The sequence below is a fragment of the Bacillus rossius genome (assembly GCF_032445375.1).
Source record: "Bacillus rossius redtenbacheri isolate Brsri chromosome 4 unlocalized genomic scaffold, Brsri_v3 Brsri_v3_scf4_2, whole genome shotgun sequence".
Classification (NCBI taxonomy): domain Eukaryota; kingdom Metazoa; phylum Arthropoda; class Insecta; order Phasmatodea; family Bacillidae; genus Bacillus; species Bacillus rossius.
This window is the reverse complement of record NW_026962011.1, coordinates 47,394,214-47,520,261: the sequence shown is the minus strand read 5'-3', so window position 1 is coordinate 47,520,261 and position 126,048 is coordinate 47,394,214. Positions and strand designations below refer to the sequence as shown.

General features: G+C 39.1%; 1 protein-coding gene across 4 annotated transcripts; it reads left to right on the top strand.

Annotated features, from left to right (window-relative positions):
• The first annotated feature begins 9,967 nt into the window (after window positions 1-9,967).
• LOC134541889 (BTB/POZ domain-containing protein 2-like) lies at window positions 9,968-119,254 on the top strand. 4 transcript variants are annotated; one of them, XM_063385615.1, is made up of 6 exons: window positions 20,364-20,480; window positions 73,241-73,330; window positions 104,938-105,040; window positions 107,253-107,459; window positions 111,177-111,531; window positions 113,818-119,254. In XM_063385615.1, exons 3-6 carry the CDS (start codon window positions 104,991-104,993, stop codon window positions 114,418-114,420), a joined length of 1,215 nt encoding a protein of 404 aa, XP_063241685.1. In that variant the 5' UTR covers window positions 20,364-20,480; window positions 73,241-73,330; window positions 104,938-104,990; the 3' UTR covers window positions 114,421-119,254. The 4 variants fall into 4 exon arrangements, with proteins under 4 accessions (XP_063241688.1, XP_063241685.1, XP_063241687.1 ...); XM_063385618.1 differs by lacking the exons at window positions 20,364-20,480; window positions 73,241-73,330 and adding an exon at window positions 9,968-10,127; XM_063385617.1 differs by lacking the exon at window positions 73,241-73,330.
• The last annotated feature ends 6,794 nt before the right edge of the window (window positions 119,255-126,048 follow it).

Sequence of the window (126,048 nt, the reverse complement as noted above, 5' to 3'; positions counted from 1 at the left end):
CATCGGGTAAAATATCTTGCAGTAACCTTCTTTGTTTGCACGTGTGTGGGCCTACTTAGAACACAGTTGTCACCACACAGTTTTCCGAAGACAAAATATTCTCACTAAAATACTTTTAAAAAAATAATAAAAAAAATATTATTTAGGTATATTTATGAAGCTATAATATATTGACATTTTATAATTATTTTTACATAGTTATTATTTTATTTTTAATGCTTTTAAGAATTTTTTATAAAAGTCTTATAAGACAATTTTTTTTAAATACATTGGCCCATGTATTCGTTTAAAAAAATGATGTCTGGCTCCCAAAGAGAGTGAAGTTGGCATCACTGTTATAGACCATGGTAGATTACTTCACAAGATTCCTTGAAGTGCGATGTTGAATGTATCCGCCTCTAAATTCAAGTAAAAAAATAATCTAAAACTCAGCGTGCTTTTCTATTTCTTTCCTTCGGTCATCGGGTGAAGAAATGGCCAAGATGAGAACGCCTTGAGGTGTAGTTCTTGCCAGCCGGTACGTTCCAGATCTTCCAGGAACACTCTGTGGGTGTTATTTATAGTGGCGAGGCTTCCTGGACAATAACACTAGCGGCTGCGTCTTGGGGCCTCAGTTACACTGGACAAACTCCTTGGCTATTTACGGAGCCTTGGAGACCGGGAAAATTCTCTGATTCATTTTCGCGATGGGCTCAAGTTGCAAACGGTTTAAAGATAGCTGTCGAATCACGGGCAAACAAGTTTTTTTTTTTTTTTTTTTTTTTTTTTACATTTCTAGAGATCTGCGAATCTCGGGTCACATTCGGGAGACGTGTTTGACTCCACAAATGTGTGCATAATCAAGTGTTGACACGTGATTGCTACGTGCTGTCACGCCTGGTTTTCTCTCCTGGTCGCGCGTGATTTTAAGGTTTTTTTTTTCATTGGTGTTTAGTTTATTTTATTTATTTATTGTCTTTGTTTTAAGTGGCGAAGTAAAGAAATATTCACGTAAGATAACATATAATTGTGTAACTTGTACATTTACATGAAAACCACTGTATCACTACAAAATAGTATTCGCATTAATACCGGGTTTTCTGATTCTTACACGGGAAATTTGTACTTTGTGATGTCCCAGTAATTGAAACAGTTAAAATTTATTTGTAATAGCTTCCCAGTATTAAACTGCGCACTTTAATAAGCACGATAGAACAATATGAAGTGAAATTATTGAGTATTCGATCATCATTTTATATGGTTAAAAATATTACGAAGGGGAAAAAAAACGAACTTATGTGCAAATTTTCGTAAGAAATGCTTGGTATTATCTCGAAATCGTGTTTCATACAAGCAAAAAATATATAATGTGTTGTAGTATTAGTAACTTTTTTCTTGGCAACGGGTTTCCAAAGGAATCCTTTGAAAAAGGAAGACGGAATTTGTTACTGTAACAGCGTGATTGATATTTAGAGACCGGAAAAATTCGCGGGTTCATTTCGTGTTATGCTATAAAAAACAAATAATTATACCTTAGTGCTGCTTCTGTCATTGGTCCACTGTTAATCTGGAGGACTGAGGGCCAATTAGAGACCCTCACTCATAGAAGTGTCGAATCACAGGCCACCCAGTCGAGACGACTCGCAAGTCAGCAGCCAATGAACAGTTGGCATTTGCCCGAGTGTGTAGAGGATATTGGAGGTCATTGAACCCTCGAAATTTTCCGGTCTCTACTGATATTTGATCGAGGAAATTGGAATGCCATGCATATCCTTCTGACTGGCGACTTTTCATCGACAGCTCTTCGAAAAAGCTTAAAAGCAGTTGTTCGTCAGAACGGAAACCCCCCCTTGCGTGTGGTACACGACGCTTCTCTTGGTTCCATGGGATACTGTCCCCTCGTGTGGGTGGGGTCCGCACGGGAGCAAGGGGCAGGGGGTAGCTGACCAGTGTCCTACAGGCCGGCTCGCTCGACGGGAAGCGGCGGCGATGCGTGGTCACGCGCCTGCTGACGTCACGACCAGCCGGGCCCGCGACAATCAATACCCGGCCGCCTCCACTGGAACCAGTCCGCCGAGGACAGGAGGTTCCGCTGTACCGTCGTCGCGCGACGATCTCTCTCGACGTGCGCCATTTCAGTTTTTGAAGTGAAACTTCTTATGCGACTTCCAACAAGGTTGCGTTAAACGTTTAACGCTACCATGGAGAAAGCACTGTTGCGTTAAACGTTCAACGCTCCTGGGGAGGGGGAATAGAAAGAGACAGAGCGAGAGTGAAAGCGTGGCACTCGAACGCATGCGCGTAGTATAGGTACCTGTTACAGGCCAGCGCGAGCGTTAGCAACGAGTAGCGTCCAATATTCCAACGCAAGAGGGAGAGAGAAAGAAAGATACACAAAGGTAGAAAGTAGGAGAGAGAAAGAGAGTGATTCGGTAGATCCCAAGCACATGCGCGTGATATTTTTGCTATGCAGCGAAGTATCAGTGAAGTTTCACTTCTTCCGCGCGGAGGGACTCCACGCACTATTCTTTTCTCACTGTTTTATACATGGCAAAATAAAATAAAAAGTCAAAGCAGTCACGAGGACTGCCGACACAAGTGATAACTTAAAACTATTTACAAACAGTTGTTATTTTTGAATATCCAAATTAATTTTCGATTAAAATCAGAGACTTTTTCGCAATTTTTACGAAAAAATATTATCACACAACAAATTTGTTTTATCACGTTAGTAAAATAACTCCTAAATCACTATGAAATACGTATTGCATAGTAATTGTATGTATAAAAAAATAAATAATTATGTTCTTAGAAATTATTTTAAATATGGTTTTGTGACAGAGTGTCTTTTACTTCGAGGTACAGAATTTCACTGTTCTTAAAATAGGAAAGGATAGAAGGACTTCGGGTATCATATTGAAGTAATTCAGTATAACAAAAGGTGATGAATATAGATATAAATTACAGAAGAAGGTTCTCTATATAAGTACTGATTGGCCGACCAGGAAATGTAAAAAGATACAGGTGAGACATAAAAGAAGATAGAAGAAGGTAGTACAAATTATAACTACTAAGTTATAAGAGAACTTATATAGAGAAGATATAAAATTAAGACGAAGTCAAGAACGACGTGAGTGTAGTAAGATAAAGCAAATGTAGCCGAGAGAAAACAAGATTATTTACTGAATAAAAATAAACTGAAAAATGAAATGTAATAAGTGCATGTATATTTAGTGGTAAACTGGGATATTATTGCATAAAGCCAGATGGGTTATGATGGAAACCAGATAGGAAGTAGAAATTTATATATATTTTTAATGTATGGACATTTTAAGAAATGTGCATCTACAACCCCTAGAATACCCAAAAGATTAATATTTGGATTCGTCTGTTTTCCTTATAGCTCAACCTACACTATTAAATAAACATACAAAAGAGCATGAGAATGACTTGAAAAAATGTGTAACAAACGTGTTAAATTTTTAAGTAATAACCCGTAAGTATTATTTCCAACAAATTTTGTACCCAGGAGAGAGGAGAAGGCAAAGGGCGTGGTAATAAGGTAGTAGATGGAAGAGCCACGAAATACAAGATTTACAATTCGGAAAGTGCCTAGAGAAAATAAAAAAAATATATAAATGCTAAAAAAAACACACACAAAGACCGCAGGTAATGACAGCAATCAGCTCACTTCCAAAGGACTCTCTCTCTCTCTCTCTCTCTCTCTCTCTTGTCCACTTCCACTAACCAAATTATTTTTCCGTTCCCATTCCTCCAGCACAATGTACAGGTATGTCTTGACAAGTGGCTGAGAAGTCTCTCCAAAGTATATATTATATGGTGAACAGCTTTACGGCAACGACCAGAAACTCTCTTCTTTATCGACACTCAAATTAACTTATTATTCACAAATTTTCTAACTATACAAACATCATATATCAACAAAACTCATTCCTTACCAACGCCTAGATAATCATCGAGAAAACCAATGTTCGATGCCGCACTCAAAACACCAACCCCAAAAAAAAACATGGTCAGGGTAAGGGCAGAAATATAAAAAAAAGCCATTCGTCTTTCAATAACACGCTCAACAAATGCCAAATATGTTGGCTATAACTAGGGAACGGAAAAATTCGCAGGTTCAATGACCTGCAGGATGAACTCCATAGTTCTACATACACACGGTCAAATGTCACCCACTTATCGGCTTCTGTCTTGTAAAGGTGTCCCAACGTAGCAGCCTGTGATTTGATAAAGCTTTGCTCGGGCGTTTCTCATTGGCCAAGAGTCATCCAGGTGAGTTGTGAGCCAATAGCAGAGACAGCTCTGAGGTATAATTATTTGTATTTTAACCTATCGCGAAATGAATTCGCGAATTTTTCCGGTCTCTATGTATAACGGTTATGTGTTGAATAAATACTTGTTTTACCTGCTAGTTTTGCTATCGAAAAATTTTCTCGTCTTTAAAAATATTCTGCTTTGATTGTTTTTTAGACTTCCTTGCAGGTTGCAGGAATTATTTTTCCCAGTGCATGAGGTGATACGATGGTGGTAAGTTGAGGTTTTCAAATGAGAGCCCTCTTGTGAGAAACCAAAGAGTCGCTGGAAGTCGTGATTCACGTGATATAGCATTTTAGTCATCACGACTGTCATTTTTTTAAATCAAGTTCGTTAAATTTAAAAATGTAAAACTTGTTCATTGATGCAAACATTTATTAGACAACACATTCCCGTCATTTAGTTTTTTTCTTATCGTGAACACACACATTCGTGTAGGACAACCGCTGCTTTTGCAACTCGTTTTTCTAAACTCGTTTCAGTACTGAAATCAACGAGCAAAGTTCTGAGTATGTTTGTATCGTGTTTGCCGTCAAATAAAACCGAGTCTGGCTCGTCAACCAAGTTCGCAGGTCCAAACTCGTGCGTGTATGGGCTCCTCTAAGCGGCCCACCACATACGAGTCCAGCTCGGTGAACTTGGCTCACGAGTATGACTCTTACTGTATGTGCATAGGCCGCTTTACGTGATAGTTTTTGGTAACTAATTACGATACTGTGATCTAAGAGAAAAGTTCGGAGTATGTTGGTATCGTTTGTGGTCTAAAATACCCGAGTCTGGCTCGCGAGTCCAGCTCGGCGAGCTTGGCTCGCTAGCCAAGGCTCGTAAGCGCATGGGCCTGTGGGCGACTACTGAGACTGCGCCGCCAACGCCTGGGAGGCGGCCACCCGCTGAACACTACACCTCGGCGGCTGGACGGAGTGCGGGCCGAGTCCCCATTCGCGGGATACCCTCATAACTTAGAAAGTTACAACTTAGAATTCATGAATAAAACCACATAACTTAGAACTGTCCTAAGTTAGAACTATCATAACTTAGAAACACACAACTTAGAATTCATGAATAAAACCACATAACTTATAACTGTCCTAAGTTAGAACGATCATAATTTAGAAACACATACTTAGTATCACAACTTAGAACGCCATAACGTAGAAATACACAACTTAGAACTGTCATAACTTAGAAACACAAGACTTATCATCATAACCTAAAAATACGCAACTTAGAACTGCCATAACTTAAAAAACAAACAACTTAGAAACATTATAACTTATAATGACATCACTTAGAGCACAAAACTTAGAACTGCCATAACTTAGAAACACGCAACTTAGAAACATTATGACTTAGAACGCAATAAATTAGAATGACATCACTAATAACACACAAACTAAAAACTGTCATAACTTAGAAACACATAACGTAAAAACGTAATAGCTTAGAAAGTCATAACTTAGAACTATCATAACTTAGACAATCTGTATCGTGTGTTTCTAAGTTGTGACAGCAACCCCGATCTCGGCAGGAGCGAGCACTTCGCACTCTTGCGACACTTCAGACACGACACAGGCAAAGTGCCGCCTTAACACGTAACATTCCCTTACTGAAATAATTCGGAATATTTCTGTAAATAGATTATTTCCACTAGTCGGATACAACTATAAATATTTTTGGGAAGCAATATTTCCTCTATTTGAAAGAAATCTAATATAATAATGTTTCTTAATGGTTGAAGGTGACGTAAAATACCACTCAATTAAATGTGACGTTGTAGAGTTCATTATTTACATGAATTGAAATAAAATATTCAGAAAGGATTGACAGCTTTAGGAAAATGGTTTCTGCATAAAATAGTGTCTAAGAATACCAACAGCTTCGTCTTACATTTAAATGCGTAGGTCGTTTGTTGAACAAGTCTGGGTAGCTGATCGATGTGTAGAGAAAAATTAAGAAACGGCAAAAATATACCTTAGAAGTTTCGGTTTGAGAACATTATTTCACAAAATGATATCCTGTTTCGTCTCTAGATAGTTTTTTTTATATTGAAAGTGGTTAAATTGCGAATGTTGGAAACAACGCCTCGGCGTGAAAATTGTGGTGCTTTTTGGTGGGTAACATCTTAGCTTCAGTTATACGGCATTTGGTAGGAGTAATTTTGTGAATTGAACGGAAGTCGAATGAACGGAAATGCGTAACCACGGTTCTGCCATCTGTGGAGAATGGCACAGACATCTCGAAAAGCTGGCATAACCGCGTGATTCGTCCGTATATATTGCTTTTGTGAACATCGCAGAATTTACACCGCGCTTAAAATATAACTTTGCAATAATAAACTAACCTTTGATACATTAAAATTCATCTCGATTATTTTACTAAATAATATAATTAATTTTAAACACATGTTTACATTGATATTAAATTCTGTGCACTGAATTATTTTTTGTTATAATAAATTTCAAAATAATTCAGAATCTTAAATAAAAATAAGAATTAATTACTAACGAGCATACATAAGTACACACGCCTTTTTTTATTTTTATCAATCCCCCTCCCCCTCACCAAATCAACCCATCCGTTGAAGAGAAGAAAAAAAATTCCTGTAGCCGCCACAGGACGAGACGCCCAAACCTGGGAAGCCTTCTTTTCACAGACGAGAGAACAAAACGCCCGATCGTGCATCTTCTGGGTTTTTTTGTTCATTGTAACTCATGATAACTAATGGTCAATTAGGTTAGGTTAGCTACATTATAAATACTTTAAAACATTGTGGACGGTTGATTTGGTTAGGATAGCTACATTAAAGATACTGTTAAATCATGTAAACGGTTTCCTAGCCCTGTATAGCTACATTTTAAAAAGTTATTTGCTAAGCAACCATAAAATGATTTTACAGTATTTTTAATGTAGCTATACTTACCTAATATAACCAACCATCCTCAATGTTTTAAAGAATTTATAATGTAGCTAACCTATCCTAATCGACCGCAAAATTTAATGCCACACCGGTTTGTACAATGAGATATAACGGGGGGGGGGGGGGGAAAGCGAGCATGAACTTCGGGGAACTTCGGGTGTGGCTCTCTCGTCTGTGGAAAAAAGGCTTCCCCCCCAAACCCGGGGCCTGGGGGCGTCGCACGTCGCGCCAGGGGGCCTCGGGGGCGTCCGTCGACGAGCTGTGGGCCCGCGGCGCTATCTTATCGCCGCGCGACCTCTAGTCCTTCCCGTCTAGCGCCCGCGAGGTGCCGGCAGCTCCGCTTTAAGGGGCCCGCCTACCTGGGCACACATGCGGTGTGCAGAGCTTCAGGAAAAACAACGCGATTTCAAAACTACTCAACATATCCGAGTGGGGTCTACTTACGAATAGCATTTAAGAGTTCGCTGAGCGCCGAAAAGTACTTTTAATATCGGATTAAGTTCTTAAACTGTATTTTTAGAAGCGTTAAAATGCCTAAAACGCGTGTTTTTTCAGAGTAATTTTTAGGCATAAAACAATCAGTACAGATTCTTGAGAGCACTTAAGGGGCTTGCATAACACCTTTGTCTTCATTTCTCCGCCATATAATGTTACGGTCACCTCTCAAATTTCACAGTTATCCTGTGACGACGAGAAGACTGCGCTGCCAGTCCAGAGAAGACACCGCGCTAGAAGCACCAGTGAGCGTCGCGCTTATCATCCCGCCTCACTGACACACATACGCCCCTGACGAGGCGGGCCCCTTAAGTCCTTTCTGCTCGTGCCCGACGCCCGCAAGCAGTAGCGGATCCAGAGGGGGGGGGGGGGGGTAAGGGGCTCAATCCCCCCCTCCAAAAGCATCTGGGTCCACTATTGTTTTAGTGTTTGCCTTGATGAAGCCTAGCCTCAGCTGGGTCAAGCCCCTCCCAAACCAAAATCCTGGATCCGCCACTGCCCGCAAGGTACCCGCTTCTTTGCATAATGACCTTTTTTCTTGTGTCCCGACGTCACTTCACGTCGAGCGCCCGCGATAAGTGTCTTAATATGGGTGGAAATTATGTAAAAATAAGTATATCAGGTACAGGCTTCCAAATAAAAATAAAATTTGTAAGAATAGTCTACTTTTGTAAACTTCAAAATGGTGTTTATTTAAAAAAAACCTCGTATATATAAATACACGATTTCAGAGTGATTTACATTTGTTTGAGCTGATCTTACATACCATTCATTTGAATTAACGATCACCTAGACATGCAAAACAAAAAAATAAGAACCTACTATTACGGAAGAAAAAAAAACGAATTTTCGCGAGAATTTAATTTACGTACCTCACCTACATGTTATTATTATAACATCAACAAAAAAAATGCACGAACGTGGATTATTCGGATGTCGTAGTTTTCCTGCTCGAAGACCCTCTGGTTGCCTGCTCAACTGGCAATCCCTTCCGGAATGTGTAGCGGTCGCTTGCGTCGTCGAGAAGCCATACTACCGTCTGTCTCTGTCAAGTGTGTGTAGGAGGGGGGGTAAGAGGGGATCGAGGGCATGAGTTCGGGAGTCCTATCAGTAGAGACCCGAAAAATTCGTGAATTCCTTTCGAGACAGGCTGGAATCCAAACTCGTTTAGCTTAATGCTGCGTCAGTGATTGGACCGCAATGTAGGCTACTTGCAGGACTCTGAGCCAATGGCAAACACTCAACAAAAGAAGTATCGAATCATAAGAATCGCAGTAAACAGGTGTCCCGAGTCGGTAGCCAATGACCAGGTGATAGTTGCCCGAGTACATAGAGAATCGTGGAGTCTATCCTAGTGGTCATTGAAACCGCGAATTTTTCCAGTCCCTACCTATCAGCCTTGATTATTGAGGGAACCCCCCCCCCCTTCCCCCTCAAAGTAGGTCGTCTTTCTATTGGAATAAAGATTCTTCCGCGAAGTAAAGCTTTATAGTTTTCTATCGACCCGACGGTGGAGAAGGGGGGAAAATGTCTCCCCGGGGGAGGGGGTGGTTTTACGATCGCGACCTGTCGCTCACTGACATGAGTTCAACACAGTTCGCTCGACGCGAGTACGCGAACATGCCTGTAACAGCGAACAATCCCTCCATTTCAGCCCGGAGTGATTTTCGAGAAATCACGGGGAACGTAAATACGAACATCGGCTCCGGGATTCAAATCTACTTGTCTCTGGAATTCAAGTGCAGTGTCCTACATCTTTTGCGCGAGTACTGCTTTGTTGTGTTCGAGTACAGAAAAAAAATAATAATTTCTGTGCAGAATAACTAGGCCAGGACACCACCTCGTCATGTCCCCGGAAATATTGAGAGACGTTTAAAAAAAAAAAAAAAAAAGTTTGTTTTCCGAAAGTGCTTGGATCGGCTCGCACGAGCTCAACCCCCTCCGATTGCTAATTGACTTCGCGGACTCGCGGGTCGGTTCTGCGCGACTATCGACCGCCCGGTGGTCGAGATATCTCGAGGTCGGGATGGAAAGGGTGTGTGTTTGTCGGGTGTGGGCGAGCGACGGGCTTGGAAGGACGTCACGTGTTGAAGGAGGAGGGAGGTGGGTTAGAGGTGATTCCCGCGCAAGCGCAACAGCCGCCCCCTGGTTACCGGCGCCACTCAGCGGGCTCGGGCAGTGCCTCGCCGCGAGGCCCTGGTTGTGCGTCGTCTCTCTCTCTCTCTCTCTCTCTCTCTCTCTCTTCTCTCGGGCCGTATTTTTACCCCTCTCGGCCGCGCGCGCTAAAGTTAGCCCCCGGCCGCCGAAGAGTCGCAGCGCGGAGCAGTCGCCCAGTCGCCGCCACGACCCGGAGTCGACCCGTTCAGGGGATAGCGTCTCCGACGCGCGTCGCTCCAAGGTGAGTCGTGAGTGAGGTTTAGGCGGCGGCTGTCAAGTGAGGTAGCCCATTCGTAGAGACCCGAAAAATTCGCGAATTCATTTCGTGTCAGGCTAAAAATTCAAATAATTATACCTTAGTGCTGCTTCTGCCATTTGGTCCACTGTTAATCTGGAAGACTGAGGGCCAATTAAGAGACCCTCTCACTCATAGAAGTGTCGAATCACAGGCCACCCAGTCGAAACGACTCACAAGTCAGCAGCCAATGAACAGTTGGCATTTGCCCGAGTGTGTAGAGGATATTGGAGTCTATCCTGGAGGTCATTGAACCCGCGAATTTTTCCGGTCTCTACTTATGGCCTCTACGGCGAAGAGGGAAGTTAATATCATTATTTTATTTTATTTCATTTCAAATGTAACAATAAAAAAAAACAAATGTCGTCACGAAATGAAACACATGATTCGACAATTAATTACAGAAATTTTTGAGGTGTAACATTTTATCTCTCGGTATACGGCGTTTGGTAGGAGTAATAAGTATCATGAATGGGACGGAAGTTGCATGAAACTTAAAAGCATGACCACGGTGCTGTCATTTGTGGCGGACGGCGTAAAACAATGTTCACAAATCCAAAGGGAAACATGACGAGCATTATATTAATAAAATTCCTTGTCGAAAAAATCAAAACCGGGGGTTTTATTATTTCTTCAAATATATTTTTCGGTTTTATCGGAGCTGTTTCATTGCATATTTTAAATTTTTGACGTAGCTGCGCTCCGTAAGCGAATTATAATCATTGTTGTGGGTGCGGAAACTACGTGTTATTCCCGTCCAGATATGTAGTTGAAAAACACATTATTTGTAGAGACTGGAAAAATTCGAGGGTTAATTCACCTCCAGGATAGACTCCAATATCCTCTACACACTCGGGCAAAAGCCAACTGTTCATTGGCTGCTGACTTGTGAGTCGTCTCGACTGGGTGGCCTGTGATTCGACACTTCAATGAGTGAGGGTCTCTAATTGGCCCTCAGTCCTCCAGATTAACAGTGGACCAATGGCAGAAGCAGCACTAAGGTATAATTATTAGAATTCTTAGCATAACACCATACACCCGCGAATTTTTTCAGGTCTCTAATTATTTGTTTATATTTGTTCGTCGCCGTTAGATGTTTAAACACGTCACTGGCGAGAACTGGATGACTCGCTCACGTGTTCATTGCAGGGACGCCCCTCACCGATTAGACTGTTCTTCCGCATAAATAAATATAACTATATATAAAGACCGGAAAAACTCGCGAATTCATTTCGCGATAGGCTAAAATACTAATAGTTATACCTCAGTGCTGCCTCTGCTATCGGCTCACAACTCACCTGGATGACGACTGGGCCAATGAGAAACACTCAACCAGAAGCTGTATCGAATCACAGGCTGCTACGTTGTGACACCTTCACAAGACAGCAGCCGATGAATGGGTGACATTTGACCGAGTGTACGTATAACTATGGAGTTCATGCTACAGGTCATTGAACCCGCGAATTTTTCCGGTCCTTATAAATATATATATGCATATAGCTGCGCAGTATCTATATATCCGAGGTGTCAGTTCGCGAGGCGCTTCGAAGGCTCGCTAGTAGCGGACCAATCACGAGCGAGGGCGGGCGGTCAAGCCGTGGTGGGGGGTTGGACGCACGTGACGTCACCCTGAGAGGTGGCTGTCACGTCGCGTCGGCCAGGGAGGACAATGAGTGGACCAGCTCGCCAGCAGGTGACATGACGGGGAGAGGTTGTCTCGACTGCTGGCGCGCGCGACCAGTCTGCGTCCTACCCTTTCCCCCAGCCCTGTGCTGGCGCCTGGCGGTATTGATCTACCTCGGACCCCACGACGACTCTGCCTCCCCGGGGCGTGCGCGCCTCCGTCCGACCCCGCCGCCTGCTCGCGTGCCTGCGTTGTTCGTTTGTTTTCCATCCCCCTTCCTCCCCCCCGAGCGACCGAACAACAATGCAACAATATCTTCAAGAAGGATAAGACATTGGTAGGGGCATGCAGATTTCGCGAAAAGATATTCGTGACTCGATGGAAGTTAAAACACTATAGCACAGTCTGCGTTTCGTGATTGGGTGCGTTTCTCCCAGGTACATGTCGTTTGTAACAACACCAATCACAGCGATTCAGTGCGGAATTAAAAGCCTCCTGAGTGGCTCGGTAAAATAAGGCAACGACTTCCTTCGCAGACGTCCGCCAATCACAAGGAAGAAAACGCTGGTGCGAGTATAACTTGTTGCAGTTTAATAAGTGTTCAGATCTTTTCGCGAAAAACGTCTGCCCCTAGACATTGTTTGTAAACTTTATCAACGACCAGTTCAACTTCTCTACTCTCTCTCTCTCTCACCATTTGTCTTTTGATATCTTCTGCCAAACTTTCCCGGTACTTTGTCCATAATTTTATCGGATCTCCTACTTGACAAAAAAAAACTAACATAATCGCGAATAACTCTCTAATTTTGTCAGGAGAATCAAAAAATGGAAGCTTCCTCTAAAGCACGATCCCAGTGAATATCGTCTTCCAGTAATCCAAGTGCTCTGCAAGTTGCTTGAAATGTCGGATGCTCTGCTCCTTCTACAGTTTTTAATTCATTGAGAGAAGTAGGACCACGAATCTCATTTAGGAGAAGGCGTAAATAGTATCATTCAGCATTACCAGGATGGACAGTATACACTCTACCCAACACATTACAGTTTTGCACCGTTTGTCGTGGAAAAATTTCCGAAAATCAAAAATTAATAAATGATACGAAGATAAAAATATTCGCAGAAAACAAGACTGAACAAACAGAAACCAACAATGGAACTAAACAAGTATTATGGACCTCACAACGACGACAGCACCGACCAGACAGCACAGGAATTCCGTTGAAAAAATATAACAACACAGACGAACACAGTGGACTAACAACGACGAGACATATTGAACGCAGGCAGACAACAAAGCTGGACCACGCAGCAAACACATAAACACAACGATGAAGATAAACAAGAACTATGGACAACACAGCGACGACAGCACCGACATAACACAAGAAGGTTTCCAATGACAACAGTGGCGACGTTTCGGGAACAGACACATGTTCCCGTCATCGGGGACAAACAGACTGATCAATGGCGTAAGTCCAAAAAAAATGCATTAAATTAAAGTTCCTAATTGCATGAATCAAGAACAGAACATCATAACAGTTACTGCGCGTAACAAGTTTTTGAAGTGACAACGTCTAATAAATCGATGAACGCCGGCTGCACGCACGAAAAAGTGTCCCGTTACTCACATTGTTTCGTTACGCTGTGTCCCGTTACGATCATTGTTCCGTTACGCCGTGTCCCGTTACGCTCATTGTTCCGTTACTCTGTGTTCCGTTACGCTGTCGGCGTAATAATAGTGCAGTAATAATAGGTTATGTTACAATTGATTAAAAAATTATGGTGTTTCATATAATTGATTATATATATTTGATTATAGTTTATTTATATGAAAAAATGTTCATAATTATATTTAAACTTTATAGCTAAACGCCAATTTTTAAAATTAATTACAAGTCATCTACACGTGAACTGTTTCGTCGACTGTTTATAAAGTGAAGTGAAAAGTTAATGTGGTTTTCATTGCTTATTACAACAAAAATTTCGGCAATAAAGGTTAATTATTCTTGCATTTTAAAAATCTGATTACTTGTATAATTTCAAGTATTTATTCTTTTATTATTAAAATAAAAATGATTCAATGTTATTCATATAAGTATGCAATCATTTCATCAATGTTTTGTTGTGACGTTGTCAAGTTAAACTATCGTCCGTAAACCGACCTTACAGACAACCAATTTATTTTTTAATTTAGCAAAAACAGAGACTGGTTACTTAAAGTATAAAAAACTATCCTAATTGAAATCAGAACACTTAAACCAATCAGTTGTTTGTAACTTCAACGGTGCGTTATTCGTGCGGAGTGTAACATAGTGATTGTGACATGGAGGTATGCACTAGCATCGTGGCCGCGGCGACGATAGGTCGATACGAGCGCTTGAGTATCTGGAGTTCCTGTGTGTGTGTGTATGTGAGTATATGTACGGAATGAGTCAGAATACTTCAGATGGAAGTTCATCGCTACAAAATAAAATTAGTAGACGTTACCGCGAATTGTATGGCTGTAAATAAATTATTTCATTGAAATAATTAGAAGTAACATCTTTAATTCTTACATATTTTAATGGCGTGCTACTTTACCCAATTATTTCAATTAAATAATTTGGCAAGTGAGGAAATTAAACATAAAAATACCCTGAGTGTTCTATCTTAAATACTTTCGCTACTATTTCCAAGAAAAATATATCCAGCGCCAACTTCAAAGGCGTATGCCAGTCTTGGAAAGCACATTAGGCAATAAGCCGTGTACTTTTTTTCTCAACTTATTTTGTCGTGATGGACCTGCAGTTGAAGTATGTCGGTCGAATCCAGACTTATTTAGTGTGCACGTCCGACCTTCTCACCTTGCCCCTGGTGTACACTGGGTGAGCAGCCCGCAGAACGCGTCTGCACTGCTGGTTGCCTGCTCCATTTCATCATCGCCCGCACAAGAATTACTGCAGTATTATTATATTATTATTATTATTATTATTATTATTATTATTATTATTGTTATCATCAGTCTAGTTGACAGCTGGGTCATTCAATACGGAAGCACGCGCCTATCGGGGAAACTGGAGAACGAATCGGCTATGGCCAGCCGAAAGGAACCACCCCGGCATATTCCTGCAGTAACCTAGTGTTTACTGACCGTACCGGTAACTGAATATGGCGCAAATACGGTGTGCAGAGCTTCAGAAATAAAACCACGTAAAGAATTAAAAAATACAATGAAGGCGGATGAGTAGTTTTGTTTCTGTATTTCTTTTTTTTACGTGATAACGTCTTATAAATCGATGAACACCGGCTTAACGCACAAAAAATTGTCACGTTCCGCCTGACCAGAGCGTGCAAGAACCGGCCAACTACCGTGCGAGAAAATCTTCAATAGTATCAAACATGTTAAGGCGGGCTTTTTAACTAATTGTTCGTGATTATATTTAAACAAATTGTTTAAATTAAATTTGCAAAAACTGTAAATATTATTTGAAAATTAACAAGTATGCAATTTTTCATCAGTGTTTTCTTATGACGTTATCAAGTAAAATTATCTTCCGTAAACCGACTTTACAGACAACTCCTTTTTTTAATTAAAGTACATTTGGGTACAAATAATTTCATTTCTATTCTATCATGTTATTTTGTTTAACAAATAAGATTTTGATTCATTTCGGTTTATGTGGTTTTATTTCATTTTCAAATGATTCTTTTCTGATTATTTCGGATTTTTTTACTTTATTTTTAGAAGAACGAAACATTGCTAAAAACGCGTGTTTCTATATTAATGAAACACCTGGTAGCGATGATTGAAAACACCCAATGGACTTGCACTACATCTTTATCTTCATTTCCCTGCCGTAGTTTCCCTACATGCACGAGAAGACTGCGCGCCAGTCCACAGACTAGCCCTCGTCAGGGGTGTATGTGTGTTAGTGAGGCGGGATGATAAGCGCGACGCTCGCTGGTGCTTCTAGCGCGGTATAGCCTCTAAGCGCAAGGCTCTGAACTGGCGCGCAGTCTTATCTTCGTCACAGGATAACTGTGAAATTTGAGCGGTGACCGTAACATTATATTGCGGATAAATGAATATAAAGGTGCAATGCAAATCCTTTAAGTGCTTTCAAGAATCTGCACTGATTGTTTTACGCCTTAAAATTGCTCTGAAAACATGCGTTTTAGTCATTTTAACTCTTCTACAAATACGGTTTAAAAACTTAATCCGAAATCAAAAGTACTTTTCGGCCCTCAGCGAAGTCTTAAATGCTTTTCGTGAACAGACTTCACTCGGATATATTGAGTAGTTTTGAAATCGCGTTGTTTTTCCTGAAGCTCTGCACACCGTATGTGTGCCCGGGTAGGCGGAGCCCTTAATGACATAAATACAGCGCTGGCTATAGGCGGGCCCCTTAAGAATACGAGTCCAGTGTCTTCTGCCTAAGAATTTAAGTTATAGGGCGACGTAATAGTGCAGTACTGAATACTGACGGCGAAATGTTTGCATGAACAATAAATGCATGACTGTTATATGGTATGCTTTGGTATGTGTATATACAGTTGCATAATTTACATATATATTCTGCAACTATATGCCTTAAAGGGCACGATGTAGGTAGAAGTTCTGAAGCAAAGTTCAAAGTTGTCTTCTATCTTAGTCTTATTACTATACGGTTGGTATACATTATTTCGTTTTTATTCAGCTAGAGCAATAAGAACAATTACCTTTCCGATTATATGAAAGGGTTTACAGTTGAAGTCCACAAAATACCAAACGTCTAGAAAGTTTTTTTTTCTTATTTGACTGGTGTTTTTTTAGCCAAGTTAAACAATATTGTATGCATGTTTTTGTATAAAAGCATATTACATTCACGCTGCAATGTAGTTAATTTACCAAGTAAATGTGTAAGATAAGGGTTTTTGACAATTTTTTCTCGAATTTAATTGAAATATTCATTAATATACAGTATTAAAAATGCGGGCAGCAACACCTCTCCGAACGGAAAAGACAATGTAATGTACTAGTCGTTTTGTGTTCAAGGTCCGCATTAATGGCCATGAACATATCCAACACTAAATTTAAAATTTTTACCGCCCCATTTTTCTTCATATTATCTTATTTCCTTCTTTAATTACATATTCTTTATTTAAACTTAAAACTTGACCATTTAACTCGGCTTTGATAAATTTGTGACGAGGTTGATGAAACTACTGGATACATTTTAATTTAGCGGAGTCGAATTGATTCAACATTCTATTTTAAAGCTGGCCTCTTATTTGTGTTCAGTGATCCATAAATTTGTCAGATCATTTATAATACCTTATTATTAGAAATTTAAAAAAAAATGATTAAATTACATAGAAAAGTAAATAATATGCATTGTAGAACGTTTCTTTACAAAAAAAAAGACTTTGATGGTAAAAATTGAACCTAAAAAAACGGTAACCGAAAAGAATGGAAAGTGTATGGACATAAAAGAAGGTAATAGTAATGATACTTGCGGCAAGACGAATTCTAAGCCCGCGCCTAGTCTCAAGGCCTTTTGCGGGACGGGAACATAGAATGACGTCAGGCCGTTGCGGCCAACTTCGTGACTCGCTGTGGACACAACTTAAGAGACAGACGTTTTAGAAAAGTTGGGAAGTGGCTGGCATTCGCAACCCTGAGAAGGAAATGCGCCAAGAATATACGCAGTGGAAAGTCGGATGCATTATTACAATGTCACCAAGGCTCAATTTAAGGAAATGAAAACGTCCGAGGTGACCCGAACTTAACACTTCTTGCACTCAATATAGTCGTCCGCTTCAAGTACAGACCCCACAATTATCACCAGTGACGTATTCAGAATTAGCTCCCAAGAAGAACGAAATAGGCACATTCATAAAGTTTATTTTTTGTCTTTTGGGCTTCTCGACATTCAAGGCAGTTATCGGAAAACTGGCAGTGTCGTTTTTACTAAAGATATTTATTTGAATATCGTAGTGTTTAAACACAAAAAAAAATTGAATTATTTGTATAGAAAGTTGCATACATTAATATTTAAAAACTGGTATTTTTTTTTGTACTATCCCGAAAGCAGCATAAAACTTTCATTACACCTTCATCGTTAGTTCTACGCATAAGTTGTTGGTTTCAATACTTGGAGTCCCCCAGTGCCACGCTATACGTAAAACAAACTATGAATCGTACCAGAACTTTGGCATCATATAAACTATGGGAGTGTTTCAAGTTTAATGTGCCTCGAAAAAGTCAAATCGATGGTTGTTCCAATCGAGTGGAATAGATATAGATGCGGCGAAAGCGTACAATGAGCGTAACGGGACACATAATAACGGGACAATGTGCGTAACGGGAATATGTGCGTAACGGGACACTTTTTCGTGCGTGTAGCCGGCGTTCATCGATTTATTAGACGTTGTCACGTGAAAAATTAAATTAATTTAATTTGAATATTTTCAAGTCATTAATTTTCCATTAGCGTATTAAGTACGCAATGATTTAACTTAACAAAGGTGTTAGATAGTAACTTCAGGCTAATTTAGTCATTTTTAATTGTAATTTTTCAAACATTTCTAAGGTTATGATATTAATATCCCAAAAATTGATTTCCATGAATCATTACAACTTGGAAATATAACTTGGCTAAATTTTTTTTTTAAATTGAAACAATGATACTCTACCGATAAAATTTTTATATAACGGCTTTGGAATAACCACAACAGCAGCTTAATTATAAGGCTTCACATGCAAGCTTATTGCTTGGCGGAAATGGAGTAAAGATGAGGTTTGGTTTAATATTTAAAATTGATCTATTATAAATTATTTTTACTTCTATTTTGACTGTAACATCAAATTTATAAACATAACAAATGACGATTTATTTGCAAGTTGCGGGTCTTATGGTTTGTTGTCACTAAATAATGGTACGTACATTTCTAAACCGCGATATGCTATTGAATTCTTAAGTGATTGCCTTATTATAATATTACTGAAATCAAATACAGTTAAAATGTAAAAGGAGAAATAGTGCTTTTAAATATTTTCTGGAATATGGCTTGTGAAATATTGACAAAAATACTATTTCATCCTAATTGGCTAAAGAAATTTAAAATTTTGACAATATATATATACAATTTTTAATTTTTGATATGTTTAGATCTTGAACACAATTACGGCATTATATGAAAGGAAATAAATATAACACTCACGAAAAAAAGGTGTGTGTGTTAGCACTAATACTTCAAGCCTGCGTGCTGCATTATACGCATCACATAAGATTATAATATTTTTTTAATGATACATGTTTGAAAATTTACCTAATATTAAGTAAGATAAAGAAATACTTTACTTCAAAATATACAAAATATAATTAATCATTACTAGTAAAAAAAAAAATAAATCTACAAAAGCCACCAGAGAAAACTACATCATAAATAAAAAAAACCCGCCTGTTTAACAGTTGATTAACACCCAGTAGGGCAGCGGTACTTGCTACACACATGACAGTACTTAAGCTATTGCTTTCATACGCTCATTTCTTTTTTTCTTTTTTTTTTGGGGGGGGGGGGGACCTGGAACAGAAATATTCATGTAAACTTACACGTATTTGTAAATGTGTACATTTACGTGAAAATAACTGTATTACTGCAAAATAGTGTTCGCAGTAATAATGGGTTTAACTCTTACCCGGGAATTTATGCTTTGTGTGGTCCCAGTACCTTCAATAGTTAAAAATTTGTATATCTTTCCCTAAATAACTTTTCAGTATTAGCTTAGCACATTAATAAGATGGGTACAACAAAATGAAGTCCAATGATCTTTTTACTTTTTTTTTTTTGGTTTAAAACAATTATGCTTGAATGAAGAAAATCGACTGAAATATTAATTTATGCGACTAATTTTTTGTAATAAATAGTATTAATTCAAGAAGGAAAAAAACGTGTTTCATATATCCATAGTCATGTGTTGTACAAGTTTATAATATCTATCTCTAGGGACTGGAAAAATTCACGGTTTGATTGACCTCTAAGATGGACTCCACGATCCTCTATGTCGCGGGGATATTACACCAGCTCATTGGCTACTGACTCGTGACACCTGCTAACTGGGATGCTTATGATTCGATACTTCATACGTTGAGGGCCATCCATTGGCTCACAGTCCTTCAGGCAAACTGTGTTCCAATCACTGAAGCGACAATAAGTTACAGGCACTTGGATTCTAGCCTATCGCGAAATGAACCCGCGAATTTTCTCCTGTCTCTATCTATCTTGTAGTATTAAAAAAAAAAATTCTCGGCAAGTGTCGCCATCGTAAACGTCGCTGTCGCATTTCGAACGGCCCCTGGGGCGTGGAGTAGAATTCGCGAGTCGTCACATTAATCAGCGGAAGGGGGGAAAAAAAAATAAGAAAAAAAGCAGCAGGTGGTTTCGCGGGCGTGTAGATAATGGGGTGAGCGGAAGGAGAAAGGGGTGGGAGGTTCGCACATCCTGCCTCCGCGAGCGAGCTAGCGGAAGGGTTGGGTTAGAAGGGGAGGGGGAGGGAAGGAGTGGGGGTAGCAGAGGGAAAGGAGGCGAACCTACCGTCGCGTCAGTCCGCACAGTTCGGCACTAGACCGTCGACGGCTCCTGGCTCGTCTTACAGCATACCTCGCGCGGGGCGACATGAGTAGTGTCGCTTCTGTCGCGTCGCGTCGCGTCCAGAGGTAAGCCCCCATCCCCCTTCCCCCCCCCCCTCTCTACCCTGACACATCAGCTGCGCTCAACCCCCGCGCTTGCCCAAGGCCACCACGTATAGCCCGTGTCGCGTAACTTGTCCCAGAGGGTGTAGCAGACATGCCTTATCTGTAGAGACCTGAAAAATTCGCGGCTTCATTTCGTGTTATGCTAAAATTCAAATAACTATACCTTAGTGCTGGCTTCTGCCATTGGTTCACTGTTAATCTGGAGGACTAAGGGCCAATTAGAGACCCTCACTCGTATAAGTGTCGAATCACAGGCCACCTAGTCGAGACGACTCACAAGTCAGCAGCCAATGACCAGTTGGCATTTGCCAGAGTGTTTAAGTATAATGGAGTCTATACTGAAGGTCATTGAACCCACGAATTTTTCAGGTCTCTACTTATCTGCCATATTAAATGGTACCTAGTAAATTTATGGTTCTTTCACTCGCTGCTCCTACACTGTTCATAATTCTTTTTTATAGTGTTTAATTTTGCTATTTATTTTAGTAATCTCGTAAGTTTGCCTGCGCTCGCTGTGCGGAGAAAGGATTTTTTGGATCGCGCGTGTCTTTAACAGCATTTCGTTTTTGGACTTGCAATTTTTCTTCTTCCTTTTACTCTGCCACGAGTTGCGGAAGTTGTTTGGTTTCTGTCTGGGGAAGGGCAATGCACACAAGGGTCCAGCGTGATTCAGCGTCTTTGTTATTTGAACCCACTGTATCTTATTTTATTACTGAACAAGCACCTCTTAGATTTTTGGTGAACCATTTTTTTTTGTAGCCAAATTACTTACAATGACACTATCGATATTTTTGGTTGGTGTAGTGTATTATAACTGTGAGAAAAAATATTTTTAAAAAAATATTGTTTTTCTTTGCTATCAATTACCTATAACTCTGTAAAAATATTTGTTATTCATGAATGCTCTTGGGGTTTATCTTTTAACTCTTATAATTTTAATTATTTATTTATTTTTTTAGAAAAATTACTGAAAAATACTTGACTCTACACATACTTTTTCGATTTTTCAAGGACTTTTTGAAGTCAAACATAAGAAAACAGTAGGTATGTCACGACGCAAGTAATTTCAAATATCAGCTCAAAGGTCGTACCAATATACCACGTGTCCTGCTGCAATTGTTGTTCTGACAGTAGTGCTTTACGTGGTTGTCCTTGCCAGTAAACAAACAGCATGCGGAACTTTGGGTAAAAGGGTGCCACTGCATCTGCTTTTGAGAATTGTCAAATTTGAGACGAGTTACACGGCACCAAAGTTTTTCAGAGTGGTTTAAATTTGTACTAGGTTATAAAAAAAAGTTCTTAACTTTATTGGTATGTTTTTTTTTTCTCCCGTGGAAATAATTCGAACCATACTCTTACCCACAAAATATGCTTGAAGACATTTCTCGTTTAGGAAACGGTAGTTTTTTTTTTTACACAGCAAAGAAATAAGTAAAATTTGACCTGCGGCGAAAACACAGCCCTGCGCGGAGCCCTGCGCACGAAGAGTTCTTTGTGCAGCGGGTGTACCGCTTACCGCGCCAGATGGCCACGCCGTGAGGAGCCCGTATCTCTTGTTGGCGAGTGTGACCTTCAAATTGGACTGCTCCCCCTCGCATTTCCTCACGCACGTACAGTCTGTGCGTGCGTGCGTGCGTGCGACTCGCTCTCCGAGCTGACGGCTCTGAAACTAGTGCGATGCCACTGTTGTTCTGATAAGAGTGTCGCAAACAACTTCATTTGGGTGTCGATGTTCGCAAATAAAAATACTCTGGAATAGGCACCACATAATTGGGGACCGGAAAAATTCGCGGGTTCAATGACCTCTCGGATGAACGTTATAGTTCTACGTACACTCGGCCAGATGTCACCCTCTCATTGGCTGCTGTCTTGTGGAGGTGTCCCAACGTAGCGGCCTGTGATCCGATACAGCTTCGGGTTGAGTGTTTCTCACTGGCCCAGAGTCGTCCAGGTGAGTTGTGAGCAGAGGCAGCACTGAGGTATAACTATTTGAATATCAGGCTGTCGTGAAATAAATCCGCGAATTTTTCCGGTCTCTACACATAATACAATTGTGAACTTTCAAATTTGAGACTAGTTGCAATGCACAGACTATAGCTTCTTCGCGCATGCGAGGATACCCAATCGTCACCATCCCATTATCGTCCTCATCTCATTTACCCTCACCCCTAACCAATTAGCCAGCCACCACACACCAGCCCATACCACCTCTTAAACCCTTCCGGAATAACTACTGTCCTCGCAACAAGATCAAGTTCAGGTGCCTGAATGATTCTTGAAAAGTTGTTCCGTTTTGTCTACGCGCGCATGGTTTTCTACCGTATCGCACCCTCTAGTCAATGGCGAAGTAATTGGAGCTGACGATGAAGCAGGGGTACTGTGGAAGTACTCGGTGATTGTATCTATAATGAACCACCCCTGCATTACCTGAAGTTATTTCGGGAAACCGCCTAAAACAGAAATCAGAATGGCTGCAATTTTTTTTTCAAGTCTTTTTAGCTTTTATCAAATTCATTTCATTATATAGTTTAAAACTTTGATTCGATAGTCGACGTAGCGAATTCTAGCGGCGGGCGCGGAAACCACATGTGATTCGCGTCAAGAAATGTAACTGAAAACACAATTTGCGTATACTTATCACGCTCAGCATTATTTTTTTTAAGAATTCTACGTTAAATTTCGTGGCCGAGTTTTGTATTGTAAGTGTATTTGCAGAATGAGAACACTGTTCTCGTTACCGAGGTTAAGATGAGAGACTCGCTTACAATTTTTTTTATCATCTAGCAAGGAAGAGATTCCTTCGCGGATTTTTGTTTTTGATGTCTGCCCATACCAGCTCGATCGTGTCAAAATCAGCATGGTGTGGAGGCAGAATTCCATCATGGCAACATTCCAAGAATAACTATTACTGTATAAATAAATCCGGACGTAGAAGCCATTACGTAGATCGGTTCGTGTGGTTAGGACTGCCAGACTTCCGAGCGCTATCAGTTGTAATTAGACAGGAAGCGGTTACGTTACTTTACTAATCTCCTCCCCTACTAACGTCTACGTCACGTGATAACCCGATGACCTTGGGAACTGCGCAGGTTATTTTGCCAAGCATTGTCACCCGCACCATGTCCCGTTCCAAGTTATAATGTTTTTATTTTGACGTGAAACCGTCTAATAAATCGATGAACGCCGGCTGCACGCACGAAAAAGGATGACTCACAGTCCCGATACTCTCATTGTCCCGTTACGCTTTGTCCCGTTAGGCTAATTGTACGCTTGTGCCGCATCTATCTATCTTCGACTCGATTGGAACAACCATCGATTTGACTTTTTCGAGGCACATTAAACTTGAAACACTCCCATTCGTTTCCTACTTTTCCTATCATCGTCCTATCCTTAAAAGAATAACACAGATTGGAAGAAGTTAAATAGCAAACATGTATAAAAGTTATAGTTAAAATAATCTTTTCGTTAAAGTAATAAACATATTTGAATTAATGAGTGCAAATAAAAGTAAATTTATCAATTAAATTTTAGGTTTCATTTCACTCCTTCTTTGTATCCATACAAAATAGTGATAATTCAATAAAAATGATTCAATTTTATTCATAAAAGTATGCAATCATTTCATCAATGTTATGTTATGACGTTGTCACGTTAAACTATCGTCCGTAAACCGACTTTACAAACAACCATTTTTTTTTTTTCATATAACATGGTTTAACTTTTAGACTTTTTTCAGTGCCCAAACTTCAACAAAATTAAATATACATAGTGCATTATTTTCTCATAATTAGGTGGTAAATCTGAATTCTTAATATTTTATGCAGTTTGGATAAGGCGAACCAAATGTAACGAATAACTAGCATTTTTTTTTTGTTTAAAGGCAATGATTGTAGCTATTGCGTGATATGGTTTAAAATACTTACGTTCAGGAAAATTGATTACATTTTTTTAAACTTTCAAAATCAATAAAATTCTGATGGTTTATAAACGGCAAAGTAAAATTAAAAATTTTTTTCTGAATAAAATAATTACATCATATAGTATCGCAACCAGTAAAATTGGTTTTAAACCTAAAAATTTCCAGTTTTATACTCCGTTTCATGCTCCTTATCCATTCTGCAAAAAAGCATTTAAAATGTAACGTTACTAGCTAATTTAATTATGGAAAAAATTACGTGATACTTTTTTTTCCTTTTCATTTTATGAAAGTTCAGTCACTCAAAAAGTAGGCAAGTTCAACCGTGTGGAGCGTAAATGTAAAATAATTCTTTGAAACGGGACATATACCCTTAACCTAAATTCGTCCAACCTGTAACTGTCCCAGAGGAGAACCCCTTCCTTACAGATATTTTAAGGCGACAATGTATATAACGCAAACGTTTGTGCACTTGAATGACCCTTTGACTTTGGATCATGGGTTATTCGACACCCCATGAAGAACTGGAAGCCAAGTGTAAACACATAAAAATCATCTGACCTAATTACCGTTTGACTCAAGCGAAGGTGAAGTGTGACAGCAGCCAAATGAACAATGGCATCGACTAGATTCACACATAGAATTTAATCTGGCGCCAATACGATTTTTTTTTTGCTCTCAAACAGTTTTGGAAATATGAGTTTCATGGATGTACTATGTTTTATACGAGCTAGAGATGCAGCTTTTTTTCCCCTGGAAGCACTTAAAACTAAAGAAAAATAAAAAGTCAACATAAAATTACTGATTGAAAGTGTTTGTTTACGAATAGCACTCAAGAACCACTGTACTTGCTTATGCAAGTTCTTTTTTTTTTTTCTGATTTCGTCTTCAAAGTGTATGGAAAATACTAAATCCGGTGTTTTCACAGGCATTTTAAGCATTTAAAACTCTAATTAGGATTATTATTGTATGTAGTATAGGGACGTGCAGGGAGTCCTTATCTTGAATATTCCACATGAAACTACAGGGTCCTCGCGTAATGACCCATAGAGGTGCGTTACCGACGGGAGGACCGCGACTGTACGTAGGGGCGAAGAGGCGTGCGTTGCGCGAGACGACGTCGCCCTTAGCGCCCTCGAAGTTTGGGACTCGTGTGCCCTGTTAGGGCCCCGACAGCCGTTCATGCCAAAGAACACGGAGGGAGATCTAGAAGTGAAACTCTTACAGCGGAAACTGAAACCATGTTTAGCGTGACATTTGAAGCTCTATGTTGGGTGGGTCCATGGGTCCATAAATACTAGCAAAAAAATAAAACCGAGCAAAAGATTTAAAACCCAATTGTTAAATTCATAATGAGAATTTAATTACTTGGTGACTTATTGCTTAGCAAAAGTAATTTAAGCCTAGCGAAAAACAGTAAATTATGTTTTGTAATAAAAAAACCCCATGCTCTATATAAATGTGTAGGAGATGCAAAATATCTAGTATGCCACACCACAAAATGTTTGGCAACCAAAATAAAGTGAATTATTTGTCATTGGTTTGTCTGCCTGTTAATAGCTTTTGCTTAAATTCTCACCATAGGCATAGTTCCCGGGGGGAGGGGGAGAGGTGGCAAGGAGGCCCAGCCAATCAGGAATTAAGAAGCCCCTCACTTTGGGGCCTGCCTGCACTTGAAAAAGCGTAAATGTGAAACGGGTTTGATGTCAAAACACTATGTCTGTATATTTTAAAGTTTTCAACTTATCGCATGCACGCAGGCCGAAATGCGGGCAGTGTAAAACACACAAGCACCGCATCCAGGGATGACTCTGTCGGTTATAACGCCACGCGCGGAAACTACTGTCTCAGGCCACACGGGGAAATTTTTCTTTCTCAGATTTGCGCCCCTGATGCTCCTCATAATCGATGCAGCCGTGTTAGTGACGTATCGTGAAAGCTGCCATCCAGCCGGTTGGGCCCAGAAACTGCTTGCGGAAAAATTAGGTCTATTTCTACAGCACCGCGAGGAACCACTTATTATGTTTTCTGTACACTCCGTAGGTCGTGTCATTGTTCCGACTCGTGAAAGATAAACGAGGTACGGTCGGACCATTGCATTAACTTGGTGTCCTCTTTTTCCATAATATTGGTTCGTGCACATTCACTCTGTACTCGCAAAGTCCTCTCCTTCTCGAACTGGCTCATTTATTTCCTCTTCTTTACAGTTCGCTTTTCGTCATCAACTTCTGTCTTCTCAGTGAAGAAACAAATATTAACAACGCCTTAGAAGTAAGGACCGGAAAAATTCGCGGGTTCAATGACCTGTAGGATGAACTCCATAGCTATACGTACGCTCGGTCAAATGTCACCCATTCATTGGCTGCTGCTGTCTTGTAAGGTGTCCCAACGTAGCAGCCTGTGATTCGATACAGCTTTTGGTTGAGTGTTTCTCACTGGCCCAGAGTCGTCCAGGTGAGTTGTGAGCCGATAGCAGAGGCACCACTGAGGTATAACTATTTGTATCTTTGCCTATCGCGAAATGAATTCGGGAATTTTTTGCGGTCTCTGCTTAGAAGTAACCCAGTATCATCCTTTCCACAGACATCCACACACACACCCTATTCTTCAATGAGAGGTAGTGTGCGGCAGTCCGCGGGCAGGGTCTCCACAGTTAGTACTTTCGTACTAGATATAGTACTTTTTTAACTTTATTAGTGGTTTAGTACAGATCTAGTACATTTTTCTTTAATGTAATAATATTACAGTAACTCCAATATGTTTTATTATTAAGCGTAATTATTTTTAAAAAACTATGGAATGTAGGTATGTGTGTGTGGTGTGATATTTAAGTTTGAGCATTGCAATGTCATAATAACTTCCTAAATTGTTAAAAACCATAACAAATTATAATTTAGTACTTTTTTTTTTCTAATCTAGTACTTTTTTCTCGCCTAAGTTGGTACGAAATATTTTTTCCTTGTGGACACCCTGTCCGCGGCCTGGTACTCCTCGCGGTCCCGGGCGATTGGAGTTCCTCCCCCGGGGGTCGACGTTAGGTTACCTTCGACCCTCCTCCCCCCCACACCACCCTGGTGTCGGCTATCGGCGCGCGTGTCTGGACTGCGCCAGCGGCGCTGCGGCCTCGCCGGGCGGAAGAACAAGCGCGTGCGGAGGAGGAGGTCAAGGCCTGACGCGGCGCCGGTGGTTGTCGAACACCTCTCCTCCACTCCACCAACAACCCCTCTTCGTCGCGTCGTCGTCGTCGGGAGACACGGGTGTCGACGCGAAGAGCGCGCGCTTCGCTCCGTCGCCGCCGTCGTCGGCGGACCACGGTCTTCGACATCCCCTCCCCGGTACACACCGCAAAGGAAAAAAAAAATACAGCGTGTCCGTAATACAATGTCCCAGTTTCAATTATATATATCAAAATAGATCATACATCAAATTGAAGGTAAACTTACCTATTTTTTTTTCCCCCTTACAAATATGTCCAATGTGTGCACCTTCAGTTATACGGAACAAATCCAACCTGAAGTCCAATTCTTCCCACACTTTGGCTAACAAGTCCGGAGTAATGGGAGCCAGTTCTGTGTCTCAACTCTGGCAAATCATTAGGTAGCGGCGGGACGTAGACACGATCTTTCATAAAGCCCCAAAGGAAAAATATCGTAAGGCGTTATGCCAGGTAATACAGTAGCACCCCTGGCTTAAGGCGACGGAACCTTCGAGATTATTGATTAATTTATTTTAAAATTTTTTTCATGCCTTCCTATTCCTTGGTTGGTAGGCACCGACACTAATAACACTAATAAATACAAACACAAAACAATTAAAAAAACGAACAATAAATTTAAAAAAATACAAAAATATATAATATAATACAAGAAATACACATACAGAAAACAAAGTCATAGACATGAAATACTTAATGATAATAACAACTATAAAACATAAAAAAACAACATAACATTTTTAATTGACTGTCAGCAAATTTGTAAGTTATATTTGTGTTGATATGTTTTTAATACTTATTTTTTTATTTAATAAAAGAAAGAAATTTCCGTAGTTTTTAAAATTTGTAATGATTCTGTATAAAATCTCATTAGTTTTGCTTAATGTATACATTAAATTTTGCTGACGACTATTGAAAATAGGTACTCTAATTCCAGAATCATCAAGAAGAAAATTACAGTTTATTGTATTTACGTGTCAATTATGTACAAATAATGCAGCTAATATTTATGTTCTAAATGATAAAGTTCCAAGTAGGGAGTATCAACCTACTTTGCGTGTTCCTAAACACTTGAATACTGACTCGGTGCTCATAAATCTGAGTTATGCGATCACAAAATGGGACCCTCTTGTGTTCGCTGGAGATGGAGGTGGAATGAAACCGTGGGTGGGATGAGCAGCCACGGAATGCGTTGGCAGAAAGGGTGAAGGGGTGAAAGCACCCCGAGGAAACCCATGGTGACGTCTTTCACGTCACTGAAATTTTACGAGGTTCACCCCGCCAAGAATCGAACAATTCCCTCTTTTTCCTTCTTCTTTTTTTAAAAGGCGATTGATATGACCACTCGACAACCATGTCCCCAATTCGCGTTCAGTAACATGGACGTAACTACAAGTTGGTTGACCCACGTAACACTTGGCAGATAAAGTAATTAATTATATTTTTCTTTTGAAGTTTCAAGCCAACGACGGGAACTCGGGCAAAAAAAAGTGTTTAAAATTATTAATCAATTCGAATCATATATATTTGGTTTGGAGGTGAGAACAGAAATAACTTATGTAATAGAAAAGAACTGGTTCAAAAAAAAAAACAAGGTTGTTTAAAAAATAAATATATATTTTTTTTAACCTTACACTCCAAAGAACATTTTAACTCTTTTCCAAATTCTGCCCGCCTCGTCAATACCGTCGACTATATATATCATACATCTTCTGTGCGGAATGCTAACATCGAATAATGATTTTACATCATAACTGTGATGTAGACATTGACAAGCTTTTTTTTTTGTTTATAAATAATAGCCCAACTATTTTGTCGAGATTAGTGAAAATAAAATATTAAATGGTCGAACCAAATTTTAAAATTCACTAGTAATAAAATAGTAAACTCTAACTGCATTATTAAAACTTGGGCAAACGAAGCGATACAAAATTCTATAACCTCGAAACGCACCACTTCGTCCGCTATGATACAATTTAGACAGTACTTTTGTCAAAAAGGAAATATCCTAGAGAAACTATTTTTATATGAATGTAACGAAAAATATATTCTGAAAATGATTCTACACTAATTATTTCCGCGATTATCCCACAAAAATAACTTACCAACCTTAAAATGATTTTCTAGTATTTTTCTTAATGTAGCTAGCCTAATCTAACCTAAGCAATTATCCATACTATTTTACACTGTTTTAAATATGTATCCTACCCAACCAATCATAAATTATAGTTTCAGGTAATAAAATACTTCAAATGTCGAAATGACACTCTAACAGAATGATTACAGCAAATAGAACTGAAAAATCCAATTTTTTTTGCAAGTTTTAGCTAAAGCTATAAGCTTTGAAAAAAAATTCGAACGGATTTGATCGTGTGCTTACTAAAGGAGTTATGATTTTTTTTTTATATTTTAACCCTTGTTTTTTCCACCCTTTGCAGCAATCGTTGGTTGTAGCAAGAATGTTTTTAGACACAAGTTTTAGATAATATTTAGCTATAACTGTAGAGACCGGAAAAATTCGCGAATTCATTTCGCGATAGGCTAAAATACAAATAGTTATACCTCAGTGCTGCCTCTGCTATTGGCCCACAACTCACCTGGATGTCTCTGGGCCAATGAGCAACACCCAACCTAAGGCTTTATCGAATCACAGGCTGCTACGTTGGGACACCTTACAAGACAGCAGCCAATGAGTGGGTGACATTTGACCGAGTGTACGTAGAACTATGGAGTTCATCCTACAGGCCATTGAACCCGCGAATTTTTTCGGTCCCTAGCTATAAGGTTTACAAACTAAAGAACCGAAGTACAGGCCACCCAGTTGGATGTCTCGCCAGTTGGCAGCCAATGGACAGGTGACGTTCTCCCGAGTGTGTGACGACGGCGGTGTCTGTCCTCGAGGTCATTGTTGTGGTCCGTGCGTGTGGCCAGTAGGCCTACTGCGAGCCCGCGCGAGGGAAGACAAGGGACATCAGCGACAGCGGCGCAGGCGACTCGCGCCCTTACGGCGGGGCGGTCACCGGGTCTAGGTCGCGCCCGCATCGCCGCGCCGTGCCGAGGTGTCGCCTCGCGCATGCGCGTCAAGCGACGAGCCGTGCGCACCACAGATCAGGCAAGCACCCAGGCGTGAAGCCTTTCCCCCCTTCATATTTTTTTCTCCGTATTTTCACACACCAATATGGCGGGACGTTTATTGAAATTTGTTATAGCTGTTGTAGCGGTTTCTTTTATTAACGTCTGTATTTAAGCTGTTTGGAAGAAAGTTTGATCATAATATCACAACTCTGAAAATGAACCTTCATAAATTTGATATGGGTTGAATTGATCCGATTTCGCTTGGATCTTCAGCAAATTTAATCTCAAATACAAGTACAACTGCTATATTTGTGAACAAACAACCGCCATAGTGGTACGTGAAGTACAGTTATTTTCCCCCTCCCCTTTAGGAATCACCCGCCGCCCCCTCTTCACAGAAACGGATATCATGCTCCATCTGGATCCTTTCCTAATCTCTGGTTGGGCACGGACCTTGAACACCCCCCCCCCCCCCGGGACCTGGGGAAAACTTCTCGGGTATGTTGACCTCCAGGATGGAGGTCATTGGCTGCCGTCTTGTGAGACTTCCCAACGTAGTAGCCAGTGATTCGATACCGCTTCGGTTGAGAATTCCTCGTTGGCCCAGAGTCCGCATCAGATGAGTTGGGAGCCAACAGCAGACAGAGGCAGCACTGAATTGTAACTATCTGAATTTTAGTCGATCGCGATCACACATTCGGCGCACAGAGCTTCAGAAGAAAATTCGCGAATTTAAACTTGCTCAAGACATCCGAGCTGGACCTGTTTGCAAAAAAATATTTTAAAATGCGTTGAGTAGTCCTGTTTCCTTTTCAAACTTTTAAAACGCTTGTTTTTCATGACTATTTCTAGACATGGAACGCCCGGTAAAGATTATTGGAAGCACCTAAAAGTAGAGACCTTGAAAAATTCGCGGGTTCATTTCGTGTTATGCTAAAATTCGAATAATTATACATTAGTGCTGCTTCTGTCGTTGGTCCACTGTTAATCTGGAGGACTGAGGGCCAATTAGAGACCCTCACTCATTGAAGTGTCGAATCACAGGCCACCCAGTCGAGACGACTCACAAGTCAACAGCCAATGAACAGTTGGCATTTGCCCGAGTGTGTAGAGGATATTGGAGTCTATCGTGGAGGTCATTGAACCCGCGAATTTTTCCGGTCTCTACCCAAAAGACTGTCTCTATTTCCCCGCCATCTAATGTTAAGGTCACCTCTATGCACGACGAGAAGACCGCTTGCCAGCTCAGAGCTATGGAAGCACCAGCGAGCGTCGCGCTTCATCATCCCGCCTCAACATGACGCAGTCACGCCCGTGACTGGGCGGGCCCTTCAGAAAACGCGAACCCACCTGCCGCGTCCTGTTACCACATTCGCATGTCATCACCTCCTATCTAGGACAACCACCACACGTGTTCCGCTGCACAGGCGTTGCGTTTCGTATTCTGTGGCCAATTTTGCACAGCGGATCTGCTCGTCGACTGCTGTTTGTGAAGTGTTTAGAGACCGGAAAAATTCGCGGGTTCAATGACCTCCAGGATAGACTCCAATATCCTCTATATACTCGGGCTGCTGACTTGTGAGTCGTCTCGACTGGGTGGCCTGTGATTCGACACTTCAATGAGTGAGGGTCTCTAATTGGCCCTCAGTCCTCCAGATTAACAGTGGACCAACGACAGAAGCAGCACTAAGGTATAATTATTTGAATTTTAGCATAAAACGAAATGAACCCCCGAACTTTTCAGGTCTCTAGAAATGTTATGCATGGAAAATCAAGAGAGAGAAAAAAAACAGGAGTTGGAATTGGTCAGGGAATGTCAGGTATTTTACTTTACGTCCAGGAAAAATTTTGGAAAATTTTTAGTATTAATAATTTGCCGGGAGGACGTCATACTTGAATCTATCAGCGCGCAGATCGTGAAAACGTTTCCCTTTTGTTCGAATGACGTTTTAGTGCATAAGTCATGCATGGAACCATGTACTTTTCGGGGAAAGATTTTCAGACAAGCTGTGTGTTAAAACTTTGTTATCTTTGATATGCGTTTCGTGGTTGACTAGTTTTAATTCCAGTTAATGTCTACTGTCAGTACACCAATCATAGAAATCTTAGTTTTTTTTAGAGTTTTGAGGAAACCTAATTTTTATTGATTTATGAATTATATACAACTAAAAATGATGTGTTTCAAGACGAAGGCTACCTACAAACGGTTCATCTCAAACTGTATATTACACGATTACATGCTTCCAGTACACGATAGTACTGATATAAAAATTTGCCTCTGTATTTATTAAAACCAATAATTAACTACTTTTTCATCAGAAAAAAATTGTTTTATAAACAATATAACATGATTATATTATGAATTTATTATAATCATGTGTGGGAACACGATCTATTACCAGAAAAAATATGTAGGTGTCTTCCGCCTTAAATGAAACCATTCAATTCATGAGTTTTCTTCAAGATAGCTTTCTATGTTTATTTTTACATGCAGATTAGTACTTCAGTGGCAAATGGACTACACAGTTTTTTTTGCCATACATCGCAGGCTTAAAGACCTTGGACCAACTTCATTTACAGACCTTTTATTTAAATCACACCAAGTTAGATATTATAGATATTTCAATTCAACTCCAAAGTGTGGCCACATTATTTCAGTTCCACAAACAGTTTTGTATTATGCTATCTCTAATATAGTGTCGCTTACTTAATAAAACTTTTCATTTATTTATTCGCAATTTCATTGCTATCCCACTTGGTTTCAGTAATTATAAATGAACTGAGTATCACGTTTATGTTACACGCTGCGAAATATTTTTCTAATAATTTTTTTCTTGTAATGTGTACTTTTCCTTTGTAGATCTTGCTAAATGTGTGATATACTTAGCATCACCGGCAATGAGGATCAGTAGAAACTGTAGATATTTTTGCATGGATGAAACGTAGCAACTACACATTTTCTGTTTAACGAGTCGATATCTTATCACCACTGATAATGTTTTACTTACCTTATTTCATTGCACTTGTACTACTGTTTTTAACAGACTATTCACACGATATCATAAAACACATGTGCCGACACACATGAGTACGCAAAATTAGTTAACGTTATATAGATCTTCATTCTTGTTGATAAATAATACTTAAAACTGATTACACGAGATAAATCATTGAGTGACATAACGGATGGTAATAAACAAATGTTTCGACCACTGCTGTAACGCTTCCGCCAAAGTAGTTAGGCGATTCTTGTATTTTATAACCACAGTCTAAGTATGCCTAAGCAGTACTATATGAGCCTGCAGAATAATCACCTGAAGGGTTTATCATAACTTGGGTAAAGATGTGACGATCGTAATTTTAATATATAATGTGCAGCAGGAAAGATCGCTGTAGACGTACAACGGACAGAGTTACCCGCCTGATCTACTGTCTTGTCTACTACAATGTCTGCTGGGTAGCCTGAGAAGTAGGTGCTCCAGAAGTCGTACTAAGCATGCTAAAACTGTTGTTTCTTGTAGTTATTTATAAATTGCGTCAACATCCAAGTTGACCGTAAACGCAATTGTTTCACACCAAGCTAATTTGACACTCCGCAAGTATATGTAAAAAATATTTAACAACTTATTTCCCGTTATCTATTGATTAAATAAAACCGACAGTGCCTAATATGAAGAAAATATGCCTGGAAAAAATACCTTCGAGCAATCTTTAACGAAGAGCATATTTTGCCTTCATAAGCAAATCGCAACGTGAAACATTCGGCTGTGGTGTATAAAATGTTACCAAAAAATAGCTTTATTAATTGCTGTTGCAAAAACATTATGTAAGTAGTTTTCTTTATTATTTTGTTTTAATAAGTTTGTTTTTTTTCTTATAATTTACGTTTAATTAATTTAATATAATTTTTTAACGATGTATTACATTTCAATAAGCGCTTGTTAAGAAATTTGAAGGTAAATTTATATTTCAGTCCTAGGATGAACTGACATCATGTAAAACTATGATGTACAGTTTTGAAAGTAACCGTTTGTATGTAGCCGTTGTTATATGATTCTTTAGTTTTCGGGTGTTGTCCATCATACCCAACGAAATTCTGTTTTCCAATTTTCTGTAAAATTCTGTTTCCAAAAATTTTTCAAGAACTTAATTTTTAGAGATTTATAAATAATGTCCTAAAACTGAAGCATTTTCACGACAAACGCTACACACAAAAAGTTTTGTACAAAATTGTAGTCGGACTTTTAGTGCATGCTTGGATTGAGAAAATAATTGATTTTGAAGATTTCCTAAACTTTAAAAAAATACTTATAATTTTTTTTACAATTTTCAAACTAACAAATAGTGATATGTTACGAAATGAATGGAAATCGTTAACAAAAAGACACATTTACAGAAGCAGTACTAATTTGGTTTTATCCACAGACAACCTGTAGAGGGTAAAGTATTTGATAGATTAATATACTCATACTTAAATTCATATTTATGTGTGTGTGTTATTTTGATATGTTACGTGTAATCGGTTATTTATAATTTTAAATCCAAATAAAATAAAATACTAGGTGTACATAAATGTGTTTTACTACAGTTCCATTCAAAATATATAGTTTCATGTGTGTGAAAAATAACTTTTTAAGTTTTTATCCTGTAATTTGTCTCATATTTGACAGTTTCCAAAGTTATTACCAGCGATATCTCTTACCTAAATGTCTATCAATGCATGATATGGTGTTTACAAACACGACCACATTAAGTTCTTTTTAAACATTGTTGACAAAACAAAAATAGCGTAAGGATACATGACCATCGGTAATACTTTTGAGAATAGTCCAATTAGAGCCACATCACATGACACATATTAAGTAGGTTATTTAGAGAAATAAAACGACTTGATGTAAGTTTTTGGACATACGCCATTGCTAAGAACTTTTTCTGTTGAAGAAAAACTAATAAATAAAATAAATAAATAAAAATAAAAATACTCAAAAAAAGATACAAAAAACACACAAAATTAAGCAAACAAATGCTGTTGTCAACAAGGATATGAACACCACAAAATATTCCGAAACAGGAATATGGTCAGCAAACAAAGAAAAAACAAAGAAAAATGTACTAAGAGAACGAAAAAATCCCCACAAATGATGACAACACAAAAATATTGAAACCCAAAATAATTCAGCACAACAGTTGAAGCGAGACAAAAAACATGACAAAACGAAAAAACAAACAAATACAATAGTTTTACCTAAACAGAAACAAGCGACGTTTCGGGAACTGCTATCTGCTCCCGTCCTCAGGCAGAGACGCACATGGTACGGAAACACAGGTGCGACTGAGAAGGGGCTGCCGCCGTTTCCTCATATGCTCGGCCGGGAGCGTGTGACAGCGATACCGGGAACTATTACGTTCCCATAACTCGCTATGTGGTCGCCAATATAAATAGTGCAACCCCGTCACTTTGATCGAATCATTGGAAACGTCGGCGGGGCGCGATGTGTGTGATTTTAAGATTAAAGGTGGCTCACGGTCCAGAAGAAGTAAAATAGCTGTCGCATGTTGCTTGGCTCTATTTTTAATAGTGTAGGTGTCAGGCGGGGGGAGGTCACCCTTTCCCCTCAGTTAGTTGGCTAACTGATGCATGAGAGTGTCGTGATGTCTGTATTTAGAGGCGTGTGGAGTGTGCGCAAAAATGGCCTAATTAATTTCGTTGTGTGAGTGTAGTGTATAGCTCCAAGGCCGCACATACCCGGCTGACCAAGCAGGCATATCATCGTGTAAGTTTACCGATGTGTAGGAGAAATTACATAGATTAGTAAACACCTGGCCGCCTTAAGGAGAGAAGGGGCTGGAAAATGAGGGTATTTATCAGAGAAAGGGCTACATCTTGCTCAGCCAATGACAGACGAGCTGTCTCCCCATTGGCTGTGCACCATGTAGTTAAAGCGGATTGGTTATGGTGGGTTGAGTATTGGCTATTGTTTTGTGCTGCAGGGATGTTTCTCTCTTTATCAAAGGGATCCACATATTTTTTAATTCAATGCTCTGCTGGCTGAAAATACTTTGGAGGAATTTGTGAACCACCTCAACTCTCTGAGGCCATCAATAAAATTCACATATGAAAAAGAAACCAAAGGTAGCATTCCTTTCCTGGATGTACTAGTCAGCAGAAAAAACAACAGCCTGGAAACAAAAGTATACAGGAAACCTACGCACACAGGCCAATACCTTAATTTTGCATCCAACCATCCCAAAACAACAAAAACCGGCATAATTCACACACTAACCAACCGAGCTGAGATTATTTGTTCTGATGAGAAATCTATTGCGGTTGAACACAATCATATAAAAAAAGAACTCATAGCCAATGGTTACCCTGTCAACGCCATCAAACAGCATTTGAAATCCAACAAAACACTCAAATCCACAGAAACTGAGAAACCTGCAGGAACCCTAGTTATTCCATATGTTCAAGGGCTTTCAGAAAAAATAAGACGCCTAGGAAATAAATATGGACTTCAAACAGCATTCCGTTCTAAATCTACTATTAAAAGTATTGTTACCAAGGTGAAACCAGCCACAGAAAAATTACAAACTCACAACTGTGTGTATCAAATCCCCTGTGAATGTGGCCACATGTACATAGGTGAAACTGGCAGAGCTCTATCCACCCGAATCAAAGAACACAAAAACAACTGCAAGAAGGGTGAAACCCTAAAATCCAGACTTGCTGAACATACATGGGAAAATAGCCACAAAATTCTCTGGGAAGACTCCACACCACTCATACAGGAATCCGATAAAATAAAAAGGAAAATCAAAGAATCAGCCTTCATTATTAGCAATAAAAATATTTTCAGCCAGCAGAGCATTGAATTAAAAAATATGTGGATCCCTTTGATAAAGAGAGAAACATCCCTGCAGCACAAAACAATAGCCAATACTCAACCCACCATAACCAATCCGCTTTAACTACATGGTGCACAGCCAATGGGGAGACAGCTCGTCTGTCATTGGCTGAGCAAGATGTAGCCCTTTCTCTGATAAATACCCTCATTTTCCAGCCCCTTCTCAGTCGCACCTGTGTTTCCGTACCATGTGCGTCTCTGCCTGAGGACGGGAGCAGATAGCAGTTCCCGAAACGTCGCTTGTTTCTGTTTAGGTAAAACTATTGTATTTGTTTGTTTTTTCGTTTTGTCATGTTTTTTGTCTCGCTTCAACTGTTGTGCTGAATTATTTTGGGTTTCAATATTTTTGTGTTGTCATCATTTGTGGGGATTTTTTCGTTCTCTTAGTACATTTTTCTTTGTTTTTTCTTTGTTTGCTGACCATATTCCTGTTTCGGAATATTTTGTGGTGTTCATATCCTTGTTGACAACAGCATTTGTTTGCTTAATTTTGTGTGTTTTTTGTATCTTTTTTTGAGTATTTTTATTTTTATTTATTTATTTTATTTATTAGTTTTTCTTCAACAGAAAAAGTTCTTAGCAATGGCGTATGTCCAAAAACTTACATCAAGTCATGCACTCCCATTGCACAAATCTTTTAAAGATAACAGAAATAAAACGATTTAGCTATAAATTATGTTTAATTAGAGTTTATTAGCAAATTAGGGTTGTAGAAAATGGTTATTGCATTATATATATATATATATATATATATATATGTGTGTGTGTGTGTGTGTGTGTGTGTGTGTGTGTGTGTGTGTGTGTGTGTGTGTGTGTGTGTGTGTGTGCGCGTGTGTGACATTAAAAAAATATAATTATCTTCCCTTCAAGTAATGAATGGCAAATAAATAAATATTACTGAATATCTTCAAAACTATGGTTCATGTACATTGTTAATAAAAAAATTTAGATACCAATGCCAATTTCTGTCAAAACCTAATCAATTAAGTTTCTGAAGTGCGTCTACGTTCAAAATTACAGTCGGTTAACTCCTGTTTCCACAGATAAAGGAGGTTATCGTGGGAAGAAAAAGCTAACCTATCACTCTGAGACACATTCTGCAAGTCGATTTATCGTTCGCTTAATCCTAGGATTTACTAGGCATTAAGTGGATGTAAGTGTACTTTGAGAGAGTCCCCATGCAAACTTGATGTCACAAGGTTCACCGGTCACCCACCTTAACATTCTGAGAAATAAATTAAATGTTGGGTGCTTGTTTAAGAACAAGTAAATATACAGCAAAGCTCACGTTGGCAATATATTCTTTTGACCAAACTAATTTTAACGAATACGTTGATGTTAAAATTTCAATGGAATATAGAGTTGCGGAGTAGCTAAGTATTTTCAAAGTCAAATGCTATACTTAAAATATCAAGTTTAGTTTTTGAATATACAGTGTATCTAGGAAAAGCAATAGTGTGTGTTATAACAATAAAATGTTTTTACTATAGATAAAAAAAAAAATGTTACGGCAATGGATTACATACAAATTGTATGTTGTATATCAATTAAAACCAATTTAAGTTTGAAGCTGCATAGTTACAAAGTTGTAAATTTATTTTACGAATTAGCTAGGTAAAATGTTTATCATAGAGGAATTCATCAGAAAACACTATTTTCTATGCTTGGATTTGAAGGCAATAAAATATTCGATTGAAAGATGAATTATCATCTTCACGATAGTATAGCAGAACCACTTGCATTCGTCCTTACTGAGAAGACTGACTATGTTTAAATAATATTAGGGTTTGTATAGAGTTCTAAAATAATAGGATTGAATTCGCATTATATATATTATATTTTTAATACTTCTGAGAATCAGTAGAATTTCACTGAAGATAATGTTGGAGCTGTTTCATTTTTGATTGGTTTTGATCAGTTTGAACAGCTCTCCGGTGACAATACGTCGGTTTGTAGTATTTAAACCGTCTCATATCTAAAGTGTGCAAAGCCATCTAGGCTTCCAGCCCTAAGTATATTTACGTTAACTAGAAACTAATTGGGACCGATTTTCATATTCGCAGGTTTAATCTCTCAACAGTGTCTGGCATATCTCCTCTTATCGTCCTAGATTGGCCAGTGATAGTTTTTGTCATCAGTTCCCCTTGTTGGTCCCTCCAGTTCCGTATTGAAATACCTAATTGTAGAGCAACGAGTTTCTTTCCCATTCTTGAGCTAGATTCGCAGTTAAAGTTAAAGTTTGGTGTCTACGATTGAACTAATACAGTAACGACTCCTACCATCTTCTTTCCCAAAACTCCTCGTGAAGGGTACGCCAAGAAGTGTTCATGTTTTGTCTGCTGGACGCTCGAATATTGTGCGCATAAATGTACGTGGTCCTTGCCTCTTCCCTGTGGGCGCTCATGTTATGTGTACATAGTTGCCCCTGCAGTAGTGGTCTGCCCCAATGGCAGCTCCAGGAAGACCACTCGGGCAGGACTCTCACACACAGGAGGACGCATTGCCCTTTGGATATTCATAAAATATATGGTCTCAAATACTGACATTTTAGTATTTTCGTACAAATTTTGATTGAAAGAAGAGTTTAGCACATTAACGAAAGTATTTAAGTTAACATTAATATTCCCTACAAAGAAATAGGAAGTAAAATTTGGGCTCGGAAGGGGCTATCGCCCCCTGCGCCCTTCCTCTGGAGCCGCGCTTGGTCTGTCCTCGAGAAGTCGATCGCTCTTTGCGAGAGACATTACTCACCGCGTATTCGGAATGCCGGGCGGGAAATGGCGACCCGCAGTGTTTATGTCCTCCCCCTACCACTCTCTAACTCTCTGTTGTTCGGCAGACAGAGCGGCCGGTAGCCAGGCTGGGATAGTTGCGGTCCCGCACTTAACTTTCACACCTCGTCTGCGCGCGCATCGGAGCGTGAAGTTCGTATTTTACCACCCCCCTCCCCCTCCCCTCACACACCCATTCCTCCCGTCCAGTGGCGTAACGCGGTGTGCTGGCGACCTTCAGTCGTAGACCGATATTGAAGTAGGCGGATTTCTGCGCACGAGGCCGAACTTTGGCTTAAAACCGAGTTTCCAAACAAAACTGTCAGGTTCATCCTATACGTAAACAATAACACGTGCGCTTATTACTGCATTTAAAAATTTGGTTGCGTTGTTGCAGGGCTTAATTTAATGCATTATTTAATGACTAGAGGAACGTATTTTTTAAAAAAAAATCGGTTGCGTTGGATGAAATTTTTTTTAAAATTTTAAGGTTGTGGTTGCGCTGAATGTTATTTGGCGAGAAATGCTTAACTGACGTGGATGATTATCTCGTGATTAAATGGATTATGTACGCGATAGGGGTTACTAAGCCTAGACCGTTTACTAAGAAACACGCGCGCTGTTTTTTTGTCAAGCTGCAAAAAATATGAAGTGAACTTCTGGACTTGCAGATGAAAAGAACGCGTATCAAACGCTAAGCAAATTATCTTTGTAAATTGAATTTTTTTTGTTACGCTTTTATTAACGCACACATATTTTTTCAACTTTTTCATTTATGTATATGTATTACTAGGGACACCTGTATTTCGCGAATACATTTCGTGTCTAGATACATCGCAAAACACCGTAGTTTTTTTTCTTGTAGTTATTGGCTGTGGTCGGCGAGAGGTGTTTTTCTGCAATTTACGGGGCCAATGGGAATGTGGATACCATACTGCTGCACGCACACGATTCGCCATTACTCTAAGAAAAAGCTACAGTGTTTTGTGACATACCTTGACACGAAATGTATTCGCGAAATACAGGTGTCTCTATGTATTACAATTTGCGTTTTCGTAGAGTCAATTATTTTGACATGTAATTTTTTTATATATATTTTCTGTGTCATTCACTATAGATATTGGGCTCGAATAAGTGTGTGTATCTATAGACATACATACTTAAAAGCAGGGTTTCTGTAACACAAAGAAAGATTCTGGTTAGGCGTAGGTATCAAATGTTATTTCAGTCATGTAAATCTGACCACTTTGGTTAAGGGAACTGTCTGGGCGTATGGAAAAGGTCGATGGTGGGGGGAAGGGAGGTTCCAGAGTAAGAGATTGGTGACTCAATGTTCACGTCGCCGCCTAGAATACTAAACTGAATACAGAAAAAAAAATTCTCTGCCAGAAGGCAGTGTATTTGAAAGGTGGTGGCCTTACCTATTATTATTTTTTTTGTTCTCACAATATCCGGAGGACAGGCAGTGTCGTTGATAGCCGGAAACTCGGCCACGCCGTCTGGGTAATGAAACAGCAAAAGTGTGTGTGCGCTACGTGCCGCATTGCAGCGTTGCCACATCGCGAGTTGCAAAAAAACCCTGCCTCTACCCCCCCCCCTCACCCTGCTCCATATTTTCCACTAGTTCCCCATTATTAGTGTCTTACGTTCCCGTTGCACCTAGGAGTCCGCTGTTGGGGCTGGAAACAACTAACACTCCAGTTCAGTAAATATTTTAATTTTTATTTTTTATTTTTAACATTGTCGACAGCCTATGTATGTATATATTTATATATTCTAGGGACACCTGTATTTTGAGAATACATTTCGTGTCAAGGTATTTCACAAAATACTGTAGCTTTTCTCCTGTGGTTATTGGCTGAAGTCGGGGAGAGGTGTCGTCCCGCTCTTGACGGGGCCAATGAGAATGTGGTCACCGTACTGCTGCACCCTCACAATTTGCCACGACTCTTAGAAAAAGCTACAGTGTTTTGTGAAATACCTTGACATGAAATGAATTCGCGAAATACAGGTGTATATATATATATATATATATATATATATATAATGCTACAAAATATTTTTGTCAGTAAAGTTCTCACCAATCAATATTTTTACCTCGCAGCATGACAACTTTGTTGCGTCATCGAAACTAATGTACTAGTGACCACAAAATATTTTTGTCTCTAACAAGCATCTAAGTGGACATAAAAAATTTATTCCTTTTTTTTTTTTTGCCAACGCAAAATATTTCGTGGGGCCTACGTTGATAAACGTATTTTATGGCGATCAAAAAACATTAGGTGTGTTTGGGGGGTGGGGGGGTTCTAAGCGTAGGTGTTCTACCACGGTCAATGATAAAGCACCACCCCACACGATACCCATCAATAGAGACCTGCAAAATTCGCGGGTTCATTTCATGTTATGCTAAAATTCAAATAATTATACCTTAGTGCTGCTTCTGCCATTGGTCCACTGTTAATCTGGAGGACTGAGGGCCAATTAGAGACCCTCACTCATTGAAGTGTCGAATCACAGGCCACCCAGTCGAGACGACTCACAAGTCAGCAGCCAATGTACAGGTGGCATTTGCCCGAGTGTTTAGAGTGTAGTAGAGTTTATCCTGGAGGTCATTGAATCCGCGAATTTTGCAGGTCTCTACCCATCAATTACAGTTTTGTGCCTCAGACTATTATTTAAATTTAAAAAAAACTTTCAAAATATGTTCAAACGTAATTTTAAAAAAATAATCATGGAAGCAGCTTTACTTAAAAAGCCTTGTGATATAAAAAAATTTTGACACGCAAAAAAAAAATATTTGCAGATTTTTGGAGGTTGTAATTTCATGCGTCCGAGAAAAGTGTGAAGTTACCAAACTTTTGACGGAAGAACGGATGAGCTAGAGACCTGCAAAATTCGAGGATTCATTCGGTGATACGTTAGAATCCAAACACACATACCTCTTAGATAATTTTGCTATTGGCTTACTGTTCAACTGGACGAATCTCAACCAGTTATATAAACCCTCAACCAAAGAAGGATCGAATCACAGACGAACCAGCTGAGACGACTTACAAGTCGGCAGCCAATGAACTTGCGTTGTTTTCCCGAGTGTACAGGGGTATGTGTAGTCTATCCTGGAGGCCATCGAAACCGAGAATTTCGCAGGTCTCTACGGATGACATTATTCGGGCCATCCTATTGGCCGCATGTCACGTGGTCGACGGGCGAGGGGAGGGGTAGACGGACTACTGAAGTTCCGGCTCAACGTTTGTAAACAAACGCACGTGGTCTGGTTCACATCGGCCGATGTCGGCAGGTCGTCTTCGTCGCCGGGGAGTCACGCTCGGCAGACAAGAGCCGGTCCATGTCCGTATTTAGTCTGCGTCTCCCGAGCGCAGATGTACGCGCGCCGTATTCTTGGCCCCAGCCGGCCGGCTCCGCTATTTGCCGCGACCCGGCGGCGTCTCCGGGCCGAGAGGCGCTCGCAACGCGCAGCCGGAGTTGCCAACCCTCCAGCGAACCAGTTATCCTTAAGGCCGGTCCACACGCCACGTTTTGTACACAGTTTTTACTGCGCAGGCAAATCTGTGCAAACAAAATGTTGCAGTTTAGCCGTGTCCACACAACACAGTTTGCAGCCAAGTTTTATCCTATCAGTTGCGAGAATTCCTTACTTTAGCCAATTCTTTCCGGTTTACCGACCTCAAAGAATTAATGTTTTTTTTTTTTTTTTTTTTTTTTTTTGGTGATTTTATCTCTGTTAGCCGCGATGTCAACCTCTTTGTATTTTTGCACAAGTGCATCATACGCTTGACTTTTTTTTTCTCCCTATCGCTATATTATTTTGATTTGACCCGCCACAAACACGGTAAGGACTTGTACAGACCAATGAACTCTGTTAGAAATTCACGTGAACACTGTCGCAAATCGGTCATCGTTTGAACAGATTACACTGTTCCGGCACAAATAACGAGGGAGAACTGAGGCCCGTGTACGGAGAAGACGGAGGAAGTGTCCACACGCTACGACAAGTCTGTGCAGGTCGACTAAACTGCGCGGATATAAATGCTCTTGGCCACAGTTGTTTTCCTTCTCCGTGTTCCGTCTCCCCGCAGTTCACAAAACTGCGCGGTTTTCCCATCTGCACGCTACGTCTTGTCTACAACGATGTGACCTGCGCAGGTAAATCGTTGCTGAAAACGTTGCGTGTGGACCAAGTGAAAAAAAAGTGACAGTAGGTCGTGCGAACGAGATTTGATCGCAAACATACTAATTTACGAAAGCGTATAGGATAGTCGTAAGCATGGGAGACAGGGTCGTACGCATAGGAGGTAAATAAATGCACAATGAGAACAGAGTAGGAAGCCATTTTGGCGGGACTATAAAACTGTTTATATTTATCATTCATATTTTGGCAAGAAATTATCGAGATATTAAAATTCCCATATGTAATTCCTGCTTTGAAAAAAAAATGAATGCTCTTACTTATAAGTCACTCGCAAAAATTTCAACTAAAAAAAATTGTGGTTAGAATGGTTAAATAAAAATTGTATGATACCCTCATTTATTTATATGTTGAAAAACTTTGCTCATTAATTTCTAGTCCGATGTCACGGGATAATCACTCGGTAGTTAATACGGTTACTTAGTAACACTGCCAACAGATAACGGATACAATTCAATGACTGAAATTGACAGTAATATTTCTATTGCGAACCGACTTCGCACATGTAATGTGCACAGTTGTGCTCATGACATGTGCTGTGAACTTGCTTATGAACCCAGCCCAATGCGCGAATAATCCACCTCGTCACACGCTGTAGTTATATTGTTCTGGAGCTGTGATATCGTTCAGTTGTTGTGAGGCAGGATTACGCGTGAATACTCCAATACAGGATGTGTATTACATTATTTGGGAATTGTTTTGTTTCCTAATCGCACACTGTAAAAATTTTTTGTATGTTTTCAAATGATTTTTTTTTTTAAATATGTACATATAATATTCGCCTCTTCAGAAAAACAATAAGTTTTATATAGGCTACTCCACATGGGTGTATTGTACAATTATGTTTATAGTTTAATATTGTTAATTCTTATTTTCGTTCTACAAAATTTACATTTACAAGTTTTACACTTACGAGAATATATTTTGGAAACTAGTTTAAAAAAAAATATAACTACAAACTATTTAAAAACTTGCTAAACGATGTCGCATATCTAAACAGCAAAAATTTTAGAAGAGAAAACAATCAAGACATTTAATTCCAACCTTACTGTTGGTTGTAATAACTTACGGACGTCGTATCTGCTTGGTTTTAATTTAAATTGAAAGTATTTATAATGCAAAGAAAAAAATAACAACATGCTCTTGACTGCTTACTGTTAAAGAAAGCAAATAAACTTCAAAACAAACATTACTTTAGGAGTTACAAGGATTTCCAATTCACCTGTTAGACAGTTAAAGTTAAAGCGGTTTGATGAAACTGGAATTCTGTTTCATAGCAAAAATATATTTTTTTTAGGGCAATTAGAGAGGACACGCAGAAAATAATTACGAGTAACTCAATGCAAACAAGCAAAGTACAGTTACGAAGTTTGCAAACCAGGCCGATGATATACATGTTGAAAGTCAAGCTGTTAAAAGGAAAAAATCATTTGTTGGAACCAAGCTGACGTTCTATGCGTTACCACGTCAGTTGCAAACTACCCCGCAATCCCATGCGATGGTCATGATACGCCTGACTGCTGAGTTAAAGGACGAGGATTCAGCTCCCGGTCGTGTCGAGTATTTTCTCAAGTTAAACGTCTCGTCGCCACACTTCAAAACTGAGTGTTATGTAATTCTTTCACCTTCGTAATACGAGAGGCATTAGGAAAAAAAACCGGTCTACAAAACACCAGTTTTTTGATATACTCGATAATCCCCAGCTACGAAGACAAGTTATTTGTGGCTGACTTGTCTGGGATCCTAACGGGAAATGGATACAATAAGTCCCAGCAAATATGAGGAAATAGTGGCTGAATACTGCATGTGACAACTTCGAAATCAACAAAGAAGTCGTTAATATTTTTGTCTGGCGAAACTTTTAATATTTTTATCTCTAGGGCAGGCTATTCATAAGAAAATAAATGAACATTCTTAAACCGAATAAAAACATTATACATTATATTCCGATATACGTGAAAACTAAAACAACAAGATAATTTGTTTTATTTAATTGATTGATAAAATATATCTGCTGAACATACAAAAGAAAATAAGTGCATAGACATGAAATGGAAATTTCGATGAACTGAATTGAGCATCATGAATTTATTCATATAAAATTTTTAACTCAATACGATTGTAACGGGAAATAGACACAGAAAGACCCAGCAAATCTGATTAAATAATGGCCGAATATTGCATGTGACAACTTCAATTAAAAAAGGATTCATTAAAGAATTTCTGTCTGTTAAAATGGCTATTATTTTTAACTCGAGGACTGGGTTTTAATGAGATCCAAATTTGACATTCTTGATCCAAATATGTATATGTATATATATATATATATGTATATATATATGTATATGTATATATATGCATTTATGTATATATGTGTATATATATTCCAATGTACGTTAAAATTAAACCAACAAGATCATTTTCTTTAACTCACTGATAAAAAATATTTTTTGAATTAGTTGAAGTGTGTCCCGATTCATACAAAAGAAACTAAGTGCGTAGATGTGAAATAGAAATATCTATGTACTCAATTGAGCATTATGAATAAATTTATATATATAAAAAAACTTAATACGAATAAACTAATGTATTCACAAAAGTGCACTCAGGAATTTCTCTTCTAGATGTCGACAACCAACACAAAAATATCTCATGTTTGAAGATATTGAGGAAGTTAAACCAGCTGTGGAGAGAACTTTACGCGGAAAATTAATATCTGATAACAAAACAATGGAGATAAGAAACCGTTGTAGTGACTGTGACAATAGATATTGAAGTGCCTGCACACTCAAGAAACCCCATCATCTTAACAAGTAATTCTCATTAAAAAAAAATACAATGGGATATTATAATAGCCTGATAATCTACAGAAAAAAAACTATTCCTGTTGTTGTTTTAAGTGGCTATTTGTACTTTCTGCTTAAAATAATAGTTTTTAGCGTTATTTGTAAAATGTACTTGCACTGATTAAAATATTATAGGTATTTACAAAATGTTACATAATTCTCCTTACAAACAATTTATGTTTACTTATGGACTACTTATTTGTATCTTTATCAGTGAATGCCAAATTATTTGTTTTTTTCAATGCAAAAATAAAAAAAAACTAAATCTAATGTTTTTTTTAATCTTTGGGCAACAAATTAAACTTTTAACCAAATCAATTTGCAGGATTTTCTTGTCTGTACTCATACCACAGCTAAAAAGAAACCTCAAAGTTAAAAAAAAAAGTATTGAAAGTAAATGATATTATGGACGAAGTAAAATGTTACAGTATCATCAGTATCTTATCAGAATGTTAACTATGTGAATGAAAAAATGCTGCGTTTTATAAGGATTATCTAGCTTAAGACAAATCTAAAGATAAAATAATTTATCTTTTCTTCCTTCTGGATCACTGAGTGAAGAAGATAAACTTAGTCCTGACACTACATGAAAAGGATTCGCATGCTGTTGCCTGAGGTAGTCGCCTGTATGTGTGTTTATTGAAATTGGTCAGTGTAGTTTGTAATAATATTTATTTCGTACATTTACCAGATACCTAATGCATCTGTGATTATTGCATACGCCTCGACAGAGACCGTTAGAAAAAATATTTATTTTATTTACTGGGATACACCTTGGTTTGGATTTATAATGGATTTACCCCACACATATGTTATATTTTCTCTTCGATTATAAATTACTCTTTCCAAAATCTTAGTTGATTTCAAGCGTCTAAATATACTTTCAGTGTTTAAAAACAACATTATTCAGATACTTATTTGACTACTATGCTTAATTGTAGTTATGAAATCAGATAGATTTAATTGAATATCGTTAATGTGTATGAATTATTATTGGAGGATATTTTTTTAAAGAAATATTATAGTATTTAGTATATTTAAAACTTTTTTCCTATACTAATCATGCCATTTTCTGTAGATTTATTTATTTTTCTTTTCAATTCTGTTTTCTTATTTTATACAAGTGTTTATTTCCTGTACGTGTTAGTAATTTGTTTATTTAATTCGTATCGTACTGCAGTTTTTAAAATGTGTTTTCATAATATTCGTAAATTATTTAATTATATTACTTTAGTTTGATGCGTTTTGTTTGATCATCATTAGTTATTTTGTAAAATTTTCTGTGTTTATGTGTTGCACAAGATGGCATGCCTTAACTTGGCACATAAAGTAAGTTAATAAAATAAAACAGTTCTTTTAAAGAAAATAAAAATATATATTGTTATCAAACTTTTTTAATGTTTTTGGCTTTGAATCCATTAACAAGACGTGAATTCATTTAATATGGTTAAACTAAATCATATAAAAGTAATCCGTTATGGCATTAATTATGAAAAAAAAATTGTTAATATTATCTCGGAGTGACCAGCGCACCAGCGCGTTTCCACGATTTTCTAACACCGATTGCAAACTGGATATTTGTCTGTCCTTTCGTGATTAAATTTATAGATATTAAAAATAATTGATAATGATAGCATGTAATATACTGTAAAGAATTTTTTTTTGGTACTGCAACAGAGGAACCGAACACAACAATATTCCGAGTGAGATAAACGATTAAAGGAAAACCAAAAAAATGACTGAATAACATTTAGATAAACTCTATTAATTTCAAAATAACAGTCACAATCGAGTTGCAGGGCAGTATTTTTTTTTAAACCCTAAACTTGTATTAATAAATTGTCGATTAATAAATTTAGGGTTTATTAGAGGGGGAAAAAATTCGGTAGTCCGTTTTCTGAAATTTGGAGTTTAAAATTAACCAAGGCGAAGATAATGTTTTCTGTGACCGAAATCAGTCAGGAGATTGAAAGCGTATATGGCGTGATGGATCAGATGTTAAAAAATTTCAGCCAGTACAATTTTGTGTCATCGTTGACAGCAAAAAAAAACATTTAGCTGATTCCTTTTGTTACCAACATTTTCCGCAAATTGTGTTAAAATCCCTTCGAGAGTGACGCTCGCCACTTAAGCTGTTCAAAGCGGCGACATTTGCGAGGATTCGACTAACGAGCTTAGAAGGTTCTTTTTTTTCTGGAAGAAGTTCGAGGTTGAGTCAGCAGAGCGCGCCTTGACTCAGCGCCTGGCCGCGGGCGCAAATGAAACATTTCTGGGATTCTCTTCCGAAGACGTACAATGGCAGGGCTTTCTTCCCGCCGGCTTATTAAGAGCTTTGTTCGCCGACCAGCTCTCTTACGTAAAGGAAGGGGTGGAGGGAGAGAGAGAGAGAGAGAGAAAGAGATGGTGAGAGAGGGTGGGTGGCCATAATAAACAGAAGGTCGCGTGACGTCACAAGGTGCCAGTTGAACTAACTACAACAGTCGGGCTGGTTTTTGTTAATACCATTACCATCCAGCGAGACTTATTGTGGTTTTGACGTAACACCCCGGCCACGTGAATTTTCTGTAATTTTAGACATCGGTGATAAGCAAAATATCTGTGTATCAGGATTTCCGCAGACACAAATAATCTGCAAATTAATAAAAAACCTCGGGGAACCGAAATGTGTCTTAGAAATTTGGAAAACCAATAAGACGACAATTTTATAGTAAAAAACTGCCAGTAAAAAAATTATTTTCATGCTCTGAAGTACTCTAATGTGTTGAACCTGGCATATATTTTTTGACGAATTCATGGGCCTTTAAGGAGGATTAGGCCTCGCCATGTAAGAGTTTTCCATTTTTTGTTATAATTCTATTCTTGAACTATTTATCCCAATTTTGGACTTTTCAAGGCATAAATCATATCTCCCACACTTTCTATACCTTGTTGGAACCACATATTTACTAACAGGCTCTAGTATGTAAACGCCGCGAGGAAATAACTTACTATTTGACGCCGGCAACTTCAACCATCATGATAAACCAGTACACAATTGTTTATTTCAACAAGTTGTTAAAGCTAAGTCCTATGCCATGTAAAACAAAACAAAAAAGCACAGAAGCTTTATTGCAAGCGTTATCAAAATATCTTAAATTAAAATATGGAGAAACCTTATAATCCGCATCTGATTTTTAATATCATTAGTTAAACCTAAGGTATGGAAACAAGTATATGTTCATATGAAGCACTGTCAAATATTTATGGTATTTAGCTGGTTCACAATCAAGCGTGTATCGTTTCAAATTTTGATCCAACAAAGATAATTTTTTTTTTTTAATTTTCTCTTGGAAATCGTATCAGTGCAAGCTGTATATTGTGAACGTTATGTATGTTTGTTTAAATGTGTTCTGATGGTCATGCGTACTGTAATATCAGTTATCTCGCCAAGTATACTGATGAGACAGTAAAAAAAGGAAAACAAAACTAAGGGAAATTAGTTAAGCAAGGTTTTTGGAAGTTTTTTGGATGTTGTTGAATCTTGAAGAAATGGGAAGGGGAAGCGTTTTGCTAACAGGAATGTCCAAATGCAAAACACAGGCCTCGATCACATGCTTTAGGTCTCTTCCACACCCGCTACTTTTTTTTTTCGTTTGCCAGGTGTGTAGTGGAAAGTTTGCGATACGTGATCGCGCTTGTTTAACACCTCTGGTCCTCGCCCCGAGAACAACTCGCGCCATTCTTCCGCGGGGAAACTTCCTTCCACCTTGAGAAGCTCAACACTCACGGATATACTTTTATCGCTTCGCTAATGCACGAAGAGGATACGTGAGTAGGTACTGTGGTGCGTGCGAAACAAGATCTGACAAACAAACAAAATCCCTTTCGGCACACCCTACAGGCGTAGGTAGATTTTGAAGTACCAGTTTATCCAGGAAATATTTTGGAAACTTCAGTAAAATATGTTTTTTTGCACGTTACGTTACAAATATTAACGTAACCTTATTTGCGAGTTCTAAAAAAATACACAGATTATCATACAATTTTTTTGTAAATGAAACAGAAATATTTATGTAAAATTACAGAAATATGTAAACTTGTACATTTACATGTTAACAACTGTATCACTACAAAATAGCGTTTGCAGTAACACTATGTTCGGATTGTCGCCCGGGCAATTATGGTCTTGTGTTGTCCCAGTATCTGCAATAGTTAAAAGTTCTTTGTAAACCGTTTCCTGAATAGCTTTCCAGTGTTAACTGCACACATTAATAAGCATAATAAAGCAAAATAAAGCCCAGTTATTGTGAACATTCTATTATCTGTTCCATGATTAAAAAATATTATGATTGAATGTAACATGAATTCGAATGTAAAATTATGCCCCAAATTTTGTAATAAATGGCATTATTTCGAAAAATCTTTTTAATTAATGCAAAAATACCCGTTATCATTTTCTGTTCCAAGGGAATCTTTTATAAAGATACACAAACAAAAATTTCTTTGTTTTTGTGAACACTTGCATGAGATTTTTTGTCGCCATTAGCGTATCTTAAAATTGCAAAGAGCTATCGTGATAAATTTTACATAAACTACCCTTAATTAACAATAACGGCAAGAAAATTGAATAACTCGCATGGCGCGTGAGACAGAGTCTTAAAAGTAAACCCAAGGAAAGGCAAAAATGGATGCTCGTACCTGATTGTTGTACTCATTGCTATGATCTGTATTGCTAACTGTATAATGAAACCTATGTGGACGAACAACATGCATTCATGAATGAATACGGAGACAGATTTTTTCCCTCCTTTCCTGCTCAAAGCCACGTTATTACATTACGGTTTTCCAAACAGGATGAATTCGGTATGGTTTCTTTACGATGGAGGTTTCCATGGGCGTAGATCCGGGGGGGAAGGGGGGTGTTTGCCTGCCTGAGGGGGTGCCTGCCTGCACTTGCAAAAGCGTGACTGTGAAATAGGTTTCATGTCAAAAAAAATGTCTTATGGAAAACTTTCTGTATATTTTAAATTTTTTTCTGCTTATTGCATGCATGTGAACCAAAATATCTTAAGCATCGTATCCCGAGATTTCGTGTCGATTAACCCCATGTGAAAAAATTTCGGGCCGCTCCCCCCCCCCCCCCCCCCCCCCTGAAAATTTCTGCGGGGCCCTCTTGCGAGCCCTACAGATTTGCACTCTTAGAGGTTTCCTCTTAACATGAAGCTGAATGACAAACACGTGACCGGTTATATTGGCTGGTTTACAGTGAAAGTCTTTTACAACAAAACACTATTTGGTTTTCCGTATTTTCTATTCCAAAGAACAGAATTTTTTAATGCTTTAAATACTTTTAAGTTTTACGAATGGGCGTCATTTTTTTTATACATTTTTCAGGTGTTAAATGACAAATCATAATCGTCCAGTATCGTAGACGTTAAAAATCACCTGTTTTAAACACTGGGGATATATGTTCGAAAGAACAATTATAGCCAAGTTCGATATTAAACTTGAAGATGAGCCTGTGGTACCTAGAGGGGGACGCACCACAACGCCGAAATACCAAATTGACCACAACGCCGAAATACCTCAACGCCAACAGTTATAAAACTGCTGTGTACCACAACGCCGAAATACACTAACGCCGAAAAATGTCATTGCAAGACTGCCACAAAGGTTAGGTTAGGTTAGACTAGGTTAGGTTAGACTAGGTTAGGTTGGACTAGGTTAGGCTAGGGTAGGTTAGGCTAGGATAGGCTAGGTTAAGTTAGGTTAGGTTATATTACGTTAGGTTAGGTTAGGTAAGGTTAGGTTTGATTGTGCTATTTCGGCGTTAAGGTACCTACATTTAAGAAACACACACAAATTCATTCAGTTGTTATTTCGGCGTTGTGGTACACAGCAGTTTTCTAGCTGTCGGCTTTGTGGTCAATTTTGACATTCGGCGTTATGGTATTTCGGCGTTGTGGTAATGACCCTACCTAGAGTGATGTGCATCCCGCGAACGACCACAGTATTCGTGATGATGTTTTTAGTGATGGGAATTACGTAATGGGGTTTTTACTAGGTCAGTGTAAGAAAGTTTATTTCACTGTCACCTCCTCGCTGGAGCTGAAATAAAACAACGCGGGAGTCCTTGACTGAATTAATTCTCCGCTAACAGTTTTTCCTCGGCGGCATTACGTCGCCGAGATCGATGCGATAAGTCCTCGCCATTGCGTTTCTTTTGGCGAACAATCGCGCTGGCCCTGTTTTCAAAGGAAACGAACGAAAAAAACCGGCCGACCGCACCGCAAGAGCACGCCTTTGTTGGGGCGGCAGACCTTGGAGACGGCGGCTTGTAATGACAGTGGCAGTGACTACCTGCGGAGTCGTAAACCGAGGAACCACGTGACCTGGGCGGTGGTGATTCTCGCGACGCCATTGGACGAGGTCAAACTTCAACGCTTCCGGAATCCCTGCCACGGATTGTAATTTTGGTTGTTTCATTTTCTTGGTACAACTTTGTTACTACTCCTGTAAGTTTATCATAACTATCCACAGATGTGCAAGTGGAGCAGTCATGGCGCCAAATAGCAATTCAAATTTTCTGATGGTTTCACTGTTTTCGTTAAGATACTTTTTTTTGACGTGATAACGTCTTATAAATCGATGAACGCCGGCTGCACGCACGAAAAATTGTCACGTTCCGCCTGAGCCGAGCGTGCAAGAACCGGGCCAACCACCGTGCGAGAAAATCTTCTATAATATGAAACAGGTTAAGGCGGGCTTTTTATCTTATTGTTCGTGATTATATTTAAACAAATTATATAAATTAAATTTGCAAAAAAACTGTAAATAATATTTGAAAATTAAAAATTATGCAATTTTTCATCAATGTTTTCTTATGACGTTATCACGTAAAATTATCGTCCGTAAACCGACTTTACAGACAACCCCCCCCCTTTTTTTTTTGTTACGCCCTAATGACATCATCATCTCTACGTATCCTGACTGCTGTAATGAAGTATCTTGTAGACAGTGTATGGTTTATTCCACTGTAAAATATTTTATAACACATATTTTATAAAATATAATTTTTATATTTTAATAAAATATTTGAAGAGTGATTATTTTAGAAAAGTTTTAGGCTTTAAGTACACAATGTAAAATATATATGTCAAAGAAGTATCCCGTTTATCAGAATTTCATAACATTTCATTGTAGGGTAAAGAGTATTAAGTGTTCATTAAACAGTTACACTTTTTAACCACATTTAATTGAATTATTTTTACGTCTAGGATAGTACAACCAGGTTTAACTGTGTTTATAACATCTTGCTTTTTATTTCTATTTTTGTAGTCTTCGTACTTTGCATCGTGTAGCATTTCATGAAACATTTGCACTAAGAAATAAACTTTGTCGTTGTGTCCCAAGTCTACTTATTTGTGGGCTGTGTGGCCATTTAGAAAATTCACAACCGTGACACGATCTTAACAGTAAACTGGATAACTGCTTTTATAAAATGTAATGCCAACCCATTACTTTTTATAAAAGAAATTTTATAAATGTAATAATTAACGAAAGCTGGCCTATTACACTATCAAAGAATCTGGGTCAAAGACATTTTATAAAATATGTTTTATAAAATACTTTACAGTGGAATACCGTCCTAAGCCACCACCACGTTCTCTACAGCGGTAACCAAGGAGGACTACCTCACTCGGCTTACCGAGAACTAAGGGATGATTCAGCGTCACGTGTGACAGCGACCACGTGACTGGTGGGCGGAGGGTTCCCGCCCGAGCGACGACCCTTCTCGTAACTCTCCCCCCCCCCCCCCCCCCCTCAAACAACCACCACCTCTTCCGTGGTCGACGTGAAAAGTAGCGCCTACATTATCACCTACCGGGAGACCTGGAGCGAAACGAACTCTTTGATCTAATGCCGTTCGCTGGAAAAGAAGGAAAAAAAAAAAAATTGGTTGTCTGTAAAGTCGGTTTACGGACGATATTTTAACGTGACAACGTCATAACAAAACATTGATGAAATGATTGCATACTTTTATGAATAAAATTGAATCATTTTTATTGAATTAACACAATTTTGTATGGATACAAAGAAGGAGTGAAATGAAATCTACAATTTAATTGAAAAATTTACTTTTAATTGCACTCATTAATTCAAATATGTTTATTACTTTAACGAAGAGATTATTTTAACTACAAATTTTATACATGCTTGCTTTTTAACTTCTTCCAATCTGTGTTATTCTGTTAAGGATAGGACGATGATAGGAAAAGTAGGAAAAACGAATGGGAGTGTTTCAAGTTTAATGTGCCTCAAAAAAGTCAAATCGATGGTTGTTCCAATCGAGTGAACGTAAGATAGATGCGGCGCAAGCGTACAATGAGCGTAACGGGACACAGCGTAACGGGAAAATGTGTGTTATGGGACATATTTTCTTGCGTGCAGCCGGCGTTCATCGATTTATTAGACGTTGTTACGTCAAAAAAAGTGAGTCCTTTACCACTCACCAGTAACGTGCAATACGAAAACTCGAACACGAAATTTTACGTAGAATTCTTTAAATCAATTTCAAGCGTGATAAATATACGAAATTGTGTTTTCAGTTAAAGATTTTGTACGAGAAACTCACGCGGTTTCCGCACCCGCCGCTAGAATTCGCTGCCGGAGCAAACACGTCGAATATAGAATCATTCCATTTGCAGACAGAAATTGTAAACTATATAATGAAACAGCTCCCATAAACGTGAGAAAGACCTATAAACCCCCGGCTTTGTACCTGATTTTCGACAAGCAATTAATTGTATTAAAATACTGCCCAAATTGTTAAAATTCATTAAACAGTTAATATTCTAAAGTTTCCCTTCGGCTTTGTAAACTTTGGTTCGTGCCTTTAGCCACAGATGGCGGCACCGTGGTTTCACATATCCGTTACATGCGACTTCCGTTCCATTCACGAAATTACTCCTGCCAAATGCCGTATACCGAGAGCTGAGATGCTACAAAAAAAAATTTAATAATTATTGCTCAGGAGCTTTTTTATTGAATGCTCTGAGATTTAGCGCTTGGAACTAGTGTAATTTCTTGAAGTGAAACTTCTTTACACGTGGTAAGATGGTTCGAGGCGATGACTTAACAAAAAAGTGTTTTCTCTGTTAATCTGGAGAACTTGCTGAAAACTCAAATGGCAGCTGCAGATTTGGATGGTATGTTTTCATTACACCACAACTGCAATCATTCTAAATCGCGTCTACTTTCCCACATGCATACTTCTGTACTAATTCTAGTACTTATACTCATTCTTACACACTCGCTTACATTTACACTCGCTTGTACTCTAGAATACTTTTAATATGTACACGCGTTTCAAATATTTGTGTACCCTTGGAATTTCTTATCCCTCTAAGATTTTTCACTTCTAGCCGCACCCATTTCGTTTTTAAGGATGTAATTCATACATTATTGTTCTTCTATAACTTCGTATTTTTCTTTTGATTTATAATGAATTTTAATGCAGTCATTGCGAAATATATACAATTGGTTTCATCAATTTAATATGTTTTTATTTTATAGTTTTAAAAACGTTTAAGGTAATTTTACGTTTCATTCCTAGCGTGTAGCGAAAGCATGCTATTATGGATAATAGAGTTTTGAACTGACCGTTTCTATGTAGCTTTTGTTTTAAAACTGTATATGTTTGTCAACTAAATAAACACTTATTGGATTGAAGTAAACCATTTATTAACCATAAAAATCTTGTTATATTGTGAATTAAATTTTGAATAACCGTCAAAAACACAAAATTATTTGAAGCAAAATTTGTTCTCCGTTTTGTTAACACTTACCCACATTCTTTTGGTCACAATGTAAACTGCAAACGTAAGATACCTATCTATTTCTGTGGACCAGTCAAATACCTGTTGGCAGTGGAGTGACCATTTCACATCAATCATATGTGGGTGGAGCATATATGATACTATGAATATTAGACTGATGTCTAATGAATTCGGAAAATTTCCGGTTGTCTTTAACTATTGTCTAAAGGCGTAATTTTTTAAAAATCTTATAAATTTTTTTTTAGTAATGAACCTGCAGCTGAAGTTAGTCGTTTGGTTCTGACTCATTCCCTACGTGCACGGCGTAATTAAAAACAACACGAGTTTCCCCCCCCCACCCCCCCCCCCCAAGTTCAACGTAGACGGGTTGTCATGAGCGGACAATGAACCTCCCCACGCGGGCGTTGAAGGTTCTGTCACACTGTCAATCACTTGTCTCCAATCATATTTGACAGAGTTGAAAAGGATAATATTGGACGGAAAAAGGCTTCCAATTTTCTCCATCAAATGAATTTGGACAGATAATCTGAAATATGTTTTAAATCATGTCACACTATCAAGTATATTATTATAATTTTTTTGACCAAGCTATCCCAAACTTTTCTATTTTAAACTTATGTTGAAATTAAATTATGCATGAAATTGCTGTATGAAAATTTGAAGTAGCTATATGATTTTTGTATATTTTCTAACTTTGAAAATCTCACATCAATAATCGTGAAATAAATAAAGGTCCCGTGATGTTTAAGAGTTATATACACATAAGTTATTTATTTACATATAACATTACTTCGCATACGACCTTAATACTAACATTATTTGTTTCACCTTTAAAACCTCTTAAATCGCCCATGTTATCTTCGCAATTTCAAGGATTCTTTGTGACGGGAATGACGTCATTTCAGTTTCCGCTGGGCACGATTTTGATTGGCTGGTCGCATTCAACAACCGACGTGTTTTTATAACCGGTCCTGCATTCAAAATGCTTGATGGAAACTCAAGTCATCCCAACTCGTCAAACAAACATGGCTGCCCTAAAGACGTTGGTAACCTTCCAACTTTATTTGAAACAACTTGTTGGAAGGTATTGGTAGAGACCGGAAAAATTCGTGAATTCATTTCGCGATAGGCTAAAATACAAATCTTTATACCTCAGTGCTGCCTCTGCTATTGGCTCACAACTCGCCTGGATGACTCTGGGCCAATGAGAAACACCCAAGCAAAGCTTTATCGAATCACAGGCTGCTACGCTGGAACGTCTCACAAGACAGCAGCCAATGAGTGGGTGGCATTTGTCCGAATGTATGTAGAACTATGGAGTTCATCCTAATGTTCATTGAACCCGCGAATTATTCCGGTCCCTAGGTATTGGAAGAGAAATTTTGACGGTGTTGACGGAGGCCTTAAGGCATTCGCGACGCGCGTCCGCGGACAGCTGTTAAACGCGCCGTCATACAGCGCGTGCGCGGGAACACGCCAGGAGGCAACAAAAGAAAGACGATATAGAAGGGTTGGAGGGGGCAGTAAACGATCGCACTCGCCCGCAGTCACGTGGCCGCCGACCTTGCGTCAGCGGCACGCGTCGCGAGGAAATATGGCCGTGCGTTTATTTATTTCTTTCCAACACGAGCTGTCAAAGAAAAAGTACAAAGCTAGCTGGATATATATATATATATCTTTCAGACGGTCGTATTTTTGACGTAACAACGTCTAGTAAATCGATGAAAGCCGGCTGCACGCACGAAAAAGTTTCCCGTTACGCACATGGTCCCGTTACGCTGTGTCCCGTTACGCTCATTGTACGCTTGCGCCGCATCTATCTCTCTTCCACTCGATTGGAACAACAATCGATTTGACTTTTTCGAGGCACATTAAACTTGAAACACTCCCATTCGTTTTTCCTACTTTTCCTATCATCGTCCTATCCTTAACAGAATAACACAGATTGGAAGAAGTTAAATAGCAAACATGTATAAAAGTTGTAGTTAAAATAATCTCTTCGTTAAAGTAATATACATATTTGAATTAATGAGTGCAAATAAAAGTAAATTTATCAATTAAATTGTAGGTTTAATTTCACTCCTTCTTTTTATCTATACAAAATAGTGATAATTCAATAAAAATGATTCAATTTTATTCATAAAACTATGCAATCATTTCATCAATGATTTGTAGAGACCTGCAAAATTCGCGGATTCATTGACCTCTAGGATAGACTCCACAGTCATTTAAGTACTCGCGGAAATGACACCTGTTCATTGGCTACTGACGCGTGAGACGTCTCAACTAGGCTGTCCGTAATTCGGCCCTTTCTTGGTTTAGTGTTTCCCATTGGCTTACAGTTCCCCGGATAAAATGTGGGCCAATCGCAGAAGCGGTACGAAGGTATCGTTGTTTTGATGCTAGCCTATCGCGAAATGAATCCGCGAATTTTGCATGTCTCTAATGATTTGTTATGACGTTGTCACGTTAAACTATCATCCGTAAACCGACTTTACAGACAACCAATTTTTTTGACATGTTTGAGTGTCGATTTGGGACTCGAGATTCCACGGCAGTGTGAGTGAAGGCGCTAGCGGGTGACATTGTTTTTATTAAATCACACTCCAGCCAACGGCTGGCCAAGTCATACTCCACGTTCCTTTATTTGCACACAGTTTCGTGAGTAGTCTGCTCTGATTCTCACCGCGCTAGTCTTAAACCTCATACACGTTATTTGATACCGTGTTACAACAATCATTTTTTCTTCTTCTAATGATAGTGTTCCTTGTTTCGTAAAAATCGTCACGTAAAAAAACAAGAACATCTGAAAATGTTAAGTAAGAGATAAAATGTTCAAGAAAATGTTTTTAACATAAATAAATTGGAAAGAGATCATAAATGTTAAATACAGCTTTACTTTAGGAAGTTAAACATAACAAAATATCACATTATTTAATAACATTGAAAAAGTGTATTTCGACTTTTTAGTTGAATTAAAAAAATAGCAGCCAAACAGTAAAACTAATTATTTGCATAGGTCTTATTTAAAAGTTTTTTTTTTTGTTTTTACTATAGTGAGTGTGTCACACGCTTAGATTGCAGTACAGAGTATATGGAACTCACTGTCGCCGGATTGATACTACTTATTATTAGAGACCGGAAAAATTCTCGGTTTCAATGACCTCTAGGATAGACTCCATGGTACTCTATGTACTGGGACAAATTGCACCTGCTCATTGGATACTGACTCGTGACACGCGTCTACTGGGATGCTTGTGATTTGATACGTTTTTTTGTTGAAGGTTTTTCATTGGCTTAGAGTCCTTCAGTTAATCGGTGGTCCAATCGCTGACTCGGCATAAAGGTGTACGAGTTTGGAGTCTAGCCTATCGCGAAATGAACCCGCGAATTTTTCCGGTCTCTAGGTACTTATTATCTCTTATTTTTGGTGATGTGTTATCTTGGGCAGGTGTTCCAGATGTGTGCAGCTGTGTGCGAGGAGTCGCTAATTGCTAATTAATTACTCTGTTTGCGGTGGGATCAGAGACACGCTGTTAGAGCTGCGCTGTCACAACAGTGCCCTAAGCCCGTTAAGGGTCCCTTCTATAGCCTGCCCCACGCTTAGACTGCAGTGCACTGTTGCCAGACTGATACTTGATGCCACCCGGCTTGTTAACATCAGGAAAAATTATTTTGTGTGCCATATTTAATTTTAATTAGTTTTAATATTGAAGTTGAAGTAGCCGCGACGAAGGCGAAGATATCACCGACGTTTTGGTCGACGTTGCTGACGCCATCATCAGCTGCTGAAGTTACAACAAGTTCTCCTGCCTTTTAATACTCTCGACTTGCCTCGTAGCCCTGACTCGTGCTTGTTGGTGTCTGAGCGGCGCCTAGAGTCCGACTCCTCCGCGCCGGCTCTGTTTGCGCCGGGCGCCGAGATCAAAGCGAGCTAGTCCGCGCTTACCCGCAAACACCGCTATCTTCCGTCGCGGTAAGCCCCCCTCTCTCTCGCCGGTTGAAACGTTAAGCACCTGCGCCCAAGTCTGTTTCGCGGTAGCGCCTGTTTGCGCCGCTCTAATTAGAGAGTCGTGCGTCGCAAACAAACTTTGCCACGCGCAGTGATACAGCCTAACATGCCAGCGCGCACACACACGCACGCACACACGCACACACTGACACGCACGCGCGCGTTTAATGCGTCACTAAGCTGCAAAAAAAAAATGCTAGCCTGGCACCGGAAAATCAGGCGAATCTACACGGTCCTCCAGTAGTGGTAATGATTGTATGTGCGTTAGGCCGGATTTGTATAATACGCAAGAGAACGCAAGCGCACGTAAGAAAAATGCTGTTTGTAATACACGGAAGTCCCGAGACATTAACAAACATACAAATGAAAACTGCAAAACTTTAGGAGAAATTTTGGTTCTTATGGCTTATTATTTTTGATGTGCGCTTTTTTTTTTTATTATCGAAAACGTGTGAAATTCTTAGTAATTAGATTGAAAAATATATAATTTGCTTTCACTGCGTGATGGCTTGGTACTGTAAAACCTCGTTTATCCGGTCCTCGTTGATCCAGATCAGATTTAACCCGACACCGCTCCAGCTGAATTATTAATGATAAAGCATTTTCGTCACCATGCTTCATTTAAACGCCATACATGTTTGAAACATGAGAGAGTGGACGGATTCTTTGTTAAGAAATGACGTGGAAAATTATTTAAATATTTTTTTTCCATGTCTTTCTTGTATGCTAGGTATTTTTGTTCAAAACATAGTTTTTTTTTACGTAATAAATTGAAGTCTGCTTATATAAGGATTTTGTTTGCTTATTAACCATATTACCTTGGATTATCTGGATTTTCGATTGTCCGGATTGCCTTTGGTCCCAGCCAATCGGGAAACACACCCTTTCTTTCAGGCGATAATATTAAAAGGCAGGAGAACTTGTTGTAACTTCAGCAGCTGATGATGGCGTCAGCAACGTCGACCGAAACGTCGGTGATATCTTCGCCTTCGTCGCGGCTACTTCAACTTCAATATTAAAACTAATTAAAATTAAATATGGCACACAAAATAATTTTTCCTGATGTTAACAAGCCGGGTGGCATCAAGTATCAGTCTGGCAACAGTGCACTGCAGTCTAAGCGTGGGACAGGCTATAGAAGGGACCCTTAACGGGCTTAGGGCACTGTTGTGACAGCGCAGCTCTAAGGGGTCGTCCATTAATCACGTGATGTAATTTTAGCAAATATTTAACCCCCCTCCCCCCTTGTGATTTGTGGTGAGGTTTTAGTGTTTACCCCCCCCCCCCCCCCAATAATACACGTGTATATTTTTGGGACAAAATATTTTTAAAAATTTCAGAATATTATCTTTAAATATAGGTATAATCTAATTTAATTCTGGAAAATTAAGCACAGTGATAAAAATGTCCAGACACACATTAAGGTTGCAGGTTTATTCTCACTGGCATAAAAATAATAAAGGAAAGGCTTATATGTGATTTACGCATGTATTCGGCGCCAAAATCACAGTCTTACTGGCGACTGGTAAGCCGAGTTGGGTGGCTCATGTTGCGGCGGGCGGGGATATTGTTGCCTGGCTACGGCGAGTCAAGGACACGGGTCGCTTTTCGGTTTAGTAGAAATCGCGCGAAAAAAGAAATACACGTGATATATCTCTACACACCCCCTCCCCCCTTGTGATATTTCGTGATTTTTCCCGACTCCCCCCCCCCCCCCTTTTCGAGCCTCACGTGATTAATGGACGATCCCTAACAGCGTGTCTCTGATCCCACCACAAACAGAGACGCTGCAAGAAGCCACACTGATACCGCCCGGTGAGTTACAACTGCGTGCGGATCCCTGGTTAACCAGCGGGAGCAAACACACTCGCCCAATCAGGAGCGATCTCGTTTATTTTTTTGAATCGTGGTGTTCGTAGGTAGACGCATGCAAATTTCATGTTTTGGATGTGTAACACGCTTAGCTCTCGGTATACTTAGAGACCTGAAAAATTCGCGGGTTCATTTCGTGTTATGCTAAAATTCAAATAATTATACCTTAGTGCTGCTTCTGCCATTGGTCCACTGTTAATCTGGAGGACTGAGAGCCAATTAGAGACCCTCACTCATTGAAGTGACGAATCACAGGCCACCCAGCCGAGACGACTCATAAGTCAGCAGCCAATGAACAGTTGGCATTTGCCCGAGTGTGTAGAGGATGTGCGAGTATATCCTGGAGGTCATTGAACCCGCGAATTTTTCCGGTCCCTAGATATACGGCATTTGGTGTGAGTAATTTAACGAATGGAACGGAAGTAGAATGGAACGGAAATGTGTAACCGAAGTTCACAAAGACAAAGGGGAACTTTTTGGTATCAACCGTTTAATGAGTTTTAACAAAATGGGGAATGTTTTAATAAAAAAAAATGTTTATCGAAAATCAAGGTCTTAAGCCAGGGTTTGGTATTATATCAAGTCATCTTAACTTTTACCGGAGCCGTTTCATTATGTAGTTAAAAATTCCTGTATGCTAATCAAATTATTCGATGGTCGACGTAGCTGCTCCGGCAGCGAATTCTAGCGGCGGGTGCGGAAACTACGTGTGATTCGCGTCTGGAAATGTGGTTTGAAACACAATTTGAGTATATTTATCACGCTCGGCATTGTTTAAAAGAATTCTGCGGTAAATTTTCAGCCCGAGTTTATTATTATAAGTGTATTTACAACTTGAGAACACATGAATTTTATCGTTACCGAGGCGAGTAGATACTGTTAGTGAGCTGGCGTTGAATTGCAACCAGACTGTGAAGTTTCACTACAAACGCTGCTTGGCCGCCTCGCACCCATGAATTTTTTTTTTTTCAACATCGAGCACGAATATTTAGGTATAGTATGTAGGTCAGCGAAGCACGTTGATGTCACCACATGGAGTGTGTTTGGAAATATTCAAACAACGGGGGAGGCAAAGCCCCAGTGACACAAAAGACGATAAGACACGATAACCGTTTTTGTTCAGCTTTTAAAACGGTGTTTTATCTACGAGCACCCAGGCGCTCCTTGTGACCAGCCAAACGACACTTCGTGGTGTGGTGTAGCTGAACTGAAAGGTCTCTTGTTGCTTCAATTTGGGTACCTATAGCATAGGAGTGTAAAACGTTGCACATTTTCGGCAAATGACTGCTACTAGCGACCCGAAAATATCGCGGAATCATTTGATGTCAGCGTAAAATTAATTCACAGTTCTAGGTATACTCTACCTACTCATGCTTTCTTATTGGTTTGTTTCCTTACTGTAGAATCTCTCCTTCTTTTGAATGGGTCGAAGTGGTTTCGGTCACTCTGCTGCTTGCTGTTAGTTGACACCCAAGTCGTAGAGGGGAGTGTCCAATCAATGTTGATCCGATCATTAAAGCAATAGAGAGATTTAGATATTTGCAGTTTACCTTCGACGAAAATAATCTGCGAACTTCCCCGGTCTCTAACTACTATTACTGAACCTCAGTTGATATTATTTAATGCTAAGAACCTACGAAATGTACGTTCTTTTTTACCCACAAGTGTTACAAAAAATATCAAAAGTGCTTCGCAAAAGCAAAATTTCGAGCATTTGATAAGCGAGACTACGTCACCCCAGACTATCGCAATCCATTTGTATTAAGACTCCTAATATCCGTTGAAATTATTGAAGCCGTAAATCACTCTCAGTTGTGAATTTTTTCTGACTTGAATCAATTTTATTTAATTCATAAATTTTAAATGCCTTTATTTTGATTGACTATCTTAAAATAAATAAATGCCTGGAAAATAGAGTAAAAAAAGAGCAAATAAATTATTGCCGATAAAAATTATTTGGTTATACAGCATAACGTGGAAAGAATTTGTATCTCGATTCAATGCTAGTTTCTCATCGAATGCAGCCTTGAAATTAAAGGATTCCTTGGTTAGGGTTGTATAGGTAAAGAACACGTCCCTTCTGTTCGGGAAAATTTTAAGAATTCTTCATCTAGCAAATAAAGTACTGTTGCAAAGTGCTATTGAATTTTTGCCAGCTGTCAATTTGCTTCAAACATATCAAGGGCTATAACTTTTTAGTTTACGTTGCGATAAGCTGGAAATTTTGGCTTCTGGCAGCACAAATTGAGCACTTATTTGGTGACATAAAATTCATTCCAAAAAATTGATATTTTCCTCGGTTGGTCGCCAACTTGACGTCAAGTTGGCGACCAAATTAATATATGCTATAACTTTTTACGTAATGCAGCACAAATTCTGATTTCTACGGCACAAATTAGCACAAGTGTTATCTTTAAAAGATTTGTGCAATGGGAGTGCATGACTTGATGTAAGTTTTTGGACATACGCCATTGCTAAGAACTTTTTCTGTTGAAGAAAAACTAATAAATAAAATAAATAAATAAAAATACCCAAAAAAGACAAAAAACACACAAAATTAAGCAAACAATTGCTGTTGTCAACAAGGATATGAACACCACAAAATATTCCGAAACAGGAATATGGTCAACAAACAAAGAAAAACAAAGAAAAATGTACTAAGAGAACGAAAAAAAAAAACCACAAATGATGACAACACAAAAATATTGAACCCAAAATAATTCAGCACAACAGTTGAAACGAGACAAAAACACGACAAAACGAAAAGACAAACAAATACAATAGTTTTACCAAAACAGAAACAAGCGACGTTTCGGGAACTGCTATTATTTATTTATTTATTTATTTTATTTATTAGTTTTTCTTCAACAGAAAAAGTTCTTAGCAATGGCGTATGTCCAAAAACTTACATCAAGTCAAATTAGCACAAATTGAGCACTAATTTTTGACACATTTTGACCTTGAAATTCCAATGTGTGGTCGCCAACTTGACTCACGTCGACTGAGCCCGCCGGAGTGGAGTGGGTATATGAGACAGGCGTGAGCCGCCCGACCTTGGCAGTGGCCGCGCGGAAGTCCAGGTCTGCCTCGCGTATCGGCGGTGTATCGCCGCCATGGCGTGGGGTCGTCAACTGCGCGAGCAACGCGGACACGCAACGATCGCACGGAAAACTCCGGCAGTTTGTAAAAAAAAAAAAAAAAAAAAAAAAAAAAATTGGTTGTCTGTAAAGTCGGTTTACGGTCGATAGTAGTTAAACGTGACAACGTCATAACAGAACATTGATGAAATGATTGCATATTTTTATGAATAAAATTGAATCATTTTTATTTTAATAATAAAAGAATAAATACTTGAAATTATACTAGTAATCAGATTTTTAAAATGCAAGAATAATTAACCTTTATTGCAGAAATTGTTGTTGTAATAAGCAATGAAAACCACATTAACTTTTCACTTCACTTTATAAACAGTCGAGTGGAAGAGAGATAGATGCGGCGCAAGCGTACAATGTGCGTAACGGGACACTGCGTAACGGAACAATGTGCGTAACGGGGTACAGCGTAACGGAACAATGTGCGTAACGGGATACAGCGTAACGGAACAATGTGCGTAAAGTCGCTTGGCATCACCACCGCCAGCCACAGTTTGAAACTGTAAAAAAAAAAAAAAAAAAACCGTGGCAATTTTTTTTTATTACGCGGGCTTATTTTCGAAAAATCATGTGGCATTTTTTTTAGTCTGTTTTCACCAACAAGCGAAAACGTGATGAGTCTGATAACAAAAAAATAATAATAATCCGAACTTTCTACGCATATTACGTACGCGTGCTTTTTATAATATTAAAAAAATCAATGTTAGTGTAGATAGTAGTACAGCTGAAACAGCGAAGTAAAGCAAAATGATAGTACTTCTTATAAACAGATACTACTCGTTGGACCGCATAAAAAGGGGATCTCTCTTCTTTTTTTTTCCGTGGTCAAAGATAAGATATGTATTTTCATCCAGTTGTTGCAACTGGATAAAATACAAAACAACGATGAAGAATATTAGCTCAGATTAAATATATCAAAGTTGTTAGGCGTGGTTGAGATTCCAGAAGTATTTAATAACTGTAGATGATTTTTTTTAGGTGGTAACTTGCAATTGCCTGGTACTTGTTTGCAAGACTACTGACTAAGCGACTGCATCGCGGTTCGATTGGAAGGCAAGTAAAGGGATTTGGAAAGAAGAAAGTTTTAGTTATAAGTTTATATGTATATTTTGTTTAGTCTGCAAACAAATATATATATATATATATATATATATATATATATTATCTTAGGCTTCCTTCATCTCAGTATTAGATCAATCTGACGCTAGGAGGTTATCACAATAAATAAATAACTAAAGTAGTAAAAGAGTACAACATTATGAAACTAAACATACAACATAATAGAAAAATGTATGTATTTTACAATAATACAAATATTTTCTTTGAAAATAATGAAAAACGTATTTTAATTTCTTAGCATTACATTGATGTGTGTTGGATTGTAAAAATAATTATAATCCAATTTTATCTACACAAATGTATTAAATTAATGATTTAATGAAAATGTCTCATAATGATTTGATTTCATTTAAGACTTTATAACTCCATCATAAATTAAAAATGACACTCAATTTTTTTCCTCACTTAGCTTAAGAATTTAAATCTACGCACAATTCTGGCTACAGTATGTGGGATAATCATCCTACAATAATTAAAATACCACAGCAAAAAGTATAAATATTTTACTGTTGAATTATTTTATTTTTAAATAGATAATATCGAGAGAAAATTTTTTTTATATTGTTTACAAAATAATTTGTTCATTTTATTTATAACCCTGAGTGTATTATTACGAATTTTTTTCTGGACGCTGCTAACATTCAGAAAAATTTATTTTTTTAGTCGCGTTATAAAAAAATGATGAAAGTCTATTTCTACTATGCGCGCGCACCATTCAACGAAATTTTCACAGGATGAAAAAAAGGGCACATATAAATAAAAATTAATTATGTGCTTTTACATAATATATTTCAGTGATTGATTTTGAATGCTGGTACATATAATTAAAAACATTTATTTACTGTGAATATTAATCACAGAATTTATGTTTATAAACTTTTTCAATAGTATTTTTATAAGATAGGTTATGCTCCCGTGTGTTTAACGATGTCAGGTTGCTTGTAAGCTTCCATTGTCGATGGCAGGGAGTTTCTGTGTAAGCTTTAGTAGTCTCCTGGGCGTTTTCGTGGGAGTGTTTGTGAGGCTATGTTTTCGTATGTGATATTTATTTGCATTTAAAAATTACCTTAATTTTTAATAAATAATTTAATTAATAAATTAGAACATAGATTCAGGATATTCATTGTTTTTCATTACTAATTAAAATTAATCTCAATTATTTGACTAAATTAAATAATTATTTTTATACATGTTTTATTTTTAATATTGAATGCAGAGTATTTACTTAAATTTCTTAATTGTATTGAATTTATAATTATTTACCAACCGTGTTTATAATATCCCTCCAGTCATTTTATTATATTATTTATATTAATTATTTGCATGCAAAAATAAATTTCATTATTTTATTACGCCAAGTAAGTATAACTTCTAACGCACGTACATAAGTACACGCACCTTTTTATTTTAAGACATTCTGCAATATTCGTAATCGTAAGTTGCAGTTATTCGTGGTTGATAGAATAACCTTGAAATAAAATCCCAAGCATTGATCTTAATATCCTGCCTTCTATATTCTTCCATCGATTTATTCTATAAACATGTATGTTTTCGTAATCCTTTTTGTCGACATGGCTATTTAAAAGTACAATACTGAGAGAAACTTCATAAAAAGCAACCGCAGAAGTGCACCTCAATTCCGCGCGAAAACAGATGGTTTTGCTGTCTGCGCATGCGCGAAGTCAGCGACGTTTAGAAAAAAAACAGCCGGTGACGTCGCCAGGATCGCCAAAATAAGAAAACTTAAATAACACAGCTGTGTGTGGCCAGTGGCAGTTGACTATATTTTACTCGCGTAGCGAACATCGAGAACACAGCGCCCTGTGGGGCCGTAGCTTTAAGGGAGTGCCTCCCATTTCAGGTCAAGATTTTATATTTACAGTAATTACAGATAAACGAGTAGACTTTTTCAATTGTTTAACTTTTACGAAATGAAAAATATATACAACGCATTCTTTTTGCATAATTAACTGCCAAAGTTACATTTTTAACGTTTTTGGGTTGTACAAACAAGGAGAATTTAATTTATTGCAGAATTGAAACTTTTTAGGTTTAACTGCAATGCCACTGTCTACTCCAAGAAATGGTTTGAATTTATTTCAGAAAATATTAATTAATTTTACCTGCAATATCAAAATTCTCAAATTTGTTATGTTTTTGACAGCCAAGAAACATTAAATGAGTTTTTGTGGTAACAATGTAAATCATATCATGAAGTAGCCAGTGGCATTGCAGTTAAACCTAAAAAGTTTCTGTTCTGCAATAAATTAAATTCTCCTTATTTGTACAACCCAAAAACGTTAAAAATGTAACTTTGACAGCTAATTATGCAAAAAATATGTGCTGTACATATTTTTCATTTAGTGAAAGTTAAACAATTGAAAAATTCTAAAAGTTGATCAGTGATTAATATAAATATAAAATCATGGCCTCAAATGGGAGGCACCCACTTAATGCAGTGTTCGTATTGGTGAAGATACACTACACGTTTCTGCACGGACTGGCTCACAGTGTAAGTAAGGATAGATAAAGACGTCACTCCCATGTTTGCGGAAGTTCCTTATTGGATACTTTCTTTTTTTGGTGGTGGGTGGGTAGTATACGTACCAACCTCAGTACATGAACATGAGAAATAAAACCATCAAATTATATGTAGGAAAATAACCACTTTTAATATGTGGTAGAGCATATATCTATACCTATCCTGCAGACTAATGCCAATAACTAATATATTCGTGTTAAATGTACACTTTCTTCCTTTTGCCAAAATACATTTTGTATCCATACTTATGCTCCAAAATTTATGTATATTTTTTTACGGCAATGCAGGGTGGCATTTACGTTGTTTTTTTTTCCTTTTAAAGGTTAAATTTTTTATTCCCAACAGTCTGTTGTTTGAGTCTCATTTTAGATTTTCAAAACAAAATCAAATATAATTTTCAAGTTATCTAGCAACGAATACTACGAAAGTATACACGTGCGTTAACAAAAAAAAAAAATTAAGTGTATCTGTGTGACCATTTTTCGAACAGTCATTACTTATGTACACAGTAAAGGTGATAATTTGGATACGCTAAAATTAAACAGCTTTAAAACCATTAAAATAAATAACACTTTTTTTAGGTTATCAAAAAACAATTATAGTCGCTCGAATGAATGCAAAGTATAACTTTATATCATATTGGCAAAGACCGGAAAAATTCGCGAATTCATTTCGCGATAGGATAAAATACAAATAGTTATACCTCAGTGCTGCCTCTGCTATTGACTCGCAACTCACCTGGGTGACTCTGGGCCAATGAGAAACACTCAACTAAAGCTGTATCGAATCACAGGCTGCTACGTTGGGACACCTTACAAGACAGCAGCCAATGAATGGGTGACATTTGACCAAGTGTACGTATAACTATGGAGTTCATCCTACAGGTCATTGAACCCTCGAATTTTTCCTGTCCTTACACATTGGTTGGTGAATTATTTCGAGGTTGGTAGTAGCACAGGGACTTTCTGTCGATCTGGACGGGCTGGCACGGCGCGCGGTCTCCCACAGATGGATAAGTAGGCTATAGCTGGTCGCGAGATCAACGTTCGAGGGGCAGAAGTGTGGAGGAGGGAGGGGTCGTGAGCATGCCACTGTACCGACCAATAAGGAGCCGCGCTGACGTCAGGGACCGGCGCAGCGTCCGTCTCGCGTGAGATTACGAAGCGGTTAGGTCACTCGGCGTATCGCCTGACTTGTGAGGCCGAGGTAAACACATATCCTCCCCTCCTTCTCCGACCCTTTCCCAAGTCCGTCTAGGAAGCTGAGGAGAAATGATTATAGGAAGGGTGGGGGGATGAGAGACCAGCTGATAAATACGTCACACCTGCTCGGGTGGAAAGATGAAGACGTCATCCAAAACCTAACTTTTTTTTTTTTTACCGAGAACACAAATACGAATATGGCGCGTGACCTTCAACCAGTGGATAACAGACGAAGGATATTTCCCCCTCCCTTTATAACAAACTCGATTTCTCACCTTGTTTCGTGTGAAACAACATGTTTAGATAATTTTGTAACAATTTGTGTGACTGTAGCTATTTGGTATTTGATGCACAATGTAGACATGCATAATTCGCGTTTTTGACGTGACAACATCTAATAAATCGATGAACGCCGGCTGCACGCACGAAAAAGTGTCCCGTTACCCACATTTTCCCGTTATGCTGTGTCCCGTTACGCTCATTGTACGCTTGCGCCGCATCTATCTCTCTTCCACTCGATTGGAACAACCATCGATTTGACTTTTTTCGAGGCACATTAAACTTGAAACACTCCCATTCGTTTCCTACTTTTCCTATCATCGTCCTATCCTTAACAGAATAACACAGATTGGAAGAAGTTAAATAGCAAACATGTATAAAAGTTATAGTTAAATTATCTCTTCGTTAAAGTAATAAACATATTTGAATTAATGAGTGCAAATAAAAGTAAATGTATCAATTAAATTGTATCTTTGTATACATACAAAATAGTGATAATTCAATAAAAATGATTCAATAATGTTCATAAAAGTATGCAATCCTTTCTTCAATGTATTGTTATGACGTTGTCACGTTAAACTATCGTCCGTAAACCGACTTTACAGACAACCAATTTTTTCTTTTGTTTTCCTGGCGATTAGTTGGAAACCACAATCGCATGCCAAACCTTCCAGTTGTTCGTTAGCTGCCGTCACTTCGTCACCGGGTCGCGCGCGATTCTGTGATAAGTGTGATTGTCAGGAGTTTTAAATTGACTTCTAGTCCTTCAAGGAGTGTCGAGGCTCCTCTTCTGCAGTGGCATGTGTCACTCAGAGCTCGGTCAGCCAATGATAACGCGAGTTTCGCAGGACCTTGACAGAACCATCCAGGTGACTTGTTACGCCACTGGCTGGTTCCATATGTCGTATAATGTCTTCAGTGAATATATACAATTATTATAACTTTATAAACAAACATTGATGAAATGATTGCATACTTTTATGAATAAAATTGAATCATTTTTATTGAATTATCACTCTTTTGTATGGATACAAAGAAGGAGTGAAATGAAATCTAAAATTTAATTGATAAATTTACTTTTATTTGCACTCATTAATTCAAATATGTTTATTACTTTAACGAAGAGATTATTTTAACTATAACTTTTATACATGCTTGCTATTTAACTTCTTCCAATCTGTGTTATTCTGTTAAGGATAGGACGACGATACGAAAAGTAGGAAACGAACGGGAGTGTTTCAAGTTTAATGTGCCTCGAAAAAAGTCAAATCGATGGTTGTTCCAATCGAGCGGAAGAGAGATAGATGCGGCGCAAGCGTACAATGAGGCGTAACGGGACAGTGAGTCATCATTTTCCGTGCGTGCAGTCGACGTTCATCGATTTTTTTTTAGACGTTGTCACGTCAAAAATATTTTTCTGTGTAACGCGAGTGGGAGTTACGCACCCCCTCCGCGGTGTGCTGACGAGCACCCCGCCTTGTTGACATCGGCGCGCGCCGTGTTATGATAACGAAGCGAGGGTGACGTCGCGCGGAGGTGCGAAGAACGGGCCCCGCTGTCTCCGCCGCGGTGGAGGGGGGGGGGGGGAACGGGGGAGGGGTGGAGGGGGGAGGGGCCACCCAGGACGCGTGGGGCTCGCTCCAAGCGCCAAGCGCCCCCGTGAGGACTGTCCAGGTCTCCGCCGAGTCCAGTGCGCTATCAGCTCCGCTCCGCGGCGGGTTTCTTGCCGGGCCACGCACTGATAAGGACTTGCCCCCCTCCCCTCCCCTACCCCTACCATCCTGCCGATAGCGGGCGCCGCGTGGTTCGCGGTCCTGGGACAGCCCTTCAGTGCGCCTCTCCACGCCGTCCAGGGGAAGTGCGGGACGTCTCCAGATCACGGTGAGTGTCATCTGATCGCTTGCAACAGACTTGACGGAAAAACCTTTCGTGACTCAAAACATAGCAGAGTGTACCTCATCCATTACCGTCTACAACTCGCTTTAAAAAATATATAGATATATCTTAACATTTGTTGCCATAACATTATTTTGAAAATGCTCAATTATTCTAAACCCCTTAAAGGCAAGGGCGCACGCAGGATGGTATGGGGGAAAAAATCACCCACCCCCCCTACTTCCCAGAAGTCCTTAAAAACGTACCAACAATTGGAAATAATTTGACTGAAAACAGCAAGCAAATTAGTCCCCCCCTCACTCCCCCCCCCCCCCGAGTTTTTTCCACACTGATTCATGTCCGAGCAGTTTAGTATAGGTGTTATTTCAAGTATTAAAAAAAATTAAGTTTCAAATTATTTTAGTTTTGCATACTTATGTTATTAATTAACGTTGCTAATGACTATAGAGCGGTTTAAGGCACCATTACTTGCTTTCAAAGACATAGGGTATAAATCTATGATTTTGTCCCACACATTTCTGAACATTGACCAAAGATAAATCCTCTTTGAATTTAATATTATACTAGCTTGGTTTAAACGACCAGGCGTACCATCAATTTCGACAGCAAAAAATTTTCGTCTCTTGCACGAACAAAGTTAAAAACAAAGTCAGTAAGAAGACTGTTTGGCTGGAAGTTTAAAGTGATTTCCAGCTAACCTGAGCAGTTTGGAATCCACTTCTTACAACCATTTACTTAAGCAGCTTCAAAAAATTCAACTTGCTGCACGGATTGTCTTTCATCTGTTCCGACTGGCCACACGCGCCTTCTCGACTGAATGAAAACACTTAGCAAAGATTCAAAAGTTTTCATATTAGTTCGAATGTAATTTGGAAGGTACGTGTTCAGAAGAACACTTTTTGTACCCCTGCTCAAAATCTGCCTCCAGTTCGTAATGTATCCTTCCATCGACTGTAAAAATTAACAATCTAACGCGGGTGTGTCGAATGACTTCTGTCCTTCCGTCGATCACTGGATACTTTGGAATGATCAGAAATATATATTTTTAATTTACGTCAGTTGTTATTCTAATCTGCATAAAATAATTACCTAAATTAAATTGCGGCTTGAATAAGACTTTACACATAATGAACAGCTTTTTATTTAGCTCGCAACCTTACACTCGAAGGTCCACTGCAACTCCTATACCACTTCAATATTGTTCATAGTAGTTCAGCATAAAGGGCAACATGTAAGTCAAGTTACATCCCAGTTCAAGTATTTACCTAGTATGATAAATCCAAATGAAGGGGAATTGTAAACCCTACGTACTTGCGGTAGCGAACGCTTATGTTCTGTGTGTGGGGTTTATTATGGTCATTTGATTTCGCAGTTTCGCCCGGCAACACTGGCTCCTAACAACATTATTTCCGTTTTAGTGTCCTGGACGTAGCCACAGCACGTATAAACCTGGCCTTGTACAGTCAGTTATGAAAGCAGTTTCCCAAGGACAGCAGTAAGAGCTAAGCTTCTGTATCGCTGGATTCCTTTTATTTGCCAGTGACTGAACCATTGATTTTTTTTTCTTTTCAGGTTTTTCTTAGGTGCTAAAATTATTTTGGGTACTCGGTTTTTTTTTACATTTACCATTGGCGCGCGTGTGAAATTCGACATATTTCCACTAGAGGGAGTAAGGCAAAGTGGCTAATAGCATGTTGAATGTTTGTCATGTTATTAGTGGAGAGTCTTGTATACCCTCGTGTGGTCAGCGTGAGGATGAACAGCAAGCGAAGACTTGCTCCATGTTCAAGCTTATGTGCTACCGCCAGTTTTAAGCTTGAGTGCCCAGTGGAACACATGTTGCACTGAGGAAAACGAGCAGTGGAAGGGCAAAGTAGCTGTTCTGTAGTAGGTTTACAAGGTGTTAGTTATCAAACTTCAGTACCAGCAACAAAATAATCCGTACATAAAACATTCCCAAATACACTTAATAAATCGTGTTACAGGAACAGTTACCAACAGCTTTCTTTAGTAACAATCTGTGTCGTGTAGAAGAAATTTTTTTTTGGGTTAGGGAAGAAGTAAGGATTTTTTTTTTTAAAAAAAGGAAAAAAAAAATAAAATTTGAACACGTGTATTAAAAAAAACTAACTTTACTATTGACACTAACATACAAATTGCAGGTGTTGTAACAGCCCCCCTTGCATCACCCAAAATAACATACTGCCTTCACTGATATTTTGCATATTTTCCTTCCAACTTGAAGGCGTCTGCGAGTACCTTAAACCATACTTCATTTGTTTCTCAGTGTACAAAACAAACAGTACTACTGACTTTAAAACAGTAATTTGCAAATTACTTCGGTTCCTCTTCGAGACGCTGGAATTCTATAACTTGTAGCACAATCCATCGGGTCGTAATGGCTATATCTTGCTGATTAGGAACCTACCCTTCACCGTGAATAAAGCTTGAAATGAAATCAGGTTTTGATAAAATTCAATCAAATACTTTTTTGACGTGACAACGTCTAATAAATCGATGAACGCCGGCTGCACGCACGAAAAAGTGTCTTGTTACGCACATTGTTCCGTAACGCTGTGTCCCGTTACGCACTTTTTTCCGTTACGCTGTGTCCCGTTACGCTCATTGTACGCTTGCGCCGCATCTATCTCTCTTCCACTCGACTTTTTATAAAGTGAAGTGAAGAGTTAATGTGGTTTTCATTGCTTATTACAACAACAATTTCGGCAATAAAGGTTAATTATTCTTGCATTTTAAAAATCTGATTACTAGTATAATTTCAAGTATTTATTCTTTTGTTATTAAAAAAATGATTCAATTTTATTCATAAAAGTATGCAATCATTTCATCAATGTTTTGTTATGACGTTGTCACGTTAAACTATCGTCCGTAAACCGACTTTACAACCAATTTTTTTTGTTTTGTTTTAAACAACCCTTTCTAAGGGCGGTATTCCAAGACGTTCCGGTAAGGAAGCGAATAAGCACTGCCTCGTTGGGATACAACTGTAACCTAACTTGCGGGCCGTACTGGCAACTGTTTTATTAAACGGTGCCCTGCTCGAGGCTATAAACTGGTTTCAGCGCATTCTAGCGTACGTTTCGCAACCATCAATACAATAATTGTTACGGCAAAAATACTAGAGATAGCAGCACCATCGCTTAAAAATATAACCACCTTTCTAACTTTCTTAAGTAGTTTAAAAGTTACAATTATTTCTTGTTATGAGCATTAAAATGTACAAAATTTATTCCGGGATAGTTTCGCTATCATGAAGTTTCATTTGGCACACCAATCTGGACGTTATCAACGAAAAAGTGAGTTCTGTGCATGCGTGGAATTTGGACAGTAAATCGCCAAGGGATAGAACACTAAAATCCGTTCCCTAAAAACAAGTGACTATTCGTGTCCTTCTGTGAACTAGGAATGTGGTTAGGTTACAGGTGTAGCATATTAAACACCTAAACCCTTCTTGAAATACCGTCCTATTTGCCATCCACCATGGATATTGGAACAGATTATATTAATGGTATCGGATCAGTTTTGGAATGAACATGGGTTTAATACATGTAAAAATATGCGCACAGACTGCTTAAAACTTTGGTTAGTTGTGGTACCATTATGTTAATGGAATATTGAAATTCTCACCGAATGCCAAAGGGCTTTAGTAGGAAAATGAGTGCAAATAAAATAACCATAAACATCCTCATGCTCGAAGTGGATGGTTAAAATAAGAAATAAAAGTGAGATATTTAAAGTTAAAATTAAGAAGGTTCACCAAAACTCATAATCGACAACAAAATTGGCTTCTCGTTGCGAAAGCGATAGGTCTAACGGTTGCGGCACGGCATGCAGGTATGTGAAATGGGTTGCAACACAAACGTTTTCTTTGTCATCATCATAAAGATTTCCTGTGAGTGCGAAATATTTGTGCAGTTCATCTTCCTCTCCTCTATCTGTCCCCCTAACCGCCTATCCTTACTCTTCGTTTCTTCCCTTACCATTTTCTGGGCCTGCCAGGCTGTATCACATCCTGCACTGTAAGTACTGGGCGCAGCTCGCGAAAATGTTATCTTTAATGTCGGCGCTCAAACAGTGAATACGTACTCATGGCAAGCTACCAGAGCATGAACGTCCTAAACGCCAATTATTTAGACGCAACGCTGACAAAGTCTTCTGTTTTGATTCGATTTGAACATTAAAAAAAAATTCGCTGCATCTGTGAGAGAAAAAAAAAATCTCGCTTTTAGATTTTCAATGACGTAGTAATCTACTTTCGATGTAATATATTGTGGCGATAGACATAATAGTACAAGCTTTCTTACCGGTTGGAAATTTGGTCTAGCTTGAATTAGTGTTTTTTTTCCCCATACAATATTAATATTAATAACAACTACGGTTGCAGTCTCTCAGTTTCTCCTACCGCGGAGAAAAATTGTCAACATTTAGAAATGGGACACCAACTACTTTTTGGCTTCCGGGCTGGCCACGCCTGTATAATCAGTTGTTTTCCTACGTTTCGGCGTGCCTTGTTGCAGCCATCTTCAAGGACGAACGACAAAGATTGTACAACTCTAGCAGACAAGAGCTTTGGGGTGTTTAATTTATACCAATTGTTAGAACTTTAAGGAGAGCAACATAAAATGTTTATAGGCTGTCTCTTTCAAGGAAGTGGTCGCCCTTCACTCTGCCATTACCACCATTAGCAGTTCAAGGCGGCTAAAACCCAGAAGCCACTTATTTCTAAACTGTAATCATTCATGCAAGATTTTTATGACAAGCTTGGTTCAAGCGAAATCTGATATGAGTAGAGACCTGAGAAATTCGCGGGTTCATTTCGTGTTATGCTAAAATTCAAATAATTATACCTTAGTGCTGCTTCTGCCATTGGTCCACTGTTAATCTGGAGGACTGAGGGCCAATTAGATACCCTCACTCATTGAAGTGTTGAATCACAGGCCACCCAGTCGAGACGACTCACAAGTCAGCAGCCAATGAACAGTTGGCATTTGCCCGAGTGTGTAGAGGATATTGGAGTCTATCCTGGAGGTCATTGAACCAGCGAATTTTTCCGGTCTCTAGCTATGAGATATACTGCCATTACTATTTGGGAGTGCCCCTTACCATAATCATTGATAAAGCGAAAATGTCACCACAGGTGTCGAAGCTGTTGCCGGCTCCAGCATCTGAGGCACGTACCAACAGGAACACGTCCAGGGTGCAGAGAATGTCCGCTCCAAGGATAACCTGCGCCTCCTCGTGGTACCAAGGGTCGTCGACCAACATAGGCTCTCCCGGGGAGTTCACGTCCCTCGACATCTTCTGTTGTCGGGAGGTGGTATCTGGCGAGGCGCAAGAGCCCTCTCTGCAGGCGACATGGGGGTCTGTCGGCTTCTGCCGGGGGCATCAGGCCGTTGGTCCCCAAAAGGCAGTGGTTCTACTGATGTGAAGAACCACATACGGCGTGATGGCAACGGTCTGTCCCGGGCGGGGCTTCTGAATTGGAGCGGTCTGCAACCAACCGGGCCGAAAGAACTGTGATCTCCGGGGAGCAGGAGACGGTTGGATGTCTGAGGGGCTGGTCCATTTCCCGAGTTTTCTTGACTAGGGGCACTTACCCCGTTAGCTTACGGGCTAGCAGACTGTAAGAGCTCCAAGTCAACGGCCAATCGTTGACCGGGAGTCTATCCCTGAGGTTCCCTCAAAGAGCTCAGGCCGTGTGGTGTTGGTCTCGCCACAGCAGTCCCCACTCCGAAACGGCCGGACGGATTAGCCATGTCACGCCGCTAGGGCACCAGCCCGGAGAGATAGTAGAGGTTGATAGGTCCTCGGTTTGACCACGGGCTCTCTGGGATCTGGGTGTTCCGAACAGTCCCAGAGAGGTCCAGATTAGCGTCTTTCCTGCCTGCCGGAGGGGTTTTAGCCGGCAGGGAAGCTATTGTTGGCTAAGCGGGCTAGGTGCTGGGCGGTGTCGATGCTGGGACGGGTTGCCTCAAACTCTCGACATAGCTATTCACCGACGACTCCGGGCTGTTGATGAAACGGCTTATCCGTTTTCCCTCGCCATGAGGGGCCACTCCATTTCCCGTCGGACTCTACCCTCTCGAGCGAGAATGCTCCGACACGCAAAGGTTTAAGAAGCGCAAGCTTTGTTTCAGATGCCATTACTAAGAGACCTGTAAAATTCGCGGATTCATTTCGCGATAGGATAGAGTCCAAATACTTTTGACTTTATTTTGCTTCAATGATTGGGCCACTGTTTATCTGAAGGACTCTGGACCAATGAAAAATCTTTAACAGAAGAATTAGCGAATCACGATCATTCCAGTCAACAGGTGTTGCAAGTCGGTAACCAATCAGCAGATGTAATTTGCACGAGTGCATAGAGGATCATGGAGTCTATCCTTTAGGGATCTGAAACCGCGAATTTAACAGGTCTCTAGCCATTACCACTTCCACCCTTGCGTGAATCCGCCCAGGGCTTTTAGGCCGCTGTTGCTCGGAGACGAGTCGTCCGCCACATCGAACACCTCTCGACGGATGGCCATTGAACGCGGCGCGCTATCTCAGAGCAAACTGCGCTGGCAGCTTGCAGCTCGCGCTTATCTCCGATGGATACAAGAAGACCTCCCTCCTCCCACCCCCCCCCCCTGGGCGGTGCAGGGCCGTGCGGACGGTAGGCGCTGGTGCCTATCGATGTCTCGAACGCGATGTTGCCGAGATTTCCAGGACACTGACAACTATAACCACACAGTGGCTATATGAAGATATATTGTAGAAAATACAAGAACTTCCACTCTAATTTTAATGTATACTAATATGGTATACATAAAACTTGAACTTTATTTAAAAACTCAAGAACGTATAATGTACTGGCGCCACCAGGTAGGTACATTAAGGGTAGAGACCGGAAATATTCGCGGGTTCAATGACCTCCAGGATAGACTCCAATATCCTCTACACCCTCGGGCAAATGCCAACTGTTCATTGGCTGCTGACTTGTGAGTCGTCTCGACTGGGTGGCCTGTGATTCGACACTTTAATGAGTGAGGGTCTCTAATTGGCCCTCAGTCCTCCAGATTAACAGTGGACCAATGGCAGAAGCAGTACTAAGGTATAATTATTTGAATTTTAGCATAACATGAAATGAACCCGCGAATTTTTCAGGTCTCTAATTAAGGGGGATTAAGCTTCGCCATCTTACTATTTCAAATATTTTGATACTGCTTGCAATAAAGCTTTCATGCAATTTTTTTTGTTTGACAAGGCATAGGACTTAACTTTGGCTACTTGTTGCAGTCAGTGCTGTCGGGAACTGGTTCGATAATTGTAGAGACCCGCGTGAAATACGTTATTTCATCTCAAGACCCTGTTAGTTCATACGTGGTTCCATCCAACCAGGTATAGACGGTGTGGGATATATGATTTATGCTTTGACATGCCAAAAAAATTTGGCTAAGTTGTTTAAAATTAGAATTATAGCAAAAAAGATGGGATAAACTCAAGATGGCAGGGTCTAATCCACCTTAAACTATTAACTGCTTAAGGAGCTAAGGATTTATCGGTAAAGGCGAAAGTTATGAAACAAGAACAAAGGTTTTGAGACAGCGAACGTGCAGTTTGAGGAGACATAATAAGTAGATGTTTATAATAAATATTATTTCTTAATGCTATCCTTCTATTCAGGTATGCAGTAGATAGTTTAAAATGCGTGAATGAAATCAGCATTGTAGAAACTGAGGATTTTGTTCGTTAGCATGTAGAAAGTAGCAGCCCTGAAAGCATTTTTAAATTTGTTTTGTTGTAATAATTTTTTAACTAGTTTTACGATGTGATATTGAAGAAGAGCATCTCATTTTTTTATAAAGTATAAAATAGGTTAATTAAAATACCTAATTTCATAATATATGTAACACAGAGTGGGTGCAGAGTTTTAACTAGTGATGAGTCAAACCCAAATTTCTGGAATCCGCATCTCGAATTCGTTTCCCGAAGAGTAATTCGAATATACCCCTTCGAGTCCGTATCTATGCCTCAAGGGTGCAAAACGAATTAATGTACAGTAAATTAAACTTACTTACTATGGTGTCGAAACATTTAACTATTTCAATGTTACATCATGAACTAAGTTTGCAGGATTAATAAATATTGTAATTTTATTTATAGAGTTACATGTTAAAAGTACTCTATCCTGGGGAATAGGTATGAAGAAAAACATTGGCAAAGTAAACTTCAGAATTTATCAGTGTTGAATTGTTTTAATTTACTCTAGTATTTTTCTTCGAATATTTTCCCTCGAATATCGAATCCTTCGAATACCAAGGATTTGTTGTTCAGTTTTAATTTTTTTTAAGGCTCACCACACCCTGCACAGATTTGTTTTTTCTAACCTAACTTAAAGCTATGAGAGTGCGGGAGAGGTCAGGTTAGGGAGAGACCCTAAGTGTGTCTCATGCTGAATTCTATACGCTCTAATCATGCAGGTTGTTAACCATGCAGGAGAGATAGCATGCATCATATGCTAGGAGGGGATTGGCCAGCCATGGCAGCAATTGGCGCCATGACCAACTCCTCTCACTGACTATTCTAGACTAAAACTAGATAAGTTGGGCCCAGGTAAAACCTGCATGGAAACAGGGGAAACCCTGGGCACATTCACGCGGGGTGCAAAAATCCTGCATTATGCGTGCAGGTTGGTAACGGGAAACAGAAGGATGGTTCCGGAAGAAGAGGTGGACAGAGTAGAAAAAGATTCTACCGTCCGGGGGGTTGGGCGCTTGGACATTGCCTGTCCGTATTGGTTTGGGTGGCACTTGTTGTTTCGGGGGAGACTTTCGTCGTTTCCCGCCGGGCTGCCAGCCAGCCCAAACTAAAGTTAAGAAAGGGAAGTTACATGTACGCCCGTAAATTTATATATATATATATATATATATATATATATATATATATATATACATACATACTAGCTTTTACCCGCGGCTTCGCTCGCATTGAAGCCATTAAATAAGTATCAGAGATCATTACAATAGAAATTAATCAATAAAATATATTTTTCTGTAACAAAAATAAATAATTTTGAATTTTGAATTTTGACCGTCGATAATACAGTGCAACGGTATTACAGTACTCAGGGTTGGAACTTCATAACTGGAATGCTAGATGGCGTTAAAGTAGCTAGATTTTGAGTTTTTTTGATAAACATTTTTTTATCTTTCGTTAAAAAAAAATTTTTTTTCAATAAAAAGTATCATATGTTTCTTCTAATACCTCCAAGAAAATGTGTATAAAGTTTCATGATGATCGGTTAAGTAGTTTTCGCGTGAAAGCGTAACAAACAAACTTGCATTCACATTTATAATATTAGTAGGGATATATCTTTTATTCGGTAACTTTTATTAATTTAGTAATTTTTTTGTCGCGAGCTGGTGCATCGGCCCGACACTCGGGAGTGGACGGAGCTCCAGGTCGGCCCTGCACGGTGTCTTCCTGGTGACGGGAGGTGGTGCCGAGGTAGTGCAACACCCGAGCTGCGGACAGGCGCTTCTTGGGCTGGTGGTGACTCAACACCGCGCAGAAAGCCTGGATCGTCCGCGCCGGCGTTGATTCACGTGGTCCGTTCTCGGCTCGTCGAGTGGGACCCAGAGTCTCCACAAGGAAAAAATATTTCGTACCAACTTAGGCGAGAAAAAAGTACTAGATTAGAAAAAAAGTACTAAATTATAATTTGTTATGGTTTTTAACAATTTAGGAAGTTATTATGACATTGCAATGCTCAAACTTAAATTTCACACCACACACACATACATTCCATAGTTTTTTAAAAATAATTACGCTTAATAATAAAACATATTGGAGTTACAATAATATTATTATATTAAAGAAAAATGTACTAGATCTGTACTAAACCAATAATAAAGTTATAAAAGTACTAGATCTAGTACGAAAGTACTAACTGTGGAGACCCTGGTGGGACCAGTAGAGAGGACAGGGGCGGTTCCAGCCCCCCTTGCGACGAGGCCCTGTGTGCTCAGTCGCGCTCGCCACGTGGTGCCTGGCAGGTGCGTCGTGCTAGGTCGCCGTGACTCGGGGACAGAGCACATCTACCCAGGAAGGTGAGACACAGTCGGTTCAGCTTTGGCCAAACCATTTTTGGGTGCCATACTTAAAAAGTTTAATTTAAATATCCCTGCACGAGATGAAAAAATTTCACATTGGCAGTGACGCATATGGGAAATTTTTTTTCCCCTGAAAAATTTTTTTTATATTTGTTTACGTGTATTAAAAAAAAAGCTTTTATTGCCATTTATACTAACCGAAGTTTGAGACGACGCAACGCTTTTCATACAGATGAAAATTACATACTGCCCAGTCCACTGATTTTGCAACATTTCTCCAACTTTGGGATGGGCCCAGTAACTTCTATGCACGCGCAGACCAGGTGAAAATATCAGTCGATAACAAACATGAATAGTGTTACTTTTACACCAAAACATGTTTCTTAACTTTTGAACAATATAAAAAATATATAATTAATTGGGAAGCCATTTTCAGCGTAACTCGTTCAACGAGGAAATACATATCTTTTTTTATAACTAGTTAGAATATAAACGTAGCATTGCTTGCTTTTGAATATATGCAGATACGGGCAGTGACCTTATTTTTTTTAAAGGATGTTTTATAAATCACCACCTATTGAAGGAACAGCTTAATTAAACATTGATAAATCGGATTGAGATAAGCAGTAAAACCACTCAAAACGATAATAAAAATATGGTGAGAATTAGGCTTACCATAACTTCTCCGAGCCAAACCGGGACAGCGGATTGACCCGGGGGGGGGAGAGGGGGGTGGGACAGCCCCTGGGAAAAATTATGTTAAAAATTAAACCTTGAAATTCCCATAAAGATAAACACATTTTTCGGACAACTTTTTTGTATTACGTTTTACATTAAAATTATTTACATTAAATTAGTATTCATATGTTAATAAAACAAAAAAAAAGTTATTTCCCCATTCCAAACAGTTCAGACGGACTTGAAATTAATTCTTTTAACATTTACTTTTTACTTCTAAATAGTTCATAAAAGTCTGAGCAATAGGGATGCAAATTTACTTTGCGTGTCAAAAAAAAAAATCCCTGTCGTCTCCCCAAAGCGTTGTTCACTAATGAAAATTTTTCTTACTACAATAATTGCCGATGTACCTGGCAAACAAAACATATATTCTAAAACCCTGCCAAGATTTGGAAAGTTGACCCCTTGAACAGAGAAGTGATTAAAGAGCTGCGTATATTGGCTGGTAGTTCTGTTCAACCTGTTTCCATTTTTTTAATACAATTTTTTCGTTGTTACTTACCGCTGACCGGGACACGGACAAAACCGGCCTGGACACCGGGACAACAGCTTCAAACCGGGACTGTCCCGGTCAAACCGGGACGTATGGCAAGCCTAGTGAGAATTGAACCCATCAAGAGATTTCGAGCTAACAACAAAACAGTTGCGACCACGTGGCAAGCGGGACCAGGTTGGGTCGTTACCACAACGCCGAACGAATAACGCCGAATACCATAACACCGAATGCCAATTTGACCACAACGCCGACAGCTAGAAAACTGCTGTGTACCACAACGCCGAAAAATTTTGCTGTGTGGAGGGGGGGGGGGCACAGGAGCAAAATGAAAAACGACTGAATAAATTTGTGTGCTAACCTTACCTAACCTAACCTTTGTGGCAGTCCTGCAATGACATTTTTCGGGGTTAATGTATTTCGGCGTTGTGGTACACAGCAGTTTTCTAGCTGTCGGCGTTGTGGTCAATTTGGCATTTCGGCGTTATTGTACGTTCGGCGTTGTGGTATTTCGGCGTTGTGGTGCGTCCCCGACCAGGTTCGCGGCGAACGAGACGGGCAGAGAATGTGCAAGTCCGGACCAGTCTTCCAGGCCGCCAACCGTCCGGGGCACCGCGAACAAGAGCCGGCCCTTTAACTATCACAACGCACATGTTTATCTCTGAATTGTATCATAATATCCATCACCCAGCATTAGCGTGTATTTTAAGAATTTTAACACGAATATAAAAAAAAAATTAAAAGATAAATTATAACAAAAAATTCGTGTGTCAGAAAGTAGTCTATACTTACTTGGCGTGGTAAAAAACTAACTTTGATTTTGAGTGAAAATAATAAATATAAATAAAATAATAAAAGGCCTGGTGTTATATTATACATACGGTACGGTAAGTATAAATTCGACAAATTAAAGAAATTAATAAATACTCAGTATTCAATATTAATATAAATTCGTGTATAAATTTAGTTGTGTAATTCACTAAAATAATCGAGATAAATTTTTATTAATAATGAAAATCAATATATATGCTAAATACTTATTCTTAATTATTAATTTTAATTATTTATTAAATAATAAAGTAATAATTCAAAACTCATATAAATTATACATACGGGAACATAACCTCTCTTATAAAAATACTCTTCAAAAAGTTAATAAAGACAATTTATATCACCAATATTAGCAAAAAATAAATTTTTTAAAGATATGGACTAGTATTCAAAAATCATGTGATTTAAAAGCACATTAATTTAAGTAGTTATAATTTCTAAGAACTATAAATTTTAAATTTCCGGTAGGCTTGAAATCGTTGTTTTAAAGAGTTTATTTCTCAAATTCCATGGGGACTATTCCATACCCCCCTAGTTCCCATGCAAGATCCCTCGCCAAAATATCAGAGCCCTGCGTTGGGAAAAAAAATTGGTCCATGGGCCCGCAAAGTGGTAAGGGGGAGAGGATTAATTGCGCAGGAAGCCGGTGACGCAAACCTAGAAGGACGCCTGTCACCGGGGGTCCACTTCCCGAAAGTCTATCAGCTGCTGCAGCCGTGCTGCGCGGGCGCATTCCGACCCTCAAGTGGACCCTACGAGCCGTATCGGCGGCCGATAGCCGAGGAGAACTGTTCGCCCGTTACTCCATTCCGCCCCCCTGCTACCCCCTCATCCTCCTACACGACCCTAGACATCCCGACGACCACGAGGACAAACACAACAACGCTGCTCTCCCACCATCGCTCCTGCCTGGCAGCGAACATAGAGAGCCGCGCAGAACGGAAACTTATTTCCATTTTTGACGTGACAACGTCTAATAAATCGATGAACGCCGGCTGCATGCACGAAAAAGTATCCCGTTACGCACATTTTCCTGTTACGCTGTGTCCCGTTACGCTCATTGTACGCTTGCGCCGCATCGATCTCTCTTCCACTCGATTGGAACAACCATCGATTTGACTTTTTCGAGGCACATTAAACTTGAAACACTCCCATTCGTATCCTACTTTTCCTATCATCGTCCTATCCTTAACAGAATAACACAGATTGGAAGAAGTTAAATAGCAAACATGTATAAAAGTTATAGTTAAAATAATCTGGTCGTTAAAGTAATAAACATATTTGAATTAATGAGTGCAATTAAAAGTAAATTTATCAATTAAATTGTAGATTTCATTTCACTCCTTCTTTGTATCTATACAAAATAGTGATAATTCAATAAAAATGATTCAATTTTATTCATAAAAGTATGCAATCATTTCATCAATGTTTTGTTATGACGATGTGACGTTAAACTATCGTCCGTAAACCGACTTTACAGAAAACCATTTTTTTCTTCTTTAAATAAATTCTTCATTGTTTTTACAGGTATGTATGCGTGAACGATTTGGAATATGGGGATTCTCTACGCCTGTATCTAACTCTACGACTCTGTCCGGAGGCATCGCCGGCATTGCGTCGCGTGTCGTATCGCTGAGCAAACAGCGGCGCTCTCAGAAACGCCAGGGTCCTCAGCTCTCTATCGCGCTGGGGGGAGGAGACCCCTTTATCTGGACGGCTGAGGAATAACGGAAATGTACTGTTAGCGCCTGTTGTCTGTTTGAATCGATGACAAACACACACACGTCATGTTTATAAAACAGACGTTCTTACAGTGGGAAGTGGTTATTTCGGGAACACCGTAATCGACAAACTTCGTGGGCTGACACCGAAGAAAAATAAATAATACATTCAAAACATGTATTTATACGAATTTTTTTTTTTTGAAGTGAAACTACTTTGGATTCGATGAGAGTCAAATTTAAATGCAACGTCTTCGTAAAAAACATTGTCGTGAAACGTTTATGACACGAAAAGGACAGAGAATTGGTACTTTGCCAAAGCGATAAAAAGGGAGCAAGCACTATGCTATATGCGTTACTCGGCTCGTTTTAGTTCTCTTTGTGCGATGATTCGTCCCCAACATCGAGACAGATAGATGAACGAAAGAATAAGACTTAGAGTGTGCGCATTATCTTGTTTCAGAAAAAAATTATATATATGTCTCGTATACAATCAGCTGTGAATGCCTTGGATTTTATATTTGCTACCAGCGCGCTCGCATTCCTCCTTGTTCAACCAGCAGCGTAGAGAGCGATGTAGAGACAGTCCCTGCGTCTCCCGCATAGATAGCGCTACCTGTTATGAATTTCATGTTTCGTTCAGAGAATTGGCGTGTTCCAAATGGCATAATTGTTCGAAGAAACAGTAACACGCACAGTTTTTCTTTATCGTCTTTTTCAACGGTGAGTAATGTTGTTTGTTAATTAATCATTATTGATTGATCAGTAATCATTATATCCTAGCAGTTATTTTGAAATGAGTAATAATTTTGACAATTCATTTTTTATAATTTATTGTAATTTTAGTAGATTTTCTAAAGAAAAATACCAAAAAGGATAGGATTTTTTAAATATTTGAAAAACTAATGAAAGCAAAAAAAAGAGCCCTTTGTAAATCAGTACACGTCATAAAAGTGAAACTTCTAAGACAATTCAAACCTCGACTCTTAATTATATCGTAAGGGATAGATTGGCAGAGAGAGATAAAAAAGTTTCTGAAAACTTATAGAATTAATTAAGGATTTAAGGAAAGTTTTTAAAGGATCAAAATGAAAACCTTATAGGCAAAAGATCAATTCAATATTTGAATTTTATTTCCTCCAATCAATGTTGATGCCGTAGCTTTATGGTAACTGGTAACTAAAATATGAAACGTTCGTAAGCAACCATTAACATGTTGTTAACAATATTTTAACAAGGACAATGAGCCGTGCCAACATCTGCATCTGCAGTATAGTGAGATGCGTGCTAGGGCACTGAGGCGTGATAACTCTGCATCTGCAGCTTACGGAGATGCGTGCTAGGCACTGACGCGTGATAACTCTACATCTGCAGCTTACGGAGATGCGTGTTAGGACACTGACGCGTGATAACTCTACATCTGCAGCTTACGGAGATGCGTGTTAGGACACTGACGCGTGATAACTCTACATCTGCAGCTTACGGAGATGCGTGTTAGGACACTGACGCGTGATAACTCTACATCTGCAGCTTACGGAGATGCGTGTTAGGACACTGACGCGTGATAACTCTACATCTGCAGCTTACGGAGATGCGTGTTAGGACACTGACGCGTGATAACTCTACATCTGCAGCTTACGGAGATGCGTGTTAGGACACTGACGCGTGATAACTCTACATCTGCAGCTTACGGAGATGCGTGTTAGGACACTGACGCGTGATAACTACATCTGCAGCTTACGGAGATGCGTGTTAGGACACTGACGCGTGATAAACGCTGCAAGTAAGCAGAACTTCCTTTGTTAACTGGGAGAATATTGTCAGCCTTATCACTACCGCATGACAGCGCAATTTATCGCTCGTTACTTCCGACGAGTGATGAAACAGCGAAATAATTGTTGTGGCAGAGTAGTTCTGTTAGTAGGAGAGGCATGTTTGTGTCTGACAATCTATCTGTAAGGTGGGAAAAAAAAAAAAAAAAAACGGTTCGGTTGAGCGATATGAAACCACCAGTGTGGTTACGAAAAGTGTAAACCATTCTGATGTTGCGATGTGACGGTTTTGTGTAATATTTAAAATCGGCTTAGATACGTCGAATATCTTGTTAATTCTTTTCTCGTCGCTTACCAAACACGAATTCCAATGGTAGCTTTTTAACATGCAGCATTTATGATACTTAAAAACTATTTAATAAATGAATATAAGACATGAATTTTTGATCATTATGTCTTCTTCACTCTTAACCAAATTATTTTTCTTTATGAATGCCATACAACTTTACGTTCATATGTTATAAATTAAACTGAAAAGTAATTAATATGCATTTTAATTATTTAGTGGCATATAAAAATATATACATTTCCTCACATAGGGCCTACGCGAAATTTGGGGGTGGCCTTGGGTGGCAGTTACCAACCCAGTATAGAGAATGTTAGAAATTATTTTTTGATTTGTAATAGTATGAAATATCTTTAAAAAAAATTATTTAATGCTAATTTTCTTAAAATTTTCCGGGGATGATCCCCGGAACACCCCTCCCCCTTTTGTACGGGGGGGGGGGGGGGCATTCCGTACCCTTCAGACCCCCGGTATGCCTTACCACCCCAGTTAAAAAGTTGAAATTGTGCATCTGGTTCCTCATAACAATTGCAGTGCTATTTGACAATATCACGGAGATCTGTTATGTGATATATTAATTCAAGTTAGATAAAAATCAATATGCGCAAATATTTTTGCAGAAACTTCTCTACCTAAACAGAATAAAATTTGTAAAAACATTTTTGGAAAAAATATAATGTTTTTGATGTTTGATACTATTTTGTTAGATATTATATCCCTAAATTTTCATTTAAATTTTAAGTCTGAAACCTAGCAAGCAGATCATTATTGGTAGCCATTTCCGCTAATGTTGACGCAAGGCCATGTTGGTTTCTAGAACCCCTTTTTCCTTTGACAACCAGAAGACTTCCCTCTTCAAATCATCCTTTACGACAAAACACGTCTGTCGTTCAAAAAAAAAACAGATAGTGAAAAGTGTTTGTTGCGTCACTCGCCAGCAACGACCGTAAACGTCGCTCGAGTTCGCCAGGGCCTGTCCTCTTCTGTCTTTCAGCCTCGGACGGAGTGACAAGAGAGTGACAAACGAGTGACAGGGGGCGGATATCAGGGTCCCGCACCGGCACCTGTAGTATCAAAATTCTTTAAGATAATTTCGCAAAACTATCGTCGTAATTTAATTCCAATATTAGCTTAATTTTTGTTGCAGGCTCCCGAACCCCATATTTCTCTGGCGGCTATTCAATGTCGGGGCGATGTGATGTTCGGGTATAAAATTTTTAAATCTGCTTACGTTACGTTGTTGATTCCTTCCTCATAGTTTACAAAACAGGAATGCCCACGGTAGCTATTTAACATGCAGCACTTATGATACTCTACAAAGAATTAAAAAATATATATATTAAAAGCCGCAAATACTTAATAATGATGTATTCTTCACGTTTAACCAAAATTATTTTACCGTATGACAGCCATACCCATGCCACATTACGTTGATATGTTATTAAGTAAACAGGAAATTAATTAATAAACATTGATGATATTCTATAAATAAAGACTCCATCGGTGAGACTCCTCTCCAAAATTATAGGACCCCGCAAAGCAGTAGATCCTAACCTATTTACTTTTTTTTGATGTGCACTCCTGGAAAACTTAAAAATTTTACTCTTTGAAACATAATTTACCCAATATTGAACTTCAATTTCAGAGATGGTTTTGTTAATTTATCTCAGGTAGTTTGATATTCTTTCCTGATCAATTATCCTCGGGTAAGTGTTAAAAATGCTAAGATCAAGTCTCCGGTATAATCACATCATTTATACGTGACAAAATCTTTGATAGCATTCTCCTAATTTCTCCTAATACGAAAACATGGGTTGAAATATGTATTAACCAGCACATTAAGTTACAAGCTAATAAAATTTTGATCCCCCCCCCCTCAATTATTTTCCATATTTTTAACAGAACAGTAGACAAACAAAGGAAAAAAGCAAAAAAAAGTGTAACTTATTATACGTGATAGAAGTTAAACTTCTTTGGAAATTCAAACCTCGACATGTAAGTTGATCGTAAGAGGTAAAATTGCAGAGAGAAAGAGAGAGAAGATAATTTTCTAATAATGATTAACTAACAATAAATATTACTCACTGTTAAACGAGACGATAAAAAAAACTGCGCGTGTTACTGTTTCTTCAAACAATTCTGCCATTTAAAACATGCCAAATCTGTGAACTAAATATGAAATTCATAACATGTAGCGCTATCTATGAGGGAAATGTAGGGACTGTCTCAACAGCGCGCTCTCCACGCTGCTGTTTGAACAAGGAGGACCACAAGCGTGCTGGTAGCAAATATAAAATTCAAGGCATTCACAGCTGACTGTATAGGATACCCATATCTATTTTCTTAAACAAGCCCATCCGCACACTCTCTGTCTTATTCTTTGGTTCATCTATCTGTCTCAGTGCTGGGAACGAATCATCGCACAACGAGCCCAGAAACGTATACAGCATAGTACTTGCTCTCTTTATATCTCTCTGGCCAAGAACCTATTCCATGTCCGTTCAGCGTCGGAAACGTTTCACAACAGTGTTTCACGAAAACGTTGCATTAAAATGTTACTCTCATCGCGCTCAAAAGAAGCTTCACTACAATAAATAAGAACAAAAAAGGCGTGGCGTCGGGCGCCGAAGCCGACCTTGCTGTAGACTATAGATCGCCAGTGATTGTTCCGTCTACAACTCGGCCACTTCAGTCCGCATCCTGGCGAAGGGGGCGCGGAAGACTGCCATACTGAAAAACTACCATAATGACAGAATTCCGCCTAGCCTCTTCGAAAAAGGCGAAAAAGTACCATAACGGAAAACTGCCATATTTTTTTATTATACACTCCATGGAATTAGTACAGCAGCATTGCTCTCGAAGTAGTGTATAAAATACTCGGTAGGTAGCGCTGTCAACCCTCCAGGTGTTTCTCAGGTTAACTTTAAAGCCTACAGATAACGCTTCTGACTGTCATAGTTGCAATCACAAATCAATGCATAGATCACGCACTAGTAGAAACAAATATTTCCAAAAATGTGTTATAGGGAGCAGCACTGTATTCTTATTACGACGATTTGTAAAAAAAAAATTCCATTATGGTACTTTTACTCCTTTTTAGACGGAGGCGACGGAAAAATACCATAATGGAAAACTGCCATAACGTAAAAAGGACAAAGGGAAATTTTGGTGGAATGAGGAAAACGGCCTTACTCGTTGTTTCATAGAATTTACATTCTTCCACTCTAGAATAATTAAAATAATTGGAGATCATTATTTAATGAACGCAAATCCAACGAAAATTTCAAGGGTTTCCTTACGTAATGATTTTATTATTAGTGTGATAGAACACAATAAACACAGATATTAAGGCTTTTAATATTTATATTAAATTATTTAAAGCTGAAATGCGAGGAAAATATTTTTGTGTAGTGTAGAAGGCACAGGTCAAGCAGCACAGGCGATCTAGGGGAGACATAGTCTCTGCTAAAATTTAAGTATTTTTTATATTAGGAAATAAAAAACATTACTATGCGTAGCATATTATTCTGCTTCATTAAAAACTGTCATATCAAAATGAAATTCAGTTTTTTTGCCTTTCTGACACATAAAATAACAACAAAAACACATGACATACACTGATACATATCAATAACTTTGCGACAAAACATGAAACAACACAACACACACAGATAGATAAAGATTGATAAAGTTAATTTTAACTAATTGGTTAGTTACTAAAATGGTGTATACAAAATAAATATGTAGATTAAAAAAGTTTAAAATAACTTTTTGCTTAAGTTTTTTACAAATGAATGTTTAAAAATTATTCAAAAAGAGTTATAAAGTTTTTACACATTTTATAGTTAGGCCTACTAATCGTTCAAAAGTGTCACTAATAATTCCAAACAAAAATGGCATTACAAAATATATAATAAAAAGTGCATCACTGATTGAACGTCTAATAAATAGAAAATACAAATAATTTATACAGGCATGTAGCATATTCAAAATAATTTAAATGCCTGAAAGTTTTAAATTCTAATTTAAAAACTTTTTTATGCATACTTTCAATTATATTCTAATTAAAATTAGTTGATGCAGATCTTCATGTGTTACTAATAGTATTATCTACATGTTGGTAAAAAAAATTGGCAACCAATATAACTCGAAGGTCTTAAAATAGGACTGATTAATTGAATTAGTTTTTTTTCTAAAGGGACAATAAATGCTATCGTAATTCAGATATGTTTGCTAACATGAAAATCAGATCTGGACAGCTGAAATTTCTTGCTGAATAATGTCACAAACATATTTTCCAATTTTTTTTCATCAGCATATTTTCTTTATCAATTAAGATTACAGTTGGAATATGATTTTTTTTTAAATACTAAAGAGTAGTTGAGATAAACTACTACTTTGCGGAACACCTAATAGGCTACCATGAAATTGCATATATATATATATATATACACACACACACCACGCATTCCTTGACGAGGCCTAAAGTTGATAAGTTTTTAATCATAAGTTGGTGTTGGAAACTCATGTTGAAGAAAAGAAATAGAATATTCTATTTATGTTAAAGACGATCTTCCTGATTGAAAACGATGTGGTTTTTCAGAAATAATATTTTAAGGAATAAAATACTACATAACAAAGGTTTTGGTCAATAGTTTGCGACTAAAAGTTGACTGTCAATAATACTTCAAGAAAGTATATATACCAATAAATGCTTGAACACACAACATCGGTATACAACCACTCACTGACTGATACACACTTAATTCAAATATTTTATCTACAAAAGCAAAAAATATATATGTTCGTTTGAGCTTTATTTGTAACATTGTGGAATGGTTGAATGATAATGCTACAGTTACTAAAAACTAAAACGCTACAAAACTAAAAAAAAAAATATTTTTGCAAAACTCCGTTCCCCCGGAGAAACCCCCGGAATGGCCACCGCATGGGGAGCCCAAGAAAAGAAACGGGCTCCCCATTTGGAAGCCACCTGGAAGGTTTTTTTCTGTTCCACCCACCGTTTCTTTGGTAGCCTGACTTGTTACAAGGGATTGTATTCCTACCAGAGAAAATGCTACCATTTTATCTGGGCAATCCGCCTTGTAGGAGCCGGGGCGCGAACCCGGGTCCTACAAGTCACAAGGCAGGCGCTCTACCCCAGAACCAGAGTGGTAGAGCGGATACTTGCAGCCTTCTTAACACTGACATGATGTTATTCCACGAGTTTACTGTAGTTTCGTGAGTCATCAACACGTGCAGTAACATCTAACCTCGGTAACGAACAAATTTATGTGTTCTTATGTTGTTCGTTCAGCATAAATTATGTAATTTCATAACAGTGAAATATAATTTGTATAACTAGTCTGGCAAATTTTTAGTTGATTTCCTGAAAACAAACTTACAGTCCCGCTGTACCATAATTATATAGAAATATAGACTAGTAAAAGTTATTTTGAAATAAATGTTAGATATTAAAAGAGTGTGATTAGTTAAAATATGTGTGTGCTGACAAGCATGAAGTTATTGTATAAACATTTTATTTATTTGGTTTTAAGGCCACAGAAAATTTAACTTTTTTATAATACTTTAGGCTTTTTTTTTTGTTTTACCGTGCTTAATATGCGCAATTAATACTGGAAAGCTATTCAGGGAATTGGTTACAAATAACTTGGGAGGCACTGGGATAACACGAAGCTTAAATGGCCGGGTAAGAATCCAATTCCAGTATTACTGTAGTGATTCAGTTTCCTGTAAATTATCTAATTTATAAATATTTGTAATATTACTTGAATATTTTTGTTACATACACAAAAAAAAATTACAGTGTGGTATATGTACGCGTATATCGTCTGTATTTTTAATATGCAGTATAAAATACACGGCCCATGCTTTCTTTAAGTCCCATAGAGGCGTGTTACCGAAGCGAAGATCGCATACCAGTTTTGTGCCTGGGGCGCAGAGGCGAAGAAGCGTGTGATGCGAGAGCCAAAGACACCCTTAGCGCCTCGTGCGCTTTCAAAGCTCATCTTTTATCTACTAAAGGGCGGTATTCCAAGACGTACTGGCAAGGTAGCGAATAAGCACTGTCTTGGGATACAACCGTAACCTAACTCGCGGGCCGTATTCCAGAAAAATGTCCAAACCGAATCTATCTCAATTTTCAAGTACTTTTAAAGTTATTTTTATTTCTGTTTTATGACCATTAAACTGTACACAATGCATTCAAGAATAGATTAGCAATCGCGATTATTCATTCGGCACACCAACACGCTAGGTACGTCCCCAGATGTTCACGACAGTGACTATGTAAGAGTTAATGACGCTAGACGCGGGTCCGCCATCTTGACGAAATCAACGGAAATAAAAATGAGCTCTGCGCATGCGCGGAATTTGGACAACAGAACGGCAACGGATGGGAAGCGATTTTTTTTTTCCTAGCCTAAGTTAATTCTAAGTGTGTAGGGGAGGGTCCAGGTTAGGGGAGGACCTAAGTGTGTCTCAGGCCGAAGCCTATACACTCTATCTACCATGCGGGTTTTTAACCATGCAGGACTAGGGCGCGTGCATCGTGTGCTTATTGGGGTTTACTGGCCAGCCATGGCTGCGATTGGCGCCATGACTGACGCCCCATTGGTCGCCTAGCTTAAAGCTAGCTAATGTGACCCAGGTAAAACCTGCATAGACACAGGGAAAACCCTGGGCCGGTTCATGCGGGGATCAAAAAACATGCATTACGCAAGCAGGCAACTACTGGACAAGAGGAAGAAGGGTCCAGGTAAGAAGAGTTGGAGGGGCTGAAAATCAACCTTGGTGGAGTTGGGAGCTTGGGCCTTGCGGCCCGCATTTAAGTTGGGAGCTCCTGGGTTATTATTAGCCAGGGGCGCATGCGCCCCCAGGGGCGGGCGACTTCACGTCAGCCCAGCCACAGCTGCCCAGGCAGCCACAGTTAAGACAGAGTGGGCAGACGAGCCAGTAAACCGGCTCGAACTGCTGGCTCTCGGAGCGAAAGGCAGCCTGACGTTGCGCCATCTTCATCTTCCTTCTTCAGGTCAACAGCAGTACTTCTCAAGCCAGGGTGGGGGGAGCAGTGGCGGATCCAAGGGGGGGCACCAGGGGCAAGTGCCCCCCCCCCCCTTTCCCATAAAACCAGTTGTCAGCTACAATAATATTGCCGACAAAAATTATTGTTTCTGGAACAAATAAAATATTTTATTATAATTAATGAATTTCTGGTATAATCATAAAATCTGGTGGTTGGATGTTATGTGTAGTGTGAGTAGATTAAATACAAATTTAGTAATTTGAAGACATTTTTTCTCTGGTTATTCTGAAATCCTAGAGTGCCCCCTCCGAGGTGAACCTCTGGATCCGCCACTGGGGGGGAGGGACCCAACCTCGCCACCCAAAATCCCCGAGACGGTTAAAGGTCGCGCCGCTCGAGGCTACTGCTGCCACACCTACAGCAGCCCCAGCTGAAGGTTCCTGATGTCTTCCTTCAGAGTTCCGATGCATTTCAATTCCGTTGCGCGCGCAGCAGTTCACAGCTCCGCAAGTTCCAGCCCGCAGTTCGTCTACACTTCGCATTTTTTCAGCACCTCGAGCTCCCCTGCGGGCCTTCGCCGACGAAGCTGCTTCCTGCCACGCGCCGAGCTGCATTCAGGCTACCTTTCACATCGACAGCCGTAATAACGACTCCGCAGGCCGGCCATTGGTCCGCGGACTGCTATTGGTTATTCACAGCCACCCCAGCGAGATTGCAACTCTCGAGCTGGGCTCCCGTATCCGCCACCCGCGGGACGCGGTCGGTAGCAGTTGGCGCTGCTAGGCCGCCCCCAGCACGCACACAAATCCCACACGCACTGCCAGCCTTCGGTTACCCAATAGGGCGCAGGGAACTCCCAGCCAACAGCCCGCGAGAGAGATGCGCACGGCCCGAGAGACGACCACCGACAGGATGGGAAGCCTTCTTTTCACAGACCCCGAAGTTCCCCGAAGTTCATGGTTTTTTTTTCGTATCTTTAATGTCGCTCTCCTAACCAAATCAACCGTCCACAATGTTTTAAAGTATTTAAAATGTAGCTAACCTAACCTAATTGACCATTAGTATCCTTTTATCAACACCGACATATTTATTTACAATGAACAAAAAAAAAAAACCGAAGATGCACGATCGGGCGTTTGGCTCTCTCGTCTGTGAAAAGAAGGCTTCCCGCAACGGATTGGTCACCAAAATCTGGTCCCTGAAAATAAAGGGACTGGCCGTGTCATATCGTGCACTAGGAATTCGGTTAGGATGCAGGTGTAGCATAGTCAACACCTTATTTTTGTGTCTTGGAATACCGGCCTTAAGGGGCCCGCCTTGTCAGGGGTGTATGTGTGTTAGTGAGGCGGGATGATAAGCGCGACGCTCGCTGGTGCTTCTGGCGTGGTATAGCCTCTAAGCGCAAGGCTCTGAACTGGCGCGCAGTCTTCTCGTCGTCACAGGATAACTGTGAAATTTGAGTGGTGACCGTAACATCATATGGCCGAGAAATGAAGATAAAAGTGTAATGCAAGTCCCTTAAGTGCTTTAAAGAATCTGTACCGGTTGTTTTACGCCTAAAAATTGCTCAGAAAACACGCGTTTTAGTCATTTTAACTCTTCTACAAATACGGTTTAAAAACTTAATCCGAAATCAAAAGTAATGTTCGGACCTCGGCGAACTCTTAAATGCTTTTCGTAAACAGACCCCCACTCGGATATCTCGAGTAGTTTGGAAATCGCGTTGTTTTTCCTGGAGCTCTTCACACCGTATGCGTGCCCGGGTAAGGCACTCCCGAGGATGATCAAAACTTGGTCGTCGGCGTGCGCACAGCACCTCCGTCGTAGAGCAGCCTCGACGGAGAAGGGTACGAGCTGCGTGCAGAGGGGAGGGGGAGGAGTCATTCACGCGGCGAGGGAGGGTGGCCATTCAGTCAGCCGCGGGCAGTGTACGCACCGCTGACGCAGCCTCCGACATTCCAGCCCCCTTGCCGGCTATCTCTGCGCCTGCGTCTTACCTTCCCCTCCCTCCCGGATCATCCCTTGTCCAGGGTTCCCACCGAGTCATCACCGTCGTGCGACCTGCGTCGCGCGCTCGCTGACTGCCTTCGTCTTCCTGCCCCCCTCCCCCTCATCGTCTTTCTCAACCCAGTGGCGGATACAGAAATGTTTTTCAGGGGGAGGGACAGGCATATAAATATTAATGGTGTGACATATTTATAGTTGAGTGTTATTCTACGCATTTATATTACGTGAAGTATATTTTCCTACACAGGGGCGAAGCCGGGGGGGGGGGGGGGTAGGGGTTCTAACCCCCCCCCTTTTTAGCACCATTTTTTTCTTATCTGAAAGCAGGTTAGCTAAAAGCTTTGAATATATATACTGTATAGAAGTCGCCAGCCCAGGTTAAAATTTCTAATACGGTTTTGAGGTAGTTGGTTAATTCACCGCCGCAATCGCCACCATCTCTAGGGCCTCGACTTGTGGTGGTCCCTAGCGGACAAGTGTCGAACTCTTCAAACACCCCTTCCCCCTCCTGTTGAACGACGTTGAGCTGCAGTGAATGATTGATGAGGGGTGCGGGGAATGACAGCAGGCGACAGCGCTGCGCTCTAATGTGTAAATAACAACTAAGACGATACAGGGCGTTACGGCAGCGCACTGCAGCGGTGAAGTTCCCAAGCTGCTCATCATAAGCTTCTGAAAAACGTAGAGTAAATCCTATCCACTCGCGACTTCTATACAGTATATATATTCAAAGCTAAAAGCCTGGGTGTCTTACTGCTATCACCGGCCACTGCACTGGAGGGGAAGAGTAAGCGAGCTCTACCGATTCTCCTTCCCTTCGCCTACCCCTGTCGCGAGCAGAAGCTATAAGGTTGTGACGCCGTGACGGGTCCCAAGTTTTCAAATATCTTACACCTATTGTATTTAACCAGCGCGGTGATTATAAGCAGGTGGTGACTGGGTAACTCTTAAAGCTAAAGCTAATTTTTTCCAGGAATAGGCCAGTTCTGCCGAAACCCAACCATTTTTATTCCTTTTTTTTTTTTGTATTGTCGAGCTTCGGGCATGATTTATGATTTTGAGTGGACGTGGACAAGGCACTTGGATTGATTAAAATATCTTTAATTAATTTCTTACTTCATCACTCAAACATTTTTTTATTAAAAAATTAATCATATTTTTACCATTACAATATTTAAATTTAAGTACCGAAAACTGTTCAAATAGCACTGTTTTACACCTTAAAATCCCAATTTTTCCGGGGGGGGGGGGGGGGACATGCTTCTTAACCCCCTCCCCCATACACAAATCCTGGCTACGCTACTGTTCCTACACAATTTTGGAATACATTAAATAAATTAGCCTTGCTGTTTATGGAAACTAATGCTCCAGAATACGCGATTTCGAGTAACACGAGCATTTTTAGGAACGAATTATTCGTGTTAAGTGAGGGATAGGTGTATGTCTTTCAGTACTCTAAAATGATGTGTAAACATATACTTAACCTCGGTAACGAGAAAATTCATGTGTTCTCATGTTACAAATAAAAACTTATATAATATACGTTACTTGCGTTACTGTGTTTCTTGCTTAGTTTACAAACCCGGCTTTAGAAAATAAAAATCTTCATGGCAATGCCTGGCGTTGTTCAGTGCCGAGCGTGTTACGTACGCTTTTCAAGTATACGTACTTTCTCCACCCGACGCTATAATTCGCTGCCTGAATCGTAAAAGTTGATTGTCACCATCACGCGTAGATGGCGGCACGAAACACCGCTAAACCGCAGGAAATTTTAAACAGTTATGAACGGCACCGATAAAAATGAAAAAGACTTTAAAGATACTAAGGACCTGATGAAAAAATACTAAGGACCTGATTTTCGATAAAGTATTTTATTAAAATACTGCAGCATGACTTCTCGCACCTTCGTCTACATGGACCAGCGAGGATATAGGAAGCAGTGCTGTATTTTTTCTCGTTAAATTTCCAATTTTCCCCGTTCGACTGAATGCTGTATTCTCTACGCGTCAGTTTTCCGCTTGGCTAGGAGGACACTACAGTGTGGAGCTTGTCGGCGTGCGAAGCCACCACGGAGGAATGTTTCCCGCGGTTTGCTATCAGCTACTGCGCTGTTGCCCTGCGAATGTCAGTGGGCGATTAGATAGAGGGTTTCGCTTCCACGCTGCCTTCCCGGGGGGTCGCCTGGCTACCATATATAACCACGGCCTTAGAAACCAGGTCTGGACACAAGCGTATCTTCTTGACCCCCTTGTTGACTGATTTAGTTCATGAAACTGCCGTTGGGGCCACAAGACACTGGTCCGGTTTTAACATTGTGCTTTATGAACCTTTTTTTTTAGTTAATTGCATTTAAATGATAGTTAAACATTCTTGGCAGCTTTTTTAAAAACTCGAGTAGAGATATAGGTATTATAAAACGAATTTCCAACGTTATAAAGAATTTATGTACGCAGTTCAAGAAAATGGCTTATGTTGAAGTGTGATAGGTTATGTTTGTTATTGTTTTCAAAGATTATTTTCATAACTTAATAACGTCGGCCAACTACGCGCTATTGAAAATCGTGATACGTAATGCTAAAATTTTAATGCTTTTTCCGGGAATTATATATATATATATATATATATATATATACAGGGGTGCCCACAAGGGGGGGGTAACGACGCAGACTGCGTCATTAAAATTTCAGGGGGGGGGGGGGTGGTTAAAAGACGAGAAAAATTTATATATTATTTACATAATTATAGCTTATAATGTGAAAATACGTTTCTGGTGCTTTGATAATTGAAAGGGATCTTGTAAATCAAATTGGCAACCCCGCACTTTCCTCAACAAAAGCAGTTTGGCATCTGTCGGTTCAGGATGGAAATATTACCTGATATGACCAAAATTATTAATAGAAAATCAGTTTTAATTAATGAAAAATGTGATAAAATATAATACTAAAAAAGTATAATATTATAAAATAATTGAGTAAATCATTTAGAAAATGGCATAAAAAATTTCGGGGGGGGGGGGCCGCATTATTAGGTTAGGGGAGGGGGTGTTATTGTGTTTGGGGGGGGGGGGGGGCACCTCTGATATATATATACATATATATATAGTGTTTAATTAGACACAGTATTCTAATAACTCTCCTATGTACAAAATTTCCGCTAGTTGACTACGCCAAGCTACGAAAATAATGTAACAGTATCAATTTCTGTGAAACTAACTATAACAAGAGCTTAAACTCTGTCGCAAAATAAAATTGCAGTGAAAAGTTTGCCTAGGAAAAAATTGTTTAACAGTTAGCTACAGGCCATTCCATTCCACCATTCCTCTTAGTAGTAGTACTTTGGATGATCAGCAAATGAATGCCGGGGAGTCTTGCAAGCTGTGGATTTATAATTTATTATAATATTTATAACGTTTTTATCTAAGCTGCCACTTAAAGTACTTTTTGTCCAAATTAGGCACCAAAAATGTTTAGCTCCAGACCACCATTACCTAGGATGCCTGGTTGATCAGAAAAAGTAGAATTATAAAACTTACCAAGTAATGTGATAAAGAATGGACAAATAATATTAATAATCAACATTGATGTTTGTTTTTAAAACACTTATAAGTAAGAATGCAGCTGTAAAAAAAAAGCTATTAAGATTTCTCCAAAATTTGTAGGTGCAAGCACGTGGGTGCAAGGTTTAAAAATTTTGTTCATTGACTCAGTGTGAAGCGTTTTACTAAAATTACTTACAAGCATTTCAACAACCAAGGTACAGTATATGACCAGTATTTTAGCACTGTTGTAATTTAGTGCAGTTAAGTAACATTATTAGAGATGGTCACTCAACGTGTAAAATTCCAAAACTAACCCCTGAAAAAAAATTACTCTCAGTGTACATTTCATTCTTACTAACCAATTTATTGTATGTTGGCAAAGGATTAGGAACAAATACCTGCTTAACTTAGTTCCACAACTTAACATTGAATCCAAAGTATAAAGGGGACCACGGTAGAGGCAGTAATTGGACGCGTGGAGTCAGACACAGATTTTCGAATTTTGGAAATTGTGCCGGACGATGCCACTGATCCGCGGGTTTCTCTGGCCTCTTCTGTGTCGTCTGCCCTTACATTCTGGTGCTGCTCCCCAACGTATATCAACGCAGTAATTTATTTAGCAAAACTAATGATAAACACGACATAACTGTATTCCTGCACCCAGCCATGCTCGTGCACCTGAATTTACAGCTCCAAAAATATAACAACACACTTACCTCTGCAATTACGTTGCCAAGCTGATCTCTGTGCACAAATTTTACGGACAGTATCAGCTTCAATGAAATGTTTCTCGCATACGAAATGACTGCTTTTTAATATAAAGTCCTGCCTCGGAATTAACAATCGGCGTTGTTCATGTTTGGGTGCACTGAACATATGACACTTGTCAAATGAACTGTCGTAATTTGTTTTACAACCTGGAGCAACGCAGCGATTTGGCATTGTACAGCACGATGAATTATTTGAACTTGGTTGAAAAAAATTAGAAGGTTCACATTACTTTCAAAAACTGCCTCCAATAACCTCTTCACCATCCCGCCCCAAACAGAAAAATCAACATTACTCAAAACTTGCACACTTCAATGTTCAGTTTTATGCGCATACATAACTATTTTAATATAAATAATAAACGTCAAAAATATAAAACAACTACCCTTCTTGACAAACGAGTACTTCTGATTTAGATAAAAAATTCCTATTGTCAACACGCTAAACCCGCCAACGGCCGTTTAATGAACTAAGGGCGCGGTTACACGGGAGTCTGAACTACTTCAGGTGAACATGTTCAGCTGTTGAGTGCGGTTACACACAGTCTGAACATGTTTCGTTCGAGGCCATTTCCCATTTAACTTAAACAGGTTGGCAAAGCAGTTCAGATCGACATATCTTCTACATTAGCCTCTGATTGGCTGTTTACAATATAAACAGTCATTTGCAGAAATTCAAGATGGAAAGTGTTCCTGGCACAAGTTCGAGTAATATTTTACCGAATGCAACAAAAAAAATCAACAGGCAATTATATATATATATAAATTTTTTTTAAATTGATCCTGACCTTAATTTTCTTAAAACTGAGATAGGTACACTCGCTCAAAAAATAATAAAAAATAAGTTAAAATATTTTTACTGTGCATGTTGTTTGAATTCCCGATTTGTAAAAAAATATTGAGCGATATGAAAACACATTCCATTTCTGCTGATAATACTGTATAAACAAGTAAAACATCCCGCGTTTTCTGGATATAAAATAGAGAAAATTAACAACACAGTCATTCGTTGACAGTAGACAATCGGTTTTAGAGCTGAACATACTTTTCAGCAACTACCGTGTAACCGTACACTTTCGCGTTTGTAAACTTGTTTACTTAAACATGTTCACCTGAAGTAGTTCAGGGTCCCGTGTAACCGCGCCCTAAATCAGTCAATACGGGGGTCAAGTTGAATGCATGGCAAAATAGACAAGTGTCCAGACCTGTAGTTCTAGGGCCGTGTATATAACGTATAGTTGTCGCGAGGGGATACCCGGTTTTGGAATCCAAACTGAGGTAGTTGGATGCTCCCCCGCCAGACAGCTCTGCTTTCGAAAAGAAGGCACTCATGGTTAGTTTCTCCCCCGCTAGAGCGCTATAGTATCGCTTGTCTCAAGGTCGCGCGCGTATTTTCTCTCTCTCTCTCTCTCTCTCTCTCTCTCTCTCTCTCTCTCTCTCTCTCTCTCTCTCTCTCTCAATATTTTGTATTTTGTTTCCGTTGCTGTGTGGAGGGCCAGCGCATTGACAAGGCGGGAGGTTATGCTCGTCACAAGGATGTGTAAATATATTTAACACAAATGTATTTTGTTTAAAGAACAGAAAGCAAAAAATAATTCCTTTAAATATTACACAATTATTTAAAAACAGCCACATAAATCAGTAATTCATTGCTGTTTGATTCCAGATGGTGTATTAATTATTGTATTTGAATAAAAATTGGTCCAATGGGATATAAAATAAATATTTTATTCACCAAATTAATTAAAGTATCTCAAAGAATCCACTTTAATATGAATTCAACCAAATGTATGCAAAGCGGAAATTATAAAATACCGGACACTGTTATGGAAATGGTTGATCAGTGTAAATCTGTGCACGAACTTAGTCATACATTCATAAAAACTGTAGTAAGCTATAACACAAGAAACTCGATTTTTATGGGGGGGGGGGGGAATTGTATGTTAAAGAAATAACTAAACAGTAAACATGTACATACATATTATTTATGTTTGCGTATGTGGATTGAATATTATTTTGCAGTGATAAATTAATATTTTATTAACATGGCTGGATCTAAAAAAAAAAGTTTATAGAAAATTTTAAAAATATTTACTTTCTATACTTTCCAAAATTAAGGTGGTATTTCGGCGTTGTGGTACGTCCCCAGTTGACGCTATCTGCCCTGATGAGCGCAGTTACGCCCGCGCGTGACGTAACGAACCCGCCGCTTGTTCCAGACTCCCGGCGCAGGACATGAGTTGGACGGCGTAGGAGCCCGGACGCCGCAGCCATGTGCCCCAACGACACCGCGGCCTCCCCGCAGCCGCTGCTGCCGAAGAGGTCAGTTCTGCAGGCCAGTCCTGCGCCTACAGCGGTCACCTACCAAGGGCCCAGCGGAAAATCGGGAGCGCGTCGTTTGGCCTAAAACTTTTTCAGAACATTCACTTGGCCCAAATGTTTTTTTTTACCTAAAAGCATTAGGCCTAAAATTATTTGGCCTAAAGACGTTTGGCCTAAACATATTTGGCATAAACCCATTTGACATAAATTTGTTTGTCCTAAAGTCATTTGACCTAAAATTATTTCGCCTAAAGTCGTTTGGCATAAAGATATTTGACCTAAAGTCATTTTACCTAATATTGTTTGGCATAAAGTCACATGGCCTAAAAATATTTAGCCTAATTTTAGGCCAAATTTTTTTAGGCCTACTGGCGGGTACCCGGGAAATCATTATTTTTTGTTCCCTCCCCGTTACCTAATCTACAAATTTTCAAACCCCCAACTATTTCACACATGTACTAGCAGAACACGACAGACGTCGTCCTGCCTGTGTTTTTTTTTATCTACCTCTATAAATCTAAAATCGACGGTTTGTATGTGATCCAAAATCTATAAATGGTATTCTATTTTAAACTCACCGACCAAATACTTATCATAGTCACAATCACTATTTTTTTTTACTGAGGATCAAGGACAGTAAAAAATTGCAATACACCAAATTTTAATGGCGATCTGTTGAACGGAATATAAGTCGATGCGCTGCAGAGCTATCTGGAGGCGAGTTATAGCATAATGGATACAGTCGAAATTTATTCTCCGTGTTCAAATACCTACATGTACCAATTTTCATGGAGATCGGTTAAACGGTTTAGAATTTGATGCGCTGCAGTGTCATCTAGCGGCGATTTACAAAAAAAAAATGGATAGCATGAAAACCTTCTCCATGTAAAAAAACTTTGATCTGCCAACTTTCATGGTGATCGGTCAAACGATGTCGGAGTTTATCAACGTCATACATACATACCAACATTATATATATATATTTATTTATTTATATATTACGAAAACCTAATAATCATTTCTGAAGCCCTTACGTTCTTTGTCATTTATGTACTGACACTTAAAATTTATAACATATCTTGCTTCCTAAGAATGGTTTTTAATTATGCCTATATGACATGACTTATTACATAAAAAAAATAACATGTAGTACTATATAAAGCCAGAACTTGTTTTACATCCTCATTTGCAAAACATTTTAAAATAAGTATGAATTTTCCTCGCGCAGGGCACAGTTTATTAAAACGGTTGCCATTCTTCGTTACCTGGCAGGGATTGGGGTTTGAGACACGTTCTGGAACACGGTCTGCGAGTAAAGTTGCAGCTGCATCTCAACAAGGTGGTGGTTAATAATGTTCGCAGGCTTTTTCACGGCCATAATTGTTTTGAAGTAACTTGGCTTCTGGCAGGGGCGCAACAACTAAATTTCCAAGGGGGGGGGGGAGGGCAAAATATGCCTTTTTATAAAGAATCATCGATCCCCCCCTATTGAAGCGGGGGGTCCGGGGGTCCTTCCCCCGGGAAAATTTGTATTTCAAGGTGGAAAATGGTGCTATTTAAGCAGTTTTATTGTCTAAAAATTGATTACACAGCACTTTCTTTGCCCCCGTTTGCCCCCACTTCAAGGTTTCAGAGGGGTGGGGGGAGGCAAAATACCCTTGCCCCCCCCCTTGTTGTTGCGCCCCTGGCTACTGGGTTGTAGCCGCGTCCTTGGCGAATAATTCACCGACGTTCCGGTCGACGTCGCAGTCGCCATCATCAGGGAGGAGCAGGTAACTGTTCCCTGATGACGGCGACCGCAACGTTCGGTGAGTTATTCGCCCGAAAGACCCGGCTACAACCCAGAAGTTGAGCTACTTAGAGGTAGAGACCGGAAAAAATCGGCGGATTCACTTCACGACAGCCTGAAATTCAAATAGTCATACCTCAGTGCTGCCTCCGCTATTGGCTCACAACTCACCTGGACGACTCTGGGCCAGTGGGAAACACTCGACCGAAGCTGTATCGAATCACAGGCCGCTACGTTGGGTCACACCTCCACGAGACAGCAGCCAATGAGAGGGTGACATCTGACCGAGTGTACGTGGAACTATAAAGTTCATCCTGGAGGTCATTGAACCCGCGAATATTTTCCGGTCTCTACCTAGAGGTGATGCTTGCTCGCTACGTTGTAATGCCGCCGAGGGTTGATCTCGCGCGTGTGTGTCGGCAGGACGGACTCGCTGTTCGGCAGCGAGGCGGGCAGCGACGTGGTGTTCATGGTGGGGCAAGGCCCGGAGCTGTTCCGCTTCCCCGGGCACCGGGGCGTGCTGGCCGCCGCCAACCCCGTCTTCCGCGCCATGTTCGAGGGCTCCCTGCCGCAAGAGCCCGTCATCGCCGTCACCGACCTGGACGACCGCGCCTTCGACAACCTGCTGAGGTCGGCATCCTTCCCTTTATCCCTCTCCCTCCACACACCAGCCTTCTTCTGACCCGCTCGAGACTAGAACTACTAGGGCATGCGGAACCTTCACCGGTCCTCTGAACATTGCTCCTGAAGTACACGCAGTTAGCGCTTTCAATATATATATATATATATATATATATATATATATATATATAGAACAATCGAGGATGTCGAGGATCTTCCGATGTGCTAAATTGAAACCGCAAACTTCGTGTGCTGCTTCAGGAGCAATGTTCTGAGAACCGGTGAAGGTTCAGAATGCCCTAGTAGTTCTTGTCTGGAGCGGGTTCCAGAAGGTTGGTTTGTGGATATATATATATATATATATATATATGCCAGGTCTTGAGGAATTTTTTCTCTCTCATATATCCAGGATCTTTCAACGTGATGAATTAAAACATCAAGCGTAATGTTATCACAGGGTCTACGTAAACAGGTTAATAATGCCATCACGATCAAGGGATGATAGCGGAACTTTTGCCGAAATTATTTTTTGGTGTGGTTTTTAAGCTTTACGCCTACAACCAGAATCTCTCTCTTTATCGATGTTCAAAATTGACGTTATTATTCACAAATATTGTTTACTAGATGTATAGACAATAAATATACGCCACTATAATATTAATCAAAATTAATATTTCTTATCAATGCCCAGATCACAGATCATTCTCGAAATAAACCAATGTTCGTATGCCACCCTCACGTGAACTGGCTGTGAACTGTTGAAAACCACGGTAGTTTATAAAGTAGGAGAGTTGCAAGACGTCACCAACTCTAAAACTTGAAATCGTAAAACGGTATAAGGCAAATTTCTTTCCCGGGATAGATGTCTCCATCTTAGTTTATGAAATTCCACAATATTGTTTTCTGGTGCTGGATGCCGCCATATTGGATAATTTAATGTCAGCCATATTGTTCTTCTGCTGAAGGTCGCCATCTCGGATGGTATAATGTTCGCCATCTTTGTTTCAGTTGTCTGTTCCTAGAGTGCGTAGATTCGTTCTATCTCACGCACGTAAGGTCAAAGTTCCATTGCCTATTAGTGTTGTTATGACCCTTATAGACATATTGCATTTAATTTTTTATACAAATTACATTGGAAGCGAAGTGATTCGAACCATTACAGGTCGGATCTTTGGTATGGAATACATGCGCCTTGTGACCACATTGCCATCGAGACATACCATACATTTAATCATATGTATGTATATTGAATATATTCATACATTATCTTTATAATTTTTATGCATATGAATAGTTTGAAATTAATTATATATGCTTAGAATATAAATACTTAAGATTAATGGATGTACATGTTGGCTATATATACACATTTACTAAGCATATCATCAACTGTTTAATTCATATGCATACTTTATATATAAATCGTCTAAATGTACTATTTACAGGGCTTGATTTAGGTAAACTTTTGTTGGTTTTCTCCGTGTGCTCCTGGTTATTCCTGGCAAGGCCTTTAGTCTGGTTTTTTTCGTGTGCTCGTGGCTATTCCTGGCATGTCGTATTTAATTGATTCCTGTCGATGGCCTCCCATCGTATCATGTCGGTCGTATCCTTATGTCCTTACTGAAGGCAAAGTAGTTAGGAGACTATTGTCTGATATGCTTGTAACAGGTCTTTCGTAAGCGTAAAGCATGTTGAGTAACTTCACACAGCAGGCCTTCTGCTTCGGAGATCTTGATGTCAAGATGGCGCAATCCAAGATGGTGGCTGAGAATTCATAAATCAAAATTGCGGAGTCTAAAAAGGCAGATTTTAAAATGGTGACATTCAAAATAGTGAAATTAAAAATGGCTGCATTAAAATGGTGGTGGGTACCAAGGTCAAGTTCATCCAAGATGGCGGCTGTGACGTCACAATCCAAGATGGCGGAGACAGGCACCGGCACCACACTTTTACTCCTGTAGTAGGATCCCGTTTTATATATTGCTATGATGGCTAAACAGAAATTTGAACTCAGATACTCCTGTGTGAGTGCCCAACATTTTACCGTTGCCGCCTCGATATTTTGTTTGGCGTTTTGGTTATTTTTCATTACCAACGATCCAACCATCTCATCTCCCCTTAAATAACTTAAATGATCACCTAGTTGATTTATAAAACCAATTAAATTAAATATTTTTCCGCTGTGTGGCAGATATATGATTTTTTAAGAAAAATTGGAAAAATTTTACACAGGTCTTACCCGGGACTCGAACCTATAACTTCTCGCTCCGAAAGCCGAGAATATTAATAGCTTCACGAAGCTTTGTAACACCTACTCAGCTTTATCTGCTGGTGTGCAGTTAACTGGTATTTACAATAGTATGTGTGTATTTTGATAAGATTCTGTAATGTCGTTATCAGCGTGACTGCTCACTCACTGTTGCATAATTCAAGGTCCAGTAGCTTGTGAAATAATTCTAATAGAGTATCGGACGCGCTGCCTTTATTGCCAATATTTTTTTTCTAACCATTCACGTTAGGCAATGTGTGACGTCAGCACGACATAAATGGCGGCCCCGACAGACTTCCAGACGAGAAATATTTTCCATTTCCATCGACGTTACTGAAATGAGCGTCAGAAGTTTGTTTCACGAAACGTTTAGACTGTTTTTTTTTTTTTTTTTTGAGGTTTAGTTTGCCAAACTGAAATGAGTTCACGCACATTGATTGTTCCGAAAGAACAACACTACATTTGTACAGAACATATTACGCTCAAAAGCATCGATTTAGTTAAAAATAAATAAATTAATTAATTAGCGTATTTTTATTACGCTGGGAATTATTTTGAAGAATTCTAAGTTAAAGTTTTTTGTCGGAGGTTCGTATTACAAGTGTGCTTGCAACATGACAGCTGGATCGTTACTGTCAGGGTGTCCACAAGGAAAAAAAAAATATTTCGTACCAATTTAGGCAAGATAAAAGTACTAGATTTGAAAAAAAATTACTAAATTATAATTTGTTATGGTTTTAACAATTTAGGAAGTTATTATGACATTGCAAAGCTCTAACTTAAATATCACACCACACACACATACATTCCATAGTTTTTTAAAAAATAATTACGCTCAATAATAAAACATATTGTAGTTACTGTAATATTATTATATTCAAGGGCGTCGCCAGGGGGGGGGGGGTTGGGGGGTGGGGGGCAGTTGCCCCTCCTAGAACCCTAGTGATACAAAAAACTGTAGCCAAATGCAAAAAAAATACATACTTTTCCCCAGGGGCGCAACATCTAAATTTCCAAAAGGGGGGGGGGGGGGCGATATACCTTTTTTATAAAGAATTATCGATCCCCCCTATTGAAGCGGGGGTGCCGGGGGGATTCTCCCCGGGGAAAATTTGTATTTCAAGGTGGAAAATGGTGCTATTTAAGCAGTTTTATTAGTATAAAAATTGATTACACAGCACTTTCTTTGCCTCCGTTCGCCCCCCCCCCCAAATTCAAGGTTTCAGAGGGGGGGGGGGGGCAAAATACCCTTGCCCCCCCCCTGTTGTTGCGCCCCTGCTTTTCCCACAACTTCCCCTCCCACTTAGTCCATCGGCTGGCCATCGGCTAGCGACGCCCTTGATTATATCAAAGAAAAAAAAGTACTAGATCTGAGCGTAAATGTACTAGATCACTTATGAGTGTACTATATCTAGTAGGGAGTGTGCTAACCGCGGACACTCTGTGTGCGCGCGCAGGTACCTCTACCGCGAGGAGGTGCAGCTCCAGTCGGTGACGACGGCTCTCGCCACGCTCCAGGCGGCCGACAAGTACATGTGCGACGGCCTGGTGCGCACCTGCGTGCAGTACCTGGACCTCACGCTGGAGCCCGCCTCCGTGCTGGACGTGCTGCAGACGGCGCGCGTGTACTGCCGCGACGACCACCACGCCGCGCGGCCCTCGGCGCCGCCGTCTCCCGAAGACCCCGACCCCGTGGAGGAGGAGGAGGAGGAGCACCCGTCGACCGCCCCGGCCACCGAGGACGCCTGCTCCGCGCTGCTCCACAACTGCCTGCAGTTCGTCGACCTTCACGCCGACGAGGTTCTCTCCCAGGTACCAGACCACCCGCGACACCCGTCCGGACGCAGGGGCGCAACAACAATTTTTTCTCGAGTCAACAGTCTTTATATTTGTTTGATATCCGTGCACTTTTCCCACCACCATACGTAGTACATCACTTATGAGAAAAATGCGATTTTTCCTTCACGGAACAATACGGCGGCGACCTGCTTCCCCCTTACGTCCTCTGGCTTCAACAGAGATACCTACAACCCTCTGAAACCTTGAAGTGGGGGCGAACGGAGGCAAAGAAAGTGCTGTGTAATCAATTTTTATATATAATAAAAGAAACTGCTTAAATAGCACCAATAATCCACCTTGAAATACAAATTTCCCCGGTGGAGGACCCCCGGAACCCCCCCCCCCCCGCTTCAATAGGGGGGGATCGATGATTCTTTATAAAAAGGTATATTGCCCCCCCCTCACCCCCCCTTCCCCCTTTAGGAAATTTAGTTGTTGCGCCCCTGGTCGAGAGGAACCAGAGATTAGGGAAAAGTTACAGTTGGAGCATCAGTAGGGGCAGGCATTTTTTCGCAAATAAATCTGAGCGCCTATTATACCGCAACAAAGTATGTATACCCGTACCAGTGGTTTCTTCCTTGTGATTGGCGGCCGTCTGCGAGAGAAGTAGATGCATTATTTCACCGGGCCAATCAGGACTTGTTTGCTTCCGCACTGACTCACGGTGATCGGTGTTGTAAATAATCTACACTGACCTGAACGAAACTCACCCAATTAAGAAACACAGATGCTGCTACAGTGTTTTAACTTTCAGCTAGTCTCGGAATCTTTTCGCGAAATTTGCATGCCCCTAAGCATAAGCTCTGAGCACTGTTGCCAGTTAGTTCACGTAAGAAGATGGTGGCAATTTGTTTATATAGTATATAGAAATGTAGTTTACTACATACTCTTGTACACAATAATTTTTCTCGAGTAAACATTCTTTATTTGTTTCACATTCATGCACTTTTCCACCTCCATACGTACATCAGTTATGAGAAAATGCAATTTTCTTCAGGGAACAATATGGCGGCGAACTGCTTCCCCCTTACGTCCCCTGGCTTCAGCAGAGATACCTGCAAACTGTGTTTATGCTCCATCTGTAACTTTCTCTAATCTCTGAGAGGAACTTGGACCCCGGAGGGGGGGGGGGGGGGGGAAGCAATCATCTCGATAAGGTCCGCCCGCCTCCCCATTAAATAATGTACAATCTGTGGCCATAACTGAAAAACTTGATCAATACATATCACATCACTTGCAAGTATTTCTTATTTATCATATTAACGATGGATTAGTTAAATTAACCTTTAAAAAAACATTCTCTGAACTCAACCAGGCATCCACTCGACTGGGTGATGCATTCCATGACTGCTTCATCCTATTTCATTTCGTCCCTCGTCGTCTTCATTGAGTCTCCTGTAAAACCTCGATCCATTCATTAATTTCTTTCAGTTCGTCATTCTTTCATTCTTTTTTGAATTTGGATCCCAACAATCCACTAACTATTGTCGTGGGAAGCAGGGAGTGCTACGGGTCGACAACGGCTAGGGGAATCGTCTTACCAGCTGTGTATCACCAGCTGACGATGCGGTGTCAAGGACGAAGTAGGTTGATGGAGAAACTCTCTGCCGGCGCTTAAGCTGGACTCACAACGATCCTCTCATCCGTCTGTCATCCATCCGTCAACGAGCCGAGCGATCCTCAATGATACATGTTAATGCTGCCAACAGACTGTAAATAGAGACTTGAAAAATTCGCGGGTTCATTTCGTGTTATGCTAAATTTCAAATAATTATACCTTAGTGCTGCTTCTGCCATTGGTCCACTGTTAATCTGGAGGACTGAGGGCCAATTAGAGACCGTCACTCATTGAAGTGTCGAATCACAGGCCACCCAGTCGAGACGACTCACAAGTCAGCAGCCAATGGACAGTTGGCATTTGCCCGAATGTGTAGAGGATATTGGAGTCTATCCTGGAGGTCATTGAACCCGCGAATTTTTCCGGTCTCTAGCTATAAATCTTAAATACTGGTAAATATTTATATCGTGCAGGTATATTATATTGACGATCATGCAATCTAAACCATTCGCAAGGTTTGGCGGGGGGGGGGGGGGGGTGAGCGCACGGCCCATGGTTCTGCGCGTGGTTTTCAACCATCTCCGGATACGGAGCTTGCATTGTGTGTACTGGCCACATGTTGACCTATACACAGAAAGTTCTCCATGTCCTTGAGTAGAGGTACAAGAAGGCTAAAGCCCGGAGGCGTGCTCGTGTCGCAGGAGGCCGTGGAGGACCTGGACGCCGCGACGCTGACGGACATCGCGCGCCGCCCCACGCTCGCGCTGGCCTCGGAGGCGGTGCTGTTCGCGGCGCTGGAGCGCTGGAGCGGCCGCGAGTGCCGGCGGCGGCGGCTGGAGCTGTCGCCCAAGCAGCGGCGCCGGGTGCTGGGCGAAGAGGCGCTCTTCTCCGTGCGCTACGGCCTCATGACCTCGGAGCAGTTCCTGGCGGGGCCCATGCAGAGCGGGCTGCTGGACGAGGCCGAGGTGACGGCTCTGCTGGCGCTCGTGCTGGGGCACCCGCGCGCCTCGGGGCCTCCCCCGGACACCTTGCGGGACCGCCTGGGACTGCTGGCGGCGCGCCGGCGGCGGCCCGAGGCGAAGTTCGCGCGCCTCAGCCGCCGCACCGAGCCGCCGCCGCCGCAGCCGCCGCCGCCGCCGGCGCCCGCCGCCCGGCTGCTGCTCGGCAAGAGAGGCGCGCGCAAGGACGACAAGAAGGCCAAGAGACAGCACGGCGACAAGGGCGCCCGCTCCTCCAGCAAGCAGAGCAAGAGCTCGTGCATCGCCGACTACGTGTTCCGCGCGCTGTCCTGCATCTTCGACTGAGCCCCTACCCCCTCCACACACACACTCTCTCTCTCTCTCTATCCCGACACGGACTAGCACTAGGGACCGGACAAATTCGCGGGTTCAAGGACCTGCAGGATGAACTCCATAGTTCTACCTACACTCGGTCAAATGTCACCCACCCATTGGCTGCTGTCTTGTGAGACGTGTCCCAACGTAGCAGCTTGTGATTCGATAAAGCGTTGGTCGGGTGTTTCTCATTGGCCCAGAGTCCATCCAGGTGAGTTGTGAGCCAATAGTGAGGGAGCAGCACTGAGGTATAACTATTTGTGTTTTAACCCATCGCGAAATGAATTCGCGAATTTTTCCCGGTCTCTAACTAGCACACAACACTCGGGCATGTAGGGTCGCGGTGCGGTCTCGTTGGCCAGTTCCACAGCTGCATGTCCAAATGTTCTGCATCCCGTACAGACCCGCAAAACAGCAAAACCTTCAGACGCGTTCCCGTAACGTTCCAGGAACGTTACGAAGTTGTAGGAGCCTTACAGAAAATTCATCTGAAAATTTTTTTTGGGGTTTTTTGAAAGTTCGCAGCTACGTGGTTCTGTGTACGTACAACAACGCGAAGAGCGTAAACGCAGGTTACTGGCATTTCTCGGCACCGGTGGATCCGATTGTAAGACCATTACTTTACCCGAAGCATCAAATACGTTTTTTGAAATTTTTAGTCTTTTAAAGTATACATTTTAATAAGCACTGTGGTTTTCATCAAAATTTGAGGTTCAGTGATAAAAAAAATTAATAGAACTACATTACCAGAACAAGTATTTCGAATCACACTATTGCCTTTGTAATAAAAGCATAAAAAAATTGTAGGTTAAACTTATAGGCATTGTCCCTGTAGAACTAGAGACCTAACCTGCATTTCCATGTGTACAGCATGTATGCTTGCGTTGTTTTGAAATTCTACATCTGAATTTTGTACACTCGTCCGTGTCATGGTAGAGTTAGACATACCAAAAGAGCAGTCACACACTGGAGAATTATTTTGTATATTCATTAATGAATGTGAGTCAGCAGTTTACTTTTTTGTTTTGAGCCAAAATAATTCTGTATGTTTGTATATTTTCTCTGTGACTCATTAAGAACAGTGTACCTTAGATTTGCCTCTTGTAGTACTTATATTATGTACTTATTAAGGTACTGTAAAATATTGTAAAAAAATATACATTTATACTAAATAACAAAATGGAAAAATGTGTTTCCCAACATGTATACATTTGTATGTGAGGAACTAGGAGAAATATTTCAGAAAATGTGTTAGAGTCGTGAGACAAAGCATGTTAGTAGAAAGTTATAAAAATAGTAATTTACGTAGTTTATTTTCAAGGAAATAGGTTTTGTGAAACATGGTTACCTAAGATAAATGTGAGTAGATAAATATTTGGAAGCAAAAGTGATTTTATTAACATTTTAATTAAGAGATTGACAAATTTATATTTTTCTAATCCATTAAATGGATTTATGTGTATATAGTTTTAAAAAAATGAAAACATCAGCATGAACGCCGTATTTCTTGTGGACTTAAGCACTCGTTATGCTGACATTCTTACACACACATAAAATGAGCGTGAACATAATTTTTGAATGAATAGCGAAAAGTATTTTATGCTCTTCAAAGGTACCTACTGTTATAAATTTTATATTCACATCTAGTTAATGAAACAAAAACGATAAGTCATTGCAGCCACTTTAATCAGTAATAGCAATTATCCGTCCTTGTAGAGTGAATAGTGGAATAATAATCCATATGTTAGTTCACTTAAAGACCAAGTAATAAAATATGTTCTCCTGGTGGTTACATACCGGTGCATGTCAGTTAAAACCAAACTATAACAACGTAGAGAGCTTGGAAAGGCACCATTTCTAACTATGTGGCATCAATATTTAAGTATGGAAACTACATTAAAGGGAGATTTTAAGAGTTGAAAAATAGATACTAACTATGAACAGAAATTGTTTTCTGTTATTTTTTATTTTGGAAATTTGTAGCCATAAGTTTTTGTAGGTACATCTTTAAAGGCATTTTAGGCTTAAGAAATCATTGGGTATGGTTTCATATCTTGATGCAAATGTTTGTGGATTAACATAAATATTATTTCTTTCTGGTCTCCTCCTACATTAAAAACTAATAACTGGTCATTAAATCTATCGACAGAAATTTTGGGGACCTCTTGAAAGCTACATACTATATTTCTGTTATCATGCATTGCAAAAATTTTAATAAAAAAATTGAAAACTTAAGTTACAGTATAAATGAATTAATCCCAGTTGATATTGATAGGCTCCCTAAATAAAAATTAAATGTTAAAATAATAAATGTAGTATCTTGCTAATTATGTTACCATAGTACTTTCAAATTTTTAATAGGTAAATGCTGCAATGAACTTGTCAAACAGCAGGTTTCTTAGGCCTGATGGTGCAAATAACAGGTTTTGGTGCAAAGTTGTCAAATCTCACATTATGTTATTTTTATATTGGTTTTGTAACCACTGGCCTTAGAATTATTTTTTTTTTCATTTAAGCTATTTAATGTTTTCAAAAGTATTTGTCATGTGGATACATTGTATTCAGTTCTGAAGTAAGAAATATTTCATTATGAATTTTTCAAGTGTGTGGCTACTCTTTCTTTAAAATGTTTCAAACAACTCCCAATAAAACAGTATGACTTGTAAGTATGATTCATTTGATAATATATACTAACCCAACTACATTTACACCCTTGTGAGGTCTCGCATGTATATATTTTTCATACTTTCGGCTAGAAAAACTTTTATAATAAAAGTATGCTAAGCCATGCATATTTAAATGCCAATATGACCAATGCCGAAGACAACCATGCTATATGTTGGTATTTCAGTTTTATGAAATATTTAATTTAATTTATACATGACTGTATTGTAGATGCTGTTAACAACAATGTAGTATTTTATGTTGTGATATTGTTGTTTGCTTTTGCTATGACATTGGTAGCAAGCAGTTTGAGTTGAAACATTTGTTACCTGTCATCTCGTGCTGTGATTAACACAAAAATATAAAATAAAAAATGTAAAAAAAAAGATGTAAAGTATTGCCTAGATATTGTTATACTAATGTAATGTTACCAAAAATGTTTTATAGGAAATGTTTAATGTATGTTATTGATACTTTATCAGGAAATTACAGTAAGCATTCTTGTAACAATTTTCTTGAATGCAGAAATGCCTTGATGTACAGGATTATACAACTGTTCCTCATATTGATTTATCTGTTCCTCAAATGTCTGTTTTCATAATTTCAAAATGAGTTTAAAATGTTTTTAGGAATAAAGTATTAAAGATTGAGATGAGAGCAGGCATTAGCTGTAGACCAAATAAAATGTTGCCTGTCTTGAAACTAATATATCTACATTCTTCGTGTACGCATTGTTTTGTATCAGTTCTATTGACTTAACCATGACATTTGGTTTGAGTTTTGTACGTTTGTCAGGTACATCATGCAAGCAATATGATTTATTTGTCCAGTAAAATATTAAAAATTTTTTTAGTTAATATTTTAATCAGATGCATTCTTAAAAGAATAAAAAGTAATGCACTACAAAATTAAAATGAAAAAAAAAAATTAAAAAAAAAATTGGAAAGTAAATTTAGTATAGTTTCTTGTGCGCTCAGGAATGCAAACATTTTAAGTTTTGCTACGTAGAGATATTTTGTTTTAAAGGTTTTCGCTTTTTTGCAATGCTCCTGTATTATATTTTGTGTCGCAATTAGAGAAGGTGTTTGCTAAACACAACTCATGTCCCTGTGGGTGCTCATGAAAAATCTTCATTTGTATTATAGCAATGATAGTGATTTAAATAAATGAAAAATATCTCTTTACATTGAAAAATTATGTTAAAATACAAACTTTCCTTGAAAAACTTTCAAAATGCAGTAAACCACTTATAGTTTAAAATGTGAAAAAGTAAAATTACGAAGAATAAAAAAAATTAATAAAGCAAGGAATCATGTTTTGAATCTTTGAATTGACAACATTAATTTTTTTGGTGCTGAAATAAATACTTTTCATAATACATGATGAAAACTTTTTATAGTTAAATGTTTATCGAGAATATTGCAGAAATAATTAATTTACAACTAAAGACAAAGTTTATAGAAATTACTTTTCACTATTTCCAGGTCTTTTATACTTACAATAGTTTTGTAATGATAGTGAATATTTCAAAATTCAAGTTTGACCCAGCTCAACCAAAATAGCCAAAATAAAATGTTCCAAGTTATTTTATTTAATATATACTATAAGTTAAAACAATAATTTTACTGGTATTTTAACATGAGACCACACCAACTATTCCAAATTAATTTTAATAACACAAAATTTTGTTCGTCTATAGCATGGCATGCAATATTTATTAACTGTGTTATTTTTATTCAATACTAGCTGGCTTTACAAAGACTACAAATTTTTTTAAACAAGCAAACAGATTTTCTACTCAATAAATTGCTTTAATAAATACCTAAAATATGTTGAATTCATGCTGCCGCAGGTTTAATTTGCCATTAGCAGCCTCTTTCAAGAATAGTGGTAAAACAAGTTCTGTGTGTGTTAAGGAACAGCCTAAGTGGTGTACATAAAAAGTAAGTTACCTGTATGTCAATATCAGCATAATATCCACAAGAAAAATTTCTTTGAAATATTTCGATTCTCAGAAAAAATAGCTAACGTCTTTTAAAACCTTTGAACCCCACACAGATGTGATAAAAACCAAACATTTAAATAAATATTTTTGGTACTTGTATAAAATGTATTTTAAAATAAAGTGAATAAAATCTGATTTGAGAGATATTTAATATTTGACATTTCCTCCCTTGTGTATAGAACTCAAAAAAGTCTTAAAATTAGTTTTTGAATGTTATTATTTAAAAACTTACGGGATGATTCATCAGTGCTAAGATTTTAAATATGTATAGTTGAAAAAAACATTTGATGACTTTTCTAAAACTTTTCCTGGAAAAATCTTAATTAGTTACAATTTTCTTTTATATTAGTCTTTGTTATACTGATAATTCAAGACTGAAATTTTTCCATAAGTAAAAATAGAAATGTATTATGTTCAAAATTGAACCAGTCTTCAAATAAGGGCCCAGTATACTACCCTTTACTAGTGCTTTGGTGCTAATTTAAATACATTTGCAATTAAATAAATAAATTTAGCCTTCTTATAATCTAGCTAGTGTAATTTGTCTGGAAAAGTATGTGATAAAAATATAGATAAGTTATTAGGAGACTAGAGAAAGTAGGTATGCAAAGATTTGTTTTTTGTTTTTTAAATAATTTAAGAAAAGTCTAACTTATATCAAGCAAGGCTTAGTTAAAATTTTATTTCACATTACAGAGCAGTCTTTTATGTTCTTCGGTCAGACTATAGACTCCTTAAAGTATATTATTTTGTATTCTGCGGTGCTTTGCATGTTCACTATGTACGTCCGCGAATTGTGCCTGTGTCAAAGAACCTTTGCTAAAGTATCGTAATGTGCGGGCACAAAATAAAACCAGGTAAAAACCAAGATTTACTGCTTATAAATCATACTTCACTGTTTGTTATCTGAAGCTGTTAATTTGTTTTTAAACTTATGTCAGCTTTAATTTCTTTTTGAAGTTTTTTTCTTAATAAAGTTATAATTGTATGTGCTTTAATTTAGCAATTATGTGATTTTTTAATACAATAAAAACATCTAATGAATTATTTCAAATAAACAGCTCATTAGTGAACTGTGTTTTTCGAACTGTAACATCACAATTAGTATATTCTGTAGTTGGTTAACCATGATTTGTTCATTGTACTTCGATGTTAAAGTTTATGTACATTTTATATATTAAAAAATGGCTTGAATCATTTACTAAAAATTCACTAATGTGCTTAATATATTTTAAATAGCGAGCTACTTAAATGAAAAATATTATATGCAACTTCAAGCATTGACATTTACTTTGAATAACTAGATGTCACTGGTTTATGTATATAATATATGCCATTTATGTAAAATTCAGAGTTTTAAGGTACTTGACGCTCAAGAGCCAAAATTGACACATTGCATGTAACTATCACTGATTCATATTTATAGTGTACAAGAAACATTAATAAGTTCATCTTATGTTACTTCAATGTCTAAGAGACAGTAGTGATAAATACCAAACATAGTGATAAAACATTTTAATAGACATAAACTTCCAAATTCTGTTTAAACTCACAGGTACTCTCTGTTTACACTGTTCTGACCAAATTAGCGGAAACTATACTGCTAGCTTGAAACCAATGATTGTAAAAATATTTGTACATTTGGCTTCTTGTAAGAAAATTGTGATTTCACTGCATTTTATGATAAATTTTGTAGTTTCACAAATGTATTTCCTATTGCAAATCTCAGTCTTATATTTACTTAAAGCTTTAAGCATTTGTATTTGAAAAATTGTACATGTTTTATTAAAGAAATGGAAAACAATGTTTGAATATAATCTCGTTTTTGTTCCTTCATTCCTTCATTATTTGGCATATCTCTTAGTATTAATTTTTGTTTTTAAATACAACTACTGAAAACAATTCCTTGTCTCTGGCATTCGAATTCAGAAGATACGAAAGAACATCTACTTAAGGTGCAGTTTTTTAAAAAGCTAACAGATTAATAAAATAAATAGAACAAAATTAGAGGAGAAAGGTTCCCATACCTCATATTTTGGGGAGAATGGGGCACATTGGAGCATTTATTATAATGAAATCTGCACATCTTGGTGAATTGCTCAATATTGTAGGAGAATATTCCTTGGTTACTTGGCTACAAATCTGGGTAAATTGTATATGGGTTAAAATATTTTATTTGAAGACACATACTGCAAATGTCCCAATGTTCCTCACTGGTGGGGCACATTGGGGAATAGATACTATGAGGCATATATAGACAGGAACAAGGCCTACATCGTCTAATAAATATTATTTTATGCACTAAAAATAACTAATACAATTTACACATATATTTTGACAAAAAAATTACAAAGGTAATTAGTAGGTATTAAAAAAATCATTGTCAAAAACTGAGCAATTGGGAAAATTTTTAAGGAACATTACTTTTTTAGCACTGTCACTGGAGCTTCACAAAACAAATAAATACGAATCAACATGGAACTTTTTTTATCAATGTTGCATGTGCTGTAGTGTTGATTTCTTTTGATTTTGGCAATTTAAGTTCAATCTGTTCAATGTTAATTTAGTCTTTATATACAACAATAGGAGTGACAAATACGTTACCCTTCTTTTGTAAAAAATTCACATGATATTGCCAATCAATAACTTTTTCAACTTCACCAATGTAAAATTTTACAGACTGGGTTTGTACATTATTTAACTAACATATCATCACCCTCATTAACATTCTTCATCTCAAGCATCATTGTCAAATTCATTAAAAACTTATTTTTCTTTACAAGTAATGCTGTTAGTGTTACATGAATCACCAATCATCATTGTTAACCTTGGGACTGCTTTTCTCTGCATCTGGACATTTTTTGGTTTCCTAAACAATGTTTTATTTCCCTTTTTAGTTTGTTCTCCATACTTCATTTTCAATAATTTCTTTTTCAAGAGTTTCAGTTAGATTCCTTGATTTTCTTGGTTTCCTTCCATGTTTGATGGTTTTTTTTTTCCGAGCCAAGAGACATGGGCGGATGACTTCTGGGGGAAATAGTAATGTCACATTGTTTGGTGTTGAGCTTGAAACTTGATCTTGTAGCACATTGATTTCTGGGTTCTCTTGGTCATTCACCGTTGATTCTACTGAAATAGGCCTACTGGAAAAAGGCCTAATACTTGCATGGGCGAAGTCATTTGACATTCCTGTCAAAAGATACAACCCCACACTTTTTGAACCCAGAGCAATTATTCTCAATTGAGAACGTATTATTAAATGCTTTTTTTTTCTTCTGGTAACCCTGCTATTTCATATTCAGATCTCGTTTACCGGGATTAGCAGATAGCCAGTCATTGAAAGCAATTTTCAGACGGTCCATACTGACGTACAACTTCATTGCCTTCTTTACCTTTGAGGCAGTTATGGATAGTCAACACGAACGCGTGTAGTGTTAAGAGTGTAAATGCAGTGAACAAACATTTCTTGCTCGAACTTGTGTATTTAATTAGATACGGGTTTTAGTAATTCAAGATTGTGCGTAAGTAGCTTTAGTTATGATGTTTAGTGTTTTATAGCGCCATAGTTTTGTGTAAGTATTCGCGCTGCCGAGTTTTCGTGTTGTTTTTTTTTTTTTTGACTTGACAACGTCTAATAAATCGATGAACGCTGGCTGTACGCACGAAAAAGTGTCCGTAACGCACATTATCCCGTTACGATGTGTCCCGTTACGCTCATTGTACGCTTGCGCCGCATATATCTCTCTTCCGCTCGATTGGAACAACCATCGATTTGACTTTTTCGAGGCTCATTAAACTTGAAACACTCCCATTCGTTTCCTACTGTTCCTATCATCGTCCTATCCTTAACAGAATAACACAGATTGGAAGAAGTTAAATAGCAAACATGTATAAAAGTTATAGTTAAAATAATCTCTTCGTTAAAGTAATAAACATATTTCAATTAAGGAGTGCATATAAAAGTAAATATATCAATTAAATTGTAGATTTAATTTCACTCCTTCTTTGTATCCATACAAAATAGTGATAATTCAATTAAAATGATTCGATTTTATTCATAAAAATATGCAATCATTTCGTCAATGTTTTGTTATGACGTTGTCACGTTAAACTATCGTCCGTAAACCGACTTTACAGACGACCAATTTTTTTTTTTGTGTATGCGCGCGAATTGAGCGCGTGTCAGTCGGATCTTGGCCTGCGCGGCGGTCGGTCACGTGGCCATGTCTGTCCGAAACGATAGCCTACCAGTAGTGCGTCTTAACAGCCCATAAACTAATATATTACTGACACTAAGTCTGGTATGCCAAGACACAAAAACAAGGGTTCAGGTGTTGAATATGCTACACCTGTAACCTAACCGTATTCCTAGAGCACGATATTACACGGCCAGTCCCTTTTTTGGGGAACAGATTTTGGTGACCTTTGTTGTTGCCGATCTGTTGCCTAAATTCCACGCATGTGCAGAGTTCACTTTTTCGTTCCGGCGAACCCGCGTCTGGCGCCATTAACTCGTGTGTAGTCACTTTTATGATCATCGGGAGGACGTACCAAGCGCGTTGGTGTGCCAAATGAAACTTTATTATTGCGAAACTATCCTGGAAATAATGGTCACAGCAAGAAATAATCGCTACTTAAAAAGTATTTCAGCAAATTAGAATACCATTTAATTTGTGTGCTGGTGTTGCTATCGCTAGTAATTTTGCTTAAAAATTGTATCGATGGTAGCGAAACGTCCTCTAGAATGCGTTGAAACCAGGTTCTAGTCTCGCGCATGGGCGCCGTTTATTAAGACCGATAACCGATTTATTTATTTCCTAACTGGGATTCGAATTGGAAACGTTCTGGAATACGGCCCGGGAGTTAAGTTACGGTCGTATACTAACAAGGCAGTGCTTATTCGCTACCTTACCCGAACGTCTTGGAATGACGTCCTGACTGAAACATAATCTAAATCGTTATATGGGTTGCAATTCAGAAATTCAGACCCCAAGCCGTGTTTAGCACGGTATCACGTTATCAGGCATGTGCTTAACCATTGTGTACCTAATATGTACGGGTGGTAGTGTTTGTTAACGCGACGGGGCAGTAGCGAGGCGCAGCTTGAGTTCTTATTTCCTCGATAAATCGTGTGCTAAGTTTTAGAATAAGTGGTTATTCAGTGAGCTGCGTTACGGAGGCCTGCATCCTGGGTTAGGTCCATTGTGCACGAGTCTACGACACATTCTTACAGCCTCTCAGGTGGAACCTGTTATCTCAACGAGAAGTCTCGTGCTCTTCCAACTGTGAGACGGTGCACAATTCTTCAATTTGTTACATTGACTGGCGCTCAAACCCCCTTTCATCCTGATTCCCTAATTCCAAACATGACTTCCCTCTTTACAAGGTGGTAGACCTCGACAATACACACACACACATCAAGTGGCTGCAGCCGATTATGTGTGCAGTGAGGCGGGAAAGTGACAAAAACAATTTTTATTCTCGCTGCAGAAAATTATGGATTTCGTGATTGTCCAACATAATTAATGTAGGCTCATATATAGTAAATCAGAATGTGCTTTACAACTTCCAAAAATAAGGCTGATCTCACCCAACCAAATCATGACTTGTTTGCTAAACCAAGACCAACATTTGGGACTTCTCTCAAAACTATTGACTAATGCTTTGATCAAGGTAAACTGAAGACCAGGGGTGTAGTATTCCCAATTGCGTTATTAATGCCAGAAAATATGACAAGTTCTTCTCATCCTAACGGTACGGTTTGCCCTACTTTTTTCATCCCTGTTCCAATTATATTTTTTTGGGGGTTTTCTGAACTGTTTGTTGTTGCTGACAGAGATTTCACATAAATTGTAAATTCATTGTTTTGGTAGTTGTCAAAGAACTGCCTAACATTAGTTTTATTAAATCTTGCCCTGTTCATGCTTGTATTTTCTGGATTCCTTAGTGGTAAAGGAAATTGTTCAATAAAAATTAGCATCCAGCCCCTTCCTTTACCTGCAGTCAGGAAATTCCCTCCCTAGTTTCATATCATATTCATATGCCAGATTTTGCATCTGTTCGTATGACCACCCATGGTTAATTTTTTTATGTTTAAAAAGATATTAATAAAGAAAATTTTCATGTACATATAATCAGCTGATGTGTTGTGTATTTTTATTGGAATTTCCATTTGATTACTCTCCTCACAATTTCTTCGAGTTTTTAATCCCTCCAATCTCCATTTTTTTTCTTGCTCGGATCGCTTTTATTTCAATCTGTTTCATAGCATTGATATTTTAAAGTTGGATGTTGCTGCAGCAGATCTTATAAACAACCTCCCCTCCAGGACAGCAGTAACTTCAGCAGCCATATCCTTATCAGATATAAAACCTCTGTCGGTTTTTTTATACTTTCTGGCCATTTTCGCACCTTAAAAAGACAACCGCCTACGCAGCAATGGAACCTGTCCCAATGTGCTCCATTTTAATGTCTTAATGTGACTACAGACATATTTTTTCACTTAATATATTAGGTTATGTTTGGGAAAAAGGTTTTATCATTTGGGAAACATGTAATGATATATCTTACAAGTAATGTACCGAAATTTACTATATCACTAATGATGCTTAAGGAATCCACTTATCGATTTAAATCACAACAATTCTCCCCACACAACAAAAAAAAAACATATTTTTTGATGTACGACTTCAACAGATAACATGTGATGGGGGAAAACAGTTGCACAATGTAAAAAAAAACCTTATTCCGAACTGCACAAATAAAGAAACCCACATTTTCTTTTCAAACCAATGTAAATATCCCTGTTGTCTTAATGTCCCCCTCTCTCCCATACGGTAGGTACTGAAAAGTAGCAAGGGACTTGAGAAGGAAGTGTGTTTAATTACACACTGTGTGCACTTTCTGTGTAGATACACCAAAAACCAATA

Excerpts from the sequence above, each read along its gene's own strand:
- LOC134541889 (XM_063385618.1), top strand. The coding sequence starts at position 104,991 with ATGTGCCCCAACGACACCGCGGCCTCCCCGCAGCCGCTGCTGCCGAAG. Across the intron at positions 107,460-111,176 it reads GCCTTCGACAACCTGCTGAG|GTACCTCTACCGCGAGGAGG; the intron begins GTCGGCATCCTT and ends GTGCGCGCGCAG. Across the intron at positions 111,532-113,817 it reads CCGACGAGGTTCTCTCCCAG|GAGGCCGTGGAGGACCTGGA; the intron begins GTACCAGACCAC and ends CTCGTGTCGCAG.